The sequence below is a fragment of the Pogona vitticeps genome, chromosome 3, assembly GCF_051106095.1.
Source record: "Pogona vitticeps strain Pit_001003342236 chromosome 3, PviZW2.1, whole genome shotgun sequence".
Lineage (NCBI taxonomy): Eukaryota > Metazoa > Chordata > Lepidosauria > Squamata > Agamidae > Pogona > Pogona vitticeps.
The window spans coordinates 102796372-102928122 of record NC_135785.1 but is presented as its reverse complement, the minus strand read 5'-3'; the positions used below and the strand labels follow the sequence as shown (position 1 = coordinate 102928122).

Below are 131751 nucleotides of genomic sequence, written 5' to 3'. Positions count from 1 at the left end.
CTGCTGACAACAGTGCTGACTCCTGACTTCCCAGCTCCAGTGCTAAGATCTAAGATGCTGTAAGAGTCACCATGACTCAGAACTGATTTGACAGCAGTGGTGTCCCCACTACTCCACACATTCCTTTCATTGTTAGCGTGTTGCTTCTAGGGTAAAACAACAGGAATTCAGCATTAGAAAACAGAAGCAGAAACAGAACAAGCCCACTGTGGCCCTGAGCATTGCATGATACTTGTTTGATAATTTTTTAATTAAAAGAGAAATAGAACTTTTCTATCCATTTCCTCCATGAAGATAAGCATAATGAGTACTAGGGACTAGCTGTTTCTCATTTCAGCAAGAAAGGGAGATATTCTATTTTTATTTCAAACGTATTCATGACATGTGTCCTGCCTTGTATTACTCAAGGTAGCATTCCTAAGCAGTCTAGTGTATATGTAGAGACCACATTTAAAGCCTAGAAATAACGTGGGCCATACTGGGTCTCTTACTCCAAAAAAAGTAATTATTGAAGTGACCTTTCCAAGCTCTGCTCAGATTCAAGGAGAAAACATTAGAGCTTCAAAAAAAATTTACTGTTTAGACTTTGACCCCCAGAGCCGGCAGTAATAAGTAGGGATTCTAAGAGTTTTCATCCAAAAGATGAATTTTCTCAAACCTGGAGAGCTAGAATAAAAATTGTTCAGAGCCTATGTTCAAGGTGAGGTTCTGCTCTGTTTTCAGATAAACTATTAGAAATGCCCACCGTTAACAAAAAAGCAACAATTAGCCTAAAGCACATTGAGTTTTCCTTTGTCTTGTTGTTTTAACAATATGCTTTTTTGATGTTCATATTTTATTAATCACCTCCAAGAATTGTTTGAACAACTCAAACAAGTAATTGCTTTTGCTCTCTTTTACTGCAAATCATCTGACATGCATGGGGTGGGGGGAGGATTGTAAATAAGTGTATCTAACTCGTTATTGTTTACACATATTGTAATTTCATTTCTAATTCAATTCCCTTTTAAGTTCATTTTGCTTAGCTCTAGATGTTAATGTGGTCTTTAGTTCCATGCATTTACATTTGTCAAGGGCCTGCTTCATGATTTATAATTTAACTGTGCTACCTTGAAGACTGTGATAAAATGTGCTCAAGGTACAGCCCAAATCCTCTTTGGAATAATACATTTGCAGCTTTGCCTTAACTATAATTCAGGCGTCTAACATGATTTTCACCTTGAATTATCACAATCTTCTTGTTAATGAACCAAAGGACAGATTTGTGAGTTAAACATCTTAGCATTTTCTCAGAATGACTGCCATGTTCTGCTTTTCCCATTAGGTGTCAGTGCAGCCCAACACTGAATGATAAGACCTAGTACAGTATTACTGTACTCAACTGAACTGTTTTTCAGCTCAGTTAAAAAGCAAACAAACAGCATCTTGGCACACTATATAAATGAGGACCAGCACTTAGCCACCACTAGGTATAGATGGAGGAAACCAAAATAGAAGGTGTATATAATACTTCCAAAGACAAAAACTGGGATACAAGATTATTTTAATAGATTAGAGAACTGGGCAAAAATGAACAGTACTGTACTGTTTTCAGCAGGTGAAAAATGTAAGTTCTATGTTTAGGCGACAAAAAATGGTTGCACAAAAATTGGATGGATGACAACTTGCGTGTGGCAGTAGTACATGTGGAAATAATCTATGAGCAGAATCAAAATAAACACAAGTCAACAGTTTAGTGCAACAGCAAAAGGAATGAATGCAGTAATAGATCGTATCAACATAAGTATAGTATCTAGATTAAGGAAAGTATTAGTAACCCTCTATTTTGCTTTGTACAGATCTCAAATGGAATACGGTGTTGAGTTCTGGGTACCCTATTGTTGCACAGTTTGAGATTTCTGGTAACAAAATAGGAGTACAGAAATCCACAGAGAACAGCTACAAGTTCCCCAAAGTTTGCTCTGAAAGGTCAAAAAAGAAATTATTTAACAAGGGCTATAACACCTATGAGGCGACTTGTAACCTCACCCCCGAACACTGTGCGACCCCGCCTTGAGGGTCACAACCCCTAGCTTGGAAAACAATGTTATAGAATGGCCTGGAAATCAAGTCCTATACATTACCTCCCCTAACTCCAGTTCATACCAAAGCCGAGGATACCGTTCTGGAGACAAGACTTAAGATTTGCTAGTTGCTGATTCTTTTGTTTTTCCTACGTGTCAAGAAGACACAGATAAATGAAAAAGAAAAATCTGCCAAACTCACATTTGTTTTTTTCAGTCACTGGCAGATAATTTGCTATGTTATATCAATGGTTTTTGAACTGTATTCAAGGGAAGTGTGGGATTATTTGGCAGTTTGCCAGAGATTCCTGTAAATATCAATACTGATGGATAAGCACCCTTCAAAGGTGTATTCTCGAAGGCTTTCACGGCCAGGATCTGATACAGTGGGGTCTCTACTTAAGAACGTCCCTACTTAAGAACAATCCAACTTAAGAACAGCTCCATTTGCTAAATTTTGCTTCTACTTGAGAACAGAAATCCAAGATAAGAACAGGAAAAAAACCCTTTCCTGCTCTTTTTTTAACCTTAGGTCATCTTAGGTTGAAAAAAATTCTCCCCCTAGTGGTAGAGTACGTATTAACCAGCTTTGCATTAGTTCCTATGGGAACTAATGCTTCAATGTACGAACGCACCTCTACATAACAAAAAAACAGCCAGAACGGATTAATTGGTTTTCAGTCCATTCCTATGGGAAATTTTGCTTCAACTTAAGAACGTTTCAACTTAAGAACACCATTCCAAAACCGATTAAGTTCTTAAGTAGAGGTTCCACTGTAGTTTCTATGGACGGAAAAGAGCAGATATGGATTAAATGGTTTTCAATGCATTCCTATGGGAAATGCAGATTCAACATAAGAACTTTTCAACTTGAGAACCACCTTCCAATACGGATTAAGTTCTTAAGTAGAGACCCCACTGTAGTTGTCTGCACAGGGAAGCCATTGAAATCCATAAACATCAACAGAATTTCAACAAAAAGGAAGAAGGCCTAAAACTAAACACAGCCTGGCTCCCAATATTGAAAAAATACAGCCTGCAAAAGGTCAATGCACTATACCCAACCACAAGGACCAGGGACCATTGCACAAAAAAGACCAGCTAACGATACCCATCAATCACAGTAACAGATAATCTCTCCCCTCTTATCACAACAACAACAAAAAACACACACACTGATCTCCTGAAAAAAGACAAAAGCTGTTCCCACGGCTATAAATACTCAACTATCCAACAAACAGCAACAGAGCATGGACAGAGTTCCTACTCCAGTCCTCTGAAGATGCCAGCCACAGAGACTGGCGAAACATCAGGAAGAACAACCTTCAGAACAAGGCCAAAGAACCCGAAAAACCCCACAACAACCATCCTTCAAAGACATTGCTCACCTCTACTGAGACATGCTTCCGGTTCTGTTATTAATTTACAAAATCGAAACAATTCAGGTTTAGGTTTAAGAGAAGTTAAAACCTTCTCTTTTATACCTCTGTTCAGTTCTTTTGGTCATTGGCGGTACCTTCATGGGGTGCTACAAACTTCTCAAGTGTGGTCTGCAGTCATCGGAACCAAGGGATTTAGTTCTGGTACCCAATATATAGTCTGCCCTTTTCTCAGAGTGTCAGGCTGTAACTAGACAAGGAAGTTGTCCCTGATCGGATCAGGCTCAAAAGGGTCACTTTCATGTGTGTTGTTGCATTTAAACAAACCTTTCTGTTCACACAGAAACATGTACTTTTACTGAGTAGTTATGGGACCAAAAAAAAAACCCTTATCTTAGGCTGCTCCAGTTTTCAAGGGTTGCCCACTCTCATTAATACTGACTTCTTCCCTGCTTCTTCCCCAGCTTTCCTGTCATCTGGAAGCCACAAAGTAGACAATGATGAATTAATCCAAACTTTTACTAAGGAATTTGTGGTGTTTGTGTTTTTGTGATCTACAGAGAGAGAGAGAGAGAGAGAGAGAGAGAGAGAGGAGGAGGAGGAGGAGGAGGAGGAGGAGGAGGAGAAGGAGGAGAAGAAGAAGAAGAAGAAGAAGAAGAAGAAGAAGAAGAAGAAGAAGAAGAAGAAGAAGAAGAAGAAGAAGAAGAAGAAGAAGAAGAAGAGGGGGGCCATATCCACAGGGAATCAATCCCACGATCTACCATAAATGTCCGAAATCACAGATACAGGAGAATCCCACTGTGCGCACAACATGCAAGGGAGCAGGACAAAAGCCACAAAGGGGAACCTTATATGTTGCATATTGCGCTATGGCAAACCATGTATAAGTGAAACTGTGGATACGGATCCCACAGATAAAGTCCTACTATACCAAATCTCACACTCCTATTTTTTAACATTTTTACATTTCTGTAAAAGATATAGCACTGAATTGATAGAAAACCTCACTTCAAAGTCTCTGCAATTGGGACTGTTCCTTGGATACTGTCTGTTACATACAGCTATGACCTCACCTGTCCGTCACTGCTAAAGCTGTGAGTCATCTACCAATGGTGTGACGGAGGGTGGGACATAAGGGGTGGAGCTGTTGTATAAATGGGAGTGAATGTGTGTGAGAGATTTTAGATAGGGACTGATAGGGCTTTGATAGGGCTTGGATAGGGTTTAGAGAGGAGTTAGGAGTTCTGTGATATATTGTGAGAGTCTGTGTATGCTAGTGCCTTCATTATAGTGATTGAATTATTATTTAATTATAAGTGATTTACCATTCCTTTTATTTGTACCCAATAAACCTGAGTTTTTATTTTGAATCATATTTTGGCCTGAAGCTACTTATTTGAGGGAATGGTTGGTGGCAGTGGAAAGGAAGAGTGATTTAGAGTGACGTAACGACCCCCCTTTGTGAGCAAGAGGGAGGCCGTTACACTGTCTATCTATATGGTGGACGTATTATAAGTTTTGTTGGACATAGTATGGAATTTTTTTTAAAGATCAGAACCAATAAAAACAAACAAGATGCTCACATTGTAACTAGAATGGTAGATCTAGGGGAAAACAACTGGTTAGCAGGAAGGATTTGTAAATGTTCAACTCTTGACATGTGATTGCATCTGCCCTTTTAATAAGCAGACTTTACACACCCAGCTTCCCACCCTACACATATGAAACCATATTGATCTAAAAGAATATGTGACTTTGCACTAGCCAGGAAACAGCCATCGCAAGTGAAAATGAGAGAAGACAATAAGATTCTGCTGTATCAGGTAATACTTGGTATAACTTTTTTCGTCATGACAGTAACTCATAAAAACAGCTCCCATTCAGTGGAAGTTGGCTGGCTGGGGCAAATGGCAGTGGCCTACTCAGATTAACCCCACCACCACCACAAGCACCACATCTCTGTGCAGTGCAGTATGGAGGAACTCACATTTTCTATCCTAGAGATTCAAAACAATACCAGAGAACTGGTGAGTTGAAGTCCAACTACATACTTGGGGAAGCCAAGATTGAAAAGGTGTATGTAAAGAGCAGATTTACCTTTACTAAATTCAAGTGACTAGAGACCAGAAGAAACGTGTGCCGGAATTGTAGATATCGTCAGAGAAGTATGCAGTAAGTCTATTTGTGTAGTTAAAAAAAGAAAGAAAGAAAGAAAGAAAAGAAAAGAAAATCCTTGATGCATGACTTGTGGAACTCTTAAACTTGTTGATGTGACAAGAAGCAAAATAAAAGGTGAACAAAATAAGATAAGAATCCTAGATGCAAATTTCCATCAACTGACTGTTAGGGACAAAGTCAACTATTAGTATAATCAGTGCAAATAAATGGAAGAGAACAGCAGAAGAGAGAAAATAAGAGACCTCTTCCAGAAGATCCACAAAATCAATGGGAAATGTAAACATAGAATCGGGATGCTGAAGGCTCAACGGCGGAACATATGTAAAGATTTTTTAAAATTAAATGTATTTAATCTTGGTTTTACTACTGATAAATGTTTGATTGTTTTAATAGAATTTCTATGATGTTTTAAAACTGTTGATTATTGTATAGTTTTTTAAGTTTTGTGAGGCATCTTGAGTCCCCTACAAACAAACAAATATGTTTTTCATATTTTATTTGTATACTGCCATTCTCCCAGGACTGGGTCTTAAGGCAGCTTAAAATATAGTTTAAGAAATAGCATTGGTAAAATATGTACTACTGCAAACTATACATAATTAAATCCATTACCATATCAAAACATAACTAACATGGTTTAAAGTAACTCAGTTAAATGCTAAAAATAATTTACCATAAAAATGAAAGAAAATCAGCACATCTAGCTGGAAGTTTAAACTCACCCCATCCAGCAAGGTGCAAGCTCTAAATGTAGTGTTAAAGACATTATTATTATTTTTTTTAAACTATGGTGGCTTTCTGTGTGTCTCAACTGTCCCTCCATCAGTCGTGATCTGTTTGTTTCAGATGTCAGGATGTCCAGTCAATAGACAATTGTTCGGTTATTTCACTTATCTTGACAACTTACTCTCTTCTTCAAATAGATGTCTTTATATATCACCACGCTTTAAAAAAAAAAAGGTCACCAGGGCTTCTTAATGGACATTTATTCCACAAACAGCATGATGATCTTTGACCATTCTATAGGGCATTGGCCAATCTGGTACACACTGAATCTTGTTAGAGTCAAAGTGACCGTGAACACACACAGTCCATTGAATACACAGGAGAGGCTGCAGCTTTCTGAGCTGGCACTGGAAATGTAAAAATGATAGGAAAAGAGTGGGAGAAATCATTTATTTATTACTGGTCTTTTAAAATCAGGACTGTAATGAATTTACTGGCTGATGTTCTTCCCATATTAAAAAAATCCCTTTGACTCCGTTCATTAGGCTATCTGCTTCATTAATTCAGTCATTTACTAGAGGTAAATAACTACTCAGCCACCCTGAAAGCTATGAAAACTCTGTGGCCAAAGAATTTTTGCTTGCAGCCTCAGAGCCGGGCTGTTTTCTTGTGCAAAGTGAAAAGACGGCTGGCTTCCCTGATCTTTTGTATAACTTGATTGCTTGCTTAATAGCCCTTGATGACTGTAAGGACTTTCTTATTTCACAAGATGTTTGGGTCAGCTGGCTGAGCTAATTAAAGTAGGATCTTGGCATTATTTAACACTGCAGTTTTTGGCTCTCAGGTCTCTGCTTGTTTTTAGCATTGTGATGTGCTCCTCTTATACCCTCTGAAGTTGGATTTGACTGGAATGTCTTGTCAACCCCCTCAGAAGGCCCAGTTTTAGGTGAAAAATAAATAAGAAGTCTGTATGAAGGAACCCTATGCTCAAAATCCTACAAGGTAGGTTTCAGCAGTACGTGGACTGAGAACTCCCAGAAGTACAAGCGGGATTTTGAAGGGGCAGAGGAACTAGAGACCAAATTTCTAACATGCGCTGGATTATTATTATTATTATTTATTTATTTTATTTATATCCCGCCTATCTAGCCAACTCAGGACCACTCTAGGCGGCTAACATCAGGTAATAAAAGTATACATACATACAACAACGTAAATAACAAACACTTTACAAAAATAGAAACCAAGTGCAGCGGAAAAGAAAAGAAACATCAGGAATTGTCTGGAGGAAAGGCCTGCCGAAACATCCATGTCTTCAATTGCTTCTTAAAGATACCCAGTGAGGGAGCCCCGCGAATCCCAGGAGGTAGATTGTTCCAGAGGCGAGGAGCCACTGCCGAGAAGGCCCGATTTCTTGTCTTCTCCTTCCGGGCCTCCCTCGGCGTTAGGCTCCTCAGCCTCACCTCCTGGCTCGCTCGAGTGACACGGGTAGAACTTGGTGGGAGTAGGCGTTCCGCCAGATATCGAGGCCCTAAACCGTTTAGGGCTTTATATGTGAGCGTCAACACTTTGAAGTTGATGCGGAATCGGATGGGCAGCCAATGCAATGCGGCCAGAGTGGGCGAGATATGTTGGAATTTTCTCACTCCACTGAGTAATCTGGCCGCCGCATTCTGCACCACCTGTAGTTTCCGCAGCAGCCTCAAAGGAAGCCCCACGTAGAGCGCATTACAGTGGTCTAATCTTGAGATTACGAGCGCATGCACCAAGGTGGTGAGCGCCCCCACATCTAGGTAGGGCCGCAGCTGGGCTATCCGCCTGAGATGAAAAAAGACGGTTCGGACCACGGACACCACCTGGGATTCCATAGTGAGCGCCGGGTCCAGATGGATCCCCAAACTGCGGACCCCATCCTTGGCAGGGAGGGTCACCCCCCCAAAAGAGAGGGAGTTTCCCAAACCCCCACTGTGGGGACACCCACCCTCAGTACCTCCGTCTTGTCCGGGTTCAACCTCAGCCTGTTCTCCTGCATCCATTGCAGTACGGCCTCCAGGCAGCGCTGAAGGCACAGAATGGCATATCCTGCAGTTGGCAAAAAGGAGATGTAGAGCTGAGTGTCATCCGCATACTGATGACACAAGGCTCCACACACCCCTGATGACCCCACCCAGCGGCCTCATGTAGATGTTAAATAGCATTGGGGAGATAATCGACCCCTGTGGAACCCCACAATTGAGGCACCACGGGGCCGAGACCCTCTCCCCAAGCTGCACTCTCTGGGGACGGTCCTCCAAGAAGGAACGTAGCCAGGCCAATGCCAGGCCACCTATTCCCAACTCGGAGAGCCTCCCCAGGAGGATACCGTGGTCAATGGTATCAAAGGCCGCTAAGATGTCTAGGAGAACCAACAGAGACACTTTGCCCCTGTCGGCCTCCCTCAGTAGGTCATCGCACAGGGCGACCAATGCCGTTTCTGTACCATGGCGCGGCCTGAAGCCCGACTGAAATGGATCCAGGGCATCTGTTTCATCCAGGAGCGCTTGAAGCTGATCGGCCACCACCCTCTCGACCACCTTGCTTAGGAAAGAAACGTTGGCGACATTGGATTATAGAGAAAGCCAGAGAGTTCCAGAAAAGCATCTACTTCTGTTTCATTAACTATGCAAAAGCCTTTGACTGTGTGGAAGACAGCAAACTCTGGCAAGTTCTTAAAGAAATGGGAGTGCCTGACCACCTTATCTGTCTACTGAGAAATCTATATGTGGGACAGGAAGCAACAGTTAGAACTGGATATGGAACAACTGATTGGTTCAAAATTGGGAAAGGAGTATGACATGGCTGTATATCGTCTCCCTGCTTATTTAACTTACATGCAGAGTAAATCATGCGAAAGGCCGGACTGAAGGAGTCCCAAGCCGGAATTAAGACTGCTGGAAGAAATATCAACAACCTCAGATATGCAGATGATACCACTCTGATGGTAGAAAGTGAAGAGGAATTAAAGAGCCTCTTAATGAGGGTGAAAAAGGAGAGCGCAAAAATAATCTGAAGCTCAACATAAAAAAAAACTAAGATCATGGCCACTGGTCCCATCACCTCCTGGCTAATAGAAGGTGAAGATATTGAGGCAGTGACAGATTTTACTTTCTTGGGCTGCATGATCACAGCAGATGGTGACAGCAGCCACAAAATTAAAAGACGCCTGCTTTTTGGGAAGAAAGGGATGACAAACCTAGATGGCATCTTAAAAAGCAGAGACATCACCTTGCCGACAAAGGTCCACATAGTGAAAGCTGTGGTTTTTCCTGTAGCAATGTATGGAAATGAGAGCTGGACCATAAAGAAGGCTGATCACCAAAGAATTGATGCTTTTGAATTGTGGTGCTGGAGGAGACTCTTCAGATCCTGAAGCTGAGGCTTCAACACTTTGAGCATCTCATGAGAAGAGAAATCTTCCTGGAAAAGGCGCTGATGTTGGGAAAGAGTGAAGGCAAGAGGAGAAGGGACGAGATGGTTGGACAGTGTCATTGAAGCTACTAACATGAATTTGCCCAAACTCCTGGAGGCAGTGGAAGACAGGAGGGCCTGGCGTGCTCTGGTTCATGGGCTCACGAAGAGTTGGACATGACTTAACGACTAAACAACAACAATGAAGGATCCCTCCTGAAATCCCCAAACCTTCCTTGGGGAGCCATCTATTTAGCCCTGCCATGTGATGGTCTAGAATGGTAGTTTGTTAAGACATGAGTTGCCTCAGAGCTTGGGCAAGTTGCCTTTGGGGAACAATAGTTTGTCAACAGACAAGCTGGCTGGGTAGATTCTAGAAGCTTAGCCCCAAAATGTAACTTGTTCAAGCAATGATTTGGTTGTTTCTGTTCTACATATCTAAAATTGCCAAGTGCCTAAGACCAAGAGAGTATCAGAGCTTGGTTGTGTGAGCTGTGAGGGCTGAACAAACCAGCAAGCCTGATCTGGAGAGGAAGCAATGCTTATGCCTGGATAGAGGACCAGCTGCGATTTCCTCTACCTACCAGTAGCCACTGCTCTGGCCAGCCACCAGAGGGAGAGGAAGCAAGAGCTCCCTATTTGTGCTTAAATCCAGGGATGTGGTTGCCAAACGTACTGCTCCTCAGCTGAAGTTAGCACCTGTTAAGCTTTGTAGCCAAAAATCTAATGCCTGAGGTTTTCTTCTTCCTTCCTTCCTCATTATTTTTCCTTTTGTGTGATGTCTATTAGAAGGTAAGCATCATTTTTTTGTATTTGCCAGCTGCTCTGGAAGGATGGTTAAAATGTGTTGAATAAATTAATAAGACTGTGTGAAGGATCAAACCAAGGTGTAAGGTCAAGGAGCAAAGGAGGGGTACAGCTCAAAGCTCCAGGAGGGACACAGGGACACACAGGGTAGAGTTTAAGAAGAACTTATCCTATGAACAAGATGCAAATGGAAGAGGAGGCACTTTTGGACTCCTTCCTATCCAAGATAACCCAATGGCCAGCCTAGCACAGAATGGGCAGAGGTAGGCCAGACGGTGATGCAACTTCACTAAAAATCTATCATGAACAATTTCTCTTTTATTTGCTTGATTTGTTTTGATTGGGGTCCAAGGGAATCTACAGGCCCAAAAGCCACAGAATGTATCTTGGGGAGATGATGTGGTCCCTGGAGGCCATAGTTGGCCAACCACTGATTTCAAAACACTGTTTCACTTCTCAGTCTTAGGTGTTAGCTCTTCATCTCTAAAACAGGCAGCCATTTTCTAGATACTCTTCTATAGCCAGGTCTGGCTCAAGACATTTTGCAGCAAAGCAAATGACATGATGATCGCCTTCACTCCTCCCATTCCACTTGCAAAAGTCAACCAGGCTATCAGTGGAATCTCATTTCAATGCTGGCACTTGTTGACAAAATCTTGAGGACACTAGGTTAGCTTAGGGAGTCCTGAGCAGGCCTGGCCACATGGCACACACAGCTCTTCCCCCAAACACCTTGCTGCTGCTCCCCAGCTTCAGTTGCCTGAGGCAATTGCCTTACTCTGCCAGACCACATATTTAACTCTTTATGTGTGTATGACTATCCGCAACTTTGTGTCTTCTAGGTGTGTTCAATTACAATACTATTATCTTCAGCCACAGGGAATGAAAAGAGCTGTTGTCCAACACAACAGAAAGACCAACAAGTTTGAGAAGACCAATATGTACACCTTGCCTATCTTTATACAAATTCAGCTTTCTATAATAACAACAACAAATGTGCTGTGTACTCAATTTTAACATATGGTAACCCAGGTGCTTTCCAGATGTCACACAACTGTAATCTGGTTTGAGTTAATCTGCGGTTGCTGGATATCACATCTGGATGGGGTTGATATAAGGCAAGGGACATCTCTGGAATTTTATTAGGGGCATTTCCAAAGGGAGAGATAGGCAATTCCTACTCCAACCTATCCTAAAAACCTATCTGATTCTTGCAGGGGCTCCCCCAACATTCCTGTTATTCCTTAGAAAATGTTTGATTTCCGATTTGGTTCAGATTTGGCTTCTTGTGAAATCTGGTGAAGCTCAAGAGATGTGGAGAACATGCACACAAACCACACAGCAGAAAAATGTTCTTAGCCTGAACATTTTAGCTTTGGTAAAAATAATAATAAAAAAAACCTGGACAAAACCCCAGATCTGCTCCAGATTTCACTTTGTGAAAAATGCTGGTAACATCGCTGTAGGAAACAGGAACAAAGAGTTTAAAGGAAATATTATATTATAGTAGCACTGTTTTTGACAATTGTACCTGCCCACTGTTCACAGAGGGAGTAGGATGAGGAATACTGCACAGAATATAAATTTGAGCTGTGCTAAGAGATGTATGACTATCCTTGCTGCTTCATCCTGTAGAACTAGTATTTCAGGGCTATTATTTACTAGGGAGGATCTGAAATTGACATGATTACAGGAGGTGGGAGGGCAAACTGCAGAAGAAGAAAAAGTGTTTGAGCACAGCTCTGACTCAATGGAGTCCTGATATGGATCATTTCTTTATCACACATCATTAACCCATCAATTGCATTGTCTAGAAACACTGCCTGATTCCAGTCACCATGAGGCTTTTAATATTTTGCTTGCCACTGTTTACGAAGTCTGCATTCCAGTGTTGGCCAGTTTCCCTGTTTGCAATAATACATATTTAAAGCAAGTTGGTGCTGTGCTGGAGATACTACAGGCTGAAACCGTTTCAGCACCTCTCTCGGTAGTGGATTTGGAAGTGTGATCTCAGACACATTTCAGCCATAGGACTTTGATCAGACAGAATACATGATTGGAATGCAAATGCAATGGATTAGAAGTTAATTGTTTGTTCAGCTCTAACAAATTCCAATAAATGGGGGGGGGGGGAACAGCTTGCGGTGCAATACTGTGTATGTGTGGGCACACATTTCTCTCTGTGTATAAGAACATTACTTTTGTTTTAAGAAAATATATGAACCAGAACTAGAAGATCATATTTTTATAAAGCAAATCTATCCAGCATTTGTTTGCATCCTTATTTTGTTACTCATTTCTTCCTCATCTTTCTCTTTTCCTTCCTGCTGTCTCTAGCCACAGTATACAATTTTGACTTGCTAAGATACTGGTGGCAGGCACCTGTTTTTATTTTTGTGCATGTTCTACCACACAACACTATGCATTTTGACAGAGCAACAGTATAATACAGTTACAGCTTCTTGAGGGGAATCCATGTCAGTCAGTAGTGGCAAACACAACTGAGAAGTTTTGTGGCACCATAAAGACCGGGCCATTTACTACAGCAGATATTTCTGCACAGTGTGGTTTACTTCAGTAGACATTTGAAATGCTGTTATGAAAAGTTGCAAATCTATGCACATATGGCTAGAATGAATATAAGTAATGAGGTATGATGGAAATAAAATGCAGAGAAACCTGATAATTTCATCATTGCAGTGGCAATTCACAAAATTGTTGGTGATAACACAAACATGTTGGCATGAGTAAACCAACTTACTGAGACATTGCTAAGAAAACCTTTAGTTCAGTTTAAGCTACAAGTGATAGAGCTTAATCTCTAAGAAAACTTCAAATTCAGCAGGGTAGCGTTGCAGGCTCCCCTTTAAGGTCCTCAATTCAAGCATGGTGACTTTGTTATAAGAGGAGTAATCAAATTGTTATCCCAGCAAGAGTACATTCCCTAGTAAATAACAGCCCTGAAATACTAGGTATTAAATCAATATATATGTAAGTTCCATTGATTGATGCACCTACTCTAGTTGGTCCTACAGTAGGTGCTGGATACAACCTAGAACATCCTGAGAGGTAGACACTGTTTTTCAATATCCTGCCACTTATTGTGACATCAGATTTGCATCCACTTATTTCTTTGGAGACTGGCTTCATTGTCCTGTCTGGTATGCAGAAGGGTACTGCAGGCAAATGATAATTTATTTCCCAGTGAAAGATAGCTAGATTAATTAAGCTGATTTCAACCTTGTCCCATACAGAGATAAGAGAGGGCAGTAGAAGGCATTGATAGAGAATCCCAAAACTTGCCTACCATCATGCCTAACATCAGAAAGAGTTATGATTAAGTAGGACTTAGTCATTGGATGAAGGATGGGTAAAATCAGAAAAGGAAACAGAGTGATGCCAAGCTTTCAGAGCCAGTATGGTGTAATCATTATGACTTCGGAGATTCAAGTTGAAGCCCTCAAGGAGCAATTAAATGACCATTTTAAGGGTTATTGAAAGGATAAATAAGGAAGCAAGAGAACCATGTGCACTGCCTACGTTTCATTGAAGACAAAACAGAATATAGATTCAGCTAATGAATAAAAAATAAACAATTATCTTGGTCAATGGAAATTATCGATAAGTGGAAAATGCACAGAGAACTGTACTCTGCACGTGCTAGGGAACAATACTAAACACAGTTGGATTTATAGGAGGTAAACGTAGGAGATCATGGCCACTTTGTATTGAATTTCTGACACTTTTGGGATTTGGAAGAACAAACATGGGGACCAAGAGATAAAGAGTTGGGTAGAAAGGTCAGGAATGGAAACCCAGAGTTAGAGAAATGAGCATGAGAATGGTAGCTAAAATCATGAGTACAAAAGACAGCACCACAGGAGGGCAAGTGAAGGACAGCCCTATCAATAACCTTCAAATCCAAATCCCTAGTACTGTAGAGAGAACGATTTCAATTTAAATGTAAATATTGAGGGATTTGATGAATCTCCTCTGTCCTGCTTTGATTCAAGCTCTCATTCTTTTCCCCTGCTTTTCAAGTTACAGGGTCAAATTGGACAGGGGAAAGGTGACAACGGGGCAATAGTTTTCCAGAGCATTTTTGAAATGAAAACTCCTTCCACATTGACTTTACATGGCTGGAATGACACCGATAGCTACCATTTGAAAAAGGTTCATGTTTTGTTTTTCCTTAGAATACAGTGAACAATTTCATTATATTAAAGCACACTCAAAATACAGTAGATAAACTACAATTCCCAGCCCAAAATGCCCATGGCAGCTTTGTTGTTGTGACAGATGGATGCTAAGCATCCACACATGTGGTTGCTAACCGTCTCTTGCTTCATAGCTAGCGCTATAAATCCATACTAGTACATCCGTGTTGATGGTAACATAGTCTCCTTGTGCCATCAGAACAATCTTTTGGCTAGCGTGTGTGTTGAACTCTTGAAGACAAGCCACTTGAGAATCGGAAGGTATGCCAGGATTGCTGGGACGTAACCAGAAAGATAAATGAACATTCACAAATGAGAGTTTGTAAGTCATCACACTTCAATAGGATAAGCCGAAATATCTGTCTCTCGAAAGGAGCTACTAGTTAATAACATGTCCTGTATAATACTATGTGGCATCTAAGGCACCAGACACGAGGGCCTGGCATGCTCTGGTCCATGGGGTCACGAAGAGTCGGGCACGACTAAACAACAACAACAACAAGGCACCACATCACTAATATTATTTAGTCCTTCTGCTCATGCTGCATCCTTTGGGAATGTGAGCAACTTCTGTTAGTAGACCGACAGACATAATATATTTAACATGCTCAGAGGCTACAAATATACCTAAATGTATTCCTGCATATCATGTAATCCCAGAATCCTCTGTATTACCTTTTACTAATATGTATGTAATGCTAACTTTTTGATGCATGTACCTTGTAAGCAATGTAATACTTTACTTTTGATCATTGCAACAGAAATGTAACATTTTATTCTTGAAATGCATATCCTGAGGATTGGCCAGAGAAACGAACAGAATAGACAGGGAGAAGGGGATAGTTTACACTTCAAAAGCTACAACATGCTTCACTTGTGAGATAAGCCAGACTACAAGAGGAAACAATATAAGAGTAATATAAGGAGATATCCTCAGCTATCTTCCTCCCCAAAAGAACAACAAAGGGGGCCATCTGACTCAGAGGCAGAGTCATCAAGGACATTTATGAAGACAAATACCCTAGATAGTTGACCCTAATGTGCGAGGAGAAGAAAACAAAATACCACTAGATCTAGCAACTTGGGTTATTTTACATATACAAAGAAAGTAACATCAACATGGGGAAGGGAGATAAAAGTAATTCAGATGCACTCCTTGCAGACATCCTGACTCCTCAAGAGAACATCTCAATCCTAGGTCAACTGGACACGAGGGCATAACATGGACATTGTAGTCCGACCAATTGGAATAACCTCTGGAACTTCTTTGGCCAATAATCAGGAAGATCCTATGTCAAAGACCCAAAGAACCAATCAGGTCAAAACCCCTATATCCCCAACGCTGTATCTCAAAACCTATATAATGTTTATGCTCCTATTGTTCAGGGTCCATCTCTGCCTTTAAGAGGTTGGGCCCTGGCTGTGTATTTTAATAAATTGGCATAATAGACAGTCGGTCTTTGCATCTTGGTCTGTGTTCTTCGCCGGAGATAAAGAACCCATTTTCAGGGGTAACATTTCTGGTGCGTTGGCCGGGAAAGGCCTTCCGGTGAAGCTGAGGCTTCCTCAAAGGAAGACGCAGACTACCTAGCCCCGGCCTTTGGCCTGCCACCCGCTCTCCACGGTGAGTACCAGGAGTAGGTGCTCTTCGTGAACTATAGGATAAGGGAGATTCCTGAAAGACGGTAATCCCAAGAGGTCTGGGGAAGCGCTTGAAGGAGACCCTTCACTACAAAGACGCCCCACTTCACTGCTGAGGCTGTGCCTGTGACGCTTTGAGGTGAACGCAAGTGTGTAGTGAACAGGACCTGAGTGTGATACGATTGGTGGGTTGTGAGTGTGCTCATCTGGGCCAAACTCATCAGGGTTTGGGAGTGCTTGTGTCCTAGACGCTCTTTAGAAGTAAGACCCGGCCGGGCGGAGTAAAACTTGCTGGGCAAGGACCAGTTATGGGCCGTTGCGCCAGTAAGGCACCAAGCGATAAGGGGACGCTCTTGGCTTGCGTGTTAAATAATTGGAGAGGGCTTGTAGGCAAAAGATCGGGGCTTAAAAAGAGATGCATTATTAAATTATGCACCAAAGTTTGGCCTTCCGTGCTTCCAGTCAACCCCCCTTGGCTGGAGGCGGGAAGTTTTTCGCCAGATGCCCTTAAGGCGCTGGCACAATGGGCTGAAGAGGAGCTCAAGAAGGGGGAGCAATCCAATGCCCGCTATGCTTCATGCTTCCTAAGCATCGCCAAAGACCCTACATTATATGTTGGGGCTGCAAGAGACGCAAGATCAAATTATGCACTCAAATTTTACTTATTGCAGTTTCTGGCAGAGGATGCAACAAAGGGGGGAAGGAAAATCATCTGAGATAGTAGGCTGTTTTGCTTCAGTATCAGCCCAGCCTGAAAAGATACAAGGGAAACTTAAAGTTAGTCCCTCTGAGACCAACTACATCCTGTATGGTTCTATGGATTAGGTAGCCCTCCCCCCCCACCAACCTGCAAGTATAAAGTTTTAGTGGCAGGTCCTAACAAAGATAAGGAAGCAGAGAAAGACGAAGCAAGTGAGACAGAAAAAAACTTGCCAGATTCAGTAACAGGAGAGACATGGGAACTTCCCCTCCCTCCTCTTCAGCAGCCTCAGAAGGGGGGAGCCACACCAACAGTACAGGCCGGAGGATGCAGGTTTCTTGACTTCACCTCCAGCAATCAGGAAAAAAAAACAGAATCACAAAAAAAAAAAAAAGACACTAGGGGAATTGCTGACTATGGAATCCCACAGAAAACATGCAGGACAATGGAAGATGCAGTATGTGGATTGTTGGCAGAGTACGTGTTTGAGAGCCTTTATTGACCTCAGCTTTTTGGGAAAGGAAGGCTTCAGAGTTGGGAAGCGCAAGTTGAAACCACAGAGGTGAGTTATCTGGAATTTTTTTTCCTTCTATTTCCCAAGTCCCCCTCCCAGATACTAAATGGGGCTGGTGTACATTTCTAGGTGTAGTGGGATTCTGAAATAAATATATATCTGGATTTCAAATTTTCCTGTTTGGGCCTTCTCTCTCTAAGAGGCACTTAAAGGGCTAAGGGCAGAGTGGGAAAAGACTCCATGCATGATGAAGGCTTTCCAGCTCCTGAAGCAGAGGCTACTCTCTGCCCCAGAACGGGCTGCCTGACACAGAACAGCCACTTATTTGTTCATGAGTGAGACAGCATGGCACTGGGAGTCCCCATGCAGATGATTGGCAACTGGCGAAGGCCTGTAGCTTATCTCTCAAAAGTTGGACATAGTGACCAAGGGCTGGCGCTCATGGTTACAAGCTGTGGCAGCTGCTGTCTTTCTCATAAAGGAAGCATGCTGATTATCTATGGGAGTGCTGGTAACAGTCCGGTGCTGGAGCAAAAAGGGGGGCCGTCTGACTTTACTTCTGGGTAGCCTGGAGCCACTAACTCATTATGTTTGAACTCGTTGAAGTACAAGCCCTTCCACTACAGACTTGAGACCTTACCCGTGCCCTCATATTGGCCCAGGGCCGGGAAAATAAATTTTTACAGACTCCCATTACGCTTTTAGGATGTTGCCTGTTTTTGGGGAACTTTGGAGAAATAAGGACTTCAGGACAGTAGAAGGAGAAGAAAGAGAGCTATGTTGGCGGTGATGCATGTATAGAAAAATGCAAAGGAAGAGAATTTGAAGACAGGAGAAAGAAATAGGTTAGTAGATAAGAGATAGCAAGCAGAATTGCCGGGAATGTTCAGACCTCCTTGCTTCTCCAGATGCACAAAGTGGGAGCTGGGGAGACAAGGGGGGTTGATTTCATATCAGGAATGGCCTGCTTGTTTTACCAGGATTGTTACATAGGCACTTTCTGTGGGAATTCCTTAGACACACATGTGAAAATTACTGCATTACTTGATAATCTGTGTTCTTGGACATCTGGACAATTGAAACTGTACTGTCTGCATGAAAATTTGTTGAAAATACTTACTCACACACTGAAATGTTTATGAAAAGGAACTACACTACTTTCAAGACTGACAAAGGAGATTTAAAAAGGCGGGTGGATAGGATTAGCTTAACTATTTGCTTGGAGTTTCTCATTTGCAGGAAAAAAAAGGTTGAAGGGATCACTGCCCCCCCCCACACACACAGCGGATGGAAAAACAGACAGCAGTTGGAAGATCTTCACTGTTACACCACAGAGCAAAGAAATTTAGTGCTGTAATAAAAATGATAGGATTTCTTTTCCTTACATATGTATCATCCTGATGGGAATTGTGCTATTATTTTAAGGTTTAATTGCTTATATTATTTCTAAGTTTACTCTCTGCGAAATATATGTTTTTGCAACTGCTTTTTACCAGTCCTGGCTTCCTGACTTTTCCAATTTCATCCTTTCAAAATGTGTTATGTCTTTAATTGTTGTTTTTGCAATTTGTGGGTTAGAGTTTAAATTCCGCCATCTTATTGCTGTCAGAATTTAAAAAGGGGGGAGTGTTAGTAGACCGACAGACATAATATATTTAACATGCTCAGAGGCTACAAATATACCTAAATGTATTCCTGCATATCATGTAATCCCAGAATCCTCTGTATTACCTTTTACTAATATGTATGTAATGCTAACTTTTTGATGCATGTACCTTGTAAGCAATGTAATACTTTACTTTTGATCATTGCAACAGAAATGTAACATTTTATTCTTGAAATGCATATCCTGAGGATTGGCCAGAGAAACGAACAGAATAGACAGGGAGAAGGGGATAGTTTACACTTCAAAAGCTACAACATGCTTCACTTGTGAGATAAGCCAGACTACAAGAGGAAACAATATAAGAGTAATATAAGGAGATATCCTCAGCTATCTTCCTCCCCAAAAGAACAACAAAGGGGGCCATCTGACTCAGAGGCAGAGTCATCAAGGACATTTATGAAGACAAATACCCTAGATAGTTGACCCTAATGTGCGAGGAGAAGAAAACAAAATACCACTAGATCTAGCAACTTGGGTTATTTTACATATACAAAGAAAGTAACATCAACATGGGGAAGGGAGATAAAAGTAATTCAGATGCACTCCTTGCAGACATCCTGACTCCTCAAGAGAACATCTCAATCCTAGGTCAACTGGACACGAGGGCATAACATGGACATTGTAGTCCGACCAATTGGAATAACCTCTGGAACTTCTTTGGCCAATAATCAGGAAGATCCTATGTCAAAGACCCAAAGAACCAATCAGGTCAAAACCCCTATATCCCCAACGCTGTATCTCAAAACCTATATAATGTTTATGCTCCTATTGTTCAGGGTCCATCTCTGCCTTTAAGAGGTTGGGCCCTGGCTGTGTATTTTAATAAATTGGCATAATAGACAGTCGGTCTTTGCATCTTGGTCTGTGTTCTTCGCCGGAGATAAAGAACCCATTTTCAGGGGTAACACTTCCTTCAAGGTAGTGACCTGACTCAGAAAATGTTTGATGAGTGAGCGAGACAGATGGGGGAGAGTAGTTTCATGCCTCTCTTCACACAGACCTTGTGGCCACAATATAGAGTTCAAACACTGAGGATGGATGAAATTCTATTGCAGTCCCAGCACAGTTTAACTGGGACTCTGGAAGTTGAGTCATGGCAACCGCTTTCTTATTAGGCTGAAATGTTTCTCTATTCATCCAAGTAGCTTCTTCAGTCTGAGGAGAGTTGGTAGGAGATCCCTGATATATCCTTCACATTGGTACAGTGGTGCCTTGCACAATGATTTTAATTTGTTCCGTGAAAATCGGCATCTTGTGACAAAATTGTCTTGCGAGGTTCCCTATGCATCAGTCTAAAAAAAAAAAATGTCTTGTGAAGCATCAGTCTCAAAAACAAACAAACAAACAAACAAAACACACCATGTCTTGTGAAGCATGGTCATAGAAAAAAAGTCTTGCGAGGCACCATAGTGATCGCAAAAACCAATCGGATTACGGGATTTTCATCCCACAAGGCAATCATCTAGCGAGGCACCACTGTAGTTGGTTTCACTTCCTCCTGGTCTGAATAGGCTCCTTAGATGGACAAAGGACTGAAGGTGAAAATCCCACTTCTGCAGACCTTCTCCACCCATTGTCATAGATTGTTAATGGTTGTTAATTGGTCTTTCTGGTGTGTGGTCCTAATCTTTCTGGGAAGGTTGAAAGGGCAGCATGATAAATAGGAGACAGATTGTATCTAAGGCCTCCACCCTTGTTAAGTGAGGGATTTTCTATATGCTCATGTATGGCCTCTCTGTCCCCTGCCTAAAACCACCTATCTTCTAGGTCCAAAATAAGTACATTTTGGTCATCAAATATGTATACTTTGTCCTTCAAATGAAGCAACACTGCTGATTGTGGTCCTGAGCTGCTGTTCCTCCTATGCTGGGCCATTCTCCTGTTTAGTGGCTGTTTGGTTTCTCCAGTATACAACTCCAAACACTCTTCTTTGCATTGGACTGCATGTATTATATTGCTCCTGTTGTGTCTTTTAGGTGAATAAGTTTCTGCCTTAGTGTGTTTGTGGCTTTGAAGTGCACAGGTATGTAGTGTTTACGAAAAATCTCTTCAAGCTTTTCCGACACACCTGCCATGTAAGGAATGACAAGGTTCTTCCATCAGCTCTGGGTCTCAGACTGTTTCATTGTTCTGCTGGGTTGGGACATCGCCTTGTTAAAGGCCCATTTTGGATATCCACAGGCCTGTAGGGCTGTCTTCAGATGCCCATCTTCCTTCTTCTTCGCTTCTGTGGAGGTGGGATGTTTCTTGCTCTGTAGTTTAGTGTCCTGATGACCCCTACTTTGTGTTGCAATAGGTGATGAGAGTCAAACCACAGGTATTGATCAGTGTGTGTAGGTTTTCTGTAGATTTCTATTCCTAAGCTGCCGTTGGATCCTATGATGACTGCACAGTCTAGAAAGGTTGTCTTTGGTATCCTCCCTGGTGAACATGACATTTGGGTCCACTGCGTTTATGTGGTCTGTGAAGGCCTATACTTCCTGAATCTTGATCTTCAGGTAGGTGTCATCCACATACCTGAATCAATAATAAGTTTTCTTGGCCTGTAGCTCCTTCATCTGATGTATGACATGTAACTACAATAGGGAGATGGTTATACTTATGTGGGGATAGGGAATATGAAAGCAGTAGAAATGCAAAGTGATACACAGTGTAATGTAGTGGATAGAATTAAAAACTAGGATTCAAAAAAGGGCAGATGATAATTTCATTAGACCATTAATAATAATCAGCTGTCCTTGCTTTTGCATTTTGAAAGGACCACAACACTATGTTTAGACTCAGTCCCAAGAGACCTGGGTTCGAAGCCACACTTGGGCATAGAAACTCAAAGGGCGGTCTCGAACCGGTAAAAACACATCTTAAGTATCTCTCTTATCATGAAGGGGTGTTTAATATTTACTGGAAAATGAAAATTACATTCACATTTGCCCCCATGATCTGACCTGCCTCCTCCTTCTGGTCTTTTCCCCTTCCCATAGTTGAAAAAGATGGGCGACACTTCTTTCTTAAAACCAGCGTCTTTTATTTCTATCTTTTAAAATAGGTTTTCAACAACAAACTGGGAATCTCCTTGCTTCAGAGATATCTTTTTCTTGTCAATGTCAATAATATGAGTGGACGAGTAGTCCAGATAGGCGGGGTATAAATCAAATAAATCAAATAAAATAAATAAAATATGCCAAGTCCCCATTCTTACGGAGGGTTGGGAAGGTTCAACTTTTACCTCAGCCTGTTCTGGCGGGCACAATGGCTTGGATATAACTGCCCCTACCTCCAGGGCTTGTGAGGGTAATAAGCCCAGCCTCCAGGATTCTCCCATACTTTTATTCTTGGGGCTTTGCCTGGCTTCAGTTGGAAGGGCCTTTCCCAGGGCAGATGCACTATCCCCAGTTTTTTTGGTTCTGAGACTCCCTAGTCCACTGTTCCTACATTCTCTGTCTTCAGTCTCTCCCCCCCTCCCCCCAAATTGGGTGGCTTTCTAGGTGCTTTGCTATGACATTCTTCTTCTGCTACCTCCTCAGGTACTTCTAGCTGCACCCATTCACCAGTCCAAGTCCTTCTTTTAAAATAGTAGTCTGACTTTTCTGGCAAGCCTTCTCCCACTTCTACTTTTTCACAGCTGCTCTGATCCTCACTTTCTTTCTCCTTGGGCCACTGCATCAATCAGCCTCCTATCTCAGTTTCCTTCCTTTTTATACAGTACAGTACTCTCTTCTTCCTCAGCTTTCTTTGGCTCCTCCTCCTTCTGTTCCTTCCTGCAGGGTAAGCTCTTCCACTCCCATCATCCTTCACAAATTACAGGGCAGGACACTGACAAGGAACTCCTTCTCCTTGTCCTCCAGCTTACACCCCCCTTCTATTAATGTGTAACAGCTACACTACATTCAGGCATAAATAAGCAGATTCACACATGTGCCAAGAAAAAGGAATAACCTCTATATTTTATGGGGGTGGTATGGGGGGGGGGAGAGAATTGAAACCTGAAGGGCAAAGGAGTAAGAATGCAACTGTGACAAGTAAATAGTCCAGAGCGTGCTAATAAAAAGAAAAAAAAGGAGAGCTGCTTAATATGTGTAATTAGATAAAAAGCCATTGTCCGTCTGAAGCCACACTAAATTTCTTGATGAATTCTTGTTCAGCTTGGATACTTCTGCACCTCTGAAACTTTGTTCAGAGAAGAGGATGAACACAAAAATAAAGTTGGTCTGAAATGGGAGTGGAGGGCCTAAAGGAAGGAGAACATTTAAAAGTAACATTGAAGTTGTGTCCTTCAACTACTGGTGAATTTATACAGTAATTGTTCAATAGATGCTGAAGTCCAAAGGTCAACTATCAATTCAAATGCAAAATCACTAAGTGGCTGTAGAAAAGCCATTGTTCTCTGAACCTAGTCTTCCCCATCTTCAGTCTGGGATAGTAAGGCTGATGTTTCTTACAGAGTTGATGGAAAAAAATTACACTTTGGACATTTCAAGCATGCTGCATAATTACTACTATTTTTATCTCTGATTTGGTCAATCCCAGCTCAGAAAGTTTCTTTTTATTGTTAAATACTGTCAAGTCACCATAAATTTTTTGTTGAGTCTATGAATGAGTGACATACAAAGTGTTATCATCTACAGTGCCACTTTTTGTTGTTATTATTTAGTCGTTAAGTCATGTCTGACTCTTTGTGACCCCATGGACCAGAGCACGCCAGGCCCTCCTGTCTTCCAGTGCCTTCTGGAGTTTGGTCAAATTCAAGTTGGTAGCTTCGATGACTGTCCAACCATCTCATCCTCTGTTGTCCCCTTCTCCTCTTGCCTTCACTCTTTCCCAACATCAGGGTCTTTTCCAGGGAGATTTCTCTTCTCATGAGATGGCCAAAATTATCGTGGCCTCAGCTTCAAAATCTGCCCCTAAACATTTGCAAAGTCAACGTTGTGGGTTCTTTACTGAATCAATCCATCACATAGTTGGTCTTCATCTTTTCCTGCTTTCAACTTTTCCTAGCATTATTGTCTTTCCCTGTGAACAACTGTAGTAATTCATCCTCTTTTATTAAAAAATATATTTTAATATGCATGTATCATATGGAAGAGCCAATCTTTCAGCAGCAATGCAGATATAGAAACATAAATCCAACATATGATCTACACAGTAAGATTTGCAGGTGCACATTTCAACTTCTTAATAATGCCTGTCATGAATTTATTTCCAACTCTATAATAATACGTTATGTAACTCAGCCAAAATTAAGCTCCATTAAGTTATTGCTACAACACATAGTCTTATCCTATGCTTGTTTAGACATGCTAAATTCCATGGAGTTCAATAGATGCAATCCTAAATGTGTTTAAGATTGCAAGCCTTACTTGGGAGTAAGCCACTTTGGGCCCGTGTGGCACAGAATTAAGCCATGAATGAGATCTGTCTTTGAGATTCCCAATGAACAACAGTAATTAAAAGAAATGACAGTCTGGACTGTGTTCAGCATTCACCCAGGATGAAGAATGAAAGAAGTTAAAAGAATTCACTGGACATTGGAAAGGATGTTGTGCACAGAATGTTACTCTCAGTTTATTTATTTTTATTATTACCATTATGATTACTGTACAGCGTTTTTCAGCCAGTAGTGTCCTCAAACTGAGAAAGAGCTTCTCTAAATAAAATAAAAATCAACAATAAAAACTAAGTACCCAAGGCATCATCAAAATCTAGAACACGTAAAGTAACAAGACCACAAAAACAGGGGATATTGGGTACGCCAGCTGTCAAGGGACTCATTGGTACGCTGAGTCAGCACGACCGTGCGGTTGCACAATGCTCAAGAGACTCCCAAAAGGCCCCGAAGGGGAACTGGGGCGGGGGAAAGGGAGGAGGGGAAGACGTGACAACTACAAATCCTATCAGCCCTTCGGCGGGAGGGAGGGCGCGCGCGCGCGCGCACTCCAACACTCGCTTGCTGGTCCCGGAAGCGCATGCGCGACGTCGCCGGGCTTGTCGGTTGAGTAAAGCGGGCCGTGATTGGTCGCGGCAGGGACGGAGGGAGGCTGAATGTGTGAAGCGCAGTGACGGAAGGAACGGGGAGCAAATGGCGGAGAGATGGTCCAGGGCCCTGTTCAAAGAGCAGCCGCAGTAGTAGTAGTAGCAGTAATAATCCCGGCTAGGAGGAAGCGGCGGCGCAGGAGGAGGAGGAGACGGCGAAGGCGACCCTGCGGCTACTTCTCCTCTTGGAAGACCTCGGCGCCGGCGCCTTAACCCGGGGATAGGCGAGGGAAGAAGCCGAGGCCCGGGGGCGTCGCCCGAAGACACCGAGCCAGGGGGAAGCGGCGGCGGCGGCAGCGAGTTCAGCCACTCCACTCCAGCAGGCTGTTGGCCGGGCCGGGTGACGGTTGGGAAATTCGAAGAGTGACGTGCGCGAAGCCCCGGCCTCCGTCCCTCACCCGCTTCACCCGGGCCGGTTTTGTGTGGCCTGTGCGCTGCTGCTGCTTTTTTCCTCGCTTGCGCGCTCGCTCCCCTCCCTGGGCCTTGTTGAGGTAAGTATCCCGGGGAGGCCCCGCCAAACTTCTTCAGGCCTTTTGGCCCGCTTGTCTCTCGTGCGTACGAAGGGGGGGGGAGAGAGGGAACTGTGGGGAGATGGTCGCTCATGCCCCCCCCCCCCCATTCTTTCCAGGAATCACCCCCCCCGGAAGGCCGCAGAGGGAAGGGGAGCGTTGAGGCGGCCTTTAGGACGAAGCCGGGAGTTAGGGTGACGGCGCCTTTGTGGGGAGGCTGCAGGCGCCCTTGGGGAGCCTGGGGGCGGGGGATTGGTCTTGAATAAGATCGGGATAACTTTTAAAGCCGGATTCTCTCTGGCTGCTTGGTCAGAAGCCCCCCCCCCCATTTGCAGATCGACAGGTCCCTCTTTCCGAAAAGACGTGCCAAGAGGAGTGCTTCGGGCCTTGTGAGGGGAGCCCCGTTCCTCTTTGAGCGCGGCAGAACCGACGTGCGGGGGAACGTGCCGGGAGGATCGGGCTGTATGGCTGCGATCGTCTCTGCCGACTTTACTTGAAGGAAGTCTCCGTGTCCCCACTTCTGCAAGCTCAATGGGTTTTTTTTCCTTCCAGAGAAAACTAGCCTGCACTAAGCAACTCTTCCCCCTCTACCCGCCAGCCTCTCCCCCCTCCCCACGAGGGGTTGAGCGAAACGAGTTTATTCCAGGCCCTTCGTTGAAGGCTGGGAGAATTGAAGTGGGTCGTAATCCAGGGCAAGAGGCGTTGACTCCTCGAACTGCGGCCTCTCGCTTTGCGGGGTCAGCGGTGCCGTTGAGACGCACCTGGTTTCCTCGAGACTCGCCCTTTCAAAGGAGATGTGGGCTCTCGCTGTTTCGGTCTTTAAAGTGTGAAGGACAAAACTCTTGTCAAATTCTCATGTGATCCTTCCTCCCCGCCCCGACTAGGGTGCGGCTAGGCGCCTTCTCTGGGGTTCAGTATCTCTTCCCCATGATGACTCTGTCATTGTTGGTCCGGTCCGGTCGCAGTATGATCGGATCCCGTTTCTGCGGTTATTTTTATTATCTCACAGTTACTTTGGATTTTTCTGGTTTGGGGTAGTCGATAAGTGAGGGAGAAGGGGAATTAGAACACCTGCTAGGGTATTAGGGTTGTGTTTTCTTTATGGATGGTCTTAGTGTTCCACTCCTTTGCTCTCATCATAATAAGGCATCATAGTTCCTGCTTTAAGTTAAATCTTGGAAGGCCTTTTCCCATTATCTAGGACCAGAGCAGAAAATGCATTATTAACATATTTGAGAGATGCTTTAAAAATATCTATCACATTAAATCAGCTCTTAATGTGGATTTGGAGAAATCATAAATCCAGAATTTGCTTTTAATAAGTGTGTAGTAAATTGTTCTTTTTCAGTACCCTAACTCGCAGTAATACCTTAGTAGCAAGTAGTATGAAAAGAGCTAGACTGTAAAGTAGAAAGTAAAACAAATGCTCCATGATACCTTAATGGAACAGGTGGGAGAGTACTGTACTTTAACTCCTTGTATTAAAAACACAAATATTTTTGTTAATTGAAGACCAAACTATGCTAGTTCTAGTTGAGATGCTTTCCCAGTTTCTTGTGGTGAAGAGTCTGACTTTCTCTTCATGGACTGGCAGCTGTCAATCATGATTGTAGTGTCTAGACTTCTGACTGCTAGACTCTTGCTTTGCCTTTGAGTGCTTGAGACTGGCCTTGACAGTCAATGACTCAGCTTTTGTTTTGTGTGGACCTTTGGGAACAGGTTGCTTTGATGTTTTGTTGCTCATAAATAAGATGGGATGTAAACCAAAAGAAATACGTGTCAGTATTGCAGCACTGGATTATCTGCAATGAGTCTTAACTTGTGTAGTGTGTAAAAAATAACTTTGACATATGGAAGCATCTAGCTCCTTTCTGTATTGCTTTCTGTTCAAGACTGATCAGAAGTCCTATTGGTACACATTTTTATATTCAGTTGTGATATTTGAGTGAAAAGAAACCCAGTGTTTTATTTTGCAGTATCAGTAAGATGTGGTCATACTCATCAGTTAGACCATCCATTTCAAGGTCTAGGGATGTACCTCTTTAATAAAAAATAAATCCAGGGAGGCCTGACATTCTTAGGAGGACTGCCTAAAACACTGAGAGTAGGTAAGAGTCTTAAAAACTGTTTGAGTCTGTGTTGAAGGGTATTTCAAGTATTGCTAATCATTATGATCATCCCCCCCCTTTCCTCAGTTGTGTTTATTTAAACAATTCCAATTTATCTGCTAGTCATAAGGCTTGTTTTCTCTCTCTCTGGTTTAGATCCTTACTGATAAGCTAATTGGGGGGGATGACAGTTACTTTAATTATTGTTTCAGTGAGCAGAATGTGTGGGTCCTTTAAAAAGATGTCCCTTATTTGTATTTGGAAATGAGTTGTAATGAAATCTATTAGATCTCCTAATTCTTGTAGTTTCTGAGCAACAAGAAATCTATAGTTTTGATGTTTGGATATCTGTGGAAGCAGGAGTCTTTTCTCCTTTCAGTTGTAAGTTGTATGGTTTGTAGGGACTAGCCTCTTTGTCCTAAATGCTGGTGAAGTATGTGAAATGATTTGGGCCTTCATTCCTTAACAGCATGCTGTGATGCCCCCACCATAAAATGAAGGGAAGCAGAGAAACAGTATCATGGCTGTGGTTTATGCTACAAGGAGAGTAGCCCTGTTTTCAGTGTTGACAAAAAATGTGTATGGTTACAGCAGCAGAGTGATGATAGGCATTTTAGAAGTAATTAAGCAGAGTGGTGGTGTGGTGAGAGGGCGAGGCCTGTAAACATACACATCATTAATATTAATAGCATTAAATAATATAACACCATCTGTTTACTTAGCAGTTTGCAAAGAACAGTTATGACATATCCTGACATACAGGAAGTTACAATCTGAAATAGATACTGTATAGAGAAACAACAATAAAGGGGTAGCTGTGAGCTCCTCTGTCCTGGTAATTTAACTTGGAGCTGACTAAAGGATGGGCAAGCATACTATCTTCACCCTGAGAACAGTTGGTCAGGGTTTGATGCAGATGCTTGAATTCAAATGTCATGGTAGTAATCTTACAAAAACTGTATATAATAATTGATCAGACTACTAAAGGTTGATACTGCCAGATGTTTAGAATTACAACATATATTTTCCTCATTTATGTCAGATGGTCATATTGGCTGAGGATCTTACTGTAATCCAACACAGGTGAGACACACTGGGGGTTTGGAAGGCTGGTTTAGAATAAAACTTAATGGTTTTTTTGAAACCTGCTTAGTGATATTTATAGGTGCAATGAGAATTTTTTAAAAGATAACTTGTGCATCTAAGATTGCTTCATAGTTTGTCATGCTTGGTATATCAGAAGGAAGGTTTTTAATTTTTCTTTGTTGTACCTTTAATTGGGCATAACTCTATTTTATGTAGTGAAATTTAATAAAATGTATTTTTCTCCCAACAGAGAATATGAAACAAGTGTCAAAATGACATCCAGATTTGGAAAGACATATAGCAGAAAAGGGGGCAATGGAAGTTCAAAATTTGATGAAGTCTTTTCTAACAAACGGACCACTCTTAGCACAAAATGGGGAGAAACTACCTTTATGGCCAAGCTAGGACAGAAGAGACCTAATATCAAACCAGACATTTCTGAAATTCCTAAAAAACCCAGAGTAGAAGAGGAAATGATAGAAGACCCATTTGGATTTGACAGTGATGAAGAATCTCTGCCTGTATCTTCAAAGAATGTGTCACAAGCTAAAGGTTCCTCTCAGTTGGAGTGTGTTGAAGCATGTCAGTCTGGAGATTTTACTTCTGCACTTGAATCTAACAGCAAAATTACTCAGCTGGTCAGTGAAGACATGTCATCCAGCAAGTGTATATTTTTGGATAATGCAATACATGGCTTGAAAGAGAAGAATTTGAACAGAAATGTGGAAGATGGTGATATTAAAAGTCGCAGTGCTAACATTGTAATTACAGGTATGCTCAGAAAACACAGCTGAATTGAGAGCTGTTATGTTAACCTTGCATTTGGCTTCTTATTTGACCAAATAACTTTTTCTTACAGGTTCAATTAGGGATGCATTACTTACTTTTTTTCTCTGAGACAGGTGTCTTTTGGATAGGGAGTAGTTGGAAGCATCTCCTGTATGCAGATTGGAATGTTTAATAAAATGGGTTTTCACCTTGGTTAGTTGAAGTGATAAACTTCTTAACATCTGAGGAGAAGATTGGGTTTTTAAATCAAGGCTTTGTGAAAAAAGTATAATTTCTGCAGTTAAAAATGACAAAGTGTGAACTGTGTTATTTAAAGATTGACTGAAACAGTGAATGAAACTTTATAAATGAATTGAAACAGTTCTGTACAATGAGTAAAAAGACAGACATCTTGTTACCTACCTTTCAAGATGAGTTGCCTCACAGCCTCTGCAGTGAAACATTAAATTTATGTGTTGGTTTCCTTTTTGTGTAGGAGTAAAAGAAATGAGATGCATTAAGAAAAATAACATTAACACTTGTACAGATGTGTGTCACTTTTTACTCTCAGCTTTGTACTATAGGCACTCTGGAAAGAGAGACCTTGTTCTCTTCTGTTCTTGTGTGGAACACAGCTGCATGAAAATTGATGCAGTTCAAGTTGCTTTTACAATCACTTTAGAAAAACTACCATGTTTCCCCGAAAATAAGACAGTCTTATATTAATTTTTGCTCCAAAAACACATTAGGGCTTTTTGTCAGGGGATGTTTTATTTTACAGCCATGTCATCTTCTGGTTGCTGCACAGTGCTGCACAATGATGGAGGGTAGGGTTTCCCTTAAGTAGGGCTTATTTTTTGGGGGGGGTGGGGTAGGGCTTATATTACGAGCATCCTGAAAAATCATACTAGGGCTTATTTTCAGGTTAGGTCTTATTTTTGGGAAACTAGTTAGTCTAGTGACAATTTTGAAACAGCATTTTTTGTTACTCTGCTGTCATACATTGATTCCTCTTAAAGTGTAGTGTTTAATTCTATTACACTTTCTAAACATCATGCCATCTGACACATTCAGAGCAACCATTGGTTAAAAAAAGTATGAGCAACTAAGTCTGCACTTAAAATATAAGTATGACTTCTGAATTTTGGTTTGTTCAGTGATAGTTTGAAGTCTTTTATTGTTAAAGTATGCTATTATTGATTGTGGGAAATAGAATTCATAAGTAGTTTTAGGCCTAAATCTTAGTGCCAAATAGAAATATTTAATCTGAGATTTACATAAGTACTGCCTAATTGCTTAAACGGCTGATTCAGTGTGCAAACTTGGTTTAGACTAGAAACTGTATTTAGGCTGTGATTAAAACATTCCTTTTTAAAATGTTGAAGGAAAAGTTAGAATTTAACAAATGCAACAGTCATAGTTTAGTAGTAATTGATACATTTAAAAAAACACAAATTCTGAAAAAAGAAAAACCTGGTTATGTTGCATCCCCACAAATTGAAGTGTACTCATAGCAGTTAATATTGTACTGCTCAACCAACAATTGCTCTATAAATTAAAAGATATAGTTATTATAATTCAATAAAGGACTCAGTGCTTAATTTCTACAGCATGACAAATAGCCAGTTCTATTAACTACTTTTTAAATCTTCGTTTATATGTGACATTTATAATAACACCAAATTCAATACTCACAACACATAGACTTGGATTTCTCACAAATTGTGATGTGTTACCTTGTTTAAGTTTTTTTTTCTTTAAGGCCATAGTTAGAATCACTGAAAAAAGTCTTCCTGTTTTTAGTCTAAATATTATAGAATATTTAGCAATAAAATGTTTCATTGTGGGTTGCTCCTGGTCAGGGTGTATGTCAGCTACTCCTTTCTCAAAAAAGTTCCATTCTGCTGTTCCTTATTTTTTTGTCATTCTTTCCTTACGCAAACAGTCATGTTATATTCCCACCCCACATCCTCAGTCCTTTTGGTTTTCTCCTGTTCAGACTTGTCCTCTGCTGCCATAAACTGAGTTTTACTTCTGCAAACCTCTGGATTCTACCAAGCTTACTGATGTCTCCCTTGTATGAGGATAGTGGTGTTTTGGCTACATCAGGGTTATCCTGATTGAATAAATTTGTTATTATTAAACAGTATATTAAGTTTTCCACCTGTCTTGGAATGTTTTGGGTTCATGTTTGGGGAATGTTTTATAGATGATGTGATGTCCCAGATGTAGACTTAACAGGAAACTTTAGCCAGGCTTGTAACTTTGATGACTACTTATTTGCAAAAATAGGTTTTTGCTTTCACATTTTAGAATTTTGAGTTTACATCCATGTACCTTTTTTAATGTAATATTTGTAATTTTGCATATAGCATTTAACAAACCTAATTTCAACAATCCTTATAACCCTGGAAGCTAGTATATCTAAACTTCAGATTTCCAGACAGTAATCTGTATATAAAATAACAACCCAGCCTTTTGATTATTATCAAGATATGCTAAGCTAAATCAACATTTAAAGGAAAATAGATGTCACAAGTACAGTATGATTCAGTTTCTTGATTCTTTTGGAAATGCCTCTCTTGAGATTTAGAAATCCCAAGAACCCCTGGGTATATTGGGAGAAGGAGAGGCCGTGAAATGTAAGTGAAGTGGGCTTCTGTTGTAACATGTAAAGCAGGAACTTACACGTGTCCTCCCCGAAAGCTTGGTTAGTTCCCACCTTCCTGTCCTCCAGGACACTGGTTCTTAACCTTGGGTTACTCAGGAGTTTTGGACTGCAACTCCCAGAAGCCTTCACCACCAGCTGTCCTGACTGGGGTTTCTGGGAGTTGCAGTTCAAAAGCATCCAAGTAACAAAGGTTAAGAACCACTGGAGACAGATCTTTCTTTTTCACAGTGTAATTAGGCAATGAAGATTTTTTATTTGGGATGCTGCACGTTTTGAATATTTTATGTGTATTTTGATGTGTTTCAACTGTTTTAAACTAATGGTTTTTGTATTGTGATATGTTAATTTTTTTTAAATAATAGTTTTTTAAGTTGGCTTGTTTTTTAACAATTTGCAGGCCAGCTTGGTCCCTTTACTACGAGAAAGAGAGCAAAATACATACATACATACATACATACATACATACATACATACATACATACATACATACATACATACATACATACATACATACATACATACATACATACATACATACATACATACATACATACTGAAATTCATTAGCACTTATTAGAAGCTTATATATTGGCAAAACAGGATTTCCCACATCACATGTTAATGTGGGATGTGGGGGCTTGCTTATATAGGCTTGCTTATAGTTCTGTATTGCTCATAAATGCTCACCCTCTGAGGGCGGATCTGATTTAAGCCATGATTTAATTTTTTTTAAAAATCGTATTTTAGATTATTTAAATTAAAATGGTTTTTAATAAATATTTAAATCATGATTTAAATAATTTGATTTTTAAAAATCATTGATTTTTATCCACCCTCCTTAGTATAACATACATATAACTGGTTCTAAATTTCATTGAAAATTATAATAACATTTGCAACCTTTATACGTCACAAATGTTGAAAGAATCTTGTGCTAACAAGTTTAGTTGGAAATCTAAGGTATAATAGAAAAAACTGAAATCATTAGGTAATAATAACACATATGGTTCATTAGCAGAATCCACCTGCTCAAGAACTGAAGAAAAACATTGTGTTTACCATAAATCTCTGGTGTGTTCAGATGAAATCCCACAGAGTATTACTCATCTGGATTCCTGAAATGCTTCATAAAGTAACAAGAGTTTACTTACTGGGCATGTAACTACATAAATAATCATATTATGGTTCTATGCATATATGTTTCCATAGGTAAGTGGTCTTCCCTAGAGCTGAGGAAATTGTTACCTTTGTGAAATGAAGGGTTGGTTACTTGGAGAGCCTGATTCCTTAAAAAAATGGTGGTTTCAGCAATGTAATTTACTGACAGCTGTCTTAGCACCTTTTAAGTTATTGAAGATGGGAAGTTCATAGAATTTTACGGCCATCTCCTTCTGTCCAGAATTGTCCTTCAGTTTGAAAGAGATACATTTTAATTGACTAAGTTTGGTTTTTCAAATCACACTGTATACTATAGCTTATGTTGCATTTGCACATCATACGGAGTTTTTGCTTAGTGATACCTGGACAAGTTATAGGAAGCCTCAGGCTTGAATCTTCCTTTTTCTGTGCTGAAAGGAAGAGTTGAGAAGTTTTTGGTGTAACAGAAGTGTGTAATCTGAAAAATGGGTAGTATTTGAACACAGGATAATATCAGACTGAAACTGGATTGTTTAAGGATGGGAAGTCTGTGGCCTATCAGTAAATTGCAGCTGTTAAACCTACTTTTGTGGCCCACAGGTCCCTGTGAAAAGCCTTTAGAAAAAAAGGGGTAAAAAAAATACATTCCACATTCCTGGTGATCCCCAAGCCTCTACAAGTGACAAATCTGTATTGAAGTAAGATGCAAGATCCCCTGCATCTTGTTTTTCCCTGCCACAGTGAAACCTTTAATCACATCTGGTTTTGTTTTTCAGTGCTGATGTAGCAGGTGTGAAGTAATAGGCTTTGGGAAGTTGCTCTTGTACGATTTAAATTGGTAATATTAAAGATCAATGTGGTTTAAGATGTAAGTAGTCTGGAAGGTTGTGATTAATTGAAAGCAGAAGCAAATGTTTCTGAATTTAATGACAGGAGGAAGGTATGAGTCTCAGTGTAGCTTTTTAATGTTATTTTCATCTTGCTTAGAATGCTCTACAATAAGACTGTTTTGTAGCAGTATGTACTTACAAGGCAGATGAGTCATGCTCAGAATGTTATTGTGCCTTTCCTTGCAATGTTAATGAGCAATACTGTTAGCATTGGTTGTTATTGATGCAGTTATTGTAAATATTCTTTCTCTAAAGACCTCAGTAGTTTCTGCAGCTGTGCAAAAACTAATGTTCTCCTGAACAGCTCTGAAGAGATGTGCTGTTAAGAAGTGTTTGAGTTTTATCTTCTCTTCTGGTGTTCTTGATAGTATTTGAATGTGTGTAGTACCGAGTGGCAGTTGGGAGGAGTTTCAATGTTTTCCTTCTGATAAAAACTGGGGTTCTGCAAAAACATTAGTGTGAATATTGCAGTAATAATAAAAGGCAAGACAGTGTCTGTTCTCTTCAAACTGAGACCGTTTTGGTTCAGTGGGCTTATTTCAAGGAGTTAAGCTTAGCGTGCAGTTTTGTACATGTGAACTCACCAGTAAGTCTTGTGAGGTAAACAGGTCTTACTTGCAGACAGGAGGGCATATTAGGATTGCAGCTTTACCTCAGGAGTAAGTATTGTTGAACATAGTCAGACTTCCTTCTGAGTACACTAGCAGGTTGGATCACTGAAGATGCCATATTCAGAAGCATTCTTAGTGTCAAAATTCTTGCCCTGCAGTTTTGTGTGAGCCTGTTTAGAAAGGAAGCTGTATTAAATTCATTGGAACTTACTCTGAGGGAGGTTAGTCTAATGGCTCTAATTACAGTGGTGCCTCGCTAGACAGTTACCCGCATGACAGTTTTTTTGCTAGACATTGGCTTTTTGCGATCGCTATATCGATTCGCAAAACAGTGATTCCTATGGGGGAATTTCGCTGGACAATGTTTGTTCCCTGCTTCGCAAACCAATTTTTGCTAGACAACAATTTTGACAGCTCCCTCCGTGCTCGCAAACAAGTGTTTTCAGGACCTAAGCTTCGCAAGACAGTGATTTAAACAGCTGATCAGCGGTTCGCAAAGCGGCTTTCCTATGGCCTATCTTCGCTAGACAACGACTATCCTTCCCCATTGGAACGCATTAAACAGGTTTCAGTGCATTCCAGTGGGGAAATGCTTTTCGCTAGACAATGATTTTGCTGAACAGCGATTTCAGTGGAATGGATTATCATTGTCTAGCAAGGCACCACTGTAGTTTTCAGCCTTAACTATCTGTATCCTGTCTTATACTATTTGTGTATATACGTCTGCTGGTTAATTTCTTTCACTGTATATTTGTGTATATTTTGTGTTAAAAGTTCCATTTTAAAAAGCCAGGAATTTCAATCCCTTAAAAAACCTCTGGTTTATGAATGTTTGATACTGCTTCTGTGTGCAAAATTCAAATTAGAATAAATTCTCTGGAAGTGTGGATATATGAATTGCCATCAAGGGCTGTGGCAAAACGTTTGCTTGTAGTGACTGATTGACACTTGCTCATTCACCCAGATGATCAATTATATGTATGTGTGAAGTGGCCCATGAACTGATTGCAGGTGTTTATGGAGAGGGTTAGTTTTGAATCCAGATTGTACTTTCTTGAATAAGTGGATTTAGAGAACAGAGATCTTACTACTTTTGTCCCATCTTCCTGCAGAACCTTCTTTCAGTTGATAGTTGGTATGAAGAGCTTTATAGAAGAGCTTTCATTACTTACATGTGGGTCTCTGTCAGCATTATTGGTAGTTTTTTGGGAGGCACCCATTATAGAGCCTGATGGATAGTTAGACTTCCCACCCCATAAAGCCTTGCCACTCTTGGGCAGCACCAGGATAGATTTCTTCTTTTTGAAAAGAAAATAATGGCAGCAGAGAGCCATTCCTAAGTAATGTAAACTGCAACTTTTTAGCTGCATCTCCCAGAATCGTGCCTTAGAGAGTTCTTGGTGAATTCTGGAAGTTGCAGTTCAAAATATCCAAAGTTCCATCCTTAATAAATTCTGCAGTGCAAAAATCATGGAAAATCATACACCTTAAATACCAAGATAATTCACAATCATTGCTTTATGTTTGAGTGAGAAGTGGTTAACTGACAAAAAAAAGGAGTCTGCTTCTGGGATTTTCCCTTGTTTGGTGTTTGTGCATTGTAGTGAGCACAAGAGGAGATCCTGTAGACCAGCCATTCTTAACCTTTTTTTGCCCACAGCCATTTTAGGAGCAGTTCACAGGTTCCAGGTCTCCTGGCAAACAAGAATACAACACAAACAGATACCTTTCAGAAACTTCTCACATTTTTCAATCTGGGCCTCCTTCAAATTTGCTGGGCCCCCTACGGGACCACATGACCCTCTGTAGACCATCTTGGTTGCTGATACTTGTGTTGTCAGGGTTCATGTTTGCTTTTGTGATACAAAGCTTGATAACCTTTTTCCTGCTGGCACTGTAGAGAATATTGCAAGGCATTGTTAAAAACGTTTGAACCATGGACACAAAAGCAACACTTGCCATTCATAAACTAGAGGTTTTTTGAAGGTTCTATTTGATATACTGGATGGCTCACAAACTGACATGCCAGTTAAGATGTGTCACCTTTTACAGGTAGCTGCATTCTATAATTTCCTCTTTATCCTTGACACAAGTATAATTCACATATTCTATTCATGCAGTACTTTAATTTTCTGGGACTGAAAAAAAAACTTTACTATATTTTGGTAAGTTTTGTCTGCCCTTCTCTTTTAATTACATTCACTCAAATTTTACACATATGGAAGCAATCACATCTGGTGATTGCCATGAAAAATGTATAATAGCAGATATTTTTATGCAGCCATTATCTAGGGCTGTAAAAAGGTCCTGATTTCTTTCAGTGCCTAGTTTGGCCTGATACAGAATTGAAAATAGGACATTTTTGTTGTCCCCCCACCCTTTTTATTTATTTATTTGTTTATTTGTTTATTTGTTTATTTTGCTTGAAAGTTAAAAATAAGTCATGCTTGCTTTTTCATATAGTGGTGCCTCGACTTGCGAATGTCTTGACTTGCGCACAAAATGTTGCTTTGACTTGCTACCGGTGCTTTGAGGTATGACTGGAAAAAAGGCTCCCTCCCTCCTTTCGTGCCCTTTTTAAAACCTTATAGGTCATCTTAGGTTTTTTAAAAACGTCTCCCCCTAGTGGACAGTTTAACTGCTTTTGCATTAGTTCCTATGGGAACTAATGCTTTAAGATACAACCAGCGCCTTGAGATACAACCAAAAAACGGCCGGAATGGATTAATCGTGTTTCAGTGTATTCCTATGGGAAATGGTGCATTGAGTTATGACCAACTTGAGTTACGACCATCATCCTGGAACAAATTAAGTTCGCAACTCAAGGCACCACTGTATGTGCATGAAATCTGGAGGCACAGTAGTCTTTAATAAACACTGACAATTTATACACAGGTAGGTTTCCTTTTTTGTGCCAGATACATTTAACATTTGCTTTGGGTCATGACTTGTCTGAATTGGTTCTGATTATCTTTGGTATTTGATTGGATTTGTTGCATACTGCTATCATTAACAGGGTTGTTACATATGCATTTTAATTCTTGTTAAAATGGTTTAAATACGTTTTCCACAATATAATAAACATGAATTACTTTTTTGAACTCTAAACTTGTTGAAATATTTGCCTCATCTACAGAGGAATCTGGGTCTCTGCTGTGGTTCTTGAGTGTCGAAGACACAGATGCATGATGTTTTTATGTTAAACTTGAAAAAAACCTCTCTAAACAGGAAGGTCTTAAAGGAAACATTGAGTTTACAGATGTAATCATGTTTCAGATAGAGCCACCAAAATAAATTTGATTTAAGTTAATCGTGACTAAATTATTCCATTAATTATTGCTGTAAGTATGGTTAAGTCTGGATACACACACTTCTATTACTTCAACTGTTCTATTACAACTTTTGACAATCTTCAAGGTAGCTAGCATTTTAAAAAATATTATAGACTGAAATTAAACTTAACTCAAATGAGCATGATCTAACAGCAGACTTCTGTTGATCGAATGGTAGAATCCAGTTCAGCCAAGACAGGATAATTCCCTCCTCCCCATAATCCCCTGAAACCAGCTTTAGGGGCCTGGAGAATTCTCTAGAGCAGATATTCAGGCATTATGGAGGGCTACAGTGGAAAGGGAAAGAAAAGTTAGACCAGCAGAATGTTAAATTTGGCCTATAATCCTCCTGTAGGTAAAGCTGTTGGTCAGTTTCCAGCACTGTCATTGTTTGTAGAACCAGATTCTACAAAGGGGGAAAATGTATATTTCGTTTCTCCCTCCTTTGCTCCCCGTTTGTGCCCTACATTTCCTGAAATCCTGATCTTGACAGATCGGAAGCTCTCAAATGGATTTTGGCCCTGGAGAAATCTGTGGAGATGAGAGAGGAGCCAAAAGTCCTAGAACATCTGGGGATCCAAGGTTGGAAACTACTGTTATAGAGTATCACAGCTTGCCTTATGATTGTGACTTCTATGAAAAGGCAGTAAACATTGAACATATATCTGCTTATGAGTTACTGGGAATTTAATTAAATGGCTAGAATCCTATTGTTGATATAACTTGCTGTGGGTACTGGTCATATGCCTACCTTTAAGAGGTGGCTAAAGACTGTGTTCTTTATAGAGGCTTTTGATGGCAGTCATTCATGAACTTGCCACTTTCGCTGCCCATCCAAGTATGGGTTGATGTTCTCAGCTTGCTTGTCTTGTGATGCTGGAGATGATTTGTTTTGTTCTTATATTTTTACTATTGTTTCATATGTTACTTTTTTTTTATCTTATTGATTGCTAACTGCCTAGAAAAGTCCAAGAAAGGAAGGAAGAATATTTTGACTGGGCTGTCGGGTGTCTGGCAGGCATGCAGCTGAGACACACCCTGCCACCTACTAAATTGATTACAATTAACTAGCAAGTTGTAAAAATATTAGTAGGTTTCTAGCTAATATTCTAAAATATTTTTGTTGTGTACTTTTCTAATGCTTTAAAAAATTTTAAAATTTATTTTCTAAAAAAGAATAAGAAATGCAGAAAAAAATGAATGGGGGAATTTTGATACTTAAATTTTTTTTTTGATGTCACATAATTGCATACAAGAATTACAACAGGCAAAAACAGAGAAACAAATAAGGCCAAACTGTACAGTATTATAATGTTCAAAAATGCTTCCTCCTTTTTTGTTTTCAACTTCTTAGTTATATTATTGCATTTTATATTACTCTGGTTACTCAACTTAAAAGCACAGAATGTAGTATCAGCTTTTCTAATATGCTCACTAAGCTTATTATAGTTATGCCAGTATCTATAAGTATAACCCTAAGTTTACAAAATATTATACATCTTGGATTTAAATTGAAATTGGTAAACTTTGACTCTTCATTTCTGTCTAGTAATAGGGAAGGACATTAAAAGCAGAAACAAAACAAAACAGAACAACAAGGAAAAAAAGGTTAAAGATATACCAGGTATTCATCCCAACCATTTTTAACTTACAGAAATAGATTTTAAGTTCTCCATATATTATGTTGTATCACACATCTTAATTTTTTCCAAGATATAGATAATAGGCTTGCCATTTTTACTGATATTTTTGAGTGATATTTATATAATTCATTAACTTTGCCATTATTGCAAACTCAGCTGATTTTCTTTACAACTCTATCATTGGACACTCTTCTGTCTTCTGTTTCATTGCAAAAGTTACTCTAGCTGTTGTTAATATGTACCTAAGTAGGTCTTGTGAGATTCTATGTTAACTGGTAAGATTCCCAACAAAATAGTCTCTGGATCCATTGGAAATTTGATTTTCAAGTATTTTTTGAATTTCTGCATGTATCGTTATCCAGTATCTTTTTGTCTTTATATGGGTCCACCACATATGGTGGCAAGTGTCATCTGTCATTTTACACTTCCAGGAAGCGCCTTTGTAATTCTTTACCATCTTTTCAACATATTTTGAGGTAATATACCACCGGTGGAATATTTTACACCAGTTTTCCCTTAGAGCTTAACAGGGCTGTATATTAATTTCCTGTGACCATAGATTTCCCCAACATTGTAGCAGTATTTCTTTATTTTTTAGTATTTCAATTTTTCATCCATTTCACCATATGTATTTTTTACTTGTTCCTCAGTACCAAACTGGAGCAATAATCTACTATAGATTCATCACAGTAGATGATCTTTTTGTTATAGGCCAATCCTTTCAAATTCCGTCAAGGCTTTTTTGGCTCCTTTTCTGGTACTGAAATCTTCTTTTAGTCTAGAGACTATCTGAAAGTAAGTTAACCATTGTATCCTTTTCTCTTCTACTTTGATTTCTTGCCATGATTTAATTTCTCCATGTCAGTTTAACATATCTTTATAAGTTATAAAGTCACTACTTTTCCTTACTTGTTGGTCATAATAAACATTTGTTGGTGACATTAATATTAGAATTGATGGACTGATTCTTCTTTTTAATATTTCCCATATCTTAAATAAGCTATCTCTAATTACATGTATTTTGTCTGAGGTTATATTTTTATTGATTGTTTTTTTAAATCCAAAAATATTTTATGTAAGCCATTGTCTAGATTCTAATTTTATCAATCTGTCGTTTGTTTTTTTAAGGCAATCCGTTACCCAGACTAATTCGGCAGCCTAATATTACAACTTTATATTGAATATTGCCAGACTTCATCTTTTCTTCTCATCTTGCAGTACCTTAAACCTTATTCTTTGTTTGTTGTCATTTTATATAAACTTTTTTTGTTTTTGTCAGTCATTCAAGATCTTTTTAGAAATTGAAATTGATGTCATCTGGATAAAAAAATAGTTTTGGTAATACACTCATTTTAATAGTGGAAATTCTTCTTAGCCAAGACAGTTTTAGCTTACACCATCTTTCAATTTTTTTTTTGTATTTTTAATCAGACCTTCATGTTATTGTCATTGAAAAGTGTATCATTTCAACTAGTAAAATGTATTCCTAAATATTTAACTGGATTTTAGTTAAAGGGTCAAAATATTTATCACAAGTATGCATAGTTGCATCCAGAGTTACGACCAAGGTATCTTGATACCATTCTGATCTATAATGAGATAATTGGAATGATCTGTCATTGGACTGTAAGGTACACATTTAGTGGAGTTATAGTGGCAAATATTAACAAACTGTAGGTATATTATTTGAATTTCTGTTTCATTGTACTGAAGAAGAAAACTACATCTATGGAGTACAAAGAGCTGCTTTAGATGTTTATATAGTAGATGGGCAAAGATAATTTTGTTTGGGGATCTGATGGTTGCATTCACTGCATGGCAGAGGAAAATACTGTATTTAAAGTATAGCATCATTCAATGTCCTTTTAGTGTATCAAAGCTGGGAAGTAACTCTTTGTTGAACACCTCTAGTTGCAGGTAAAAAAATTAATATAATTAATGTAAACTTCAATTTGCAGTCTCTGCTGTGTACTCATTTCATTATTGTTGTTTGTTTTGTAGATACAGTACAAAATTCTAGGGAAGATAGTGAGAACAGTCACTTCGTCTACAAAAATGCTGATGACAATAATACAATTAATGCTGAGATAGCAGAAATCTCTGGGTACAACATTGAAATCAAGGATTCTCATGATTCTTGGGATTCTCATATTGGAAGGAGAGACTCTCCGTCAGAAACATCACATACTAAAGGATCATTAGTAACTGGCTTATATGATTGGGAAGATGAAAATGAGGATACCCGAAGAGGAGAGTATATTTTAGGTTTTGATGGTGAACCGCTTTCTGAGATAAAAAATAAGGATGAAGATCTGGTGAAAGAAGACAGTGAAAGTCCAAAGGAAGCCATTAGCGAAGAACTGATGCAAACTGTTCTCAGGCCAAGTAATTGTCGGACATACTGTAGGTCTAACAAAACAAAATCGCAGGGAATGACAAATTTTGATAAGCTACTGGATGGCACTCTTCAGCCTCTAGCCAAAGCAAACAGTGATTCAAATACTGATAGTCTGAACCCAGTAAGAAAGGTTGCTTTAAGCAGTGGGACCAGTTTTAGAGGGACAGTTGGAAGGACTAGAGACTACACTGTTCTCCATCCATCATGCTTATCAGTTTGCAATGTTACTATACAAGATACCATGGATCGTATTGATGAATTAGCTACTGCTACACCTACTGATCTGGGAGAAGCAGGACGTCTAAGAAAGAAAGCTGACATGGCAACAGCTAAGACTACAACTAGATTTCGACCAAGCAATACCAAATCCAAAAAAGATGTCAAGTTGGAATTCTTTGGGTTTGATGACAGTGATGAAGGAGGGGGTGGGGAAGGTGGCTCTAGAACCTCAGGAAGCTCAAATTATAAAATTAAATATTTTGGATTTGATGACTTAAGTGAAAGTGAGGATGATGATGAAGAGCGGCAATTAGAAAGGAAAGTTAATAAAAAGAGAAGCAGGACAGCACCATCCTCCTCCTCACTTCAATCCACATCTGATGGAAATGACAACTATTCACAGGACAACCAGTCAAGCACTAACACAGGTAATTTGTTGCTCTTATTTCACAGTTTCATAAAGGTGATTTGACAGTTGATATAGGGATGGAAGTGTATGTTGTGTGGGAATAAAGATGTGATTTGATTGTAAAATTATTTCATTTTAACATTTAAAAACATACAGATCTTATTACTCTTGCATTTCAGCAACACAGACTGGTACAAAAACTAGCAGAGTACATCAAATCTCACAAAGTTAACTTAATTTTTAACTGGCAGCCAACAAATTAGGCTGTCCTAGTTGGAGTAACAAGAATCTGGTGGGCAAGGGTGGAAATGGAAAGAAGAATAAGAAACTGAAATGTCTAGGTGAATTGCTGGGATTCATGTAAGCAGTGGAAGTGGTTTCTTCTACTCCAATAGCTTAATTAGTCATGTCCCCCCCCCCACCCAAGAACAATACAAGCAAGAAATCAGTCTTGTGCATTAGCATTATTAGTGTTAACTTGTGTGTCAGGATAAAAGCTGACCTGGAACAGAACTACAGAATAAAAGGTGTTCCTGGGGCCTGATTAAATCAACAGGAAGGCATTAGTATATGTGCATTGTGTATGTGAGTGTTTAGAAATGCTTTTTATTTATTTTTATTTATTTATTCAATTTTTACCCCGCCCCTCTAGACTACGTCTACTTGTAAAAATACAAAAAATAAACGTAAAACACTGCAAGCCCCTGGGGCTGCAAAAAAACAAAACAAATAAAAAACAAACATAACCCCACCAACCCAATCCCACCCTGCAAAAGCCACCCAAAACAGTTTTTAAAAAGCAGCACCTTACCTCCACCGCCACGATCACTACTGCCAGGAGGCCTCCCGGGCTCCAGCTGCCGTTGCTGGGCCAGGGTTTGTTCGTCGCCGCCGCAGGCTTTCCCGGGGTTCGCAGCAAGTGTCGCCTTTCTCCTCCACTGCATGGCTTCTCTGCTGCCATGGGAGGCTTTCCTGGGACTTGCCCCAGTCACTGCCTTTCTCTGCCGCCATCTGCTGCCGGGCTAGGGTTTCCGCACTGCCGACGCACTCTTTCCCAGCCCTAGGATAGCCTACCAGGAAAGCCTCCCATGGTGGCGGAGAAGCCGCGCAATGGGGGAGAAAGGTGGCGCTTGTGGCGAACCCAGGAAAGCCTACGGCAGTGGCACTAGAAGCTCGGGGGGCTGAGCCCACCTGGGGTGGTCTGGCGGCTTGTCTCCCGGCGGCGGTAGCAGCAGCGGTGGAAGCCCAGGAGGCTGAGCCTCCCTTTTCCTAACCGTTGGGGAGAAAGAGCTACAAAGAAGCAGCCTATTCGCCACCAACAGTTTGAATTTCCCGCTGTTTTCCCCTGCCTTTTTTGTTCGTATCTTGAAGCTCTGTCCGCAAGTAGAAGCAAAATTTTGTAGCCAGAGGTGTTCGTAAATTGGATCATTCGTAGGTAGGGACGTTTGTAAGTAGAGCTTCCACTGTACATATTTTAATGATTGGCTCAGGCATGGGGAGTCTCCGGCACCCACTAGTTGTCTCTCCATCACAGGTTGCATTCCCACACTCTAATTTCCCTGCTCAGCATTTGAACACAGCTTTACACTTTTGAGCAGAGAAAATATCTACGTTGATCAGCAGACACAGCTGTATGCTGTTGTATGAGAGTGACTGGAAAAAATATGTGTACATATATGTGTATGAGAACAGCATCAGTTGGTGTATGTTGATGACTGGTGTGGGTTATCATTGGGGTGACGCCTCACCCAACTGCTGGCATGTATGACCCCCTAAGATTTTTTTTGGGTGGCAATGTGTATTTTGGGTTAAAAAGGTCCTTCACCCCAGGTTAGGATCCCACGCCACCCATACCTTTTCCCAGATTTAAGTTTTTTTTTTTAAAAAAATACTTCCATTTAGAAATCCCCTTTGTGCCTTCTTGAGGGTAATTTTGCCATGTTTTAAATTTTTCCCTGGCCCCCCATCTACATTGTTTTTTAAAAAATGACCACTAGAGGGCACAAGGGGACTTTATTATTAAAACAAAATTTTCATTTTAATTGAACCCATTTTTCAGTTAACAAAAGCATTGTAGTAACTTATACAATATATAATCACAGCTTGAAATGTTTTAAAACAAATAAAAATATGCAAATTAACACGTTTAGGTTTGCCCTTTTAGGAGGACAGGCATAGGGCTGCCAGTAAATGTGAAAAATTAGTTCCTTTGAGATCACTCACTCCATTTTAACAATCCCTTTAAAGATAATCTGTGGATGTTGCTTAATTTAATATTTTTGGTAGGAAAACAAGATGGGATATTACATATTTGAAAACAGTAGTTGAGAATGACATACTTGAGCTTCAACATCTGTGATAATCTCACAGAACTCTGCTGAGTGAGTTCAGGATCTATAGTGATCTGAAATAAATGGAAATACCTGCCATTATCTCATATGTTGAATTCAGTCCCCAAAAGTTAAAGCACTGTTAACAGTAAAAATGTGTAGATTACATCAGTGGTTCTTAACGTGGGCGATAATGCCCCCCAGGGGGCGATTTCATTTTTCAGGGGGGCGGTAGAATGAAAAGGGGCGGCGTGGGGGTGCTGGAGCAGAAGGGGGGCGGTAGGGGGGCGCTGGAGCAAGCCAAACCTATGAAGATGGCTGCAGCCTTTTTACAGTGTGCATGAATATATATTTTCCTTCAATTTTAATTTAGTTTCAGACTTTTTGTCTTGAAATTTTTAGTTCCTGCATTTGTTTTTATGCCCTTTTTATATTTCTTTTTGAGTCTTAAAATTCACTTGCAACTAAATCATTAAATGTTACTTTTTGGGGGGCATTTCATTTTTTTGGAATTTAATTTTGTTTTCAGGGGTCATTGAATTTAAGTGTCATAAATAAATAAATAAATAAATAAATAAATAAATAAATAAATAAATAAATAAATAAATAAATAAATAAATAAATAAATAAATAAATATATCATCACTGTGGGGAGGGGGGCGATGATAACTTCCTCAATGGGTCAAGGGGGCGTTTCTTTCAAAAAGGTTAAGAACCACGGGATTACATAAAAAGCAAGACAGACTGGATAAACAGGTTAATCGTTCATAAATATGAATGTTTTACTAAAAACAAATATGAATTAATCACAGAGTAGGAGAGAATTTCATTAAGTGGCAGAGATAAGTGCTGACTACTACAAAGATGAATCTCAGTTCCTTGTAGACGTTTCAGAATGAAGTCTTCTGTCTTTTAATTGTTTCTCCAAAGTAGCCAAAAAACCCCAACAACTTAGAATAAGCCTACTATCAGTCAGATAGCTCATCATCCTTATACCATGATAAGCAACATCAGTCTGTACAGTTTGCTCTGTGGTCCCATGCAATGTATATTTAGTTGGATTCTTCTAACAGAACCTGAGCTTGCATTCAATTCCTCTTTTCCCATATTATGATCAGATGTTTACAGCCTGGTATATGTATTAAATCACCAGAGAAAATGTGTGAGAACTTTATTTATAATTAAGAGACTAAAGAATTAAGTCATTTTTATTTTATTTTATAGGCCATTTTTCTCCCAATAAGGGGACTAAAGACGGCTCAGAGAATTAAAAATGCAATAAAATTGTATGTTTATATTTCCAAAAAGTTAATTCCTAATATATATCAAGGGAAAAAATACCTTTCCCTTCTCTCACCCTGATGTGGTGAATCACCTAAATGTGAGACCGAAGTATTTTGGAAAACTTGTGAAGTCGTCTTTACAATTGGATCAAAATGCTGTAGAACTGCTGTTTACAGTGGATAAAAAAGTTTACACATCCCTGTTAAAATGTCAAGTGTCTTATGATGTAAAACAAATGAGACAAAAGATAAACCATTTCAGAACTTTTTCCACCTTTAATGAGACGTATGAACTATACAACTCAGTTGAACAACAAATTGAAATCTTTTAGGTGGAGGGAAGTAAAAATAAAAAATTGAAATAATACGGTTGCATCTGTGTGCACACCCTTAATACTTTGTTGAAGCATCTTTTGATTTTATTACAGCACTCAGCCTTTTTGGGTATGAGTCTATCAGTAAGGAGCAATCAAGCAAAATAAGTTTATTGCGTGGCACACAGCCCATTGCAACATACATCAGATAAAACAATATAAAATGATATAAACAATATAATATAGTAGAATAAAATATTAAAAGCCATTTAAGATCAGGTTGATTTTTATTACAGCACAAAATTTTAGCATCTAAGAAGAGGATAAAGACAGATGGAAAACATTAACCAATGCCAGCAGCAAGCACCTATCGCAAAGGGAATAACCCGAAAGATACAGTTACTTAGGCATTGACTTAATTGGTAGAAGCAGGGGATACAGATTTCATTTTTATCAATGTAGAGATAAACTGTGCCATATGGAAAGTGACAAATTTGGGCATGTTGTTCGACCAGTCCGGTTCCTGGGCAGCCCAGATTGACTTTACAAAGCAGAAGTTTGAAAAAGCTATGTTTGGTATAATGGTTGTTGTGGGTTTTGTGGGCTCCTTGGCCGTGTTCTGAAGGTTGTTCTTGCTAACGTTTCGCCATTCTCTGTGGCCGGCATCTTCAGAGGACTGCACCCAGAGCACAGAGTGCTGTCCTCTGAAGATGCTGGCCACAGAGACTGGTGAAACGCTAAGAAGAACAACCTTCAGAGCCCGAAAAACCCACAACAACCATTAGATCCCGGCCATGAAAGCCTTCACGAATATATGTTTGGTATACTTAGATTCTATAGAACTAAAGGAAGGCATTTGGTCCCACTCCTCTGTGAAATTTACAAAATCAAGCAACTTTCCCAGATCCTGTATGGTGCTGAAATATGGGGAACTGGAAACCTATCCTCCTTAAAAGTAATCCAAAGTAAATTTGCTCGATTACTCCTTGCTTGATTAGTCCCCCCTTCAACCCCCTCAGCGTTTCTTAGATTGGAACTGGTTTGTTGTTTAGTCGTTAAGTCATGTCCGACTCTTCGTGACCCCATGGACCAGAGCACGCTAGGCCCTCCTGTCTTCCACTGCCCCCCGGAGTTGGGTCATATTCATGTTGATGACATTCAATGACACTGTCGAACCATCTTGTCCTCTGTTGTCCCTTTCTCCTCTTGCCCTCACACTTTCCCAACATCAGTGTCCTTTTCCAGGGAGTCTTCTCTTCTCATGAGATGGCCAAAGTATTGGAGCCTCAGCTTCAGGATCTGTCCTTCCAGTGAGCACTCTGGGTTGATTTCCTTCAAAATGGATAGGTTTGTTCTCTTTGCAGTCCAGGGGACTCTCAAGAGTCTCCTCCAGCACCACAATTCAAAAGCATTAATTCTTCAGCGGTCAGCCTTCTTTATGGTCCGGCTCTCACTTCCATACATCACTTCTGGAAAAACCATAGTTTTGACTATGCGGACCTTTGTTGGCAAGGTGATGTCTCTGCTTTTTAAGATGTTGTCTAGGTTTGTCATCTTTTTCCTCCCAAGAAGCAGGCATATTTTCATTTTGTGGCTGCTGTCCCCATCTGGAGTGATCATGGAGCCCAGGAAAATCTGTCACTACCTCCATATCTTCCCCTTCTATTTCCCAGGAGGTGATAGGACCAGTGGCCATGATCTTAGTTTTTTATGTTAAGCTTCAGACCATTTTTACCCTTTTCTCTTTCATCTTTATTAAGAGGTTCCTTAATTTCTCCTCACTTTCTACCATCAGAGTGGTATCGTCTGCATATCTGACATTATTGATATTTCTTCCGGCAACTGGTACTAATGTCAATAATGACATTAGCCTACAAGTTAATAATTTATTTCTGGCTGCAAATTTTGTTCATAACTCAGTCAGAATTTTTAATAGCATCATATGAGGAGATGAATCTTGCATCATGAAAATTCTTTACATTGCAACTATTAGTATGGCACATCTTGACTTGGCAATATATGCCCACTTTTCTTTTCAAAAATATTCCAAATCTGTCAGATTGCAAGGGCATCTCCTGTGCACAGCCCTCTTCAGATCACCCCATAAATATTCTATCGGATTCAGGTGTGAGCTCTGGCTGGTCTATTCCAAGACGTTAATCTGGTGAAGCCACTCCTTTGTTGATTTGAATGTATGCTTTGGGTCATTGTCATGCTGAAATATGGTTCCTTCTCATGTTCAGCTTTCTAGCAGAAGCCTAAAGGTTTTGTGCCAATATTGACTGGCATTTGGAACTGTTCATAATTCCCTCTACTTTGAGTAACATCACTGTCCCAGCTGAAGAAGAACACCCCCAAGGCATGGTGCTTCACTGTGGGTATGGTGTTCTTTTGGTAATGTGTAGTGTTGTTTTTGTGCCAGACATATCTTTTGGAAGTAGAGCTGAAAAGTTCAACCTTGGTTTCATCAGAACATAACACTTTTCCCCACAGGCCTTTGGGAGACTTCAGATTTTTATTTTTTGCAAAATTTAGCCAGGCTTCGATGTTTTTCTTCATAAGAAAAGGCTTCCGTCTTGCCATTCTGCCCCATAGCCCAGACATATGAAGAATACGGGAGATTGTTGTCACATGTACCGCACAGAACTTCCCAGATATTCCTGCACCTCCTTTAATGTTCCTGTAGGCCTCTTGGCAGCCTCCCTGACCACTTTTCTTCTAATCTTTTCATCAATTTTGCAGGGACGTCCAGTTCTTGGTAATCTCACTGTTGTGCCATATTTTCTCCACTTGATTATGACTGTCTTCACAGTGTTCCATGGAATAGCTAATGCCTTGGAAATTCTTTTGTACCCTTCTCCTGACTGATACTTTTTAACGATGAGATCTGTCTAATGCATTGGAAGCTCTCCGCGGCCCATGGTTTCTGCTGTAGGATATGACTAAGAAAATGTCAGGAAAGACCTACTAGTATAGCTGATCTTGATTTGGGATTCCTCTGAGGCACTTTAAATGATGGCAGGGATGCACTGACTCCTGCTTATCATGAGTTTGAATGTGACTGACACAGCTGCATCCCCAGTTATAAGAGGGTGTGCACACAGATACAACCATATTATTTCAGATTTTTATTTTTGTTTCCCTCCACCTAAAAGGTTTCAGTTTGTTGTTCAACTGGGTTGTATAGTTCATAAGTCTCCTTAAAGGTGGAAAAAGTTCTGAAATGATTTATTTTTGTCTCATTTTTTTACATCACAGACACTTGACATTTTAACAGGGATGTGTAAACTTTTTATATCCACTGTATTTTTGGGAAGAACTTTATTCTTCCAGCAGTGAATGTAGAAGGTTTGAAAGACTTTTAAATACCTTTAAAGTGTGAATCTTTGAATAAACTTTGTACAGTACTAGACTTATGCTGTTACTGACCAACTTCCAACAGACCTACGCAGCAAATTTGCAGATGACTGTCCCAGAATCTGTTTCATTTGATGAACATGGGATTATGGGATTTGGAGTAGTGATTTGTAAAAGGTGTGGAAGATACTGGACTAGAATAGTTTGAAAGATTCATGTTTTGTACTTAGCATAGCCACCTTCTTTCTCTTTCTAGCACAAATTAATGTGATTTATTTAATAATAAATGGTCGGTTGCTTGCCAAAGACAAGTAATGAGATTGACACATGGATATTTTTAAAATGCTACCTCTAAAACAGCAGTCCCTTATACTTAAGGCTCCCTTTGTAGCACACTTAGTAAATTATGAGGGATTATTAGCATTTTTATAGAGGTCACCACAAACTGGCTTGTACAGTACAAGATAAGGGTTCCTTTGTTTGTGAGATCTTCTCCCTTCTCTCTGTGGAGAAAGGGAACTAGAATTTCTCAAAATGTGCTAAGCGTAACAGGCAGAAGTGGCAAGACTTTCTGCTTTGGATTGCTGTGAAGCCCAGTGCAATCTATCATCTCCTGCTGTGAGTTCTCTAGCACAGAGGTCATCAATGGTTCACGGTAAAGGTTCCCCTTGACGTTTAGTCCAGTCGTGTCCGACTCTAGGGCGTGGTGCTCATCCCTGTCTCCAAGCCGTAGAGCCAGCGCGACTAGACACGGAATGCCGTTACCTTCCCACTGTGGTGGTACCTATTTATCTACTTGCATTTACATGCTTTCGTACTGCAAGGTTGGCAGGAGAGTAATCTCCAACTTGGTGTAATTAAGCAACTGTTGCCTGTTTTGCAAATTCTGTTGGCTAAATTGACATTTCTTCTATGCAGTCCAATTTTTTAAATTAGCCAGCATTGCATTTTCTGTCTTACACAATGTTTTAACATAAATCTGCACATTTGAAACTTATTTTTAAACAGTATAACATTTTGTGGCAGATTCTCATAGTCCCACTTAAAAGAAATTTCTCCGTTACACCATGAGTGAGGTTTAGTGACTGAAATGATTAACTTCGACTCGTGTTTGGCCATAGAAACTCACTGGAAGGGATGCTGGTAAAATCACTCCTTAAATATCTCACTTACCTTGAAAAGCCTATTAGGATCACTGTAAGGCAGTTCTGATTTGATGACACATAACACACACACTGGAGGAAGGTAAGGATTCACTAGCTTTCTTGTCAGCTTTCTTTTATTGCCTAAATCCCTGTTAGTACTTTGGGGAGCTTTACCCATTCCACTAGAATTGTCTCCTCTCCCTCCATTCCTCCTTTAATATGTGGAATAGGCTAAACCCTACGGTGATACTATGTCAAAAGGAGGTGGTTGCACATTCTCCAACAGATCAAAAAAAAAAAAAAAGAATTAGTGGTAAATAGCTGGAATTTGTCACAGTATATTCTTTATTCACACTCCTCCTACCCCCACTAATAGGTTTCTCAGTCTAAGTTTGAACTTTATATCACAATTCATATCTTTACTTACCCTTATGTTTTTAGAGCTACTAGAATTTCCAGATGACCCATCCAGTGTTCCTGAAAGCAATAAGAAATCCACAAATTCACAAGGTGATAAATCAAAAGAAAACACACGGAAGATATTTAGTGGACCAAAGAGGGTAAGGAGTCACTTTGAAATCATCCTGCCATTATTTGGCTATTCCTTTATTTAAAGAGCAGTTGTAACATCTAGCAGAGCAGTTTACCATAGTACATCTTTAAGGAAAATGCATGAGGAAAATAGAATAATATGATGAAAAAACCTTCTAATCTTCCGAGGTTGGTAAAATGAGTACCCAGCTCGCTGGGGTGGCAATGTGTAGCCTGCATAACTAACTTGTAAACCGCCCAGAGAATGCTTGAAGCACTATGGGGCGGTATATAAGCAGCACGCTTTGCTTTTTGCTTTTTAGGACATTATAATATGCTGCTTACCCTTCATGACTTCAATGCATATACACTGTACATTCAATTCCTCTTCTTGTGGAACATTTTCTGTTTGTTCCCATGTATACCATGAACTGACACACTTTACCTCTGTTTTCTCCTGTACATTTTATATATTGTATAATAGATTTGTCCTCTCATATTTTACAGTTGCAGTTATGTTAAGCTAGTCATAGATTGATATTTTTAGTCATTTCTACACCTGCTGGATGAGAGTCTCTTAAGTAAAGATGAACCCAGAGCCTCTTGTATCCAAAGTATGTGGTTTGTCAGTGAGCTATGATGCTTTCTTCCTCACCTTTACTGTTATGCTATTCTAGGATATTGTAAGACAGGCTGTATGAGAACTTGTATGTTAAACCTTTTGATGGTTATATATTTATTCATTAGAGAAAATTCTGTGGAACCTTCTGAGTTTTAGCTGCCTTAAATTAAGCTGTGTTCTAGATAATGTTTACTTTTAGAATTTCTTAACAATTCAAGTGTAATTTTGATTGGGGAAATAAATAATGGTTGGTTAGTAAACCAAGTACAGTGGGGTCTTGACTTGAGAACTTAATCCGTATTGGAAGGCGGTTCTCAAGTCAAAAAGTTCTCAGGTCAAATCTGCATTTCCCATAGGAATGCATTGAAAACCATTTGATCCGTATCTGCTCTTTTCCGTCCATAGAAACTAATGGGAAGCTGCTATTCTGCCTTCGACCACTAGAGGGGGATATTTTGTTTCTTTTTTTCTTAGGTCAAGAAAGGTTCAGGGAAGGCAGGGAAAATACAGTCCAGGCAGTACCAGGCAGTCTGAAGACTCCCAATCCACTCTCTAAATGCTGGGAGGAGTGAGGAAGCAGACAGGCACCCTTTTCACTGGCCAACAGTTAACTGAAAGTTCAAATTTTGCACTTTCCCTGCCTCCCACGTGGTTTTTTTCAGTTCTTAACTCAAATCTAAGTATGTAAGTCAAGTCAATATTTTCCTATGAGAGCGGTTCTTAAGTCAAAATGTTCTTAACTCGAGCCGTTCTTAAGTCAAGACCCCACTGTACAGTGGTGCCCAGAGGATGAACCTAAAGGTAGGGAAAACAATAAAGTTGCAGAAAATGAAAAAAAAAATGGAAAGTTACATTGCATGAGCTTAGTCTATTCAGGGAACTTAGGTCTTCTTGTTAGAAGTTCCTCTTGCTTTCTTCAGTTTTGTAGAGGTAAATATTTCAGTATTTGAAAGAAATTATAGCACACTCCTAATCTTTTGCATAAGGAAACAGCTCTGTGTTATCTTGCATTTGAATACAAGAAGTGAATGGCAGTGCTATTTTTTGAATTTAACAAAAAAGTGTAAAATGCACGTTGAAAGATATTTAAAACCTGAAATATTTTGAGTAACAGAATACACAAAATGTTAAATAATTTGAGATACATGTTCATATAAGTCAGTTCTTTTACAAACCATGTACATAACTATTTATGTTCCAAATGCTAATTCTTAATTCTGTTTTTCAGTCACCGACAAAAGCTGTATATAATGCTAGACATTGGAATCAGCCAGAATCTGAGACTCTTCCAGCACCACCAGTGCTGAAAAATCCAAATGTCCCAGTGAGTAGAGTATTTTCTCTTTGTCCTCTTCCATGACCTAACATCATTTGTTGTGATCAGGATGAAGCATCTGAGAAATGGCTGCAAATTACAGTAGGAAACTTCAGAACTGGTAATCAGTGAGTTTATACCTAGAGAACTTGTTGAAAAACAGCCCCAACTGTTGGTTTGTGGGTAGGTGAGAAATTTATGTGTACATTTATGCATACTTAAACCTTTATTTTAAAAGGGCAGGAACGTCAGTTCGTCAAAAAAAAAAAAAACCCTCTCATTCATTGATGTGGGATATTATTTTCTGTATCCACAATTCAAATGCCATGAGATGGCCCGATACTGCTATACAGTATCATGCTCACATTGCTAGCAGGACAAAGATGCCACTTTACATAGCAAATGGCAGCCTGAATTTTAGCAATACCAGGGATACAACAGTGGTCCCCAACCTTTTTGACACCACGGGGGTGGGCAAGGGGAGGGGAGAGGAGGATGGGGTCCGTGCATAGCAGACCTGGGCAAAGTGTGGCTGCGGGCCACATACGGCCTGTGAGCCACTCCTGTCTGCCCCTCCAGTTGTCGCTCCAGTCTGGCCCGCCCGTCGCTGCTGAGTGAGCCAGAGCTCCGGCTCCGGTCACCCAGCACAGCACTAAGCAAAACTCATGAGATCTGACGCTGGGATCTCATGAGTTTTGACTGTTACTCTTGAGCCACAGGCTGCGGAGCCTGCGGCTCAAGAGGCCAGAAGTGATCCTTGCACAGGCGATGTGATGACGCATCACTTTGCCTGTCCGGATAGAAGACAATCGAAGAGGAAGGCTGTGGAGGAACGGAGGACAGGTGAGTTCACTCAGTGTCGGGTTTTTCCCCTCCCCCCCTGTGGTGAACGAATTACATTAAATCTTTCAAGGTAAAAAGAACGCCAATATTATAAATTCCAGAACAGTTCCAAAGATGTTCCGGCTTTTTAACTTATATATTGCTAGGTCAAACTTAGTTACTGCTCATATTTAATTACAAATATTAACCAAAGTGCTCAAAAATACTTGATAAGGAATAGTTCAGAAGGTGTATTCTTTGGTTTCTATGTTGCTAGATCGTGTTTATTTACTGCACATATTTGACTAAAACATTAACCAAAATAGATAATTTCCTTCCTTGGTGCTGAAAAATCCCCGACAGCAATAATTCCCATGTTTATTCTCTGGCTGATAAGTTCTATTGTGAGTTTGAGATTGGCAGATGAACAGGTCTATACACATTTGGTTACTGCTGACTTGAAAGACAGTGAACCACATAGAAGATCCTTGAGATATTAGTAGAATGGGGACTGCCTCTTTAGACAGGACAGGTTGTGCAGTTGCACTAGAAAGATGCTTAAATGCATGATCCTTTGATATTTAGATAGAATTAAATCAAAATATTAGTTGGAAGAATTTACTATGCATGAAGTGCATGTAGCGGATTGGAGGCAGTGAACGATACCGCCAAATTGAGGTTAGTGCAGAAGTAAAGTACTGTATGCTAAATTCAAAGAAGGCAATTCAGCCATATTTTGTAGTTACATCAAGATATCTTGCAAGAGACATCCTGTAAAATCTGCACATATTATATTAGTGTCAAATTACTAGAGGCGAGAATTGTAAGCAGAAGATATTACTGTTGTACAGCCAAGAATGAAAGTACAAAATGGTTCTATTAGGGGGGAAATGTTTTGAATGGCTTGATTCCCTAACTTTTTTGGAGTGAGAGAATAAAAAGAGACAGCTACCAGCTGCAGATGTTTTAAAATGTGATGTATATCTGTTCATCTTTGTCTTCTAATTTTAAAAATAATTTTTATTGTGCAAAAATATGCTGTTAGGAAAAAAGGTCAGTTTGATTATACACCAAATATACTTAACAGTTAGTCAGAAAAAAACCCCAAATATCTCCTTTCCCATTTGATCCCTTAGGTTCTTCTTCGTGGCCTCTGTGAATGCACACTGATGGGTTAAGTCTGCACTTGTGCAGAGGCCTCGGAACATTCTAGAGCTTAAAGTAACATTTTTGGCCCCTCCCCCCAGGACCTCATGGTCCGCCCGCCCTAACAGTTACCTCAGTTCTTATTTTTCCGCTGCTGTAAGAGGTCTCGATTCTTAGAGCTCCTTCTCATTCTAAAGAAGCATCAGACTGCTAAGATTCTAAAAGACGAAATCGGCTTCCTCACAACAACTTTGGATCACCTCATGGGCATTGCAAGCCCCATCCCCGCTGTTTGCGGGACCGACTGCTGCAGCTGAGATTTCTGCAGTTATTTAAGCCGCCCCCTCCTCAGTGCCTTCTAGCCCTGGCTTGCCTCCAGACAACGCGATTGCCACTGGGCTCTGAGCCTCAAGGCTCCCCAGACGTCAGCACCATCGTGAGAAAGAAGGCTTAAAGGCACTATTTACCTGCCTGATACTGAGGAGGGTGAGCCTCCGAGGCATTCGGGGCTCAAAGGCTTTGAAAGACCTAAGGCTTGCAAGCATAGGTCTAAGAACTACAGAGAAAAGTCTCGGTACCAATCACTTTCCTGATACCAGGAAACAAGAAACGACAATACCATGGTGCATCTGAATCCGACAACTCTCCATCTCCTGATACCAAAAGACATAAGAAGAGATGGTACCATGGAGCCTCCCTGGTACAGGAGGTTAAAACATGCTGGTACCATGCCTTGGTACCAAGCGGAAGGCTAAAACTTGCTGGTACCAGGAGGTTAAAACATGCTGGTACCATGCCTTGGTACCAAGCGGAAGGTTCCAACATGCTGGTACCAGGAGGTTAAAACATGCTGGTACCATGCCTTGGTACCAAGAGGAAGGCTAAAATTTGCTGGTATCAGGAGGTTAAAACATGCTGGTACCATGCCTTGGTACCAAGCGGAAGGTTAAAGCATGCTGGTACCAGGAGGTTAAAACATGCTGGTACCATGCCTTGGTACCAAGCGGAAGGTTAATGCATGCTGGTACCAGGAGGTTAAAACATGCTGGTACCATGCCTTGGTACCAAGCGGAGGGCTAAAACTTGCTGGTACCAGGAGGTTAAAACATGCTGGTACCATGCCTTGGTACCAAGCGGAAGGCTAAAACTTGCTGGTACCAGGAGGTTAAAACATGCTGGTACCATGCCTTGGTACCAAGCGGAAGGCTAAAGCATGCTGGTACCAGGAGGTTAAAACATGCTGGTACCATGCCTTGGTACCAAGAGGAAGGTTAAAGCATGCTGGTACCAGGAGGTTAAAACATGCTGGTACCATGCCTTGGTACCAAGCGGAGGGCTAAAACTTGCTGGTACCAGGAGGTTAAAACATGCTGGTACCATGCCTTGGTACCAAGCGGAAGGCTAAAACTTGCTGGTACCAGGAGGTTAAAACATGGTGGTACCATGCCTTGGTACCAAGCGGAAGGCTAAAACTTGCTGGTACCAGGAAGTTAAAACATGCTGGTACCATGCCTTGGTACCAAGCGGAAGGGTCCAACATGCTGGTACCAGGAGGTTAAAACATGCTGGTACCATGCCTTGGTACCAAGAGGAAGGCTAACATTTGCTGGTACCAGGAGGTTAAAACATGCTGGTACCATGCCTTAGTACCAAGTGGAAGGCTAAAACATGTTGGTACCAGGAGGTTAAGACATGCTGTACTGTGCCACGGTACCAAGCAGAAGGTTAAAACAATATATGCCCATAAGAAACGCCTGGTACTGAGGAAGTATTCTTAAGAAAGATACTGAATACTGAGGATAATGAGGAAGGATACTGAAAAAGAAGCCAGAAGTCCCTTTTCACTTCTGACGCTCCACTTTCTTCTACTTCCCATGACTCTGACTCTGAGTCTTCTGACTCCACGGCACTAGACCACTCACTCCTAACCTGAATATGCCAGACTCTGATATTTGTGATGGCTTTCCTCCATCCCTCACTTTTGAATTTCATTTATGTTCTAACATGATACAGAGGATCGATGAGGCTCTTGATTTAACAGTTCATCAACTTCAAACAGAGTCTGATAAGGTTTATGCAGATATTGATTAGGCATCAGTGCCTTTCCTGGGCTTGTCCCTTATCCCATCTTTATTCCGCTTACTTCAGTAGACCTGGGAAAAGCCCTTCTCTGTCCCTGAAATGTCCAGGCTTGTAGAAAATCTTTACAAGACCTATGGTACCAATACAGATTTTTAACTAGGTATCCTCCTCCTTATGTGGTTGTGGACGCCACACAAGCCAGATCACGCTCGAGATCTACTACCACACCGAGCAGCGAGGAAGTTAGAAAGCTCATCTACATGGCAGCTATGGGTGCCTACCATATCAACCTCTCTAACCGTGCACTACCCTCTCTTCACGCAGCCCCAGCAGAACTTAAACTGAAAGGGCTTGCTCTCTATTAAGACGCCATGTCCCTCACTCGGCAAGAGAGTGTGATAGCGCATCACATTATCGAGGCCACCTCCAAACAACTCATGACTGGGGTAACCTTGTGAAGACACGATTGGCTTAGGTCAGCCAACATTTCTGATTATGTCAGATTTGGAATAGGGGACTTGCTCTTTGATGGCTCTAAGTTATTCGATCCCTAGATGGCCTTCAAAGAATGAGGAAAACAACATGGTCGTACAACGTTCAGCCTTATAGATCTCAAAAATTCCTATTGATGCATCAGTAATCTTATAGTGCATACTGACCTTATACTTCTCAACGAAGATATCTCCCTCAACAGTTGGCTCAATGTCACAATCCAATCAAAGTGACCATCCCCACCATTCCTATAGGAAGTCTGACAAAAAAAAAAATCCGACACTCTGACTCCCTCCCGCTTACCATCGCTCAATTCTGCGCCATCTTTCTGCATGGACCCACATCACTTCGGATGCCCGGGCTCTTTCCATCATCACCTATGGGTACACCATAGAGTTTTGGGATACACCACCTCAGCAGGTGATTTACACTCACTCTTCTACCACTTTATGAAACGAGGTAAAGATCCTTTTTGGAAAATAAGACATCTCTCCCGCCACTCCAGGTGGGGGCAGATCACTACGCCCCATTTTAGACCTAAAGGACCTGATTTTTCTTCATCAACCAGCACCGTTTTTGCATGGTGACCTTGGAACATATCCTTCCACTAATTCCACAAGGAGATTGGTTTACTTTGATAGACTTGAGTGATGCCTGCTTCCACATCTCCATCAGAAGCGATCATCGTGAATACCTCCGTTCTCTCTAGGAAGGCCCATTTTAGAGTTTAGCGCCTTGCCATTCAGCTCTCGACGACACCTCGAGTGTTCACATAGGGCCGTATTGGAATCTTGGCCGGCAAGAGCTTTTCCTTTCCCAGAATGGCACAGTCAAAATTTGTTCCCTGATATATCGCTCCCCTCCGTTGTCTTGGATCACAGCCCATGAGGCCCAAAATCTTCGGGGACTCATGATTTCCACCACGTCTGTCATAATGCCCGCAAGGCTCAAGATGCAGTCCCTACATGCCTGGTATCTGCCCTGTTTAACCCCATGACAAATACGTCCTATATACGCCTCCTGATTACTCATGAGCTTGCACACCAACCCTGCTGGTAATCAACCCAGAAGACTTGTCCCTGGAAAGACTGTTTGCTCCACTCCTACCTACCTCGAAAATCACAACAGACTCCAGTCTGGTCGGATGGGCAGCCCACTGTACCAGTCTTCATATCTACGATATCTGGTCAGTGAAATAAAACTTTCTCCTTTTAAAAAAAAAATAAAATAAATCTGGAATTGCTGGCCATCTTCAAAGCGTTTCAGGCGCTCCTACCTCTCAGCCTAGGCATGGCTGTCCAAGTTACTACAGATAATGCGACAGCAATGTACTACATCAACAAACAGGGAGACACCCATTTTCTTCCTCTACTGTACCTGACTGTTCAGTTTTGGGAGTGGTGTCTAGAATTCCACATCTTTCTGTCTGCTGTGCACATCTCCGCCCAGGACTACACATGGGCGGACCATCTGAGCAGGCGAACATACCAAATACACGAGAGGTCTCTGGACCATTGCACATTCCTCAGAATCTGCAAGAGATTTTTTGGCCTCCCTGCCATAGATGCCCTTGCAATTAAGGTGAACAGCTAGTGTGCCATCTATCTTTCATGGCCTGGACTAGGGGTAAACTCTCAAGGAGATACCCTCATGGTGCCCTGGAAGGGCTGCTTCATGTACATGTTCCCTCCAATACCTCTCCTACTGTGCATAATAGTGAAGATATGACATGACAATGCCACCGTGATCCTCATAGCCCCATACTGACCCATACGGCTGTGGTTCACAACGCTGCTGACAATGTCGTCAGGCTCCCTGAGACCCCCATCTATTCCTCATCTTCTGATCCAGAATCAAGGGAAAACGTACCATCCAGGTCTACAAGCTCTTCACCTCATGGCATGTAGAATTCCTCCTCAATAAACTCCATATTATCAAACTCCAGGAAGCCCTCTACCAATCAACTCTATTTCTGCAATTGGCTGCCATTTACCAAAATTACTACTCGCTACCCTAAATGAAGAGGTTTTCCCGTGGTACGGCAAACCTTTACCCTCCACGGGGCCAGTCTATACCACAGTGGGCTCTTCACACTGTTCTGAGTGCCTCTCGCGTTCATTGTTTGAGCCACTGACAGCAACTGCTGGACATTTGCTGACTTTCAAGGTTATTTCTTAGTTGCAGTTACTTCCAGTAGCACTTCAGGTGGATCCTCCCTTCCTACTTTGTCACCTGGACAAAGTTATACTGTACCCAGATGTCTCCTTCATACCCAAAGTTTCTACTGAGTTTCATGTTCGGCCGCCTATCAGTCTGCCCACTTTCTTTCCTAACTGCCTACAGATGTAGAGAGGTCTCTTCACCTGCTAGATGTTCGCAGAGCGTTATCGTTCTATGTTTACAGGACTGTTTTTTCCCCGCAAGTCTAATCACCTGCGCCCGGTGAATGCTCACTCTACCGGAACTTTAGCTACTTCTACAGCTTTTCCTCAAGGGTGTCCCGCTGTTAGACACCTGCACAGCTGCCATTTGGCCCGCACCGTCATCCTTCATCTTTCACTATTGACTGAATCCACAGGGCAAGGAGGATGTCATTTTCGGACGCGCGGTCCTGTCTGCTGTTTTGCCGTGACATCCCTCCTATCAGAGGCAAGCTTGCTAATCACCCATTAGTGTGCATTCACAGAGGCCACGAAGAAGAAAGAAAGGTTACTTACCTGTAACTTTGGTTCTTCGAGTGGTCCTCTGTGAATTCACATGTCCCGCCCGTCCTCCCCTCTTTCCGTCACGGTTGTCTCGCCTTTAGAGCAGCAGCGGAATTTGGGGAACTGAGGTAACTGTTAGGGCGGGCGGACCATGAGGTCCTGGGGGGAGGGGCCAAAAATGTTACTTTAAGCTCTAGAATGTTCCGAGGCCTCTGCACAAGTGCAGACTTAACCCATTAGTGTGAATTCACAGAGGACCACTTGAAGAACCAAAGTTACAGGTAAGTAACCTTTCTTTCTTCCCTACATTTTTATTAAATGCAAAATAATATTTTAAATATATATCAGTTAAAAGATAAATGTTAAGATTAAACATGTCATAGGGTTTACTTAGGGGATGTGGGGACCTTCAGGATTTTATTCTAAATATTCCCATGTGTACTTGAAAGGTTCATATTATTTCTCTCTGACTAGATCTAAGTAATAAAAGAAACCAAAATAATAAAATAAATATTAAAACCTATTGTTATTTCACATTCTTTACTTCTTCTGTTAATCTTTCAAATGAAACAGTATTCCGCACTCATTTATACCAGGCAGTCAAGGAAATAGCTGTAGTAGGAATGGGATTTTTAGATTTTTTGTAGCTGAAGAAGTCCTCAGAGGAGTTTCAGCGCGCACATCTGAGGCCCAGCTTATCAGATAGAATGGGTGGGACTTGCTAAACTCTTGCTAGAACTAGAAGCAGCTGTGAGATTCATGGTTTCTCTGCTTATTAGGCTTTAGGGGAAAAATCCTAAAGGGTATATAAATTTAATTATTTCCAACTGCTGAATTGTAGTTTCTTTTCTTGATAGAACAGGGTATATAAGATGACTGGTATAAGAGGAGAATAAAATAGAAGTAGTTTTTATACCACGTTTTCCAAATTTGCATTGTAGAAAGTAAAAATTGATTGCTAATATTTCTAATCATACCCAGTCCAGAAAATATGTATATCAGTTCTTTTACTGATATTTGATCTCTTTCCATATTCAGTGTATTGTTTTCTCTATTTTTATGTATAGGTGGCAGTAAATTTGTGATTCTTGTGATCTGTTTTTTTAACTAAATTGTGAGAACGTTATTATCTTCATTTTCACTATAGAAACTTTATAATAAGTAGAACTAAAAAACTTGAAACAATTATTTTGAATAGGTGAAAGGTATTTAGGTGTTTCATTTGCACTTCTGAAGGGTTGTGGTTATATCTCTGAAAATCTTGGTACATGAAAGAAAAAAATTGTGTATAATTCTGTATTCACTGTTCATTTTAAACATCTACTAATTGTAGTACTTTTCATTTCATAGGCCAGATTATCTTCTAAAGAGGCAATTCTTAAAGATGATGGAGTATTTAAAGCTCCTGCACCACCCCCAAAAGTGATAAAAACTGTGACTTTGCCCACTCAACCCTATCAGGAGATAGTAACAGCCTTGAAATGTAGGAAAGAAGACAAAGAAGTAAGTTGAGTGTCTGAAACCTTTCCCCCAATATACATTTGATGACAGTTTTTAAAAAGGTAATGTTAATTGCATGATAAAGAATGAGGTAGAGAAGTAGCATCTTTTTTTTCTTGGTTGATAACCTGGCAGTCATTTAACTATCTGATTTCTTTCGCTTTCAGAAAAAGTTATCTCTTACAAAGGTGAGCTATAAAATTAATAAAAAGTTTGTATACTTGCCTTCCAGTTATATACAGTTGTTCAACATGTGAAGCACTTCAATGATGTAGTAGAATTTGGGGAGAATCAAGAGTTCACAGATGATATTGAATACTTGTTAAGTGGACTGAAGAGCAATCAGCCCCTGAATACTCGTTGCCTTAGGTAAGATACCTTTAACATGGCATATGAAACAGCATTCTTTCTTCACTGGGTATGATTTCTTAATTACGTCTATCCTTAAACTCTGTAGAACATGATCTTTATTAGAACCAATTATAATTTCACAGCCAAATGCTAACTTTGGAGTTCTCCAGAAATTTTTGCCAGGCTGGCTGATTGAAACAAATGGCTGGATATTAAATTAAGTTCCAAGATAAGAAAGCAGGCTTGATGTTATTGATCAGGAGTCAGGGAAATTTTTTACCTTCTACCCCCCCCCCCAAAAAAAAAATTATATATGCCGACATTACCCCCTTGATTCGAAAGGAAGGAAATCATACATTATTTGAATTAAAATATTATTGAATCTACACAGGCTGTGTACTGAACTAGCAGGATGCACCAAATTTGATAAAGATGTGCACTATTTAGGCTGGAACACATTGCACTCCAGCCATGGTGTGGTACAGGGAGTAGTAAGGTGTCCAACGTGCCTAGCAAGTTGCATTCAATTTTTACTAGCTGGCAGAAGATTTAATTATCATCAGTGGCTGCCAGAGTGGTGCTAGCAATGGCATGCTTGCTAGAGACAGCCAATGCAGAATTGGGGGGGGGTGAGCTTTCCCTACCACTTTAATCATTCTATGTGTGGTGTGCAAAAAGGAACAAACCAGGCTAAAGGTCATGTCACACACCCTGGTGCCACAGCCCAATATCAAGGGACCAGTGCACTATTTTTAAAATCATCATCAATGGAAAACTCAGCAGTGCCCAGAGAACTGGAAAAGATCAGTCTACATCCCAATCCCAAAGAAGGACAATGCCAAAGAATGCTCCAGCTACCGTACGATTGCACTCATTTCACACGCTAGCAAGGGTATGCTCAAAATCCTACAAGGCAGGCTTCAGCATTATGTGGACCAAGAACTCCCAGAAGTACAAGCTGGATTTCGAAGGGGCAGAGGAACTAGATTCCAAATTGCTAACTTTTAGCTCTTTTTCATAGTTTTCATAGTCTCTTTCTCTCTCACACACACACACACATGCACACACACACAACATTTTCTACAATTACATACATTTAAATAAGCTTGATGAAGTCCTCAGTCTCTCGCACCTTTCTTCCCTCCTTCCCTTGCTTTCCCTCCTGCTGCTTGCTTGCATTCATTTCCGGAGGAAGCAGTCATTCTGAAGCCCCGGATTGATTGATTGCTGGGGCTAATCCCCAGCTTTAACCAATTAGGGAGGCTTATCTCTCCGATCTAGTGAAAGAACGGAGCATTTAGAAGTGCCCTGCTGCACCCAGGAAGTAACGGAAAGGTGGCTTACAATTTGGCGTTTGCCTGCAGGGAGTGGGAGGGAGGGGGGTAGCACTCTGCTCATTACCCCCAGGATTTTCACTTTTACCCCATTTGGGGTCATTTATCCCTGTTCCCCGACCTATGTTATTGATAGTTTACAGCTAGCGATGCCTCTTGAAATGAAGAGAAAATGATAGATTTCTATCTTTGAAAATGCAAACCTGCTTGCAAGTAGGGACATCTTCCTCTTGCTTGAGTTGAAACCCTCAAATTCATTAGATGACATACTGCAGAAACTCAACTGTTTCACCTAATAAATATGTCTAGGACATACTGCTTCTATTGGGTCATTTAAAAAAGAGATACAGTGTCAAAGAAGACTTAAATGACAAGACACAAAGCTATACAAAGAAAATACAGTGGTTCCTCGCAAGACGATGTTAATTCATTCCGTGAAAAAGTCATCTTGTGAAAACATCGTCTTGCGAAACACGTTTCCCCATTGGAATGCATTGGAATCTAATTAATGCGTTCCAGCGGGAAAAAAATTGTCTTGCGAAAATTGTCCATAGAAAACATCGACTTGCAAAACGCGGTTCCCCATTGGAATACATTGAAATCTATTTAATGCGTTCGATAGGGGAGAAAAGTCTTGCGAAAATCGTCCATAGAAAACATCGTCTTGCAAAGCGCCACAATGATCACAAAAACCAATTGTCTTGCGGATTAATCGTCCCGTGAGGCAATCGTCTTGCGAGTATATACTGGTTACTGTATACTGGTTCAGTGTTGTTGTTTTTTTAAAAAAATATGAAATTATTAGGACATCTCTAATTATGACAATCGACATCATTTAGTCGTGTCTGACTCTTCGTGACCCCATGGACCAGAGCACGCCAGGCCCTCCTGTCTTCCACTGCCTCCCGGAGTTGTGTCAAATTCATGTTGGTTGCTTCGATGACACTGTCCAACCATCTCATTCTCTGTCATTATTACAATACATGAATGCAATTCCTGATATGAACTTTTTTCACTGAAATCTGACATTCTCTTTTCCATCAAATAAATTTTGATAGTAATTAGTTCTTTGTTTTGGTTATTTCTTCTGCGCTGAGCGCTTTTAATGTAGGTCAGTGGTGTCGAACTGTGGCCCTCCAGATGTTCTTGGACTTCAACTCCCAGAAGCCTTCACCACCACCTCTGCTGGCCAGGATTTCTGGGAGTTGAAGGCCAAGAACATCTGGAGGGCCACAGTTCGACACCACTGATGTAGGTGAAAGACAGAGTCTACTTTTGTGGCCACTAGTTGTGAACCAGAGCGAAAATTGGAAATAGTATTTACTCCTTCCACTTCACAGAATAACATTAACCACACAGCTACAAGAACAAAGAAGATCATGATTTGTTTTATTTTTATTTATTTTTTTAGATTTATACCCCGCCCATTTAGACCAGAGGTCTACTCTGGCGCTTTCTTGGTTGATCAGGGGCCTGACTCATCACCCATTGCATTCCTCAACACCATATAAATAGTCTTGCCTTTGCAATGATCTCTTTGAAGACTGACAGCAAAATGGGAGTAGCACAGACACAGCACAAGAAGCTGCAGATTGACATGTAAAGCAGTGAACAAGTGAAAGAAAGTAGAGCTGGTGGGTCAAATGGTGCCATGTCAGTAGCTAATTTATTTTAGTTTGGTACCATTGGTATTTTATTTTTGCAGCACTTGTAGTCTTGACACAATTAAAAAATTTTGTGCATTGGATGACTGTTACTACCATGTTTCCTCGAAAATAAGACCTAACCTGAAAATAAGACCTAGTATGATTTTTCAGGATGCTCATAATATAAGCCCTATCCCTAAAATAAGCCCCAGCTAAGTGAAACCACGTCCCCCACCATTGTGCAGCAACCAGAAAAAGGTGACATGACTGTATTTGAATAAATGTAGATTGTTGTACATGAAAACCAATAAAACATCCCCTGAAAATAAGCCCTAATGTGTTTTTTGGAGGAAAAATTAATATAAAACCCTGTCTTATTTTCGGAGAAACACGATAATAACTGCTCTTGGATCCAGTAGACCTTTCTATTCATCTCCCTGCTGGCACTTTCCAGATATGTGTCTTCATTAAGAAATTGTGACCAGTGAAGAACCTGTACTTCTACTGTTGTTTGAGCTCAAATAGAAGGTGGCAAAAATACAAAGGTTATTTGTATGTGGGAGGGGCTGTTTGAGTAGTGTGGGACTCCAACTGAGACTTGATCCTGAAGGTAGCTGAGATACACTGTAAGCAGACCTTAATTGAACAGCATTAGTAATAGAGTGAGGTTTGAAAGCAAAACAGATTTACAGTGGTGCCTCGCAAGACAAATTAAATTCGTTCCGCGGTTAATGTTGTCTTGTGAAAAATTCATCTTGCGAAACGCGTTTGCCCATAGGAATGCATTGAAATCTAATTAATGCATTCCTATGGGCAAAAAAAGTCAGAACAAAGTCAAATTTGGTTTACAAAGGGTTTATTAAGTGCTCTTTAAAGCCATACATATTGTGCAGATGGTTTTTAAAAAATCAATCAAAAAACTTCAACTTTTTAAACATCATAGAAAAACATTTAAAAATCAGCAAACATGAGGCAGGAACAAAAAACAGAAATCATTTGTCTTGCGAAGCACGGCTATAGGAACATTTGTCTTGCGAGTCATCAACCCCCATTGCCAAAACCATTTGTCTTGCGAGTTTTTTGTCCTGTGAGGCATTTGTCTTGCAAGGCACCACTGTGTTGGGTTTTTTAAAAATTACATTTTAATCCTTTTCCTCCAGTGAGCTCAAAGTGGTAGTGTACATGGTTTTCCTCCTTTAATTTTTACAACAGGCCTCTGAGGCTAAGAGAGATGACTGATCCAAGATCATCCAGTGCATTTCATGGTTTAGTGGAGACTTGAACTGAGGTCTTCAAGTCCTAATCCAACAATCTAACTGCACTACGCTAATTCAAATTACCACCATTTTTGGTTTGGTAGAGCTTCTGTGCCTTTGAATCGTGCATGACAATAGAGGTGCTGGGCCAGTGCCCACCAGCATTACCCCTTTGCCACATATGTGTGCTAATCTTAGCATGTCTAAATGAGAAATAGTTGAAGTCACACTGGTCACTGATGTTGATTTCATTGTAGGTCTCTTGCTTTCTTTATTACTCAAAGTGTGGGTAGTATCTTTACCTCTGTATGGTCTAATTTTGCCCAGTTAGAGGCCAAAATAACATTACCTTACAGTACACAACTTGTCATCTGAATTATAGGCTGCCTGGCAAAAAATTCGTATGTTTTTGGTGTGGAAAATTGAATGCAAAGTTGACAGATCTTCTGTGCTTCATTCAGGGGTGGGGGCAGGAGCTTGACCCATGCATTGAATGTTAAAGTTAACATTCTGTTGAGCTTTTGCTGAGCAGAAAGTCATTCCAAAATAATAATACTGTATGTAGCTTGTCTAAACGTTGCTGTAAATGCATGAACAGATTTCCTTCATGGAGATCACCACTTGCACAATGGTACTATTCGTGCCAGTGGTGTGGTCCCACATTATTGTGCTGGTGGGACTTTCCACCCAGTGGAAACTCAGTAGGATAGCGAACTAAAAGTTTTATTGGTGATAGAGGCTAGAGTTGTTTGTTTATTTCAGTGTTATCAGCCTGGCGACAAAGTGCGCCATGCCCAGTTTCCGAATGCATTTGAGAGCACATGGAATGGTAGCAATGGTGTTCAAGACACTGGATGACTCACAGCATCATCAGGTATGCATATTTTATGATCAGGATGATATTTTAAAATAATCTCTTAATTTTCCTTTCAGCAAATTCTTTTTGCAAATATCTATAGAAGGGTTTAAATTTTTTGCCTTCCCAACTCCCCTGGCAGAAATTGCTGCTGTAATACACATGGTATCATAATGCTCTTTCTTTGGGTTTGCTTTTTTGGTCTCCAGTAGTTTATGATTTTTTAAGTAAATTAGCAAAAACTGTTATAGATAAGTGAAGATAAGTACTGGTCACTGAATGTAGTCTGAAAAGAATCAATATGGAAATTCTTGAAGGATGGCATGTGGGAACACATACCACTTCTACTGTTAGGATGTTGTGGTGCCTTGCACACTTCCAGTTTATTGTTACACTACTAAATTGGGACACAAGAACTTATGCACTGATTTTTTTTTTCTTAGTTCAGGCCTTGTACATCAAAGATTCATGGACTAATTATACCTCCTGGTGGGTTTAACAGTACAGTATGACCCCCTTATCCATGGTCTGAAAATATTAAAAATAGTAAAAGAAAAAAATCCAGAAAAAGGATTTTCACATGTATTATCAGAACTGATTACTAGACGGAGCCAGAGACCGCGCTATGAATACTTGTTACTGACAAATACATAGCATGGTCTCTGGCACCATCTAGTGGCTAGTGCTGGTAATGCATGTGAAAATATTTTTTCCTGTTTCCCCACCCCTTTAAACATACAGACAAAAATGTATATACTTTTATCCTTTAATCATACATAATAGTGAAATATATAATTCCTTTTATCATATATCATAGTGTTCACTATTATCTGTGGTTTTCAGTGTCAACAGGGCTTGGAACCAATCCCCAGCCGATATGGGGGTCCTACTGTAGTGATTTTTTTATACTGGTTTCCCACAGCTTTTGGTGATTCTAGAGCTCACATACATATGTGAATGAAAAAATGTCAATCTCTGAATTCACAGTAGTATGGTGAAACTGGAACTAATTTTTACAGTGTGCTTCAGCGAGCCGTACTGCATAGCTCGCTCAAGTATCTCTGTGTTTTAGTGATACAGAAAAAGGCACCATTTCTGCTATGGTTAAATTCATTGAAAATTTGATACAGAGGCAAGAAGCAGGAATACAGAATAGAAAAAAAGCGAATAGGGGAGAAGTGTGAGAAAGAAGACAAGGGTTTGAAGGACAGCAGAAGAGAAACTGTGGGGTTGTGGCGAGATAAAAGTTTTAACTGAGTAATGAAATGTTTATTGTGGTTCTTTACTTTTTTTATTCAAATGAGCCTCTTAAGCTCAGTTGCTGGAGGCTTGTAATACAGCAGGGGCTACCTTTTATTTATTTATTTTTTAAAATAGATGTGTTTTTAGGATGGCTTTTAAATTTTCATGTTGTTGTAGTGATTTTTTAAAGTTACCTTTTACATTTGTTTTTGCTTTCTTCACTTTCCCATATTGTGTGACGTTTTTCAGGGAGAAAGGTGAGATAAGCAGGTGGGGAAACAGAAGGAGAGAAGTGGTGCACTGAGGGGAAAAATGTGTACAATCTGGGGTACAAACTGCTTTCTTGGCAAACAAATAACATGTTATATTATCTATTAGTAATATAATGACTTTTTAAACAATTAGAAATTTAAAAAGTGACCTAAAATTCCCCCAGATGCTTCAAGTGAGTATTAATCTCATTGATGTTAGCATTGCTACAAGTGTTTTTATGCTTTGAATTTTTTTTAAAAAATGTTACTTTTAGTGTGTTGCTGTTTAAGTTGTGGGGAGAATAATATCTGAAAGTGGGTTGAAATGCAGAGGGTTAAATTCATAAAGGTTTATGGGCTCTCACTCTGTATTTCCTTTCCCTTCCAGTTGTATCCATAAGTCATTGAACCATCAGCAGCAGTAGCTTTTTGGTTTAAGGAGTAGTAACTAAAACATAACTAGGAAAACTTTGTGTGAATAGTTTGGGCGCATACAGGGAGACTTTGGGACTCTTGACTCTAATCAACCTATTTGAAAAGTATTTCCCATTCATCCACAGTCTCTTCTACGTCCCATGGATTTTAATTAGATTGCTGCATTTCACAAATGTCCATTATTTTTCCTCCCCCCCTCCTCCTTTTTTGTATTTTCTGGTGAAGAACTTATCACTTTGTACAGCAGCTTTAATGTATATCTTGAGCAGAGATCGCTTGAATATGGATCTAGATCGTGCCAGCTTAGATCTAATGATTCGGCTTCTAGAACTAGAGCAAGACTCTTCGTCCAAGTTGTTTAATGAAAAGGATATGAACAAAATTAAGGAAAAAATCAGAAGACTCTGCGAAACAGTTCACAATAAACACCTTGATTTGGAAAATATAACGGTGGGTTTTGTGATTTTTAATTAATCTTCCTATAATTTAACATATTCCTTGATGATTTTTGAATTAGACTACTAGATATGCAACTTGTTAACTTTTAAGATGCTTTTTACGTTGTATCATATGAAGCAGTTCTTTGAGTCATGGCTTTTTCCTCATACATATGGTTTTTTTAAATAAACAAGGCAGATCAATAAAGATGAAAAGCAGATATTTAAGTATGTAACATTATAGGTTTTAATGTGATTTTTTCCTTCACACTAACTGAAAGGCAGCACAGAATAGATTAAGTTCCATAGACTGGCTGAACTCTTGCATTGTATTGATTTTATAAGTAAACACTGAGAAATGTTTGAAAAGATTTAAAATCTCTCAGGGAACCATAGCCCTATTCACTCCTTCTGTAATCCAAGGTAATGAATATGATTAAAGGGAAGCACATGCACACAAATACCCATCACTTTGCTCACATAAGCAGTGGCAAGTTGAAAGATCAATTCTTGCTTGTTTTTATACTTGACACTCAAGAAAGTAGTGGACTTTATATTATTATATTCTTGCTGGTGCATAGAGACTATATGCAAGCAGGAACCTCTCCTTTTCAGATTCATCATTGCTTGTGTGACAAAAAAGAAAACAGGGAGCAAACTGGGGCTAGCCACTCACATTTTAAACATGTTCATGATCCTGGATTATGGAAAGGTTCCTCTGAGAGGCAAAACAGTTAACTATACCACACTGATATTTTAACATTCAGTGGTGAAATTCTACTACTTTCAGTAGTAGGTTTCAGTGGAATAGACCTCCTGAATCATTCAGTGGGTGAATCAACTTCCCTCTAGTTTCCATTTATTCAGATGGGCCTGCTCTAGTTGTAAATTGTCACACCAGATCTCTAGTGTTATTATTGTAAGCAATAGGATATCAGTCACTCATTGTGTGGGTGTGTTCACTCACATTTGCAGTCCTATTTATTATAAGATGTTATAACATATAGTTTTACAAGTAATGTATGCATCCTGGAAATATGAACAAGTGGAACTTGTAGCATATTGTTGCACCATGGAATGCTTCTGCCATTTTTTGGGATACTCAGTTCCCTCCCCTTTTATCCCAGATCTTCAGTTATCTCCCCACCTGCGTAGATAGCATTCTGTGCCCACTGAGCATGTTGATAAAGATTAGCACATAATGCTTGAACTTCTTAGAAAGAGACATTGTCATCTACGAAACATTCTCATACTTCATTCTGTCACTTACAGCATAAACTCCTATATTTATCTGCAAGTATTTCTTGGCAGAGGGCATACCCTGCTCTTTAATGCCCTGCCTTCAGTTTCCATGCATCAAGCTTCTCTGTATAGCGTGCAATGTCATATTGAACAAGTTGGCCAAAGCACCAGCAAAAGCACCACCTTGGTGTGTTCCTATCCTGTTAAATTTTGGCTCACTTTGAAGTGCTACCAGCAATTGTAGCATGACTCTAGGTCAGGAAATGTAAGGCTCACAAAATGGTTCAGTTTTACTTTATAGCATGCCGATTTTAGTTTCTGAATAGCAAATACTGTTTTCAAGAGCTGGCAGGAGATTGATATTGCAGGACTATTCTGTTAAACTTTGCAAGTCTAGAAAATAAATGCCTAAATCCTGTTAATTGCACCCTCAGGCATAACTCAGATGGTGTAATTTTTGGAGATGAATTAAAGTTAAGAGAGCATATTATCTGTTGCATAATATCTACAGGTAGCAATTTACCTGCAAAAGTTATGTTACACCAATGTGAAATCCCACAGATTCTGGCCACAGAGGAGTAAAATATTTCTGTAGATACACAACTTGCACTACAATACATAATTGTTTAATTGAGATTGAAGATGTAGCATTAATGGATGAAGGAGCTGGTAGAATGTTGCCCTATTTACAGACAAATTTGCTATGTATGTGTGTTTTCTAGACTGGTCATTTGGCAATGGAGACACTGCTTTCTCTCACTTCAAAACGGGCAGGAGACTGGTTTAAAGAAGAGCTGCGACTTCTTGGTGGTCTTGATCATATTGTAGATAAAGGTATTCATTTGCCTTGAACTGAATTGAACTACATGGGTTTTAAAACAGGAGCATAATTTCTGAGTTCATAGCACAGTAGAATGAAATAACTGTTTCTTCAGTTATAAGATACTTATGTCCATGTAGAAAATCTGGGGGATGACAGTTGCAGATTTTTTAGAATATTCTAAACTAAGCTATTTAATGTTAAGCATTGTCTACAGTTGTAGCAATATGACCTTAGTCAATTCTCACCACAGAATATACAGTAATAAAAAAACAAAAGACTGTTGCTATGCCTACCTCCAGTTGAGAATGAAAAATAGAGTATTTATCTTGTTAGTAGGTGTTACCATAGTTGTTTTGTCTTAGTTGCCTCCATATCACTGCAAAGATCTATTAATATACAGTCTTGAATGTTAAATGCTACAAGGCAGGGTGTTTTGGGGTGCCCTCTTATGCAGTTTTGGTGCAAAAACATCCCTTTCTATCACAATGTGTTTTAGTTGCTAAACTTCTTTTCATTCAAAAATAAACTACAGTACCATGTTTCCCCGAAAATAAGACAGGGTCTTATATTAATTTTTTGCTCCAACAAATGCATTGGGACTTATTTTCAGGGGGTGTTTTTTTTTTCATGTACAACAATCTACATTTATTGAAATACAGTCAGTCATGTCATCTTCTTCTGGTTGGTGCACAATGGTGGAAGGCGGGGTTTTACTTAACTGGGGCTTATTTTAGGGGTTTGGCTTATATTACGAGCATCCTGAAAAATCATACTAGGGTATATTTTCAGGTTAGGTCTCATTTTCAGGGAAACAGGGTAGTACCTTGGTTTATGAATTTAATGCATTATCCGGGATGTTAGGTAATGCGAAAAATTCATAAACCGAAACTTGGATTGTCATAGGAACGGGGGTGGTGCTATAAACCTCCAGGCACAATGAATCCTAGGGAAGCTTCCTTTGTACTGTGAAAAAACCCCGTAAACAGAGACATTATTTTCAATGGATTTTCCTTCGTAAACTGAAAATTACATTAACTGAGGCGTTTGTAAACTGAGGTACCACTGTAAACTGTGTTATGTATCTGTTTTATAAATGATGAAATTTTGATTTTGGGAAGTTTAATTGAGGATATGCTAAAGACTTGAATACAACCAATTTTGCTTTTTAAAATTAACGGTAATATTTTTTCATGTCAGTGTACTGTATGTTTTAAATTTTAATAGATTAACCTGTGATGCTGATGATGTTTTGGAAAATTGAGAATTTATTTTAGAGTAGCCTCTAGCTATTTTATGCAATCGTGTGTATTAAACTAAAAAGAATGTAATCAGGCTGTTGGGGCATTTAATCACCAATGTTGTTGGTGGAAGCCAGGACTCATGGAGTCAAAGCACTTGGACTTTGTGATTAACACATATAGTTGTGGTCCCTGCCACCACAGTCCCTCAAGCTTTGCTGATTCTTCAAAGCTAACTGTAGTCTTTAGTTTGAGAGCATAAATTCCTTAGCAGCAATATGTATTTGGCAACTGTTTCTGCTTTATTGCTAAGTATTTTATTACTTGGTTTTGAATTGACATGCAGCATGGACTGTCCTGATGCATCTGAAATGTTATCTTTACAGTGCTGATTCTAACTCTCATATCTGCATATTCTTCTCTCCCCCACCCCACCCCCTTTTTTAGTTAAAGAATGTGTGGATCACTTAAGCAGTGATGAAAATGAAGAGAAATTGGTTGCTTCATTGTGGGGAGCAGAAAGGTGTTTACGGGTTTTAGAAAGTGTAAGTATTGCAATTGTAGAAGACAATTCTTTGAGAAATTCAGAAGCAGGAATGGGGGATGTCATGTCTACAGATCTTTTTAACATAGATTCTTCCAGTTCTGGCATGATCTATGTCAATTGGCTGCCTCCCCCTTTTTTCTTTTGCCCCTGACTTAATGTTGATGGGCTGTGTACTGATCTTCCTAAATCAAATAGTCACGTTCAACTCCATTTCAGTGACTCTGAATGGCTTTCAGGTCTTCCAAAGTTACTGCCAAGTATAGAGATAAATATGGGATGAAAATGTTCTTGGTTCACCTTTTTCATTGCTTTTTTTCTTTGAGAGAAAAATTAGAGCTCTATAACCATTCATTCAACTCTTCAGCCAAAAAAGAGGAACCAGAATGACTAGCAGAGAATAATGACATTGCCTATCCGCAGAATCACAATCTGAAATGAGCAAACAAAAAGGATGGTGGCAGAGGAATATCAAAAGCAAACTCAGCTACCAGTTCTAAAAGCTATAAGAACTGTTAACAATGACCTGAGTTGGACATAGTGCAAATGGTTTAGCTGAATGGCTAGGTGACAAATGGGGGTAGAAGAGGAACTTCTATCTCACCAAACCCAGTGGAATAGTCCTGTTGGTTAGTCTTTCTCTGCTGGGTAGAATGGATTAACAGAAGTTATGTAAAGGGAAACTGGCTGAACTGTTCTGGTGAGCTTTCCTGAGTTTCATGGCGGTTTCAGTCTGGCCCATATGGTGGTCATCAAGTTGGAAAAAATCCCCTTAGGTCCTTGCAACTGTGTTGGAATTAAGCAGCATTTTGAGCAGGGAGTTTGACAAAGATCCAGATGCACAGAAAGTTTGGTTGCCCTTAAACTTTGTATGCAATTTTGCTATGCTCAGTGGGGCCAACTCCCAAGTGGGGAATTCTTTTGTGTTTTATCTATTTACTTTTTATAATTGTTGTTGTTCAGTGCTTTAATTATGATAACAAATATAACCTTGTAGGGATGCAGTTTTTTCCTCTATACTTGAAACTGATATTGAGAATCAGTATTAAAGGTTCTATCAGATCTGCTTTGGTGCGGCAGCTGGTTATTTTCTTTAATTCCTCATTGTAGGCTTTGTGGAAGGGCACATAAGAAGCTTGTACAGGACATGTTTGGAACATTCTAGAATATTTCTGGTTGCACGATTCCCCTACAACCTGTCCATTTTGCACAATGAAAGGGCATGATTTCCTTATTTTTTTCCCTTCAGCCTACAATGAAGAGCAGAGTTGCAATTATATATATTTCTAGAAGTTGAAAAGTTTAACATCATTGGTTCTTATACATGCAATAAAACTTTTGCTATAGGCGTCAGAATATTACAAACATAAAAGAATTTAAACTGCTATATCACAGACTGAAACCCTGATTTTTGGTGTGGTGTTTTTTTTTCAGGTAACAGTTCATAATCCAGAGAATCAGAGTTACTTGATAGCATATAAGGATTCACAACTCATAGTCTCTTCAGCTAAGTAAGTTCTAATTAATACTTATTGTAATAGTGTGGTACTTTTTGAAAATATTTGTAAAGGTCAGTGATAGGCAGGGTGGATTTGACTTAAATTTTAAAATCTGGATTTGTTGACAATTTAAATTGAAAAAATCAAAATGTTCTTTTAAACCATGATTTAAATCAAATTGATTTTTTAAAAATCATTGATGCTTATCCACACTGGTGATAGGTGAATTGCTTTAGCGAGGAATACCTTAAAGCCACATATATTGGTACCTTAAATTTTGTCTCTGAGCTTTTCAGAATTTGTGCATTATTTTTGAGTGTTTCCACGTGGAAAAAGTGAGGCCACTTCTTGCTTGCAATTAATGATGTGCTTGGTTTCGTACCTGTTAGTAGTAGCTATTCTGCAAGCAATTATATTTGTATGATAAAGATATCCCAATTTTGTAATAAGCATGTTACCCCTCAAATGTACATCTCAATCTTTGGAGTCTTTTTCTTGCAGCAGATTCCCCTCAGAACTCCCAAGTCCCTCTCCCCCTCCTCTTTTTTTCTTCTTTCCTTATCTCATGCTCCACTCTTTGGAAGTTGGGTGTTTGGGTTGCTGTGCGCAACATGAAAACTGCTTTGACAAATCATTGTGAGCACTGTGGTTGGAATAAAAGTACCAACTGCTTTATAACTTTTGCAGCTTCCAGTAGAAGATGTTTGTTAATTCCAGGTCCATATATGTATCCTACCATTTGCCATCATAGTTGTTATGGCACATTATGTGAGCCATAAACAATGATGTGTGCTTTTTGTTCATGTCTCTTGCCTCTGTAGTTTAATGTGCCAGCCTTGTTTAATAAAGATGTAAACTGGGCAGTTCCTGGAGAGGATATTAAGGCTGTCAGAGAAATGTAAGACTCCATTGTGATCTCATATCTATCCACTCATATGAGTTACAAATCTTATTTCATTGAAAGGCATATGAGATGACACTTTGAAAGATAGTATTGGATGTTGCGCTGCTGGTGTAGGCTCTTAATGTGAAACAGTCATTGCAGTTACGCTAGCATGAGATATAACTTACTGTTCAGAATTGTAGCTATGTTTCTTAGCATAAACATTTTTCCTACTGTAATGTAGAGATTATGTGTGTTATGTGGTGTTGGCATTTTCTCCTTCCAGAGCATTGCAGCATTGTGAGGAGCTGATCCAGAGATACAACCGTGCGGAAGACACGATCTGTCTTCCAGATAGTAAGCCACTGCCTCACCAGAATGTAACAAACCATGTGGGTAAGGCAGTGGAAGACTGTATGAGAGCTATCATTGGCGTCTTACTCAATTTAACAAACGATAATGGTAAGTAATTCTTATTGTAGCAGTTACACAATGAATCATAAAATAAAATTATTATTTGTCCAGGCAGATAGTTCCTCATTGTAATCAGAAAAAAACTTTACTTATGCTTAGGCCAGGTGATTGGATAATAAATGTATATACTAAGAAGTAAGGTCAAGGTTCAAGAAAATAATTCTGCAGGGTTGAAACTTCAAATAACTCATCTGAGCATGATTATTGTGTGTGCTGTAGACCTTGATGACACATAGGTCACAGGATTTGAAATTGGGCCAGTCAACATAAATTAACAAAGCAAAACAGAAAACAAACTAATTTTCTCATTACAGCAACTTGCTGTTTTTGGATTGAAATGATAAATGTCACTAAAATATCAGATGGAAATGAGAAAAAGCGAATGCAGATGAAAATGAGAAAAGGAGACTGTCACCTTAGCTGAATTTGAGAGGGGTATGGTGTTTAGTTGATTCAGTCATGTTACAGAGGTCATGAGGGAGTTGCAGTGCGTTCATGACTGATGGGTTTGGTATAATAGAAAATTTGATCCAGGTTTCTACCGTAAATTTCTTAACAAAAATCAGATTCTGAATAAGGAGATGTTGGAGGGAATAAGTTTGATGAGAAAGTGATTTGTGCGATTAAAACATAAACCTGTAATGGGATAGATTGCTGCCCCACCAGCCAAGATTCTTGGATCTAGAGCAGTATATAAATATGCAAGTCCTTATACCAAGTCATTTATCTGCAGTTAATTGCAGCAAGTTATATACTATTACTATGCATAATAATGAATTTTAATGAATATCTGTTTTTTAAACAAATAACAATACTTTTTGTGAAAAGTAGGAGGCTATATAAATTAATACCAATTAAGCAAAACAAAATCCAGGATCTACAAGTAGGCAGTGCCGGTTTTGTTTTGTTTCCCAAGTGGGAAAATACCATATTTTAAAAGGTCTGTGCTTTAATGTTTACAGAGTGGGGTAGCACAAAAACAGGCGAGCAAGATGGTCTTATTAGCACAGCTCTGAATTGTGTACTTCAGGTTCCAAAGTTCCTACCTCAAGAACAAAGATTTGATATTCGGGTTCTGGTAAGTATAAATGTTTTTTTAAAAAATCTAGAAATAAAGACTCCCCTCCCCCCTAGATTCTTGGGTCTTAGAATCAATATATAAATATTTCAATACATGAATAATACTGAATGTTAAGGAATAGTTAGCATTACAACAAATAACTCAATATATACTTTTGGGTGAAACTTCTATATTAATATATAAGAAATAAACAAAACAAAATCCAAGATCTAAAAGTAGGCAGTACTTCCATAAAGATCAATAGTAAATTACCCCCCCCCCCAAAAAAAACAAGCTTTAAAGTTCTCCACAAGTCTTCATCTACCTAAATATTAAAAAGGGGGAAGTAGGGGACCCTCCACCTCTGCTGTTCCTTTAGCTAGCTCTTTTAAGTCTATAGGTCAGAATTGAACTCATTCCCCAGATAGACATTATGCATTTGGAATCACTAGCCAGAATGCTGTTGTTATTCATGTAAGGTTTGTGTAACTTGCTGCCAGTAATTGGATAATCTTGGTTTCACATTTGAACATGTGACCAGGAACACAACCAAGACCAGCCCTTGTATTTTGTCATTCATCTGCAGTTAGCTGCAGCAAATTACACAGAACTTATGTTAATGCAGTGAGATACTGACCATTAATAATTATATACATTTCACACTGGGAAAATGACAGTACTCTTAAAATACAAAGACAGCAGCAACTCAGGTGACTGCCTGTAGTTTTTAGCAAAACAAATAGGTTTGCTTTACTGTTTCTAGTGGAAGTACCAAGCAATCACAATCTTTTTATTAAGAGAGCCAAAGATTGAATTTTAGATGTACTGTACAGCCTAGTAAAAGAAACAGAGATTAATTATCTCCTTATCCTGGGTTAGAAGTTATGGAAACAGTAAGTGATCTATCTCAGTTGCCAAAATAGCTGATTATATCTTTAAACCTTTCCAAACATTTCTGTATCTAAATACCTGTTTTTTTCAAGGTGGGAAATGTAGATTTCCATGAGTAAAAATAGCCAAGAATGTTTCACATAGATGTTTCTTGCAGAAGATAATCTCTTTTTAGCAGATGGTTAATGGTTTGGGATGTTTGAGTAGTGTGGATGATCAATTTAAACGTGTGTGCCCGTTTGGCTTGTAGCACATAATATAAGTATGACAAACATGATTGATTGACATGTACAATTACTTTCACTGTCAAATAGTATATGTGGAGGGTAACATATATCCAAGAGATAACAGGGCATTACTACTGACCTGTTTGTTTGTATCTATGCAGGGTTTGGGCCTCCTGATTAATCTAGTAGAGTACAGTGCAAGAAATCGACATTGTCTTGTAAACATGGAAACATCATGCTCCTTTGATTCCTTCTGTTTGGGAGAAGCCAATGATAGTTTAAGCACATCTGGACAGATGGCTGCTGTTCAGGCTCTAGTACAGGTAAATCATCCCTTTTACTCCAAAATATATGCAGCCTGGTAACAACCATGCATTTTATTGAAAGTTGTCTGTCCCCACACTATCATGTACATTGTATATAAACATGTGATCAATGTACCCTCTAATTTTCAGCCCTGCTAGGCAGGGCTCTGCCTTTCATGCATGTGACTTTGCCCCTGTGTGAGCATGTGACTCCACCCCCTGTAGGTTTCTGTTGTGACCAGAACCAAAGGGGCTGAAAATGATCGCTGCATGGAGGGGGAGGAAAGCTGCATGGAGGGAGGGGGAGTCACGTGCCTGCACATAGTCGTGTGCCTTAATCTTGGATGTGATCCAGATATTTTACTCCTTGTGTCTGAAGAACTGGATTGTAACCCAGTAAGACTTATTCTGAAATAAAGTTGATAAAGTTGCCACATTACTTAGTGTTTGTTTTTGCTAAGGCAGTCTTGTGCAATGTCTAGTGGCTAGCTGGATGTTATTGGGAGTTTCATAAACCAGGGAATTCTTGTGATAGGTATCCTTTGAATATTCCCAGCATCTATTACTTTGCTTCTGCACTTGGGTGTTATGTTCAGTTGTAATTAGTAGTCAAACATTTGCAAAGCTGAAGTCTGTTATCTTTTTGGTTTTTTTTAACATTTTGGATACTCTTATTCACAACTGAATTTTGACCCAGGTTTGGGCTCTCTCACTAATTATTTCTTCATTAATATGAGACAAAACTTTCTGCTCTTCGTTAAAATTCATTACAGTTGATCCCAACAGGTGCCATGAATTGAAGATGTGCCTATTGGTTTGTTGTGTCAATATATTTTATAGCAGTCCACTAAATTTTCAGTGTTTTTGCATTGCCTTTGTACATTAGACCAGAATGTATTTTTATGCTGTACACAAACCAATGGAATTCCTAAATTTTTAATGAAACATTTGATAGAAAGGATAATGTTCATAAAAGTACAGGAAGTGCATGTTTGATGTTCTGTCATGGCAGTTAAGAAGTGCATAAGCACTTGGCCTTGTGATTCACCATCAGTGCAATGTTTCCTCTCAGTTGTTCCTTGAGCGTGAACGAGCAGCGCAGTTGGCAGAGAGCCAAACAGATGAGCTGATTAAAGAGGCTCCTGCTGCACAGCATGACAAGAGTGGGGAGTGGCAGGAAACAAGTGGAGAGATCCAGTGGGTTTCTACAGAAAAGCCAGAGAATGCAGAGGAGAAAGAGAAGAAAGAAGAAGACGAAGAAGAGCTAGATCTTAATAAAGGTGAGCATGGGTTGCTGAGGAAGAGCAAGCAGGGTAGAGCTACTGGTGGTAGAGGAACTATTTGCCTAAACAAACAAGCAGTGTTTGAGTTCAGTTTTTCAAATTTTCTTTTCTGCCTCTTTTTGCAACTTGAGGTCATGTCTCTAGTGCATACTCTGTCCCCTAAAGTGTAGTTATGTTGATCAAGGATTAGAGTAATTCCTTTCTTCTCCTGTTGCTGGCCTCACTTCAGGTTCTCTTCCTCAAAATTGTATTTCCTTGATGAAACGGAAGAAACCACTTCTGGAAATTGCTGCTTCCTGTCTAGATATGTTAACTAAACTGAAACTTAACTTTGCCACTTCACTCTTACTTCTTAGTTTCTTTGGGTTCTTCATCGTGGTCTTCTGTGAATGCACACAAAGGGTTAATACCAGCGCCAGCGTTGGGCCTCTCGGAACGTTTTCTAGCTGCAAGAGAAAAGTAACAATGTTTAGGACTACCCCTACTGCGCACGCCCAGCCTAACCGTCCCTCAGTTCCATTTTTCCGCCTAGCGGTTTGGAGCCTCTCGTCTTAGCTGCGTTTATTGCTGCGTTATTGCGATCTATCTGATTTTTGGCTTTGACCTTTGCTTCGCTCACGGACTACCCTAGCGCTTTTTCCCTTCAACTTGACGACCCGGTGTATTTTCTGGCTTACTCGGACTGTGTTTGGACTGCTCTGCCTTATCCTTGGACTTGTCGTTTCGGTTTCCTTACTACCCTATGTCCCCTTCAGGGCCGTTCAGCAGGTGTGTGGTGTGCGACCGCAAAATCCCCCATCAAGACGGCCACGATACTTGCCTGTATTGTTTGGGCGAGTCGCACAATCCCAAAGCTTGCCCACACTGCAAAGCCTTCACTAAGGCCGCTCTCAAGGCTCGCCAACAGCGCCTTAAACTTCATCTGTGGGAGTCAACGTTGTCTTCCACGGCGCCCTCGGAGGGGGAAATGGCTTCCACTTCTCGAGCAGCTCCTGTTCACTCAGTCGTCTCCAAAGTTTCCAAAATGTCGAAGAAATCCGCGTCGTCGAAATCGGCCGCTCCTGCTTCACCCGAGCCTCCGGCTCCGAAAGCTAAGCCGTCGAAATCGTCCAAAGCTAAGGCGGCCGCCCAGCTTAAAATGACATCTATTCCACTTTCTCCGAGCTCGGGTTCCATCCCATCGCCGATTCTTGAGGAGTTGTCGAGGCGCTTCGGGACCTCGGCCGAGGCACCCGCGCCTCCTCCTGCTCGACGTACTGAAGTGATACCACCTTCGGGAAGGTCTTCCCCGACGCCGAGCCAGTTAGTCGCTGTCACTACTGGCCTCGCTTCTGCCCCACATAGCCCTTTTCCTGCGGGCCAGGGGTCGCCTCCCGTGTCGATCTCGTCCGTACACTCGGACTCGAGATCTCCTCGAGAGAAGATACCTCGATCACCTGTGCGCTCGAGGTCTAAATCTCCTCGAGGCAAACGTTCTCGCACGGAGAAGCATGGCTCCCCGAGTCGGTCCCCATCCTCCGGCCGCTCGAGGTCGAAGTCTCCTCGACGGAAACGATCGAAGAAGAGGCATCGAGCTTCCACTCAGTCCGACTCTAGCGATCGCTCGGACTCGAAATCCTCTAAGCGTAAACGCTCTAAGAAGAAGCACCATTCTCATCGACGTCGTAGCAAGCACCGACGTCGGTCCTCTTCTTCCCGTTCGGCGGATTCCGACCGCCCTAAGCGTCGTAAGCACCATCGACGTCGACGCGGCCGTTCGCGGTCTCCTCCTTCGTCGTCGACATCCGCCTCTCGAGACCGGTACCGCAAAAAGATCCGGTACATATATGTCTCTTCTTCTTCGGAGTCGACCCGACCTCGACGCCGACGCCGGGCCATTCGAGCCAAAGACCACCCTCTTCCGGTACCGGTTGCCCCTCCACCGCAACCGGCCCCTCCCACCTCGGCACCGACCGTGGTCCCCGTTCGACCCCCGACAACGCAGGTCGACGTCGAGAAGCCCCCTCCAAAGAAGAAGAGGGACGTCTTCTCCTCTGATCCAGATGAGGTGTCCACGGAGCGGTCTTCTGACTCCGATCAGGAGCAACCCCCACCCTTACCACCGCATGATTTACCTCCGGGTGATCTGGTGCTTTCCGATACTGGCGATACTCACGCTCCTTCTCCATCTGAGGATTTTTCTTCTTACTCTCAGATGATGTCCAGGCTTGCCAAGACGCTTAAATTGGACTTGAATCTCCCTTCCCCTCCGGGAGAGGACTTGTTCTTTGGAGACATAAAAAGGGACAGTACCGCTCCCCCCAGTATAGCCTTTGTGCCTGTAGTTATGGAGGCCATCAAGGAGTTCTGGGCTCAGCCTGCGACTACACCTAATGTCCCTCGTCGCACAGAACACTTCTACAAGATTCATGGGGCCGATACTCATTTTCTGCTCAAGCATCCCATTCCAAACTCGCTCATTGTTGAAACAAGCTGTTCAAGGCCTTCGGCCAAAGCTCATGTTACCCCAGTCGACAAGGAGGGTAAAAAGCTGGAACTCATCGGCAGGAAAATCTACTCCCTTGTCACCTTGCTACTTCGAGTCATAAATTATCAAACTGTTTTGGGAGCTTATCACAAACAATTGTGGCTCAAACTTTTGCCTGGGTTGAAAATGATACCTGAAGACACCAGGCAAGCTTTTCTTAACTCATATGAGGAAGCTCAGACGGTATCCAAGTATGAACGTCTTTCCATCAGACATGCAGCAGAAATCTCTGCCAGAGTCCTCATGTCTGCCATCTCTATCCGGCGCCATGCTTGGCTCCGTTCTGCGGACATAATGGAGGACGTCAAGTCAAAGGTTGAAAGCCTCGCCTTCGACGCTACCGGGCTGTTCAACGAAAAGACCGACTCCCATTTGGAGGACCTTCACAAGGCTAAGAGAACTGCTAAGTCCTATTCTGTTCAGACTCAATCTAGACAGCGACGCCCTCAATGGCGTAAATCTTATGGACAGTATCAATCTTCCCAACAATACCGTCCTTACAAACACCTTCCTCAGCAGCGCTCTGGCCAGTCCTCTTCTTCTGTCCAGGGCTATCAGGGATACCGCCCTCGTCCGCCCCATCGCCGCCAACCTTTTAAGCCACCTGGCAGAAAACAAAAACAGTATCTTTGACTTTCGGCCCCCCGTTTTCACCCATTCACCACCTACCACCCGCCTTCAACCGTTTCTTCACAACTGGTCTGTCATCACAAACGACACTTGGGCTCTAAAAATTATTCAGCACGGTTACCAGCTGGAGTTTATAAGATCTCCTCCGCTGGGTTTCATTACTCATTCTCCCTTCGACTCCTCGCTAGAGGAAGAAATATCATCTCTCTTAGAAAAAGAGGCCATCTCTACAGTACCACCTCACGACGTACAATGCGGGTTTTACTCCCGCTACTTCGCCGTCTCAAAAAGCGGAGGAGGCATAAGACCCATCCTCGATCTAAGACTCCTCAATACTTACCTGCGACCCAGACGGTTTCGGATGCTTACCTTAGAGTCCATCATGCACTTGCTGAAAAAGACCAACTGGTTCGTCCTTATAGATCTAAAGGACGCATACTTTCACGTCACTATTCACCCCGACCACCGCAGGTTCCTTCGGTTCATCTTCCAGGACACGGTCTACGAATTCCAGGCCCTGCCATTCGGTCTGTCCACAGCTCCCCGGACCTTCACCAAGGTCATGGCTCCGGTGGCGGCTTACCTTCGTCTCAGGGGCATTCACGTTTACCCTTACCTGGACGATTGGCTCGTAGTCTCCACCTCGAGAAGGCAATCCCTGAAAGACACAAGATTCATTCTGTATCTTCTTTCCAATCTCGGTCTCACTGTCAACAAACAGAAGTCCCGGCTCATTCCCTCCAAGACAGTTCAATACATAGGGGTCTGCTTGGACGCTGTAAAGGGTCGAGTCTTTCTTCCCCCGGAAAGAATACACAAGATTCGACGAGCCATCAGGAAATTTCTCCCCGGTGCTCGGGTGACAGCCCACCATGCCCAGCACCTCCTCGGCCTGATGTCTTCTACGACGCCGGCGCTAGCGCACGCTCGCCTCAAACTCCGGTCGCTCCAATCTTGGTTTCTCACCCTTTTCGACCCCATGATCGACAGTCAAAGGAAACGCCTTCGTGTCACCCCGGAGCTCACCAGACAACTCCAGTGGTGGATGTACACACCCCATCTCACGGTTGGCCGGCCCTTTCGTCCACTCCGTCTCACCGTTCAAGTTACAACGGACGCCAGTCCGTCCGGCTGGGGGGCGCACTGCGGGCGTCGCACCATTCACGCCCTCTGGACGCCTCAGGAAGCCATGTTCCACATCAATTACCTGGAACTGCTGGCGGTTATCAAGGCCTTCAAGTCCTTCCTTCCTCTCCTCCGCGGCCGCGGAGTTCAGCTAGTGACGGACAACACTACCACAATGCACTATGTCAACAAGCAGGGAGGAACCCGCTCTCATTCACTCCTGTATCTCTCCATCCTCCTTTGGGAATGGTGTTACCGTCATCATATCTACCCGGTGGCCATCCATGTAGCCACGGAGGACAACACACTTGCGGACACTCTGAGCAGGCTTCACTATCAGACTCACGAATGGGAGTTGAACCCTCTGGTCTTCCAGGACCTTTGCAACCAGTGGGGGACCCCAGTGCTGGACGTGTTCGCATCCCCTCACAACGCAAAATGCTCCCGCTATGCCTCCCGGGCAGGTCTCGGTCACCACTCGCTCGGCGACGCATTCATGATTCCATGGAACCAGGGTCTCTTGTACATATTTCCACCGATCCCGTTGATACAGAGATCCTTGATCAAACTCCGACGCTCGATGACTCCGGCCATCTTCATCGCACCCTTTTGGCCTCGCCAAGTGTGGTTTCCCACCCTAGTCAGCATGGCTGTGGACTCAGTAACCCTTCCGATGTGGCCGGACCTACTGACCCAGGAAGCAGGCGAAGTCCTTCACCCCGACCTCGACACGCTCCATCTGACGGCGTGGAGGATCGTCCAGAAATTCAGGAGGTCTTGACCAATGCCATCAAACCCTCCACGTCTCGCTTGTATGCCTACAAATGGAACAGCTTTCTGAAATTTACCCAGCAGAGGGATCTCGCCTCCTCACCTGTGTCTCTTTCCACACTTCTGCAGTATCTCCGTTACCTGTTTGATTTCCACCTGTCTATCTCTACTATCAAGGTGTACCTGGCTGCGGTTGTCTTCTTTCAGCCCAGAGCTTCTCCCTCATCCCGCTTTTTCTCCCATCCTACCGTCAGGATGTTTTTGAGGGGTCTCTCTAACCTCCGACCTCCCGTTCGTCCTCCACTCCCTCAGTGGTCCCTCCATTTGGTTCTGCATGCCCTATCCAGACCCCCATTTGAACCTATGGCTACCTGTGACCTCAAAATGCTCTCTTTAAAAACGCTATTCCTAGTGGCTATCACCTCTGCTCGTCGAGCTAGCGAGTTGGCAGCTCTCCGCCATGACCAACCTTTTCTTCAGTTCTTTAAGGACAAGGTTATGCTTTACCTGGACGTCTCTTTTCTTCCTAAGGTAGTCTCCGACTTCCACGTCAATCAGCCACTTATTCTGCCAACTTTGTTTCCGTCCCCGACGACTGATGTTGAACGCATGCTCCACATGCTCGATGTTCGACGGTCCTTAGCTTTTTACGTGTCCAGGACCAAGGACTTTCGCCTGGCCAACAGACTCTTCCTTTGCCACTTTGGCCCAAAGAGGGGTTGCCCGGCCTCGCCGTCCACGCTCTCTCGGTGGCTCGTGTCTACCATCGCCCTTGCCTACGAGCTCAACCACAGAGATCCTCCACAGGGACTTAAAGCCCATTCCACCCGGGCTGTTGCCTCATCCACTGCCTTACTTCGTGGCGTCGACCTGCCCGACATCTGCCGGTCCGCTACGTGGTCTAATGCCTCTACCTTCATAACCCACTACAGATTGGACGTGAGGGCAAAAGAGGAGACCAAATTCGGGAGGGCAGTGCTAGCATCGGCTCTTCAGTGACAGCCCACCATCCGGTTAGTAAGCGTGCTAATCACCCTTTGTGTGCATTCACAGAAGACCACGATGAAGAAAGAAAGGTTACTTACCTGTAACGATGGTTCTTCAAGTGGTCATTCTGTGAATTCACACAATCCCGCCCGGCCTCCCCTCTGTCTGTCTGTCACTGGCGTCTCTCTGACTCGAGGGCCTATGGCGGACAAATGGAACTGAGGGACGGTTAGGCTGGGCGTGCGCAGTAGGGGTAGTCCTAAACATTGTTACTTTTCTCTTGCAGCTAGAAAACGTTCCGAGAGGCCCAACGCTGGCGCTGGTATTAACCCTTTGTGTGAATTCACAGAATGACCACTTGAAGAACCATCGTTACAGGTAAGTAACCTTTCTTTTTTGTCCCATTTTTCTAAATTCAATTCTTCTGTCAGTTTTTGTTTTCTTTAACTTTGATTTTCAGCAGGCATCTTATCTTTCCACTTGTCTGCAATCATTTCTTTTCCTTCTAAGGTATTCTTTTCTGTGGCTTCCTCCTGACCCTCCTACATCCCCAAATTATTTTACTGCCCTGCATCTTTAGAGGATGAACAACATGTCTGTTAAAGTTGATAGTATTGTGGTATGAACAAGATTGGATAATGCTAGTGCCTTTGGTAAGACTGGCATTCCACAGAATGCTGATAGCTAGCTCAGCCTAGTGTTTACTTGTGTAGACGTTCACACTCTGTTACTCTCTCTGTATACACATATGTAGTATTACCTGTTCTGTAAGTGTTTAGGAAATGTATTAGATTTTCTTAAGAAATCAGAATAACCAGAAGTGTCATTGAAATTTAGTTGAATTTGAATTGCATACACTTGAGTAAAATGCTGTTGTTTACTTACAGCCCTTCAACATGCTGGGAAACACATGGAAGATTGCATTGTGGCCTCATACACAGCATTGCTTCTGGGCTGCCTCTGCCAGGAGAGTCCAGTAAGGAAACTTATCATTGCATATCTGTTCAGCAGGGCAGTATCACATTTTGAAGATATTTTCTTTAGAGAATCAAAATCATTACCCTTTGGGTCACTTCTCCTATTTTTATGTACTTGATCATGTATCTCCATTTTTATTCTGGTGTACATGGTATAATTGTCTGTCAAAACTTTAAATTACAAAATTGTGTGCAACAGGTGTAAAGCATGAGGAAGAGTCTTTTGCATTTCAATTAAGTTCCAAACTTTGCTTCCAGCTTTTAGGAAATGCTGAGATTTGTGATCTGAAAGGTCTTGGACAAGGCTGCCATTGTAAGAAGTCTAAGTCACTTCTAGTAGCTAGGTTGCTCTGTTACAGCAAGGTGTCATGGGACTTGCATATACATTTGCGAGTTTTAGCTATACCATGGGTGGTGGGGTGAGATGTGTGTAGAATAGGATGTAAATGTTTTTGAGCATTCAGTAATCAAAACAGTGTTTGTTAATGTTTTGGAAAATTTTTAATTCAAAATTTATGTCCTTAGATCAATGTGACTACTGTGAGGACATACTTACCAGAAGGCGATTTCTCAATCATGACAGAAATGCTCAAAAAGTTCCTCAGTTTTATGAATCTTACTGTAAGTAGTATATAAAATATTGTAATTATTTTTCTGAGTACCTTGAGTAGAGTTTCACTTTAGAACGTATTAGAAAATGACCTCCTCCCCATATTATTGTTGCCCTTTTACCTCGGAGCGCCTGACAGCGCCTGTCTCCAGGCTCATAATCTAAAAATCATAATACAAAAGAAACGGTGATGAGGGAGGAGGGAAAAGCAGGTGCCAACAGGAAGTCTTCTACTTCCAGAGGAATAAATAAATAAAATTGGCCTTTCTAAGCAGGGAGGAAAGGAAGCAAGGGTCATGCATTGCTCCTTCACAGAGTGGTAGGACCTTTGTTTTGCTGTGCTGATTTCTTGGGAAGCAAGTGCGGCAGTGTAGAAGAGCAGCTCTGCAGTTTCATGAACTGCCACTTGGAGCCAATATTTTTCTTTCTATCAGTAAATACCATTGAGTAATAGCAGGAGTACGCAGATGTTTAGATCAAGGGAAACTACTATCCTTTCCCCCCTAAAATACTGGAGGTCTGCTAAATCATAACTAGCTGTAAATCAGTGTGTTTGGGGTTGGATGTATTCTTAGAATTAAGGAATAAAGTGGTTATTTCTGAAAGCATATATGTTATGTGTATCAAGTCACATCAGATGAATGGCAGCCTTAATACATGTTTCAAGGTGTGTGAGACATTCAAGGAATGGTTTACCACCACTACCCCCCATGAAGTTCTACAGCCAAGAAGGAATGTGAACCCAGGTCCCGAGTGCTAGTCTAACATGCACTCTGCTAAACCAGTTCTGTTTCTAACATCTTCTCAGCCAAGTAATTTATCTGTAACAGGATTTACTTCAGTCTCACACAAAAATCTGTTCTCATTGCCCACTCCCAAGATTTAGTACAAGGTAGCCAAAGTGCATCTTCCAATCTATGGTCAGTTGCCATCAAATAAGTTGTCTGCTTACGTATCTTCCAAAGTAGTGGCAGTTGCCAATAATTTCCCTAATGTTGCAAGATGGTTGTGGTGAATTTATATAAATAGCAGTGTATCCTACACTGTAGGCTTTTAGTAAGGCTGAGTCTTATGAAATTCACATTTCGTGTTTGTAAATGAATTTATTTTTCTCACAAATGTGAAAAAATAATTGCTTTACAACGTGATGTAGCTCTTTGGGAAATGCTTTAATGGTGATTTCCAGTCAACTAGTCTTTCTTATCAGGAAAAAAAATGTTTTAATACTTTCATTAAATGTGTCTTATTGTTTTTCTCCTTGCCCATTCAGTGTGCTGTTGGAACAACAGGCCAGAAATCTATCTCTAGAGTGATTGAATACTTGGAACACTGCTAGATACGCAAGTTCTGCAACAGGCACTCAAATGCTGGAGCGCTCTACCATTTAGGCAAAGGAAGAAGTCATGAAAGAAGTAATTGAGGATGCATCAAGAGCATTCATCAGTCTCATTCGTGTTTGGATTTTTAAGCTACCTGGTCTCTAAACTGTAGATTCAGCATTTTCTGAAAGACAGTTATCACATCAATCTGCAACTATCAAAAATGAGGGGGGAAACATCTGAAGAAATTAAGTCAAGGATTCATGATGTTTATAATAATGCAGTGCAGTATTTAAATATATTTGGCAGGGTTACTCTCCCTTTTTATTTCTCTGGCTTTGGTTGTAACAACTTTAAAGGGGAAAAACTTGCTGCTGGTAGTGCAACTGCTGTTTTACTGTTAAGCCACTGTTTTTCATGCCAGCCAGGTGCAAAGGCAGCTTTAGCTACTGAGGTATCAAATCTTCTAGTAAAGATGCTCTGGGCAGAAGCATTGCTCTGATTTGACTTTAATTTGCTCTTGCTTTTTAAAGAGATTGTTCCAAAATCATAAAAAAATAGAAAAATTTTAGATACTTTTTTGTGATTTTAACTACTGTCTATATTTAAATGTGTTGGAATCCAAAGAGGTTGAGACTTGGATAGTTTATTTTTTATACTGTTTTTGATTGAAAATTGGGTTGTTGGCAACTACTTCTCAGTTTTTGAAATTGTTGTGGCCTACATACTGTAAACTGATTGACCGTAACACTTCATAGCTCTAAGAGAGGCAGGCAGGAAAAGAAATCCCCTCCCAGCTGGTGGCCGTATCTATATTTTTTTAAAAATGCAGTAACTGTAAAACGTGCCCTATTAAAAGGATAGTTTGAAGCAATGTTCAATGCCAGGGTAGTTTACACTTCATAATAAGCAAAAATTTTTAAATGCTGTCGATTTGAGGAAGAAGCATAGAGCTAAAATACCAAGGGGGATTAATGTTTCCAGTTGACATAATCTTTCTGTTTCTTCTTTAGTATTTCGCAGGTAAATGCATACAATACAAAGCCTTAAATAGCTGAATATAGTGAAGATTTTGTTCAGTGTGGAGTCTGATTCACAGCAAAGGATTGTGTTGAGACTTTAGTGGAATAAAAAATCCCCACAAAATACTTCTTTTCTGTTTTTGAAGGTTTTGAACATTAGTGACTTCTCTTGCACTCATTGTTCTGACTGACAGAATTTCTCATGGTTTTTATTAAGCTGGTCTTGAAAACTCACAAAACTTCTTGAGACATTTGTGTCACAGACACTTTCCACATTTCCTGTGTAGGTAGTTGCATCATGTTACTTCATTGAATTTGTAAAACTTGAAGCCATAAAAATATTAGTTCTGTGTATAATGAGGGGTGGGAGAAATAACAGAAAATCTAACCTGCTTTTTAGATCTTGTGTTATCTCCATGTATAAAGTTACAAACCTGTGCTTTTGTATCAGTGCCAGCTGTAAAAATTTTTACATACAGTGGCTGCCTTCTATGTCTTCCTATTTTTGATAATGCAGATTGTTGAGAATTCAGTAAGGAAGTAAATGATTAGAAGCAAAATCCTATATTGATCCTGCTTTTTTGAATTCTTTTCACATTTTTTTCAACCCCATGCACCCTATAAAATACCAGTGTAACTTAGAAAAGATGCTGAGGCTGTGTTTGCCCTTGGTAAAATACTTTCTGTATGAGAGAAACAGCAACATAGTTAAGCTGTACTTGTAAATTATTTTTGAGATTCAGGATTTACTGGATATATTTTTTGTCATTTTAGTTTTAACAATTTAGAGCAATGGCTTCCATTTTTAGTTGGACTTCATGTAGATTTAAGTTAGTTTTTTGTGTATCTATGTATGCACAATGACAGGATAATTATAAAACAGATGCAATGATGGGGAAATCAGAAACAACACTTCTCTGTTACACTGGTAATTATCTGAATGGGAATTGATTAAACTCTTGTGTTAGAACAGTTTTTAATTAACAAGCACTGAAACATGCAGACTGTTTGGTTTTTGGGGGAGGGTCGGGGAGAAATCACTCTGCAAGCTGCAGTATGATTTCTTGTCAAACCCTCATCAAACTCTGCATTTGAATGGGTACTTGAGGCCAACCTTCAAATTTAAAGTTTTAAAGTAATTTTTCCACTGTAAATATATATGTAAATAAGCGCAATTGGAAACTAGAATAGTAGAGTACTTTTCTGAATCCAATCCTATTTTTATTTTATACAGTATTTCTCAGCTGTGATCTTTGGAGCAAAAGCCAACGGCAGGAATAATAGTTTGTACCAGTTTCATGAAGTATGTCTTTTGGTTTTTGTAAATAATTTTAACTCGAATAAAAATTGCTACTTTCAATACATAATATACATGTAATAAGCATAGTTTTTTATATATAATGGAGGCTGGACCTAAAATGTTTTAGAAGAGATAACAGTGTAACTGCTATCTTGAAATTAGTTGAAATGTCATGGATAAAAATGGGTGTAATTCATTGTTTTTTTAATTAGCCTTCTGGCATGTTAATGGCAGCATCGGCCAAGGCACAGATAGTCTCTATTACTAGGCCACTTCTCTATAAAATCCATACCCCAGCTCATAATACTTAAAAGCACTTTTACCATGGGCATCAAATTGAACACTGAAAGGGACACGAAAAGACTTCATGGATAGTGAAAAGCAGTACACACTGGTTTGGGCAGGGATTGCTTTCCACTTGGGTTGACAACTGGCCAGGAAAAAAATGCTTTTCTGTATCTGTAAGAAGGAGTTAAATGTCAGTAAGTTGCTAATCTGGCGTGCTCTGGTCCATGGGATCACGAAGAATCGGACATGACTTAAATAAACAAGTTGCTGATCACTGTTGCAACTTACTATGTTATAATAAGTTGCAATTAGAGTAGGCCCTTTTAAATCCATGGAATTTACAGAGTTGACTCACTGAATCCCCACTGATTCATTGGGCTTACTCTAGTGTGACTTCCTTAGATTACATTTTGCATCCTTCAGTCTCAAGACTATGGTAACGTGCTCTGTATGGAGGACTTGGAACAGCGTCTAGTGTGGCTGAGAAGGCCAATTTGAGAGTGACAATCCCTTCCACACTGAAGACAAATACAATCTGTCTCCTGCCCAGCTCCCTGATTTTGCTGGTTTTGGGACTGCCTCTTTGCCTTGGCCTGCTGGACAAGTGTCTCTTCAAAATGGGAGAGGCCCTGATGCACCACCTGCCTCCAGGCTGAACACTCAGATGTCAAGGTTTCCGATCTGTTGAGGGCCATTCCTAAAGCCTTCAGATCCCGCTTGCAGATATCCTTGTATGTAACTTCCTTAACAACAGGAATTGAACCATAGTATATAAATGGGGCCAGCCTGAAAGTTGGTAATCTTTTTCCCCACCATATGGCTATTCACAGGAGTATCAAAATAGTGACCCTCCCTTGATTCTTGCCTTCGCAGTGCTAAAGTGAAAACAAAAAAATATGACAACAGTGATTCTATGTGGACAGTGTGAAAAATATAGGCAATTAACTCTGCTGAAGAAACTCCATATACATTTTTAAAAAATTATTATGTAAGTGCTATAAACTTTGCAGCCACTGCAATTCTGAGGTGCAGTGAGAGAGACATTTCCTTTTATAATAAGGTCGTGCCTATAATGTATGTATAGTAAGTTGCCTTAGGCTACTTGTGAAATAGCCACAGAAAGAATTCAAACCTCAGAAGTTAGCCATGTTGACAGTGTGTAGGCTGTCGAAATATATGAAAATAGATATTATTTTTTCCCTCTAGCTATGCATTTTTGGCTCCAAATTTTATTTAAGTTCTTATAGATGTCATTTGGATACCAAGAGCTTTTCACGAGTTCTGTGCTGCCTTTTGATACACTAAATGGTTATTTCTGAAAAATAAGCTGACAGCAGTACAGTGTTGAGAAGGCAAGTTATAAGCACGTCCAGCAAATCCACTTAACTGGAACATGGTCTGGGAAGTGCAACCTTCAGCAGTTATGAAGCACATTTTATTATTTTCATAAGGTTACAAAAACAAATAGCATGACTAATTTAGCTTGCTATCTCAAACTTCTCAAAGGTTAAGGTTCAATGGTATACCAGTCTTAACATTTGGGCAACATGTTACTGTAGCAGTAAACCATTCGGAATAAAAATAAAGAATCTAGATAATCTGGAGGAATGTGTGTAATTTTGTGCCCTTATAGGGAAAGATGTACAAGTCTTTTTGCCACGTACCCAGTGGCTGCTTCAACATTTAGTATATTCTTTTGGTATGTTGATGAACTAAAGTCATCATAAAGTACATTACAGATGAGGACCAAACTCATTAAGTAGAGCGTGTGGCCTCTGTGCAGATAACCATAGATTAGTGAATGCAAGGGAGGGGGACTTAACGGTACTCAGTTTGTTAGACTGCAATTCTTGTCAGCCCTAAACTGCAGTAAGGCTGCATCCTTCCAAAGGCGAGGGATGCTAGAGCTGCAATCAACAGCAGCAGGATAGCAGTTGCTCACCTCTGTTCTAGTATTTCCAGGGAAAAAGGAAATACTGTCACAAGCAGTTGGATTAGGCTTTAGCCTGTTTATCCCAGCTGGTAATCAAAACTGCCATAGGACAGTTTCATTTACTTCGCTAGTAATAAGCAACAAGTAAAAACACACGAGCTTTCCAAAACGCTGCAAGTTCAATGTCCACTGCAAGGTGAGCAGAGGTGGGTCCAGGTTGTACGTAATCTTAGCACTGCTCTGGGAAAGGCCCGTTTGAGTTGCTGTTACATGTCTGGGAGCAGGGCTTCAGAAAGACGCCTTAGTTCATTTGTAGGTGCCTATGGAAGAAAGTCCCCTTCATGGATTGCTGCCTTATTGTGGCAAAGGGTCTTGAGTAATTCAGAGAAGCTATGGGCTATGCCGTGCAGGGACACCCAAGACGGACAGGTCATAGTGGAGAGTTCCGACTAAACGCAATCCACCTGGAGTAGGAACTGGCAAGCCACTCCAGTATCTTTGCCAAGAAAACCCCATGAACAGAAACAAAAGGCTAAAAGATATGACGCTGGAAGATGGGACCCTCAGGTCGGAAGGCATCCAACATGTTACTGAGGAAGAGCAGAGGACAAGTACAAGTAGCTCCACAGCTAATGAAGTGGTTGGGCCAAAGCTGAAAGGCCGTGGACGCGCCTGGAAGTGAAAGGAAAGTCCGATGCTGCAAAGAAAAATAATGCATAGGAACCTGGAATGTAAGATCTATGAACCTTGGTAAGCTGGATGTGGTCAAACAGGAGATGGCAAGAATAAACATTGACATCCTGGGTGTCAGTGAACTAAAATGAACGGGAATGGGAGAATTCAATTCGGACAATTATATCTACTATTCTGGGCATGAATCCCGTAAAAGAAACGGAGTAGCCCTCATAGTCAACAAAAGAGTGGGAAAAGCTGTACTGGGATAATATGAATCCAAGGCAGACCTTTCAACATCACAGTAATCCAAGTTTATGCACCAACTACCCATGCTGAAGAGGCTGAAATTGACCAATTCTATGAAGACTTACAACACCTTCTAGAACTGACACCAAAGAAAGATGTTCTTCTCATTATAGGGGACTGGAATGCTAAAGTAGGGAGGAACAACAGGTAAGTTTGGCCTTGGAGTTCAAAACAAAGCAGAGCAAAGACTAATAGACTTTTGTCAAGAGAACAAGCTGGTCATCACAAACACTCTTTTCCAACAACACAAGAGGTGACTCTATTCATGGACATCACCAGATGGGCGATACCGAAATCAGATTGATTATGTTCTCTGCAGCCAAAGGTGGAGAAACTCTATACAGTCAGCGAAAACAAGACCTGGAGCTGATTATGGCTCTGATCATCAGCTTCTCATACCAAAACTCAAGCTTAAACTGAACAAAGTAGGAAATACCACTGGGCTAGTCAGGTATAATCTAAACCAAATCCCTTATGAATACACAATGGAAGTGAAGAACAGATTTAAGGAACTACAGTTGTGTTCAAAATTATTCAGCCCCCACTGAAATTGAATGTTTTGGCCATTTTGACATTGATTTTGATCATTCAGTCATCTTGCTTACATTTACATGAAAGAGGCACTTGTAGGTCAGAGAAATATAACCTTAAGTTTATAATGAAATAACCACAAATGTCTTTTCTGTGCTCACATCATTATTAGTTTTTATTCAACCCCCAAGTGACATTCAATCTTAGTACTTAGTACAACATCCTTTTACAGTTATAACAGCTTTTAAACGTGAAGCATAGCTTGACACAAGTGTCTTGCAGCGATCTACGGGTATCTTCGCCCATTCTTCATGGGCAAAAGCCTCCAGTTCAGTCAAATTCTTAGGCTTGCGCACTGCAACTGCTTTCTTTAAGTCCCACCAGAGGTTCTCAATCGGATTTAAGTCTGGTGATTGCGATGGCCACTCCAAAATGTTCCAGCCTTTCCTCTGCAACCATGCTCTAGTGGACTTGGAGGTATGCTTGGGATCATTGTCCTGTTGAAAGGTCCAACGTCTCCCAAGCCTCAGGTGTGTGACGGACTGCATCACATTTTCATCCAATAGCTCCTGGTACTGAAGAGAATTCATGGTACCTTGTACACGCTGAAGCTTCCCTGTACCTGCAGAAGCAAAACAGCCCCAAAGCATTATTGACCCTCCGCCATGCTTCACAGTAGGCAAGGTGTTCTTTTCGTCATATGCCTTGTTCTTCCTGCTCCAAACATAGCGTTGATCCATGGGCCCAAACAGTTCTAATTTTGTTTCATCAGTCCACAGAACACTATCCCACAACTTTTGTGGTTTGCCCACATGACTTTTGGCATACTGCAGTCGACTCTTCTTATTCTTGGGAGACAGCAAGGGGGTGCGCCTGGGGGTTCTGGCATGGAGACCTTCATTACACAGTGTGCGCCTTATTGTCTGAGCTGAAACTTCTATACCCACATCTGACAAATCTTTTTTCAGTTCCTCAGCAGTCACACGGGGACTTTTCACCACTCTACGCTTCAGGTAGCGCACAGCAGTCGAAGTCAGCATCTTCTTTCTTCCACGACCAGGTAGCATTTCAACAGTGCCCTTTGCCTTGAATTTGCGAATGATGCTTCCTATGGTGTCTCTTGGTATGTTTAACTTCTTTGCAATCTTCTTATAGCCATTGCCCTTCCTGTGAAGACAAATCACCTCTTCTCTTGTCTTCCTGGACCATTCTCTTGACTTCACCATGTTTGTAACCACACCAGTAAATGTCTAGAAGGAGCTGAGTATCACAGTCCTTTTAAAGCTGCCTAATTGGTGCTTATTATGCTTGATTGGTGCTCGGTGACATCCACAGGTGTTTTCAATACCTGTTCGAAAACACCTGAATGAACCTCTCTTCTTCAGAGTGGTAGTCTTTAAGGGGTTGAATAATTGTGGCAATGAAGAAACCACAAAAGAAACATTTACTACTGTATTACATAAACAATTGATGTTATTTTAGTTGCATTTGGTTCTTTAAAACGTCCTTGTAGGATTTCATTCTGAATACAATTCCAAATGTACACTATAGTCCCTAAACCCCTTTACAGCATTGGGGGCTGAATAATTTTGAACACAACTGTAGATTTGGTGGACAGAGTGCCTGAAGAACTATGGATGGAGGCTTGTAAAACTGTACTGAAGGCAGCAACAAAAACCATCCCAAAGAAAAGAAAATGGAAGAAAGTAAAGTGGCTGTCTAATGAGGCCTTACAAATAGCAGAAAGAGAAGGGAAACAAAACGCAAGGGAGATAGGGAAAGTTACAGAAAACTGAATGCAGACTTCCAAAGAATAGCAAGGAGAGACAAGAGGGCCGGTTTAAACAAACAGTGCAAAGAAACAGAAGAAAATAGAAAGGGAAAAAACAGATATGTTCAAGAAAATTGGAGATATTAAAGGAACCTTTTGTGCAAAGATAGGCATGATATAGGACAGTGGAGGCAAACCTTTTTTGGCTCGAGTGCCCAAAATGGGGTGGGTAAGAAACCAGTGGCCGCTGTGCCGCCCGGAAGACCAGAACCGGAACAGGAAGTGGCAGTTTCAGGGGGAATCATGGGGGGGATAGGAGGTTAAAGGAGGAATCATGGGGACGGACAGGAAGTTAAAGGGGGGAATCATGGGGACGGACAGGAAGTTAAAGGACCCAGAACAGGAAGAGAAGGGGAATCCCAGCTGCAGCCACTTCAAAAGGTTTGTTGTGTGCCAGAAGAAAGGGCTTTGCGTGCCAGCTGTGGCACACGTGCCATAGGTTCACCATCACTGATATAGGACAAAAGTGGTAGGGACCTAACAGAAGCAGAAGACATCAAGAAGAGGTGGCAAGAATACACAGAGGAATTATACCAGAACGATCTGGATGTTCCGGACAACCCAGATTGTGTGGTTGCTGACCTTGAGCCAGACATCCTGGAGAGCGAAGTCAAGTGGGCCTTAGAAAGCATGGCTAACAACAAGGCCAGTGGAGGTGATGGCATTCCAGTGGAACTATTAAAAATCTTAAAAGATGACGCTGTTAAGGTGCTACACTCAATATGCCAGCAAGTTTGGAAAATTCAACAGTGGCCAGAGGACTGGAAAAGATCAGTCTTCATCCCGATCCCAAAGAAGGGCAGTGCCAAAGAATGCTCCAACTACTGTACAGTTGCACTCATTTCACACGCTACCAAGGTTATGCTCAAAATCCTACAAGGCAGGCTTCAGCAGTATGTGGACTGAGAACTCCCAAAGTACAAGCTGCATTTCGAAGGGACAGAGAAACTAGAGACCAAATCGCTAACATGCACTGTATTATGGAGAAAGCCAGAGAGTTCCACAAAAACATCTACTTCTGCTTCATTGACCTTGCAAAGGCCTTTGACTGTGTGGACCACAATAAACTGGCAAGTTCTTAAAGAAATGGGAGTGCCTGACCACATTATCTATCTCCTGAGAAATCCATATGTGGGACAGGAAGCAACAGTTAGAACTGGATATGGAACAACTGCTTGGTTCAACACTGGGAAAGGAGGATGACAAGGCTGTATATTGTCCCCCAGCTTATTTAACTTATATGCATGATACATCATGCGAAAGGCCAGACGGGAGGAATCCCAAACCGGAATTAAGATTGCTGGAAGAAATATCAACAACCTCAGATATGCAGATGATACCATTCTCTGATGACAGAAAATGAGGAGGAATTAAAGAACCTCTTAATGAGGGTGAAAGAGGGGAGGGCAAAAAATGGTCTGAAGCTCAACTTTTTAAAAAAAATAAGATCATGGCCACTGGTACCATCACCTCCTGGCAAATAGAAGGGGAAGATATGGAGGTAGTGACAGATTTTACCTTCTTGGGCTCCGTGATCACTGCAGATGGTGAGAGCAGCCACAAAATCCAAAGATGCCTGCTTCTTGGGAGGAAAATGATGAAAAACCTAGACAGCATCTTAAAAAGCATAGACATCATCTTGCCAGTCAAAGCTATGGTTTTTCCAGTAGCGATGTATGGAAGTGAGAGCTGAACCATAAAGAAGGCTGACCGCCAAAGAATTGATGCTTTTGAATTGTGGTGCTGGAGGAGACTCTTGAGTCCCCTGGACTGCAAAGACAAGAAACTTACCAATTTTGAAGGGAATCAGCCCTGAGTATTCATTCAGTATTCACCCTGAGTATTGGAGCCTCAGCTTCAGGATCTAGAAGGACAGATCCTGAAGCTGAGGCTCCAATACTTTGGCCATTCCATGAGAAGAGAAGACTCCCTGGAAAAGACGCCTGATGTTGGGAAAGTGTGAAGGCAAGAGGAGAAGGGGACGACTGAGGATGAGATGGTTGGACAGTGTCATCGAAACTACCAACATGAATTTGACCCAACTCTGGGAGGCAGTGGAAGACAGGAGAGCCTGGCATGCTCTGGTCCATGGGGTCACGAAGAGTCGGAGACGACTTAACGACTAAAGAACAATAACACAGGCGAAAGTGATTTTTATAATCTTTGCAGGCTTATTATTTTGACTTGAGCATAGAAACAAATCAAGAACCATAAGAAAGACACAGCAGTGCGATATGTACATTGATTTGTAAGATCCAGTTACCACCTGCAGTTTTCTTAGCAAATGTTTCATGTATGTAATTATGTTTGCTACGTACTATGATCAATATCGAGAAGTGTCATTCTGGGTGTTGTACTTATGGATGCCTAGTTCTGGACTGCACACAAAAGGGAATACAACACAGCTCTCTGTTGTACAAATGGCTCTAGAACTGATGCACAAACAGAAGTATCCCCAATGTGCTGTCACAAGTACAGGTAGAAACTCCCCCAGTATTTATTTTTCTATTCTGATGTTAATCTGGATTTAGGCCTGGGATTACTTGCCACTGTGAGAGAACCAACCCTCCTCTTGATTTTGTGATACGAGGCGATGCAGGGCTTCGCAAGTTTTCCACATTTAAAATATTTAATTCTTTCTCTAAACATCTCAGCCTGTTCTATCTTACATCCCATCATTCACTCTGTCAATGAACCTGGCTACCATCATGACAACAGGACAGGACAGTTCCCCCCCCCCCAAAAAAAAACCAGCCTATTGTATACGTTGGTAAGCATACTGTGACATCACTTGTGGTACACTGGTATAAAGAAGTTTAGGTTTTAGGAGAAACATTGTCCAGGGTTACCACTAGCAATGCTGTGCAGTCACATACGGGTAATCTTTGCCAGACAGGGCATGCCACTCTTGCAGGAGGGCATGAGGATGGCATAACAGCAGATTCTTAGTAACCGTCCAATAACCCTGGATCTTATGATTTGTGTCCCACCAGAGGTACATCAGTTTTCAATTGTTGCTAATTCAGGACTTTTATATATTAAAGTGTTCATATTCCTTATGTCCATCCCCAGCAATGACAGAGTGCAACATTACTCAAATATAAATAAAATACTAACCATCATACACCAGAGTGAGACATGTTAGTCATCTATGAGTCATGTTTTTACAGAATGGCAGAGTCTCAAATCATTCCAACAAATCTTGTTTCTTGCAACTGTAGTAAGTTTTTCTTTTTGTCTCGGCCATGTATTTTGACCTGCGGTGCTTCCCTGAAAATAAGACAGGGTCTTATATTAATTTTTGCTCCAAAAAACGCATTAGAGCTTATTTTCGGGGGATGTCTAATTTTTTTTTCATGTACAATGATCTATATTTATTAAAACAGTCATGTTATCTTCTGATTGTTGCACAATGGTGGAGGGCAGGGTTTCACTTAACTGGGGCTTATTTTTAGGGTAGGGCTGATATTACAAGCATCCTGAAAAATCATACTGGGGTTTATTTTCAGGTTAAGTCTTATTTTTGGGTAAATGGTATATCCCAGTCCATCTTGGGGTGGGGGTAAAATGTAATACAGTACTAGGTTACTGGTATGTAATAAATATCCAGATGTTCCAGAATCTAGTACTATGAACAGGCACACCATGTCTGCTCCCCCTCTCCAATCATTGTCTTCTTCATGGTTTTGGACTTAGGTTTTGAGAGGCTATGCTTACATGTAGTCTGTGCAACCAGGAAGCCTGGAAAATCTGGATTTGTGCTTGCACACAGAGCCTATATGCAAACGGAACATTTCTTCTCTTCAGACTCAGCATGTTGACCATGAAGAACACAATAATTGGTCAGAGTTCACTCTATGGACAGTGACCACCATGCCATCTTGTAGGATACTTGAACAGAGCTACTGAGAATCAGAAAGGATATCTTTAGGTGTAAGTAGACTGGAGATCGACATTTTCAAGGCATTCAAGAAATGCCAAAAAAAGTACATGGAGCGTAACCCTCTACCCTAACCTTACTGCTAGCCTTCCATTCCAGTCAGTTTTTAAGGCTTTGCTCTGCTCTGCTCTCCAGCACATCAGCAGTTTCAGGAAGGCCAACCACCCTTGGTTGCTGCATGAGCATCCGAAGGACATTCCAGTAAAGAGGTTGAGTTTAATACAAGCAAATTCGAAAACTCATATGACAGATCATCGATGCAACCTTTTATTCCTCTGCAAATTATGCAGCAAAGAAATGTGAACATTTTAGAGTACCTGTCTTTGGCTGACTTCGGTGGTGCATGGTGCTCGCTAAGCTGCAGCCCTAAATAAGCCTGAAACTAAGTCCCATCGGAGCTAATTTCTGAGCAAACATATTAAAAAATGTCACGTTAGTACTTCCTACCGTCGGCAAATGAACAGAATATCAACGATAATCATGCTTAAGTTTGGAGGGGCAGGGGTAAGAGAATTCGCAATTGGTTAATAGTGGCTGGTGCTGATAAAAAGTATCCAGTCGTGAGTTGTCCATTACTATTACTCCTTAATGTGTTTCCCGCCTGCATTCTTATTCCACCAACTATGCACGTGGTTCTCTCAGAGAAAGAAAGGGGGGGCGAGCGCCTCACTTCTACTGCCCGATCTCCCCCCCCCTCCCATGACCACTTTCCCCTGTCAAGCTGTCCTTCGCATGGCTCCCCGCCCCAACCCAAAGCAACCTGCCTGCCGATCCCGGAGCGAAAGAGGCAGGGGTGCCCCCGTCCTGCCCCGTTTGATCGGCAGCAAGTCAGCCGTGGGCGCTGCCCTGCGAGGGAGGGAAGGAGGGACGGGGCTGAGTCCAGCAGGTCCCGGAAGGCGGGCAGCAAGCGTCGTGTCGCTCCGGCGGGGCGCTTTCCGCGCCCTCCCCTTCCCCCCGGGGCCGGCCGCAAAAGATCGCTCAGCAGAGAAATGTAGATCTTGGCCATGTGCAAAGTTTCCACGTTGGACAGCTTCCGCTCGCTTCGCACGGCAGGCACGACGCTCCGGAGACGGTCGAAAGCCCGGTTCAGCAGCAGCCGCAGGCGCCTCCTTTCGCGGGCGTTGGCAGCCAGCCGGCGGCGCGGCCTCCTCCGGGCCCCGCCTGAAGCCCGCCGCGCTTGCCTCGCCTGGAGGCCGTGCGTTTCACTCGGCCGGCCGGGCCCACTGGAGACAATTGAGGCGGCCCGATCGACGGCAGCGCTGCGGACAGGGCGCCCTCCCGAGCGCCAAGCCCGGCTGGTTATTCTTCCCGTCTCCCGGGCTCTCCCCTTCCCTCGCTTCCTGGCGCCAAGAGGCGGCGAGTTCCGGGGACCGGCGGATTTCAAAACCCGCTACGTCGGAAGCTTGCGGTCGGGAAAAGAGAGCCTTCACTGCGGCGCCCGGGGATGAAATGGGCTTTGGCGTTCCGGATTTCCACTCCCCCCCCCCAGCCACCTTCCACGTTATCCCCCTTCCCTCGCGGCGGGGGGAAAAGAAGCACGTGCGAATGTGCGGGTGAAGTCTGAGGGGCTGGTTTGTTTATATTGCCAAGCTAAGAGTCGGGGACGAAGGAGCCGCAGGGCGCAGCCCGCTGGGCGGTGGGAAAAAAAGGGAAGGCGAAGCCAAGCCACGGGGGGGGGGGGGGGTTTCAAAGCTTAAGCCGTGACAAGTTGTGTCACTTCTCAAAAGAGGAGGAGGGAGGTGAGTCTCTTGAGTGAGTTCATTCAGCCTGAATTAGTCTCTCTCGAGTGATCCTCTGAAGTGTGGCACCAAGAATCAAAAGAGGCGTTAATCCTCTCATTCAAACTGCAATTAGATCTGGCGGGCTCATAATCTCTCTTTCTCTGTGTTTTCCAGCTGGAAGGATCGCACACAAGTCTCTGTTCTAGGAGCCCTGTTGCTTTGGGGATCAGAGGTGAAGCAGGAAACAAACAAGCCTAAACAAACAAACAAATAATAAAATAAAAAGAACTCCAAAAGCAAAGACTTGTGGCATTAACATTTAGTTCAATGTGAGTTTTCCTGGATGACAACCCATTTCTTCAGAAACATGAAGTAAATTTTATTCACATAGCATGCATGATTGTAGGGGTGGTGACAGCGAAAATGTTGGAGTCCATGTGTTTGAGAAAGTGGGTTGCAACACACAAATGTTCATATAAAAATGTGTTAGTTTTAAAGGAGCCACTGATTTTTTTAAAAAAAAATGCAGAAGCCTGAAACAAATAATCTTTGAACATTTCTGCTATGGGTGATTATGGTGGTGATGGTCATAATGAAGGTAATGTAACAAAGGAAGTGTGGTCCACCACACTTGGGGTGGTCCACCACACTTAGGTCCACCACTGACTTGGTATTCTCCCTCAGACAGTTGCAGGAGAAATGTAGGAAACAATGACAGCCACTCTTTGTGGCCTTTGTAGATCTCACAAAGGCCTTTGATTTGGTTAGCAGGGACGGCCTTTTTAAAATACTTCCCAAGATTGGATGTCCACCTCGACTCCTTAACATCATCTGGTCCTTTCATAAAGAAATGAAGGGCAATGTAGTTTTTTATGGCTCAACATCAGATGCCTTTGGCATCCAAAGCGGAATGAAACAGGGCTGTGTCCTCACACCAACCCTTTTTGGGATCTTCTTTTCTGTCATGCTGAAGCACACCTTTGGAACTGCAGCAGAGAGTGTCTCTCTCCGGACTAGATCAGATGGAAAGCTCTTTAACCTCTAGATTGAGAGCAAAGACCAAAGTCCAGCTGTAATGCATGCGGGACTCCCTCTTTGCCGATGATGCAACTGTTGCCCACTCTGCTGAAGACCTCCAACAACTCATGAATCATTTTAGCAAGGCTTGCCAAGATTTTGGATTAACAATCAGCCTGAAGAAGATACAAGTCATGGGCCAGAGCGTGGGCTCACCTCCCTCTATTACCATCTCCACACAAGAATTGGAGGTTGTTCATTACTCTGTGTACCTTGGCTCAACAATCGCTGACACTCTCTCCCTAGATGTTGAGCTGGACAAACTCCCATTTTGAAGAGGCCCTTGTCCAGCAGGCTGAGGCAAAGGGGCAGTCCCGAAACCAGCAAAATCAGGAAGTTGGACGGGACAGATTGTATTTGTCTTCAGTGTGGAAGGGATTGTCACCCTTGCTGTTCCAACACCTCTGTTCAGAGCACGTTACCATAGTCTCTCGAGACTGAAGGATGCCTAATCTCTGATCATAACGAATTATTCTGCTATCATAGGTCATTGGTTGGCTCCAGCATAGCTTTTAGATTGTTAACTATAGGCATTCATTGTGACACCCATATTGTTGGGTGATGGCTGCATAGGCAGAGACCACATAACAACACTGAGCAATAGTCTTTTAACAGGCAAAGAATTCCTTGGAGTGAATGTTTGGTGAATCCAGGATTAGGGCATGCTGTTCCAGATGGAGCCTTGGCCTGGTGTCACAGGGTCTGGGTACAGAGAGTCAACTAGAGGTTCCTGACTCCACTGTGCTTGAATCCCAGTTTTTCCCACTTCTTCCTTTTCAGGACCACTTTCCTCCTCATTCTTCAAGGCTCCGTTGCCACAGCAAAATGCTGCTATGACTAAAGAAAAAAGACTCACCCATCCCTGGTGTGCATGTAAATATATTTGAGGGAAGTGGTAACTAATGTAATGCTGGGGTCCCTATAGGGCTTTGAACTATAAGATTGTGTTCTAGTAACTCCTGGCGAGAGCACAGATGACTTGACAACAGAAAAGAAAACAGAACTGTGACACAATTTCTTTCACATGTTTGATCACCTGCACAGATATTGTCTAATCGAATTAAAACTCTTTGTGCAGAAGACTGGGAGAGAGCATTGTGGTGTAGAGCAGTGGTCCCCAACCTTGGGCCTCCAGATGTTCTTGGACTTTAACTCCCAGAAATCCTGGCCAGCAGAGGTGGTGGTGAAGGCTTCTGGGAGTTGTAGTCCAAGAACATCTGGAGGCCCAAGGTTATACGTTTTATACAATACATTTTAGTGATTTTTGATTCATCAGGCTATAAAATGCACCCCCAGGCACTTAGAGGCACCAAATTTGCAGAGAAGCTTCCCTGATTCTTCTCTGCAATTCCTCCAAGTTTGGTGAAGATTGGGTTTCCCCAAACCAGCTGCTAAAGGGCACTGAGATGACAGACCTTTGGGGTGTATAACTCAGGTATCTGAAACCTAATCTTCACCAAACCTGGATGTATTGTACAGGAGTGTCAAGGAAAGCTTTCCTGTGATTTTGGTGTCTCTACATGCCTGGGGGTAGTTTTCCTGGGGGCCCTTTTTATGGGTATATAACTTGGACTTCGGAAGCCCAAACAGCACCAGACTTGCAGAGCTTGTAGAGAAGAGTCGGAGAAGATTCCCTACAAATCTGGGGCCTCTAGGTGCTTGGGGAGCATTTTATATGGTTTTAAAGGCAAAAACAAATCAATTCATCAGTTCCTCAGGAAAAAAATCATAAATCCGTTATTTGTGATTCATCGACCTTGACAAACCATTAATTAAAATGAATCACCGGTTTTCTGATTCAATGCCCATCTTTAGTTACCAGTTACCCATCCCATCCATGAGAGATTCCTCCTGTCTCTTCCCTCACATAGACTGGGCAGCAATCAAGACAGAGCTCTATGTGTGTTATCCCTGTGTACTTGTGTCCCTACATTATGTCCCCCCATTTTTTTTTCTTTTGCACCTTCCTCTGTGCTTTCACCTTCAGTTCCTGGCCTAATCAAGCAAAGCTAATGGCCCACCTGCAGGAAATTAATAGGGGAAGTCTGGAAGGGAGATCAGCTGCAAAGGATGAGCTGCCTCCTAGATCTTTCTTTCTTGGGTGTACATGAGAGGGAAGTGCTGGTGGGTGCAGCAGCTGTTTCCCCATGGAGGCAGGGAATGGGATGTGCTGGAATTTCCAGGAACTTCCCAGGTAAGGAAATCTGTTGGATTCATCTCTGCTCCTTTTCTTTTGGTTCTCCAGGGAATTTGGGCTGACTTCCCATGTAGATTAAAGCAACTCTACCCTCTCTGCAACTAGCCATTTAAACAACAAATACATAATTCCTACGATGGTTCTTTCTAATATACAACACAGAGCAGTTCCCCAAGACAGGTCAGGGCTCAACCAAGCCATTTTTTCTGCCTGAGGACAAAAGTGAGACTGTATTTTGTTGTTGTTGTTGTTGTTATCTGTTCCTTTTACAGAAGCCAGTGGCTGCTAAATCTTACTTCAGCACAGGTACAAGGATAGTACTCTTTATCATACAGTACTTGAGAATAGATGCAGGCACTTTGTATTCATATCTCAAGGATACGAATGTAGCCTGCGGCACCTGAGGGGCCCAGTTCCCTCCCCCAGAACTGGCCAGGCCGCTCACTGGGCTCTGCGTGACACTGGGGTCCTTCGCTGTCCTCATCGCCAATCCCGGCATGAATCTGGCTGATCCCTTCCTTACCCCTCTAAGGAACTGATCACTCGGGCAGGGAGGCAGAACAAGAGGTCTCCCCATTCGGGGGATGAGGGAGGCAGGGAAGGGCCGGCCCGGCCCCTGCCAGGATTGATGTGCCGCCACCACAGAAGGACCCCCGTGCCACACAGAATCCAGTGAGTGGCCTGGCTGCTTCTGGGAGAGGGAATTGGGCCTCTGAGGCACTTGTGGTGCCTCACGTCATATTCCTGTCCCTGTGATACAAATACTGTACGAAGTGCCCATCTCTACTTGAGAGCACTAGGCTAAAGTAGGAGCAACAGTTTGGGTGTGTGGTACACACAACTCCTTGTCCTCGGAGGAGGGAACAGCTGAGGGCCCCAAAGGAATGGCTGGTGGGGGCTCCTTCTGATGCCAGTCCCCCATGCACAGCACTTGTTATCTGAGGCAGTTGCGCCCACCACTGTAATGGTAGCATCAGCCTTGGGGTAAGCAGGAGGAGGAGGAGGTGCTTAACCCTCCATTTCCCCTTCTGCAACTCCACACCAGGCTTCAGAGGTCAAGTTTCCCAGTTAAATTTAGGGAAAGCAGTCTGAAGAGAAGTGGGGAACATGCGACTGCAGAATCACCACGCCAGGAAAGCATTGCCACTTCCCTTTGCTTGCTCCCTGCAAGTGTCTCCTTCCACATCGCTCGGCTTCTCAGTGGCATCCACCCATCTGGGAGTCTCACATTTGCCTCAGAATGGGTAGTTGCTTTGTTTGGTATGGGGGTGTCAGTCTGTCCCTTCGTTCTAACCCCAGCCCACTCCAGTCACAGTTTTGAAGAGTCTTCTCAATGTACGTATTCTTTAGCAATTTTTTGGTCTTTGAAATAAAGCTAATAGGGTCATCACCTCAGTGGCAGAAAAACATAAAACAGCAATGCAAAAGGGGAGAGAAGGGTGTGTGCCCCCCCCTTTCTCCTGTGGCTTATTAAGAATACCCATCATGCTACAGAAATGAGGTATCTCTGCAGGACGTCTGCATTAATGAAATGTCATTCCAGGGCCTGATTCCATCTTAGCCACTTTGAAAGGATTTTGTGCACTCTTGGATTGCTTTCAAATGTCTATTAAAAATTAACAGCTCAGCAGGATAGATCGTCACTTATCACCAAACCTCTCCCATTAAGAAAGGCATATTGGACAGAAAATGCTGGGCCTCTGGCAGTGGCTTGTGTGTGTGTTTTCATACTGCCTCTTGTCTTCTTCCTCTCTGCCTAGCCGGTTGCCGGGGGAAGGAAGGATCATTCTTGGCCAAGGTCTCAATTGGTGGTTTGTCTGAAAACTGGGCTGAAGGCCACCAATGGCAAAACAACCGCAGGTTGCCGGTTTGTGAGTAGACACCCAAACCTGAGAGGGAGCTTTTCTCTGGGCGAAGGAAGTGTCACACATCCCATCTAGGAATGATGCTAAGCTTTCTTTCAGTGCTAGATGCAGACTCAAGAGATTCTTTTAAAGCCTTTTTCAGAAGAGCAGGATATGGAGACGGGGCAGTGTTTTCTAGTGGGGACATTACAGTACTGGTGGCAGCAAAGGAGATGGGGCTCCAAACCAGAGTGTAAGAACTGTGGCCCTCACGGAATGCAGAACACCATGGCTTCGAAAGAGGCCTAAACGTTTCTCTTGTTTAATATTAACCTGCTCTTCTCCTCCTCCCGAAATTCCTCCATGGCAGTAAGTGCCTTGAAGTAGTGTCCCTAAGGCAGATGTGCTGCCAGCATTTATGGCAGGCATCAAAGCCAAGACATTTTGAAGAGTTTTCAGGAGTTCTTCCCCTAGAAAAGCTTTGCTCTTTCTTTTTGTCGCTTGGAGTGCACCGCGGAGATGCTCCAGACACTTCTGAATGATAGCCACGGAATCTGAACTGAAACACAGCGGGGGGGGGGATCGCAAGGCTTTGGAATGGTATTAATATCCATGGACAAGCCAAACATACAAAACATACACATACACACACCACTTCAATGCCATCTTTTCACCACTGAAGTGTTGTGACACCTCATCATTTTTAAAAAGAGATTGTTGAAGTGATATTTTCTGAGAGTCATGAACTGGGGCTGTGTACGATGTCGCAATGCTTATGAGGGGGAGCACAAGCTCTATTCCACCCTCATCCTCTCCCCATAATATATTTGGACTTTGTTTGCTGATTGTGTGTTTACATTAGATGACTATCTTGGGTAGGCTTTTAATTTGTGTCTGCTTGGCCCTCACTGAAGTGAACCCGCTGCCAGAACTATTTTTAATAATGATTAGAATATTGTGGGTATCAGCTTCTTGCTTTGGAATTTTTGCCTGTCACACACACACCCCCAAGTTCCCAGTTTATTGGCTGACTGTATCTCCTATTCATCAAACTAAGTCAGTTTGTGCTGACAAGGATTATGTTGTTGTTTTGCAGTGCCTGCATCCTCAACATTTTAATGCTTTTGTAATATAACTTCCTTTTATGCAGTTTCATGACCATATAATAATAGAGTTGTAGCAGTGAAAGGACCTACCTCAGAGTAGAAAATCCACAGCTCCCACATCCCTGACTGAGAGCCATCCAACATTTATTTTAAAATCTCCAATGAAAGAGAGTCTACACATTTCAGGATAATCCATTCCATTGTCAGACAGTTCCTACCATATGATGTTGTCACCTTTTCATGTCAAACCATTGCTTAATAATTTCATTGACTCCTCTGACTTCACTAGTGGACTAGAATGAGTGTAAAAACAAAAGAAATGTGACACATTAAAGAGTAACATATTTACTTCAGTGTGAATTCTTTGTGGATTAATCTCTGCTTCCTCAGATACATGGAACATGATATGAACACAGGTTCCTATACACAGAATACATGGTGGACGGTAAAATGGTGATGATATTTCAAAAGCACAGTGGCATTGTTAGCACTAGCAGTTATTGGTATGATTAACATAAATATCCTGTAATCTGCAGCCAGATGGATTTCAGGAAATGTGCTGAGAACTAATGTGGTGTAGGAATGGAGTGTTGGGTTAGAATTTAAGAGACCAGGGTTCAAATCCCTTGTCAAACATGGAAACTCAGTTCTGACACTCATAAACTATTCCTTGACTGTCTTATATACCTCAAAGTCTGTTAAGCTGAAAGTGGATTGATGGCCCATAGCAAGAACAAACAATTATGTTCCACTGCTTTAAAATAGTTGTGTGCCATCAAGTCAATTCCAGCTTATGGTGACCTTTCCAAGAGTTTTCTAGGTAGAGAGTACTCGGAAGTGGTTTACTATTCCCTTCTTCTGGGAGCATTCTGTCACTGTGCAATTTTCCCAAGGCCACAGAGATTGACTTTCCTGGGATGCCCAGTGGCGAACTGAACTCGCAACCTCTGCTTCCACAGCTAGATCCCACTGAGCTATCCAGCCAGCTGTACCACTGCCTGAAGAACTGAAGTTTCATAAACACAAGACACATGGCAATGGATTTAGCTGTTTATAATGGTACTCTGTTCTCTGTGATGGAGAGTCTGGGAGTATTCCTTGCACCATCCTGAATTTGAATTGGAAGGATGTTTCGTCCCTTAAAACAGGGGTGGAGAACCCACATCTGGCTCACACCATGCAAGCACCACATCCAGCTCATGACATACTCCTGTCTTACCCTGCATGGTTTGCTCCTGAATGTTCATTGCAAGGCAACTGGATATCCATAACAACATTGCAACTATTTTACATTCTTTTGGGGAACCAATCAGTGGAAGCCAAGTTGTCTCAAGCAGCCATTATTGTTCTTAATACACTGGTAAGTGAAGATCAATATTAACAAACTGCTTTCTTTCTACTTTTTTAATGTTAATCTCTGTCCATAAGCCATTGTTACAAAATAAATGTGGGCAATCTCCAAAATCTTTCTCACAAGTTTCCTTCCACATAGTGGTCACCTTCCTTATGAAGAGCAGCATTTATGTTTTGTCTCAGTAATAATTTTGTACTTAGGAGAAAATGTTTAAACTGAGGTTATTTTGTATGTCTTTTTAATTAAGCTGCCTACCTTACTGTGCCTCTAGAATAGAAGAGTTCAAGGAATTTGAGAGTGGTGGGAAGAGGCGAAGAGCTAGTATGGTGAAAACAGATGGCAGCGAGAGGGGCAGGAAAAGAGGGCATAAAGGAAAGGTGTTGTTGTTGTTGCGAGAGGGGCAGGAAAAGAGGGCATGTTGTTGTTGTTGTTGTTGTTGTTGTTGTTGTTGTTGAGGGGTGTCAGTAGTCCTTCAAGCAATTTGTGATGGCCTGTTTCTTTTCTTTCTCCCTTTGGGGGGGTGTGTCTTGAACAGGTTTTACTAAAGCAACACAAAATTGTTACTTATCATGTAATGGGCATTTCCAGGGATTGAACTTGGGACCTTTTGCATGTAGGACATATGTTCTATCACTAAGCTACAGTTCTTCTCTAAAATGGTTGGGTAGAACTAGTTTTTGAAGGGTGGTGGTGCCGCCATTAGGCAGAGTGTGGCAAAGCCTAAGAAAGCAAATGCTGGGGTGGGAGGAGGTGGTGTCAGCAATGGCAGCCCTCAAGTTCTGGGCCCAACGGCCATTCCCCTCTTTTGAGCAACAGGGCTATGTGCACCTCACACCATATTCTGCATTCCTGATACAAGAGTACTGCTTTCAGGTGTGATAAAGGAAACTATCCCATTGCTCATACTGAAGTCAGATTTGCTTACTAGCATGTCAGTTTCTGTCTGTGGAATGGAGAGGGGCTCCATTTTGTTCTTCGGCCTCAGGAAGCAAATTGCCTTCAGCAACCACTGCCTACTTATCCTTCCCCCCCCTCACTTTAAACCCCACCCTCCCAGCTCTAAACATACTGGATTTAAACTTGGGACGTTCAGTATCACTTTTCTTGCATAAATTTGTTAAATTCTGGTTCAAATAAATGAACTGAAATGGAATTCTCACTTATCCCTGGAGGTGGAAGGATGTATCTGTTTCACTTTTCTTCACGTTTTGTGAACTATAGAAAATTCCAATTAAAAAAAGAAAGAAATTAATGTCTGTCCCTAATTTTACTGCAGTCTTCCATCTGACAGAGTTGGACATGCTATAATGTGTCGTGGGAACCTTGGCATCTCTGCAAGGCTGAGTCCAACTGGCATGTGCTTATTTCCTGAAATGCCAGCACCCGGACATCAAATTGAGTGAAAAGGTGAAAGATGGTAGGTGGCACATGAAGAAAGCCTGGCAGGTGAACTTGTCTGTTATTTAGGTTTCTTTAAAAGACTTTGAGCAGGCAGAGGCTAATTGCTGGAGATGCGTGAAGCAGAACTGGCTGCCTCACTGCCCTCCCTGGGCTTGCCAAACCAGGGATAAGAGGCCCATCTGCAGCTTTCATATTAATCCTATTAGGCACTCTGTAGGAAGTCAAACAGAGGTGGCCAGCCTTCATTTTGATTGATCCAACTGGAGATGTTTGCCAAGAAGCTTCCGCTTCACGGTCCTGCCTGCTCTTGAATGGGAAATGACTGTGTGAGGCATGAGGAGAAGTGGGCCTGCTTTGTGAAGCCAGAGACCTTGAGAGGAGGGAAGAGATGAGGCCTAGCCTTGGTGCCAGTTCATCAGGATTCTGGAAAGAAAAGTCAGATGAGATTTTTAAAAAAGGTGGGGGGAGCTGTCACTTCGACAGGAGAACCCCAGTGAGTCCTGGGTCTTCATGTGAACAAACTGGACTTGCTGCTGGGGAGAACGGAAAAACTCTTTCTTCACAGCCAAATTCTTGCAGCTGCTCTCTAGCCAAGCATGGGTTTCTCTTCATGCATCCCTCTCCAGACGAATAAAGGAACTAGATGTTTTTGGTGTGAATTTTTTTAAAAAAAGCTCTGCTCTTTTAGCTTTCTGGCAATCAACTCTTGCCCTTTGTGTTGTTGACTTTTGAAAATAAATAAATAAAATATACTGACATCTCACGAATTGAAGGATCTACATGGGATTTGATCTGAACAAAGCCGCAAAAGGCATTTTGCTGCCTGAAAACAGAGAACAAGGTGGTGCTTCTCTCTGATTCCAGTTCTTCCTCTCAGCCCTGCCCTTTCTGGAAGCCTGAGGTCTCTACTTGTGCCTTTTACCCAAATGGACATTGTGCAGCAGCTTTCACCTGTGGTTTTCTAACATACCCTACTATCATTGGCTAGAGCTATTATGTGGTGGGATGTGCCTCACTATTTTAAATGTGTTTTAGTATTGACTTTATTCACCATTTTTAAAATATAATATTTGTTTAATTCTTTTTTATATATCTGTATACTTACTGTTATAGTTTTTAAATATTGTATTTTTAATAATGTAGACTGCCTTGAGTCCTTTTAAGGAGACAGGCAGGATAAAACTATTTGAAATAAATAAACACATAGTAATAAATAGGATGTGTTTTCCAGGAAAACACGGCGAATGGCACACTAAGAGCATTGTGCAGGACCTGTGTTTTTACGAGCGAATCTGGAACTATGTGTTGCTAATAACCCTCTGTAAGCTTTTTACTGCAGGGTATCTGCAAACCGGAGCAAATGTTCTCATCATATGTATATTTTAATGTGGTGAAGATGATGCTGGTGGCAGCGCATAAACAATGCTAGCTGGCCAGTGCTGAGGTAGTTTCAAATTAGACATGGGAGTTTCATATTCGTATCCCGGGGGATATGAATAGGAAGCGCAGGGCCACAGGTGCCACAGAGATCTGACCCTCCCTCTAGATCCACCCTAGTCCACTCACCTGCAAAGGGAGGCGGGGAAGCGCTGCCCAGGCTACTTCCACGATTGGCACAATATTACTGACCATGGCTGTGTGCGCCCATGAAGCCCAGTGAGTAGACCGGGATGGTTTGGGGGGGGGATCAAAAGGGCCCTGCCACCTGTGGTGGCGATATTTGTATTTGTCTCCTCCCATCTCTATTTGAAATCCTTCCAGAACTAGGTTTCTAGAAACATTGTTTGGGCTTCAGCTGCTCCATTTTCACCACAAGGACTCTGGTGCCCTTATTTCTCCCAGGGCTTGCCTATCCCTTGAGTGGCTGAGCAGCAGTTGCTAGGGACGATGTGTTGGTAGCAGCAGTTGTGGGGCTGGGGGGTGGGGTGTCTCTCTAGCCATCAAAGGTGACCCTGCTTTTACTGTTGTCTCTCCATACTTCTGGGCTGCTGCCATCCAACTGGCCACAGGACAAGCAAGCCCTTTGGAGGAGGAAGGGCTTTCTTGGTTGGCTAAAGCCTTACTAGACTTTTAGAGGAGAAGATTGGAGCGGATGACCTCCACAGTCCCTGCTAACTCTGTATTCCACACTTCCTCCAAGTAGCTCAAGGCAAAGCGCATGGGTTTTCCCCATTTTATTTTCTAAACTACCCTTTGACCAATTTAGGCTGGAGAATGGTGACTGGATCAAGGTTATTCTTCAAGTGGGATGTTTCAACATATTATTTTAAAAGCGAGTGACAAGTGTGTCTGTGGTTACAGTAAGCTAAACTAATATTGTAACTAGGGGAAAATACTTGTATAAAATTGAGATGTAAATCTTCAGTTTTCTAAGGTAAAAAATGGAATAGCAGAAATTGTGTTTTTGAGTTGCTGACTCAGCTTGCAGAAAATTATTTTTCTGCTGTGTGGACTGTATTGTTTGGTATTTATTATGCAGAAGATAGTATGTAATGTGCTTTAGTGCTTTTAAGTCTGATTAAAAACATTACTGCATTACCAGTGAAGGTGTGCCAGGCCCCTTCCCTCCCAAAATTCAGAAATCATATAAAAACACTGCTGTTCAGAGAACCGTTTCAGGATAACTTCCCTTTTTAATTTTGTTGTTAATTGTGTTTTATATTAATTGTGGTTTTAGATTTGTTGTTGCTGTTGTGTTTTTTTTTTTTGCAGGGGGTGCTTTTATTGTGGGTTGAGGTTGGGTGTAGATCTTTGTGTATATTGTTTTGCCGTAAACTGCACAGAGTAGTGGCATGCCACTAGATGGGCGGTATATACATCTAATAAATAAGTAAATTAGTGTGTGTTGGGCACTCTTTGAAAGCATAGTAGGAGTTACATTGTGTGGAACAACAGCAGTTGGTCCACATGCAAACCTGCTGCAAGTGAGTGTATAGTTCTAGCCAGCCTGAAATACTGTAGTAATTCCCATTCTTTGCAAATAGGTGTGGTAGGCTGCCTGTTGGTACATCTTCGGAAGGAAGGACAGGCATGACTGTAATGCAGAACATGGAAGATAAGGATCACCAAAAACGAGGACATTTATCACCAAAAAGAGAACAATTTTGCATGTGCTAATTTAAGCAATTATGTGCAAATATGATCATAACTAGACATGCCTTTTCTAATTTAAATAGAATCACAATATACAACTTATTGTAGGGCAGGAGACTATCAGATTGATCACCTTGCATCCCAGTACTGGGAAAGAGGTATAGACATGGGATGAATAAAGAATAGTGCTTAATAACTGTCTGAAATATCTTTATGCCTTGTCTCCAGCTCACTAAATATGAACGTATCTGAAAATTGATAATAGGCATTCTACTTTAATATTTTAATTTCATTAAAGTAAATTTATTGAGTATTAAGCCATAAATAAACAGCACTACGCTCTGAATTAATTACTACTTTAAGTAATGTTTTATTTTTACTTTGGTAAATAGTGTTTGTTCTGTAAATTCCTTGCAGCATAAATGAAGTGAAATAAATTAGGCACAATTCATTAATTAATTCAGATATTAGTTGAACCCATTAATGTTTATTTAACTTACTTATAATTAAAATTGGCAAACCAAAGCCCTGGTTACAACACAGAGATTGCCCAAGCTTGCCCACCACCTGTGGCCAGAATTAAAGCTCTCTGTCCATTGCTGAACCCCCCCACCCCCCCCCCCACCCACCCCCACACACACATATATATATAAATACACATACAGGGATTGCCCAAGCTTGCCCACCACCTGTGGCCAGAATTAAAGCTCTCTGTCCATTGCTGAACCCACCCCACACACACACACACACACACACACACACACACACACACACACACACACACACACACACACACACACACACACACACACACACACACACACACACACACACACACACACACACACACACACACACACACACACACACACACACACACACACACACACACACACACACACACACACACACACACATATCTCTCTCCCTGCTGCCACAAAAGAAACAAGAGGTGGCTGAGCAAAAGAGCCAGTTTTCCACAGTGCTGTCTCCTTTTCTTGAATGCTGGTTTCAAGGGGACGCCCACTGAACTGTGGCATGATAGGAAAGGTAGCCCTTGCAGTCCCCTGTTTTGAACTGCAGGAAACTTCAGAAACTAGCCTTCCTGTCCTGTCTTGTTTTTAAGGACCTCCTCTTGGAATTGGCATTCAAGAAAAGGATCCAGGGCTACGAAGAGCCATCTTCTTGATTCAGGAAGCATGGTGTCCTCCACTTGTTTTATCTTCTGGTAGTGTATGCTACTGATGTCAGGGTCAAAAGTATGATACGTGAACAATAACTTCAGATAAAACTAGAAAACTTTATAACATCCTGTGGCAGCTTGAGTCTGTGATGATCCACCATAGCTGACATTTATCCCTGAAATGGTTAATTCCAGTGTATATCAGCTGTCCATATTAATCATATTTAATTTCATCTGGGCATGAAGGTAAAAGTTGCTCAATTTTAGGAATGATTCCAGGCAACATTAGCTTGCCTATTTCTACAAGCTTCATTAATCAACATTACATATGTACAAAAACCTAAGAGTTATTGAGAACACGTAACTTTTTGAAAAATTACTGGCACATTTTAGTTACATAAAAATCAGTCTTACAGCTATGCAAAACTAGATACAAACACTTTTTTCTTGTGCATCTTCAGTTTGGCCAGAAGCTGGCAGTCTGGTACAAAAAAGCCAAGACTCTGCAATATAAGAGCGAAGGGGAAGGAGATGAGCACACACTTGACAAAGTTCATATTTGTGCTACAAGTTTGATGGCATAAAGAGGTAGGGTCTCTGATGTATCTTTCAAACTCCTGGCAGGAGATCCAGAAATCAATTGAAATTAATGATAGAGAAGATGTTTTCAGTTGCAAGTTGCCCCTTGTGTGCCCAAGTTGAAGGAAATTTGAGAACACCCTGAAGACTTTTCCATTGAAGTGTTTTTTTTAATGTCAACACAAGCTCTTTGCTTTTAGTCAGTACAGAAAAATACTGTTTTCGAAGGACAGATTCTTAGTGAGCATGTGTGGTATAGTAATAGAAAGAGTAAAGGTTGTTTGGACTAAAAATGGAATTGTAGACAGAGGTAAAATGTACTGCTAGAGAGTGAAGTTAATAATTTAAAAAACTGGAGAATGGAATAATGTTACTCCAATGCTTTCTGTTTTCACCTGCTCCTCTGCCTGACTCTAGTTTTTGTAATACAGCCCAGTACCTTGGATAGCAACTGTAAAATTCAGACTAAAGTTCGGAATGGGTACACTACAATATTAGAGTCACCAACCTCTATGTTACTTGATCAAGAAATGGCAGAAATGTAGGTATAAAAATGGTACATCTGTAACAGAAGTGAATGATCAGTCTTCTGTCTTCTAGCTGTCTATGCTGAACTGCTCAGGGAGCTCACCATATGGGGTTTCAGTCTCTCAACCTCAGAGAAGTTCAAACAACCAGCCTCAGTTGTTGTACAGTGGAGACAGAAGCAGGGAATTCAGTGAAGTAGGCAAAGGAATGGGTGAAGTGTCGGCCAGATGATGCCCTATGTCAGTGGTTCTTAAGGTGGGCGATAATGCCCCCCAGGGGGCGATTTCATTTTTCAGGGGGGAGGTAGAACGAAAGGGGTGGCGTGGGGGCGCTGGAGCAGAAGGGGGCGGTAGGGGGCGCTGGAGCAAGCCAAACTTGTGAAGATGGCTGCAGCCTTTTTACAGTGTGCATGAATATATATTTTCCTCCAATTTTAATTTAGTTTCAGACTTTTTGTCTTGAAATTTTTAGTTTCTGCATTTGTTTTTATGCCCTTTTTATATTTCTTTTTGCGTCTTAAAATTCACTTGCAACTAAATCATTAAATGTTACTTTTTGGGGGGCATTTCATTTTCTTGGAATTTAATTTTGTTTTCAGGGGTCATTGGATTTAAGTGTCTTAAATCAATCAATCAATCAATCAATCAATCATCACGGCGGGGAGGGGGGCGATGATAACTTCCTCAATGGCTCAAGAGGGCGTTTCTTTCAAAAAGGTTAAGAACCACTGCCCTATGTTGCAGTGCTACCAGGCTGTCAGCTCAAACAGGGAGTAGCTGAAAGAATAATCAGAGGAGTGTCAAGGTCAGGTTGCCAGGAGATCGGTCAAGCAAGAAATTGACAAGGGAAAAGCACAAGAGAAAACACAGGTACAGACTGGGTTTTTCACCGAGAGACAAAACAGCTTGATAGTTCAAGAGGCAGGGCAAGGTTGTTGGCATTCCGAGCATTGGTAGGCAATGTGTTCTGGTAATTTCCTCAACTTCCAGCTGAGTCTCTTGCAACTTAGGTTGGCTGGTGCCCTATTAGGACCCAGCTACAGGCTTCGCAGCATCAGGTCTGTTCAAGAGGAAAGCCTTCTTCGCAGGGAGACCATCTACTCATAGGGAAACTTCTACTGTCAAGAGGATGTCCCTTATAGCTGGATACTGGACTGGTTTGCCTCCTACCTGGTTTAATTGACACAATCTACCTGATATTAGGTCTTCCTCTCTTCTTACTGATCCCCCAACAACTCACACACTTTTCCCAGCAATGTTGTCTTTTTTGACAGTTATGTATTTTATTATATCAGTATGGTAGGATAGTGCCAGTTTACTCATTCAGGCTTGACTTGATTGAGCATCAAATTTTCTTCCTTTTTGGCTGGCTGTGGTACCTGTAAGGTTCCCTTCCAATACCACAGTTCAAATAAGTTGATTTTTGTCCCTGTCTTTCTTTACTGTCTTTCTTTCACATAGTATGGATGATTTTAACCTTGGTTTTCCGTGGCAAGCTTTGCTAACTCCCAGCTGTCCCTTTAAAAAAAAATTAAAAGTTGATGGGAAAATGTTTGAAAACATGCACCATGTATAGAGCTTTAGATCTAATATACCGTATTTTTCCGTGTATAGAATGACACTTTTTCCTAAAAGAACTAAAATTCCTAAAAATGAGGGTTGTTTTATACACGGAAGTAAGGAGTGGGAGAGGGATCAAAGTGCTTTGATCCCTGCTTTTCCCTCCACTTTCCTCACAAGAAAGTGGAGGGGGAAAGCGATTCCTGCTTTCCCCCTACACTTTCATTGCAAAAAGCTGCTTTTCCCCTCCATGTTTTGCATCACTTTGTGTCACTTTGTGAGTGGTAGTGAGCACAAGAGGGTATCCTGTAGACCACTTTGACTGCTGCCACTGGTGTCAACATTCAGCCTGCCTTTGCTTTCATTTGTGTTTGTTCACAGCAGTACTACTGCAGTATTTATGCTGATAAGACTACCAGAAATCACAGTAACATAAAAGAGTATAAATGTCTTCCCTCTACCAAAATATTAAAAAAAACCCACCAGTCCCAGATGCTATCATGGTGGGACCCAGGATTCTTAAACAGAGTGGTTGATAAGTGATATGAGAAATGAAAGATGGAGAACTGCTAAAATAGAGGATTGTCTCCTAGAATTTTTTTTAATGTGGCCATATGATCTAAGGCACAGGTCAGGGAACGGGGTAAATTACCCCAAATGAGGTAAAAGTGAAAATCCTGGGGGTAATGAGCAGAGTGCTACCCCGTCCCTCCCTCCCTCCCACACCCATCCTCTGCAGCCAAACCTCAAATTGTAAGCCACCTCTCCCTGTTACTTCCTTGGTTGCAGCAGAGCACCTGTAAATCCTCCGTTAGTTCAGAGATCAGAGATAAGCCTGCTTGATTGGTTACAGCTGTGGATTAGCCCCAGGCAATCCATCAATCAATCAATCCAGGGCTTCTGAATGACTGCTTCCTCCGGAAATGACTGCAAAGAAGCAGGAGGAGGGAAAGGATCAAGGAGCAAGCAAGGGAAGGAGGGAAGAAAGGCGCAAGAGACTGAGAACTTCATCAAGCCTATTTAAATGTATGTAGAAAATGGAGGGAGGGAGGAAATGGAGGGAGGGTGAGTGGACGGGGTGGATGGATGTGTGTGTGAGGGAGGGAGGGAGGGAGGGAGGGAAAGAGAGAGTGAGTGAGAGAGACTGACTCAAAACTATGAAAAAGAAGAGGCAAGAAAAAGAGAAACCTTGAATTAAGGCGGCGGGGGGGGGGGAAGAGTGGCTTTTAAAGGTGCTGTCTAGGTTTATCATTGCTTTCCTTCCAAGAAGCAGGCATCTTTGAATTTCGTGGCTGCTGTCACCCTCTGCAGTGATCATGGAGCCCAAGAAAGTAAAATCTGTCACTGCCTCCATATCTGCCCCTTCTATTTGCCAGGAGGAGATGGGACCAGTGGCCATGATCTTAGTTGTTTCGATGCTGAGCTTCAGACCATTTTTTGCACTCTCCTCTTTCACCCTCATTAAGAGGTTCTTTAAGTCCTCCTCATTTTCTGCCATGCTTTTGCGTAGTCAATGAAGCAGAAGTAAATGTTTTTCTGGAACTCTCTGGCTTTCTCCATAATCCAGCACATGTTAGCAATTTGGTCTCTAGTTCCTCTGCCCCTTCAAAACCCGGCTTGTACTTGTGGGAATTCTCGGTCCACATACTGCTGAAGCCCAACTTGTAGGTTTTTGAGCATAACCTTGCTAGCATGTGAAATGAGTGCAATTGTTCGGTAGTTGGAGCATTCTTTGGCACTGCCCTTCTTTGAGATTAGGATATAGACTGATTTTTTCCAGTCCTCTGGCCACTGCTGAGTTTTCCATTGATGATGATAATAAAAAAAAGCACACAGGTCCTTTGATATTGGGCTGTGGCACCAGGGTGGGTGACATGGCCTTTAGCCGGGTTTGTTCCTTCTTGCACACCACACATAGAATGATTAAAGTGGTAGGGAAAGCCCCCTCCCCAATTGGCTGTCTCTAGCAAGCATGTCATTGCTAGCACCACTGTGGTAGCCACTGATGATGATTAAATCCACTGCGAGCTAGCAAAAATTTAATGCAACTTGCTAGGCTGGAGTGCAATGTGTTCCAGCAAAAATAGTGCACATCTTTATCAAATTTGGTGCATCCTGCTAGTTTGGTACACAGCCTGTGTAGATTCAATAATATTTTTAATTCAAATAATGTATGATTTCCTTCCTTTTGAATCAAGGGGGTAATGTCAGCGTATATAAATTTTTTTGGGGGGGGTAAAAGGTAAAAAAGTTCCCTGACCCCTGATCTAAGGCAACTTATTTGCAGACAGATAAACTGCCAGTGGGAGTTGGCCATTTTAGAGTAAGAATTAGAAATTAAAAATGTGTGAAGGCTGAGTAATGGGCAAGACTTGTGGAAATGAAATGAATGGCAAGATGAAAACCCAAGCAGCAGGCCTGTGTGGTTTCGGCTAATAAAGGGTTGATAAGTGAAAGAGACTTGGTACCTAATAGTTTCCAGCAGCATATTCACAGGAGATACTTCTTCAATCCTGATAGTGCCATCAGAAAGAACTATCCTTGCAATCTACTGAGGAAATAAGTGGAAGCTGTGCTAGACATCTCTCTTCACCTCCTTTCCAGTTTAGTAAGACGTTACTGGAGTGTGCTTGCAACAGGCGTTCCAAAGGCTAGAAGAGCATTCATGCTTCCCAGCACCCTCTAGAGGACAGATTGAGCGCAAACCGTAACTGGCAAAGCATTGTGAAAAGCAAACCTAAACGTTTGAAGGCAGAAATTTTAGGCAACTCACTAGAAAGGGACAAAATATTTTGCACAAGAAATATGTAGCAAGGTTTACAAGCTAATAAAATGAATTAGGTATTTGTCTTCAATATATTGTGAGCTAATGGAAATGTGTGAATAAAAGGTTGGCATACTATCACAATTCTGTAAATAAATCCAAAGTTCTCCTCCATTTTGACTGGCCACATAGCTGGTGTGCAAAGCATTGGTCTTCCTTTCCAGTAAGAATGTTTCTTGTACAGCAGTTCTAGTTTTAAATATATATACTCGTGTGTGTGTGTGTGCGCGCGCGCACACCCACCCACCCACCCACAATTTATTTAGGGGGTTCTGTTTTTGTTGTTGTTGTTTGGTAGGAAACTACAAGCAGGCACCCTGCTGTCACTGTCTGTGCCTTGCGTTTATCTCAGGCTGCTTGCTTGTTTGTTTGTCACAGACATGTAGCTCTCACAGTTAGGACACCTGGGCATGTCTAGTCAGTGACACCTGTTCCCTGCAACAGTATAACATGTTTTGAGAATCATGGGATTAGATTTGTTTGGTTTCTGAGCATGCCTGCCGGAAAAAGGCTGCTTGCAGTAACAGTAGGCATATGTATGAGTAACGGCAGAGGGATCTCTTTATTTCAGTTTCGACAATTTGTCGAGTACCTGAAGCACATATTTGTTCCATACTCTTCCTGCATCATTTTATGATGGGGGAAGAGTTATAACATCTGCATGAAATTTTATTTTTATTTTTAGTGCATTTATCCTAATGTATGCACTTTGGTGCCCATGTTCCGCTTTGGTACACACTTTGTACAAATTTGTTCATCAGGGAAACGCGATGCCAAATTTGAGAACTGTCACAATGCAAGGACAACTGTATTCCAGTTTGTGTATTAATTTGGGAAATGCAAATGAGTCCACCAATGAAGCAAAATGCAAGCCAAACAAATCCATCCTCCCAAAATACTTGTAATAGGTGATGAAATTATACCACCGGAGAACAATACAGTAGTTTTCTCTCATAAGAAAATCCATGCCTGCTTTTATTTTTGGCCCTTTCATTTAGGGTGGGCAAAAAGCATTATTATTGTGATTGTCATTGGGAGTCAGAACCCCTTGGTGACCCACGACTAAGAAGGCTGGAACCAGATAGTTGCTATTCAGCTCATTTCCAGAGAAAAACAAGTTCACAGAACCAATACTAGAGAGAAAACACCCATCTTTGGGCTTCACCAGACTTCTTAAATAAAAAAGAGACAAATAACTAGAAGCTCAAGCAACCCTTAAGGGACATGTTGGTGCTGCAGGCTAAACCGCAGAAGCCTCTGTGCTGCAGGGTCAGAAGACCAAGCAGTTGTTAGATCGAATCCACGTGACGGAGTGAGCGCCCGTCGCTTGTCCCAGCTCCCGCCAACCTAGCGGTTTGAAAGCATGCAAATGCAAGTAGATAAATAGGGACCACCTTGGAAGGTAACAGCGTTCCGTGTCTAAGTTGCACTGGCCATGTGACCACGGAAGATTGTCTTTGGACAAACGCTGGCTCTATGGCTTGGAAATGGGGATGAGCACCGCCCCCTAGAGTCAAACACGACTGGACAAAAATTGTCAAGGGGAACCTTTACATTTACCAAGCAACCCTCAAAATGAATCTGTGCACAATAAATGTGAAATGGCAGTGCCTTCAACCAGCTTCAGATCTTCCAGAGACAGATCTATTTCTCCTGGATTGTTTTCTCAATGTGAATAAAAACAAGCCTATTTCCAGAAAGAGATTAAGATAAACCTGGCTGAACATTTTTCTTCAACCTAGAACTTTCCTTCTATTTGTCTCTAGGCAATGAACTCTTTTTGTGTTTTCTGTGCAGAAAAAAACCTCTTTGAATCTGCCTCCTGCTACCTCTTGCTACAGGGGAAGAAAAACAAGCAAAAGTACAATAGGAAATAGCCCTATCCATCATGTCACCTCATTAAGAGAGCCGGACTGATAAAATGTGTCACTCTGATGCCAGACAGTTATGTAGATAAATTGATGTTGACCTTCAATCACCTTCAATGACCCATCCTTCTTTAAAGGGAAAATGACTCCATGTAATTTCTCTTTCAAGAAAGATGTATTGTTATGTGGAGTGTGGCCAGAGAAAATGTGAACAGAGTCTATTGCTATTTATTTCCTGGTCACTTTCAATCTTTAGACTACTCTGTATTGGAGGTATTACCCTCTTTCTGCCATGTATATTTCACCGAGTTGCTCTCCCGCCATTCCACTGCCATTGCAATGTTTCAGTAAAATGGAGACTAGCAACCCCCGCACACTGATGTTTCGAATATTCTTGCCATGGAGGACTGGGGCTGTGCCAGCCTGCCCTACCCTTCATTTGTCCATTGTAGCTTATGTTTTCACAGAGACGTATTTATTTATATTACTTCTTATCTAGGATTCTCATGCCCCACCATATAGCTCCCAGAACCTCTTGAAGCAGCTTCCAAAAATTCTCAAAATAAAATCTGGTGCAGAATGAAAATGAGCTGCTTATACAATTATAAATGGTTTCACATTTAATGAGCAAAATGAGCTTGTACAAAAGGTTATGCAGTATTTTCTTTTTCTCTTTTAAACATTTTATTAGGTTTTCACTCTATCTACATTGGTTTGTGCTTGTCAAACATCATGTTACGTGGTTTGCTTACAATTATTTGTTTTTTACAATTATTTGTTTTTTTTACATCTCAGTGTCTTCCCAGTTGTCCCCCCAAATTCCAGACAACTTTCAAACATTCAAACCATTCATGTACATATTTTGGTATATAATATGACTACTATCATAATATTACTTTCATAGTATATAATATTATCAAGATTTCCTAATAACATTCTTAATAAAAATGGTTCCACATCTATGCCCTGACTTTATATCTAGTTTAATTTACCCAAAACAAAAAACCCCATATTCCATCGTTACCCTGGTTAGGGTTCCCTTATTTCAATTTAATTCTCTTTTTTAATATAAAAGTTATGTCCCTTTATAATTCCCAAAGTTAAATACATACATGTTTTTCAACCTTAATGGCCCCCTTCTTGTTTCCCATCTTTCTAAGTAATTCCCTCTCTTATTTCTCTTTTTTCACTCTGTCTTTCTGTCTCTCTAAGCATTCTGCTATCTTTCATGCCCCCTGAAACCGTTTTGTTCATCTGATTTATCTCCCCTAGATCTTTATACACTTGGTCTATCTTCAATAGATCTTCCAGGCTTTTTAAAATTAACTTTGCTAATTTTCTCCCCTTGACTTCTCTTAATACTTTCCTCTGGTCCAGTATTGACGTTGTTTCTCTTAGGTTTTCCACATTAATTTCCTCCAGCCCCTCTTTTGATTGGCATAGATCATCCGGCACACTCTCGTTTCCTTCTTCATTATTCCCTGTCGCTTGTTGACTACAATTCTCCAGATGTTCATTGAATAATTTTGCCTCTTGGTAGTGGGATCTCACTATTTCTAGTATTGTTTGAAGAGTAGATTTTATTTCATCCCAAAATTGTCCTTGTTGTGCCATTCTGTTCCAGCTGCCCAAGAGCTTAGGCCAACTCGCAGTCCAGTTCGATGATTGTATCTGTGTCCTTATTGATCCCTGGCAAATTGATGCCAGCTAAACAGATATTCCAAGTCTCCAGAGTCAGTTCCAAGAGTCCGCTTTGGCTAAATAGGCCTGAACCAAAACTGAAACCCCCAGGGTGCCAAGGTACAGTGCAATGGTTATATCCACGGCCTGATGGCTTAATTCCCACAGGTTTATGCCAGCTAATCAAACATAAGCACTTCCAGGTCCCAGGACAGCTTCAAAAGATCTACTTTGGCCAAATAGGCCTGGACCGAGGTTCAAAAGCCCCAAATATCACAATCCAATTCAGTGTTTGTATCCATATCCTGGTGGCTTAGTTCCCACAGTTCTGCATGGCCAAAACTGTGATGCCAAGTCCCTGGAGGTAGTTCCAATAAGTTCACTTTGGGCCAATATAGTAATTTCCAAGGTACAGCTTTAAAAGATCCACTTTAGGGTTAATTTATGTTCCAGTCAGGCATGAAGAAATCAAAAAGAAATTAAAAAAAGGTTTCCAAGTTTTAAACAACAGTAGAGTACTCAAGGTCACTGTTCTGGGGATTTTGCCAAAAGACTTCAGATAGTCAAAATATGAGTCCAGACTTATCTAGTTATAACTTATGAGAAAATTTCTTAAGATTTATAACGCCAAATTATAATATTCTTAAAGTATATTTCGAATGCATTTAAATGAGTAGCTAATGTCTCATTAATCTTTAAATTATTTTCTTTGTATCAACTATCCCTCTCTCCAGATTTCTTGCCGCTGTAAGATTGATGAGATTGATAGGAGATTCTTTTTTCTGTATATAGGAATTGTCTTCTCCAGGGGTGATCATAAGCAATTAGTTGTAAAAAATATATCTCACCCGATAGTAACAGTGATGCTGAACAGCTGATTGTTGCTTCTCTTATTTGCCGGCTGCCGACGACTTGCAAGCAGAGAACTGCTTGTTTCTGCCTGTTGGCTGATTAGGGAGTTTCCTGGATCAAACGGGGATGACCGCTGTCCCCCCCCATGATCAACAGGCATCCCCCCAGTTCACCACCTCTCCGGGGTGGTTTTGACACCCTATGGTGTCCCAAACAGGTCAGAATTCAGCCCAGGGAACAGAGCTCTGTCCTCCTGCTGCTGTCTCGTCACGGCGTCAAACTGGTTATGCAGTATTTTCTTGAGCAGGCTTAATATGTAGAAATGCAGTATGGATCTCCATGTGTAAGGGCAATATTTATGCAATCGGGTGATACTATGTTACTTTGCCCACAGCGTGTTCCTCTTAGCTGGTGCAAAATAGGTTTGTTGCATTGGACTGCAGGGCCTAGAATCCCTCCGCCAGTATGGCCTATGATCTTGTACCCACAGCACAGATATTCTAAATCCTCAGATTCAACCACAGCCAGCTTGATGTTGTGTTGGACTGAGAAAGCCTCCGTTCAAATCTCCATTCAGCCATGAAGCTCGATAGTTGAACTTGGACCAGGACTAATTCTCAGCCAGCCTACTTCAAAGGGTTGGTACAAAGAAAAAGATTGGGAGGAGGACCGTCTGTGATGCCTTGCGCTCTTTGGATAATGGTAGAACCTAAATGGAACAAATAAACAAGCAAATAATTCAAGTTATTGTCATATTTGTTATAGGTCTAGAGTAAATAAGGTTTTTAACAAAAAGAAAGTGAAATTTTAACTAGATTCAGTCTTGCCATTTTCTTCTCTGTAACACAAAATGCATTGTAAAAACGAAATTCCTTCTCAGTTCATAGATGTTAGAAATCAGGCCAAAGTAAGAAATTTTAATCAGAGCGACTGAGTGCTAAGTTTCCAATGTCAGGTGCCAGCTATTTCATGGACCTTTATGCCACAAAGCAAACATGACCTAATAAATTAACTAGTAAATTGTATTTCACAGTCCCCATCAATTCCTTCTGCCTGTAATAACAAGAGAGGGATATAGACATTAAAGGAAGAGTTTTCCAGAACAAATGGATGTTACAATTGTGTTCTTTTTTGGCATCACCAATTTGGCTGAAGACTACAAACTGCTTCAGGCCTTCTCCCTTTCTCTGTGTAATCAGGTGGATAATAAGGTAATTTGAAACACATTTCATTTTTTTGCATTCTTTCCCCTCCACTCTTGTATGTATTAAAAACAGGATCGATCGAGAGACCTGTAAGTGGAGATGGTTTTGTAGTCATAATAACAACCGATTCAAACTGCAAATATCGTGCCCATAGTTAAATTTCAGACCAGGCATGATTATTCCTCCAAAGTAATCCCAATTTTTGTCCCAGTTACTCTTTCCATATGCTGCAGTGAGGGGCTCTATTTATCTGTTATTATCCCTGCCCCCTAGTACAGCATAGTTCCTTTTTTGTTTTCGTCTTAAGGTATGCTTGGCTTTTTAGAGTATGCTTGTGACTTACTCAAGCCAAATATTCTAGATCACCTGTGTACTTGATACGTTCATCTTAATGGTGGTGTTGCCCACTTAAGAAGCATTGCAGTCCCTATACAGTCCCTGCCAGAGGTATGTGAGGCTTCTTTTGGGCTTATGAGGTAACAATGGTCATGTGGAGACAGCACTGACTATGAATGGATTTTTCCTCGTAATTCCTATGCAATTTACATGGCAACAGTTGCTTTTCTTGAGCTGTTGCACTAAGGGAAATTGCCACAGCTGACAGAAGATGTGCGATGGCGCAGTTTCATACCATCAGGTACGAACTCATTCTATTTATTTTATTTTATTTTATTTTATTTTATTTTATTTTATTTTATTTATATCCTGCCTATCTGGTCATTGTGACCACTCTAGGTGGCTTCCAAATAAATGCATAAAAACAACAAATAAATAAAACATAAAAATTATGCATTACATGACAACTTCTACAAGATGGGAGAAAATAAAAATAAATAAAAAAATTAGAAAAAAGATCAAGTATTGACTGGAGGGAAGGCCTGCATAAACATCCATGTTTTTAATTGGTTTTTAAAGTTACCCAGCATAGGGGCCGCACGAATATCCGGAGGAAGATTGTTCCAGAGGCGAGGAGCTACCGCCGAGAAGGCCCGGTTTCTTGTGTTTTTTTCCTTCCAGGCCTCCCTTGGCATCAAGCTCCTCAGCCTCACCTCCCGACTCGCGTGGGTGATACGGGTAGACCTTGGTGAGAGTAGGCGTTCCGCCAAATATCAAGGCCCTAAACTGTTTAGGGCCTTATAAGTGAGCATTAAAACTTTGAGGTCAATGCGGAACCAAATGGGCAGCAAGTGCAATGTGGCCAGAATAGGAGAAATGTGATGGTATTTTCTCGCTCCACTGAGGAGTCTGGCCGCCGCATTCTGCACCACTTGGAGTTTCCGCATCAACCTCAAAGGCAGCCCCATGTAGAGCGCATTACAGTGGTCTAATCTTGAGATTACAAGCACATGCACCAAGGTAGTGAGCACCCCCGTGTCGAGATAGGGTCGCAGCCGGAAAAAGGCGGTGCGGACCACCGATGCCACCTGTGCTTCCATGGTGAGCGGCAGGTCCAGATGGATCCCCAAGCTGCAAACCCCACTCTTTGCGGCAAGAGTCGCCCCCCCAAATGAGAATCACCCAAGCTGCCAACAGTGGGGGGCACCCAATCTCAGAACCTCTGTCGTGTCTGGTTTCAGCCTCAGCCCATTTTCCTGCATCCATTGCAGTACAGTCCCCAGGCAGCACTGAAGGGACAGAACGGCATCTCCTGCAGTTGGTGAAAAGGAGATGTAGAGCTGGATGTCATCATCATATTGGTGACACGATGCCCCACACCCCTTGATGACCCCACCCAGCAGCCTCATGTAGATGTTAAATAGCATTGGGGATATAATCGACCCCTGTGGAACCCCACAACTGAGGGCCCATGGGGCCGATAACCTCTCCCCAAGCTGTACTCTCTGAGGACGCTCCCCGAAGAAGGACCGTAGGCATGCAAGCACATGGCCACTAATTCCCAGCACAGAGAGCCTCCTCAGGAGGATACCGTGGTCGACGGTATCAAAAGCTGCCGAGATGTCGAGGAGGACCAACAGAGACGTTTTACCCCTGTCAGCCTCCCTCAAAAGGTCATCGTACAGGGCGACCAATGCCGTCTCTGTACCGTAGTGTGGCCTGAAGCTCGACTGAAATGGATCCAGGGCATCTATTTCATCCAAATGAGCCTGAAGCTGATCAGCCACCACTCATGTGCAAAATGTTAGAGGGTCTTCAAAGAAAATTCCCCACAATAGCTGGCTTTCCTGTTGTGGGAAGGCAAGACAGAAAGAAAGATGACGGGGGAGTTCTTCTGAGAAAAGTCAGCTCTGGTCTTTGTTTTTTAATCTGAAAGAAGACATAGCAGGAGGAGAAGATTCTTTTGCACTCGTGGTTTTAACTGCCTCAACTGGTATGACTGGCCCTATATTATTGTCAACGATCTGAAGTACCAAGTGGTAAGACTTGCGTTCTAGCAGGAGAAGGACCGGCAAAGAAAGCTTTTGTAGCTTGGTCCTGTGTAGCATTTCTTGAAATCAGATCCAAGTGTTTAGATCAGACCCCAGTTGCTGGCATTTGGACCAAATCTCAGTGTTTCCTTCTGCACTTGAAGACCACCCCTTCTCTTGAGGGGGCCTTTTACTTCTGAGGAGCCTGATTCTGCCACCTAGTAACATAATGACCCAGTATCATGTGGTGACTAGGTGTGGCACTACATGTTACAGAAAAAAAATGTTGCTTTTAAAGCAAAAGAACCCCAAGATACACTGTGAGGCTCTTCTTAGACTCCATCACAAGTTTCAGAGGTCTAGGTTTCATAGTCTTGGAGCTATTGCACAGATAAATGGAGAGGCACACATATATTTATGCATTTTTGGAAATACATGTCCACCTGTTGACCTTTGCTCTTCTAAATTCCAGTCCAACTCTTAACTACTTGCAATTAGGATCTCTTTAGTTCAATGAGTTGGCTTGCACCAAAGTGTGCTTATCAGTGCAGCCTGAGTGAGTCAAAACTGGCACCTCATGAATCTTGGTTGGTAAAAGATACTAGTTTACTGTCCCTCTTTAAAGCATTGCCAGTGCTTATCTTTTCTTAACATACATTTCTGTTAACAAATCCTTAATGCAGAAACCCTCCACCAAAGAATTTAAATGGGTGGCTCTAAACCCCAGCGGGGAATTTATTCCCGGCTATTTATGACAATGGCTTGTTTTTAAAAGTGCCTATTATTTTCATCAGATTTTGTCATGCTTTTTATAGTCATTATGGAAAAGCTTTTCATTCCCTCCTCCTCCTAACTGCCACAAAGACTTTGGGTGCAGTTTTTCCTCTGATCTGCTAATTTAAACCTCATCCATGGAAATTAGCAACAATAGACTGAAGGAAATTATATTTAACAATTGAAATCAACAAGTTAAGAGACTGAGATGGATGCCAGCATCTTCATAGTCAGCTAACCATGATCAAAGAGGGACTACATCAATTGTAAGGTCATTAAAGGACAAGTGATAACACAATGGATGCCGTAGTCAAAGAAAACAAATCTAAATGGTACAATAGCTTTTAAACAGAAGAGCTTTTTAAGTGGACATGGCCCACCTTTAGAGACAGCGGTCAACAAATGCACATGTCTAATTAATTAGCAACCTACTTGCCTGCCAGGGTTCAAATGATTAATACTTCATAAGCAACTCCAGTGGGACCACGATGTTCATCTACCCTAGCCCCATTATTGAATATTTCATTCTGGTGTTCAACTGGTTTTAGTCGAAGAAACCCCAATTGACAATAACAGTTTTAGGGATTAAAGGAGATAAGTGATGGAGCCCATTTGTCCTTATTAACAGAGGCCTACTCTTGTACGTGCTCAACATTAAAGCAGTGGCTGGACTACACAGAGCTATTTTACATGTTCCT

At 41.4% G+C, this 131751-nt stretch overlaps 2 protein-coding genes and 1 long non-coding RNA gene across 7 annotated transcripts; 2 read left to right on the top strand and 1 right to left on the bottom strand.

Annotated features, from left to right (window-relative positions):
* The first annotated feature begins 25589 nt into the window (after positions 1–25589).
* On the top strand, positions 25590–92405 carry WAPL (WAPL cohesin release factor). Of its 5 annotated transcripts, none has more exons than XM_020805956.3 (20): positions 25590–25859; positions 29322–29842; positions 40030–40104; positions 42125–43168; positions 52020–52138; positions 53960–54055; positions 62644–62796; positions 63026–63162; positions 68143–68254; positions 70390–70614; positions 72566–72677; positions 74352–74449; positions 75883–75959; positions 77117–77292; positions 78267–78382; positions 79644–79805; positions 80860–81067; positions 87998–88086; positions 88613–88708; positions 89968–92405. In XM_020805956.3, exons 2-20 carry the CDS (start codon positions 29344–29346, stop codon positions 90031–90033), a joined length of 3660 nt encoding a protein of 1219 aa, XP_020661615.3. In that variant the 5' UTR covers positions 25590–25859; positions 29322–29343; the 3' UTR covers positions 90034–92405. The 5 variants fall into 5 exon arrangements, with proteins under 5 accessions (XP_020661615.3, XP_072851211.2, XP_020661616.3 ...); XM_072995110.2 differs by having other exon boundaries at positions 25726–25859; positions 40036–40104; XM_078390969.1 differs by lacking the exon at positions 25590–25859 and adding an exon at positions 27963–27981.
* Positions 92406–101043: 8638 nt separating this feature from the next.
* LOC144588336 (uncharacterized) lies at positions 101044–102286 on the bottom strand. Its single transcript, XR_013543847.1, has 2 exons — positions 102160–102286; positions 101044–101172 (listed from the first exon to the last, which is right to left on the bottom strand). It is a non-coding gene; the product is annotated as an uncharacterized LOC144588336 (long non-coding RNA).
* A 50-nt stretch (positions 102287–102336) lies between these two features.
* Positions 102337–103864, top strand: LOC140705484 (uncharacterized). Its single transcript, XM_078390971.1, has 2 exons — positions 102337–103395; positions 103738–103864. Exons 1-2 carry the CDS (start codon positions 102431–102433, stop codon positions 103835–103837), a joined length of 1065 nt encoding a protein of 354 aa, XP_078247097.1. The 5' UTR covers positions 102337–102430; the 3' UTR covers positions 103838–103864.
* The last annotated feature ends 27887 nt before the right edge of the window (positions 103865–131751 follow it).

What these genes read in the sequence shown, in the direction of transcription:
- LOC140705484 (XM_078390971.1), top strand. Translation starts at nt 102,431, where the DNA reads ATGTGTTTCCCGCCTGCATTCTTATTCCACCAACTATGCACGTGGTTC. An exon ending in AAGCACGTGCGAATGTGCGG is followed by an intron (nt 103,396 to 103,737) that starts GTGAAGTCTGAG and finishes TGTGTTTTCCAG; the next exon opens with CTGGAAGGATCGCACACAAG.
- WAPL (XM_020805956.3), top strand. Translation starts at nt 29,344, where the DNA reads ATGACATCCAGATTTGGAAAGACATATAGCAGAAAAGGGGGCAATGGA. An exon ending in GTAGGAAAGAAGACAAAGAA is followed by an intron (nt 62,797 to 63,025) that starts GTAAGTTGAGTG and finishes CTTGCCTTCCAG; the next exon opens with TTATATACAGTTGTTCAACA. An exon ending in CAATTTAACAAACGATAATG is followed by an intron (nt 77,293 to 78,266) that starts GTAAGTAATTCT and finishes TAATGTTTACAG; the next exon opens with AGTGGGGTAGCACAAAAACA.